Here is a 116,211-nt window from a genome sequence, read left to right on the forward strand (position 1 = left end):
TTTTCTTTGCTTTAACCCCCGGTGTCAATTTCCTGGGCAAAGCCTAATCGGCTTCAGAGGAACTCTAAAGAGAGCATTGTCTGGGGAAACACTAGATGGGGCCTACCTGTCAATGGAGAGACACCGGTATCCGCAGGGGAAAGAGAGGCTTGGGGGAATATGACAACAAGGGCAAACTTTCCAAAGACGGTTTGAAATCAAGCTGTGAAGCTTAAAACTGCCCCAAAAGCACCTTGCTGGAGCTTCAGAACCAGCTCAGCTGCCTTTATTACTGAACCTGCCCCCAAAGGCGAAGATCCTTTGGCAGGGCATTGTTCAGCCAATGGCATTAGCCAGCCTCTCCCAGAGCTGCCATGGCGAATGGTGGTGGGTTTGCATCACAGGGGTTTGTGGGGCTGTTTTAATGGACTTTGATCCTTGCAGCAATTTGGGTTTCAGCCTGGGTTTACTCATAACTGGGTCCTTGGTCACCTGAGATGGGAGGGGCCCTCGCGGTAAATCAGGTCTGAGTTTGAATGTGTAACAAACTTGGCACCAGGAAGGTTTCCCCCTGAATCTGGGTTGTGTTGTGAGCATTTCATGAAGCTCTGCTCTCACCACTTCATTCTGTGTGTCTTGCACTTGCTCCTTTGAATCCTAACTCAGGAACTATAAGAGGCCTCACAGAGCCCAAGACTGACCCTACTCCTACTTTCAAATTTAATGTCTTCTGAATTCTACCCCAGGGTTGGCTTGGCATCGTTTATATGAACAGACAGAAGCATAGGTGTCTATTTTATTCCTTTCTCTGGCAAAGTTCTCCAAGGCTTTTTGAAGTGCCTTGGGGGAGCTTAAGGAAATTGGCCAGTTTCCCTCAATATCCTCAGGCAATGGCGTAACCCACTGTTCAGAGGTATTCTGTGTCCCACACAGTGTCTGAGTCATAGAGGATAAGGTTCCCTTACAGTTGTTAGCTAAGGGACCTGCTCCTTTAGCTCAAGCTGCACAGCCTTTGCTCTTAGCCCCAGAGGCACTGGGGTTCAGTCCTTGGTAAGGATCAAGTTTGGTCATTTTGCTCTTTCCCAGGAGTTGCTGATCTGCACAGATTCAAGGTCCCTGGATGTAGTGTTTCAGGACAGTGAGGAGCCGGGGCGAGCAGCCAGCATTGTATCTTCCTTGTCTGTTTGGAAATATCTAAGTATTCCCAAATGCTCCTACAGTGTCTCGCATCCAAGCTGTATTTACACCCAAAGGCTGTTCCTTTAAGTTGCTGGAGAAGGTTGGCCCCACGGGATGGGAGTTCCACACATTTTTGCTTTGGGTCTTGCTGAGACCTGCAGCCATAAGCCAAGATGCTGGAGCTCCACCAAGCTCTGGATGTCAGCATAGCCGAGAGTTTCCTAGTTCAACATAACTGCAGATACACTGGTTTAATGGAGGAGATGGAGGAACTTTAGAACAAAGACACATTCAAGTCACCTAACACAGCACAGATCCAAGAGGACAAATCGACTTTACAGGCATAGCTTAGATTGTGAGATATGCTTGCAAAGCCAATTTGTTTCATTTTATAAGCTTGAAAGAGTCAAGTCAGGGTTCCCTGTATGGTTTGAATTACGTTTGGATAGTGGTGCTCAGGAAAGCTAGATATGGAGACATTGTCGCTCAGTCAATGTTAGCGGAGCAGGGGCCATCTAGTACTTCTTCAGTGGTTTAAAACCAAATAATCAATTTCTAGCCAAAAAAAAGAACTTGAGGTTTCTAAAGAGTTCGGAAAATGGTGAACACCTGAAAATGGAGGTATCCATCAGGCCTCAATTTTTCTGGAATCTGCTTCCATATAGACACCAGCAGAGAAAGTAGGGATCTCAGCTTGTTACATTTACTGAGAGGAAGCTCTAAATAGCACCAAAAAAGAAACGTTTTAAAGTCAGTTTGTATTAGTCTATTTTATCAGAACTAGTAACGCTAATACTTGTGTTTTGCTTGTCCAGTGATGTGCAAAAAGTCGTTAATATCACCAGTCGCATACATATGAGTGCAAGAGAGCCAACCCTTCACTGGCAGTGTCTCGGCTGGTGTGCATTCAGCGACGTTCACCAGCTGAAGATCTGGCCCCAAGTCACTGTGGAAAGAACAGTTACTTTATTAGCTTCCAAGGAGCAATGTTTTGGCTGCTTCTGTCTGTCAGGTACCGTTCTTCCTCTGAGAATGAGGCTTTGTAGGCTGGCTCAGCTCTACAATAGGAAGCGACAGCACCACCCGCACAAGCTTGCCCCTTACATTGCTCTAGTGTATGGGGAAACTCTTCCCCACGGGATCCCATGCATTGATGCAATAGCTGCTTATGATTTTGATCTGCTGCTGCTCGCATGGAACAGACACAGTTGCTCTTTAGACAGCTGCCCCCTGCCATTTGTTTGCCTATGCCATGTTTTGGTCTTTAGAGAGCGTATTCCTTTTGTTCTTGTGCACTGTAATATCTATTACGTTGGTCATGTCAGTCACACCTGCCTCCAGCAGATACACTGCAGCCATGTGGAAAATGAACTAGTATTACATAACACCACCAATAATGGTAATCATAATAATACCACTCAGCACTTTCAGAGGGTTTCCCATCATCAGAGCTCTTCTCAACCATCAGCTAACCCTCCCCACACCCCTGGGAGGTAGGGTGAGAAGTGTAATTCGCAGTTCACACTGCAGCCTGAAAGACAGCTGACAGAGTTTAACAGCCCTCTCAAGAAGGACACTCTCCTTGGGACCGGGAGCCTTGTTTGCACTGGGAATTTGCTGGGATTCCAGCAAGCAGCAGCTAGCCACTGATGTACCTGCACTCATTCAACGCCCGCAGGCTAGATAAGACAAGCTGCAATTTACACCAGCTTCAAGCAAGACTAAGGTGCACTGGTGCAAATAGCAGCTTCCCTAGCTAGCCTAGGGAGTTGCACGGCTGCAGATACGTCAGTGGCTGGCTGCTCTTGGAGTGCACTGTAGCGAAATGACATTGGTGGCTGGAAATGACATTGGTACATAGACAAGGCCTGAGGTTTAGAGTACTGTGCATGGCAGAGATTCTTCCAGGTGGTGAGTCTCTTGTCAGTTATGTGGCCCTGTTTGCCAGAAGCTGGGACTGGGTGATGGGGGATGGATCATTTGATGATTCCCTGTTCTGATCATACCCTCTGAGGCACCTGGCATTGGCCACTGTCAGAAGCCCGGATACTGGGTTGGATGGACCTTTGGCCTGCCCCAGTTTGGCCATTCTTATGTTCTTATCAGTACAAGCCTTCCAGCTCACAATAAAGCACCGGTCTAAGTTTCTATGGTCTAGGTAGGTGTCTCTGCTCCCCCTCCGCAGGGCAACCCAGCCAGGTAGGCTGTGAAGAGATACACAGACGGGAGACATAACGGAGAGAGAAATTTCAGGGAGTTGGTCCCTTGTTCAGTGCAGCAGCAACTGATGCCAGGTGCACCCTGGACGCAGGGAAGGAGGAAACTGTGTGTCATTCCTGCTGTGACATGAATATTGTCTGGACTGTGGGAGCCAAGCCGTGCACTTGGCTGTGCTGGTGATGCTGGTGAGGCAGCAATCTGTATTTGTCTCTAATAGACAAAGAACGTCTTCTCTGACTAGCTCGTGCCTGGGAAGCTGTTTAGAGATGAAGGGCTAGGTGCTATTACTGTCACCTGTGAGCTCTTGGCTTGCTAGCTGCTGACCACAGTGAACCTTCCTGAAGCCACCACGGCATTACAGCGCACGGAGATCAGTGGGAGAGTCAGTGACGTTCTGTGGGAGAGCGAAGCAGGTCTTCAAGAACTGCCAGGACATGTCAATATCTGCATCCTCAGCCCCGTCAGAGCAGAGTCCATTAACAGCCTGTGCCTCATCTATCATTCCACAATAGCATTTTCCTTCGGCACTGAGAAATTAGGGAGACCTACCATGTACCAGCTGAGTCAGCAACGCCTGTCTCTCACCCCCGCCTGCCCAGGAGCACACAAGCATGGAGGAGGCTGTTCTGCCATTGGGGCGTGACCATCGTTGCCTGGAAGCCAGCCATCTACTTCAACAGGCGTGGGAGCTTTCCTCCCCTTTGTTCTCTTGAAGGAACCACCTTGCAGGGCTGGATCTCTGTCACCAGCCAGCCAGTCCCCCCACACTTTACATCTCGCTGTCTCGGTCACTGGATTGGCAGCACGGTGGGGTTCAGGAGCGAAGCTCTCGTGCGCTCACTCGCTCCCCAGCTGCACTGTTTTGTAATGATCACTGATGGTGAAGGGCAGTGCACTCTGCCTCCTGTGAAGGGCACCAGGGTGGAAGAGCAGATTGTATGTAATAGGGCCAGCTCCCAGCTATGCCCTGGGAAGCATTCCCTGCAGTAATCCTGCCTTCTGGCACCTCTTGTGAACGCGGCGGGTCAGCAGGGCAAGCTGATTTCTGCTCCTGGAGCTGAAACAGAAGCTGGGTTTTATTTTCCTCGCCTGTTGATTCTCTCCAGAGGGGATGTCAGGGCCTTGGTGGAGTGTTATTTTTCTAACCTCCTGTCCCCCCAGAAGGATGAGTCTGAGGGTTTGATGTCATGGTTTGAATCAAGCTGCCAGATCCCCCCCTCGTGAAGCCATTTCCCCGAGCCTTGAGTAACCTGCTTACACCAAAGCAGTCACATCTTCCTTACATTTAGGCTTTCCCAGGGAGGCTTAGCTGGTAACGGACCCTGGTCTCCAACCCTGGGGGTGTGAACTGCAGAAAGGGCCCACAGAGTGGCTTTGCCAGCCAGACACCCCAGAAACCCTTCTGGTGGGAATTGCTGCTGCACCAATAAACCAGTCTGGGGTAGCCAAGGGAGTGAGCTTGTTTGGGTCTTTAAAGCTGCACGTCTTGCCCTCGCATCCTCCAGACTTTCTCGCTGAAATGAAGCAGCAGGAACAACTCGGGCTCCTGATCAAGTTTTTTCAACATTGTATTTTAATTTCAGTGGCCTCCCTGTTTGCCTGCAAACATGGGAATGTGATTATTGCGCTAGACCGTGCACTGCCCCCCCATGCACTACCCGGGCCACACTGGCTATACGTAGTTTGAAAGCCCAGAGAAGCTGACGTCTCTCCGGAATTCCACAGTGCAGGCACTGAACCCTCTTTGGTCTCCTATTCCCTCTTCTGGCAGAAGGAAAGCTGATCCTGGAGCAATTCATGCACACTGCCTGGCCGATACCCCCTAAGCCTCACTGCCCAGGCCCCTTGGCTTTCTGTGTCAGGAGATTCGGAAGCCACAAACACAGCCCCTTCCAATCAGCTGAAGAAGAGGGGCCCCCTGAAAAGGGCAGACTTGTCTTCGCAGCCCAAAAACGTGCAGTAGCTGGCTGGTTTCTTCCTCTAATCGTGCACTAACTGGAGTGTTGGAAAAAGGAAAGTGGCTGCCTGGTCTCGGCCTCGCCCCCTCGCTGTGTGAAATGTTTTAGACATGCTGCACACGAACATCCACTCAGCACAAGTCCTTCTGGCCGGCCAGACTAGCCTGGACCCATTCAGCAGTGTTTCACCCAGTCTCTTCAGTGGTACAGAGGCCAGCAGGGTCACCATTTTCCCCAGGAGGTAACAGTGGAGGTTATATCAGCAAGAAGCAGGCAGTTCTGGGGACTGGTTTCTGGCCTGGGGCTGGGGATTTGGCTGCTTGCTCTGCTCAGCATGACTGATTTTACATAGCACTCTCTAGTCTCTTCACCATCAACTTTGAGGCCTTCTGGCCTTAGGAAGTAACATAGGTTTTGCCATCTCTCTTGCCCCTTGCTAAGGTAGCCTGATTCCTGAGGTGACTCTCTATGGGAGGCCATTAATACCCCCTTGCCCGTCTGGTGGGTGTGTTGAGTTAACAGGTGTTTGCATTAACAAGGAGATTGCCCCTTGAAGTGGGCTGCGTTTAGGGCCAGATCTTCAATTCCCAGCAGCTCCCTGTGTTCTCAGTTTGGGAGGGGAAAGGCATGAGTGAGATATTCTTCATGGGGGAGTGGAAAGGGGCTTCTCAAAGGGAGCTGTTGGGTGCAGGGTACTTTTGAAAACCTGGGGTACAGACCAAGCAGTTGCTGGTGGCTGTGCATGCAGGGAGAAGACATTCTATGATCTGTGACGTCCCTGCAAACCCATGCTCAGACTGCAAGCTCCAGCCAAGGGAAAGCATCAGGGAAGAGTTTCAGAACCACAGCTCAGCAGACCAGAATCCAAAGCAAATGCCATTGGAGGTTAGTGGACTTCAACCAAATAGCAGAGAGCTAGAAACTCTGGGGCTCTGCAGAGAGGAACTCCACTGCTTCTCTGGGATTTTCAGAGGGACTCAGAAGGGCCAGTTCTCCATCCAGTTTGTCAATAAAAGACACGATGGATTGTGTATGTTAGACCCTCGATGGGAGTGGGGTACAATGTGGATGTGCCATGGCGGGGTGGTGAACACATACAAGGAGGGCATGCAGTGCAGTGTGTGGAGCAGAGCTCTGACGGTCGGGATTCCTGGTGTCTCTTGCTCGCTCCGTGTAAATCACTTCACCTCTCTCTTGGGGCCTCCATTTACTGATTCCTAGAGTTTAAGGCCACAAGGGACGATTGTGATCAACTAGTCTGGCCGGCATAGCGCAGGCTGCAGAATTTCAGCACGTGGCGCCTGCATCCAGCCCAGAGCCAGAGCCTGTATTTCAGCCAGAGAACTAGTCCTGATTCAAAGGCGTCAGGTGAATTGTCCCCACGGTCAGTTACTCTCTCTGTTAAAAACCTGCAGTTTAGTTCTAGGGTGACCGTCTGGCTTCAGCTTCCAGCCCCTGGATCTTGCTGCTAGATGAAAAAGCCTCTGCTATCAGAAAGCTTCTCTCCATGTGGATACTTGTAGACTGAGATCCAGTCACCCCTTCACCTGGATACACGAGACAGATCGAGCTCCTTTAGGCTCTCACTATAAGGGAGACTTCCCAGACGGTGGATCAGTCTTGTCAACCTTTTCTGAACCGTTGCCAGATTATCCACATCCCTTTTGAGATGGGAACACCAGAACTACACAGTGTTCTAGTAACACTCTCACCAGTGCTACACACAGTGATAATGCTGCCTCTACCCCGATACTCCCCTGCTTAGAGAGCCCAGAATCACATCAGGTCTCTTAACCACTGCACTGCACTGGGAGCTCATGTTCAGCTGATTATCCACCATGACCCCTAAGTCCCTATGGCGTCACTGCTTTCCAGGCTACAGCACCTCCCGCCCCCTGTAAGCGTGGGCCTGAAAGCTGCTCTTCATGCACATTCGTACAAACTGAAGCCGGCTTGTGTGGCTGCACAAAGGGAGACAGCGTTGGATTCCTGTGCTGTTCTGAACTGGCAGAAATACTTGCTACTTCCCCAGCTCTGCTTATGTGTATAATTTCCTCAGCTGAGCCTGCCAAAGGCTCACACAGTGTCTGTACTGTGTAGTTTAGATTTCAACCAGCTCTCTGAGACCTTGCCTTCCTGTGTGTCTGTAGAGCACCATGTACACCCAGCTAGGAATGACGCAAAAGTGAGATTTCTCATCTATGGTGCATGGCCATACGGAAAACTCAGGCCCACCTCTTCCCAAGGTGGCAAAGATTGGGAGAGTTTCAAAAGACTGGGACTGTTCATCTTAGAAAAGAGACGACTGAGAGGGGATATGATAGAGGGCTATAAAATCATGACTCATGAGGAGAAAGTGAATAGGGAAGTGTTATTTACTCCTTCACTTAACACAAGAAACTGGGATCACCCAATGAAATTAATAGACAGCAGGTTTAATACTAACATAAGGAAGCACTTCTTCACCCAACACACAGTCAGCCAGAGGAACACATTGCCAGGAGATGTTGTGAACGTGAAAACTATAACTAGGGTAAAAAAAGAATTTGATAAATTCCTGGAGGATAAGTCCATTGATGGCTATTGGCCAAGATGATCAGGGATGGAACCCCATGCTGTGCGTGTCTCTTAACCTCTGACTGCCATAAGCTGGGACTGGACATCAGGGGATGGATCACTCGATAATTGCCCGATTCTGTTCACTCCCTCTGAAGGATCTGGCACGGGCCACTGTCAGAAGATAGGATACTGGGCTAGATGGACCATTGGTGTAACTCAATATTGCCAGTCTTATGTTCTTAATGGTATACCACAAGGCAGGACCCCATTCCCATGCACTCTATGGCACCATTCACTGCAGTCCTTGTATCTGGCTGGAGGCAGCATTTGCTATAAAAGAGACATGGCTCTGGGTGCAGACAGCTAGCCCTGAAATAAAGAGGTGGGTAGGTGAGAATCTGTGTTTTGCTGTCTTGGAGTTGGAGTGGAGAGCATCTTCCTTCCCTTTAACCTACTGCAACCAGCACGCCCCACCCTGGCCAAGCGCTGCAACCTGCAGCAGCTGTGACTGGCTCCCAAGCCTATTAGCGTTGTGACCCATTTTATAGCTAGGATTGCACAGACCTTCCTTGCCCTGATGCTGCCAGCCTAGAGGAGCAAAAAGAACATTTCACAAGAGGGATAAAATCTCTGCCTCCCTCTGTCCTGCTCAGCTGCCAGGAAAGTTCCTCAGGAAGCAGCACAATCTTTGTTTAGCCATTAAAGCCGAAAAACGGGGAGAGAATCTTAGGAAATGCTTGAAATGATTAGCTGATCTTAACTCTAAGGAGCTAAATAAATGCAAAGCAATTCCCCCTCCCCTAGTCCCTCGTGCTGCTGTAGAATGTAATCTCATTTCTAAACACACAATTACAGAAAATAAAAAGAAAAGAAAAGAATAATTAATTTCTGCTTCCTCATGCAAATCCTCGGACCAATCATTTAGGGATCAGGAGCAATTCAGCTTCTTGTGCAAATTCCAAACTGAAGGCCTGAAAAAAGAAAGTGAATGGATTTACTTTTCTAAGAACCAGCATTAACAAAGGTTCCATTTTCCATGGTTATGTGTCTGGCTAGACAGCCCTTGCTGACAAGCTCTCAAAAAACATGTGTTGGCCTGTTGAAAAGGCCTCAGTGTTGACTGACAGACAATTGAAGTGACAAATTGTTTCATTGTACTTGGCAGGGAGAGCGCTGTATTAGATAATTATGGTGAGGAGGGAAACGATAGGTCAGAGGTCAGAAGACATGTCTGACCCTATTTTCTGAACACTCTGAATGGAGCCCGGTCCCTGGGGACCAGTGTGTGACACTGTCTCATTTTTTTAAAACTTTCTGTTCAAATGATTAAGAGCTAAAGAATATAGAGAAGGGAAGAACTCTGCTTGCTCCTCCCTCTGTCCCTGGCCTTTTAGAAAGCAGCTGGCAGAGTTTAGCTATGACAACAAGTTTGCAAACTCCCTTTCTGTTAGTTGCATGTTGTAACCTAAGATGAGGGCAAGATTTCTGCCCAATACCTCTGTTACATCACACAAAGACGGGTGGAAAGGCGACAGGGTGTTTCTGAAGCAAGCCCGGACAGCAGTGTTCATGACAGAGATGCTAGAAAAGCACCTTTGGTAGATGTTTACATGCTTTCCTGGGAGCTGGCCTGGTGTGGATTTAAGGGTACTCATTACACAGACATGACTCAAAAAATAAAAGCCAGACTGTGCCCACACTGCAGGCAAAGCTGGATAGGGCTCAGTCAGCCTGGGCAAAGCCTAGATAGTAGCAGACCACAGGTCACCTCTACCTGGACCCTCTGCCCAAAGGATAAATGGCAGGCCCAGGAGTACCGTTAAGCAATGGTAGAGTAAAGGCCTGTTCATCGATTCATAGGGGCCGGAGTCAGAACAGCCCATTGTGAGCATCTAGTCTGACCTCCTGCATAACACAGGCCAGAGAATTCCCCCAAATAACTCCTAGAACAGATCCATCCTCGTAGGGTCTGCAGCTTCCCCTTGGGCCCCCCTCCCCACTCTCCTCCCGCCTCTCTCTGTCCATTTGCTAGTGAGAACAAGAGATCATCAAAACCAGGCCTAGATTATCTGGGCCTCCATGACAACAGTGACAGCAGCAGCAGCGCCTCCCAGCGCAAGGGGCGGAGGAGACCCTGAGCACCTACCCCGCTCAAGTGCCAGAGCAGGAGTTGAAATCCACACACAGGCAGCAGGCTGCTGCATAAGCTGCAGGTTCAAGACAGGGACAGTCACAGGTCACTGTGTGCCATCCCAGCGAGGCAGGGTTGCTGCAGGTGTGGATGGTGCATGAGTCTGACAGCAAAGCAGTGTCCCACAGGACGCAGGCAGGAAGCACCTGGAACCTTGGCATGGACACAGAGCCCACCTGCCAGCCAGGATGGGCTAGGGCTAGGGCTGGAGCAATCCCTGATGCCCAGGGTATCTGGGCACGCCGACTCCTGCTTTGGCTTGGCTGTCAGGCTGTGTTGTCTTAGCTGGGGCTGCTGCACACTCTGGCCCTGAACAGGCACCACCCAACATGTGTAAAGCCGTTTTGCACAGAGTGTGGCTAGCACCCTTTTACTTTGCACCCCCACCCTGCACATTTTCACCACCTCTCTGAACATCCATCGCTGCAGAGTCAGCCCAAGGCAGGTGGAATGGGACCACTGGCCCTGACACCAACTTTGCAGCCTCTGCAGAAGCCCCTGGGATGTAACGGAAGTTCAGCCTCAGTTGGAAATGCCTCTAGCGCCCTGTGTGAACTGGCTGAGTCCAGCAGGCTGAGTCCAGTCTCTCACTTTAAAATACAGAGCATTCTGGGAAACCATCTCCCACGGCAAACCTCTCTTCTCTCTTGTAACGTCTAAAATCACCTGTGGTCACAGGAAATCCCCAGAATGAAATTCTGGGCCTGCGCAAGGGCACAGTTGGTGTGGTACATTTTGGGGACTGGCGAGGGAAAGAGAAACTAGCAAAATAAGGTAACAATGAAGCTCTTGTCCTTCAGCCACCACCATGGGAAGCAAGTCAGGAGAGGAAAATACCCAAGAAGGGGGCGGAAATACAATCAAGTGTCAGTAGAAAAGGTGATGACCTGGGGGAGATATGAAAGAGGCAGACAGACTGACTGACTGACTTTGGACCACAAGGAAAACTGGGACAGCTGTCGGCAATGGAGGCTGAGACGTGCCGCTGGAACAGAAACAAAGATTTTCGGGTGTGTATTTGGGGGGAAATCTGGACGTCAGGAGAGCTGTGCAAAGCTGCAGTGACTTTGGGATAAAATATTTGTGCAACGTTGGTGAGGAGCACTGACCCTGAGGGGATGCTATTCCACAAACATGCATCAACGGCTGTATAGGCCACAAGTAACTTACAACATTGTAACAAAGGTTTTGGAACAAATTGATAAAACTAAACAGCAATAAGTCACCAGGACCAGATGGTATTCACTCAAGAGTTCTGAAGGAACTCAAATGTGAAATTGCAGGACTACAACTGTCGTCTGTAACCTATCATTTAAATCAGCTTCGGTACCAAATGAGTGGAGGATAGCTAATGTGATGCCAATTTTTAAAAAGGGCTCCAGAGATGATCCCAGCAATTACAGGCTGGTAAACCTGACTTCAGTACCGGGTGAACTGGTTGAAACTATAGTAAAGAACAAAATTGTCAGATACACAGATAAACATAATTTGTTGGGGAAAAGTCAACATGGTTTTTGTAAAGGGAAATGATGTCTCACCAATCTACTGGAATTCTTTGAGGGGGTCAACAAGCATGTGGACAAGGGGATCCAGTGGATATAGTGTATTTAGATTTTCAGAAAGCCTTTGACAAGGTCCCTTACCAAAGGCTCTTAAGCAAAGTAAGCAATCATGGGATAAGAGGGAAGGTTCTCTCATGGATTGGTAGCTGGCTAAAAGATAGGAAACAAAGGGTAGGAATAAATGCTCAGTTTTCAGAATGGAGAGGGGTAAATAGTGGTGTCCCCCAGGGGTCTGTACTGGGACCAGTCATTTTCAACATATCCATATATGATCTGGAAAAGGGGGTAAACAGTGAGGTGGCAAAATTTGCAGATGATACAAAACTATTCAAGACAGTTAAGTCCAAAGCAGACTGCAAAGTGCTACAGAAGGATCTCACAAAACTGGGTGGCTGGGCAACAAACTGGCAGATGAAATTCAATGTTGATAAATGCAAAGTAATGCACATTGGAAAACATAATCCCAACTATACATATAAAATGATGGGGTCTAAATTAGCTGTTACCACTCAAGAAAGATCTTGGAGTCATTGTGGATAGCTCTCTGAAACCATCCATTTAATGTCTAGCAGCAGTCAAAAAAGCAAAACGAATGCTGAGAATCATTAAGAAAGGGATAGATAAGACAGAAAATATCATATTGCCTCTATATAAATCCATGGTACGCCCACATTTTGAATCCTGCGTGCAGATGTGGTCGCCCCATCTCAAAAAAGATATATTGGACTTGGAAAAGGTTCAGAAAAGGGCAACAAAAATGATTAGGAGTATGGAATGACTGCCGTATGAGGAGAGATTAATAAGACTGGGACTTTACAGCTTGGAAAAGAGACGACTAAGGGGGGGTCAGGATAGAGGTCTATACAATCACGACTGGTGTGGAGAAAGTAGATAAGGAAGTATTATTTACTCCTCATAACACACGAACTAGGGGTCACTAAATGAAATTAATAGGCAATAGGTTTAAAACAAAGAAAAGGAAGTATTTTTTCATACACTGCACAGTCAACCTGTGGAACTCCTTGTCAGAGGATGTTGTGAAGGCCAAGTCTATAACAGGGTTCCAAAAAGAACTACATACATTCATGAAGGATAGGTCCATCAATGGCTATTAGCCAGGACGGGCAGGGATGGTGTCCCTAGCCTCTGTTTGCCAGAAGCTGGGAATGGGCGGCAGGGGATGGATCAGTTGATGATGACCTGTTCTGTTCACTCCCTCTGGGGCACCTGGCATTGGCCACTGTCAGAAGACAGGATACTGGGCTAGATGGACTTTTGTGGGCTGTTCTTATGTTCTTAAGACATTTTTAAAAGGTTGGGATGTGAACTGGGGGCCAGGAGGTGGGTGGGAGATGAAATGTTGCTGCACTCGGAACGGGGCAGGGTATTATTGTGTAATATTTATATTGTGGTAGGGCCAAGAGGCCTCTACCAGGTCTGGGCCCATTGTGCTCGGTGCTGTACAGTCATATAGAAAATGACAGGCCCCCGCCCAGAGTGCTCACAGGCATAACCATGGATGAGACAAAGAAGCCAGTTGGGATAGCTGGGGTTACAAAATGAGGGATGTGAGTGTATGTCACAGAAGCACAGTGCCATGTAGGCTGCAATCTCCTTGGGGCCGGGGCTGTTCTATTTAGCACGGTCGGTGCACAGCAGTAAATACCAGGAGAGCTGCCCGGAAATCAGACATTGCCGTAAGTCCATCACCTTCTCTCTGTCTAGCCAGGTCCTTCTGCCGTGCAGCCTCCTCTCCAGAGTATCTCAGCAGCAGTGTGGTAACTCCAGGGCTGAACGCTCTTTGTTTCATGGAGCCTGTCCCGACAGTTGTACCCATTTTGTTTTCAGGGCTCTCAGACTCCGCACAATGTACTTTGTGTAGCTACAGTACTTTTCGGCCTTGGAAGCACAAATTGTTGCCTGTTTTTGTTGCCGAAGCCATGTGTGTTTGGGAACGGGCTCACATGTACTAGAAAAAATGTATGCATCTTAGAGAGCCCATCTGTGAATTCATGGACCACCCCCAGCCCAGAATTCCAGGGAGTCTGGACACTTGGCCCAGAGACCATTAGCCAAGGCTGAATGGTGCGTCAGGCGCAGAGCTGTGTGGTGACTTCACCCAATGAACGTGGCTGTGTGTGTATCTCTGGGAGCGCTGTGGCAAAGAGAACTTGAGGAACTAGAGCCTCAGCAGCCTGCCGAGGATTTAGGAGGGTCAGCACTCATGTCTGTGGCCAGAGATGGAGGTGAGGGGAGGCCAGAGCTGACCGCTGTGTAACGTGATTGGTTAATTTCTGAATATTTTCAAAGTGTCTCTGTAGTGGTAGTGGATTGTGGATGCAAACTGCCTGTCACACGGCACCAGTGCTCCCGCTGAAGCCCGGCCTGCTCAAAGCCAGCACCAGCAGTTTATGAAGCTAACCCTGCCTGACCGAATCAGAACTTGAACCAGTCGTCTCACCTCCCAGGCTCAGACCTGGGTGCTCCATAACTCAACACTTGTCTGGACAGTACTGTAACTCCCTCCTTGCTCAAGATGGATGGCTTCTGTGTGACTACAAACAGACCTGCACCCACACTTACTGAGGCTGGTTTTTTTCACTAGCTGCAACAGAGTACAAATAATAATTATTGAAGCCTCTCTCCCACCATAGACATAAAATATGGCCATGGAAAGCCAGCACAGCTAGTCCATTGAGAACACTGTTAAACTCAGTAATACCAATAATTCAAAACAGATGAGTGGAGGGCTCAAATACTATAGACGTAGTATCCCAATCTGACCTGACCTTTGGAACTTGCTGAAAGTTACCTTGAAACTCACCAGAACTCTTTGTAACTTCTGTAAAGGGTTATTTATTGCAAAGTCATAAATATTTGTTATGGATTTTATCCATCAATCTTGAAAATGAATTAGGTTAGAAAAAATTTATGTACATGGATCTTGGGCATGTGTTTCGGGGGAAGGGGAGGGAAAGGAGAATCTCCGTTGTTCACAGGAATGAGCCGCTGCAGAGCTGTAAGCTGTGCTAGCTGCATTAACCAGTTCCCTTCTGCAAATGGTTTAAATGCACCATGCTATTGTGGGGCAAAAGGGGAAGAGGAGGGGAGCTTTCTAAAAACCCTCTTACAATCTTTCTATAAAGCTGTCTGTGTAGAAAGGGAAAGTTCCCCCTCCTGGCGCTCAACCCACTCAAGAGCTCAGTTAGCAGCTCGGGGCCCTTCGTGCCACAGGAAATCAGACTCAAGGCAGCATCTGCCAAGTCTCCATCAAGCTGGCTTGGGCAGTGGCTGTGGGGAATGGGAAGCTATCTGCAGACTAACATGATTGTCTTTCCAGTCAGGGCCAGCTCCAGGCACCAGCTTTCCAAGCAGGTGCTTGGGGCGGCATTCAGAATGGGGCAGCAGTCCGTGTCCCGCGGTGGCAATTCGGCGGCAGCTCTGCTGCACTTCCCGCCACAGCGGCAATTCGGCAGTAACTGCTTGGGGTGGCAAAATTGGTAGAGCCGCCCCTGTTTCCAGCCAAAGAGGCCTGTATCCCTGATCTACACAGGGCGCTGCCCTGTGGCACGACATGGTGGTATGTGACACATCCCCCCTGGGATGCAGCCAGAGCGGCCTCGCCATTCCTTGCCCTGCAGCCAGCACCCCAGTGAATTAATAAGCCCTGATTCAGGGAAGCACGTAAGCATGTGCTTAGCATTAAGCACATTGAGCTCAGTGGGATTTAAGCATGTTAAAGTTACAGGAATAGGGCTGCTTCTCTGAATTGGCAACATATGGCTCTGTGATGGGATGTTCACCCCACACCATTCCTGAAGGGGTTCAGGTAGTTAGAGGGGGCAATTAACCACATAGGCTGCACCTGGAGGGGAGCCAGGGCTCAAGGATGTTGAATTAAGGACAAAGATCACCTGGGCAGGAGCAGGCTTCTCTAGCACTAAGAAGCTGAGCCCAGAAGGGGGCTGTCACAGAGCCTCACAAGAAGCCAAAGTGGAAGGAGCCCCAGGGCGTGGAGGAAGCTTGGATGGGTGATAACCCAGAGGATGGAAGGAGGAAGTGGGGCAGAGCGCAGGTCAGGGAGTAAAGCAGACCCAAGCTGTGGAGTACAGGGTCCCTGGGCTGGAACCCAGAGTAGTGGGCAGGCCTGGGTTCCTCTCCCAGCCACTGGGGAAGTGGTACAGCCTTGGATGCAGAGTAGAGGACTGCCTGGAATGGTGGAGGGACAGCTTGTCCAGAGAGACTTTGCCAGACCCTGGAAGGGGAGGATTAGAGTGAGCTGGCCAGAGGGCCAAGCCATGGAGAAGACTCCCATGAGTCCTGGAGGGTGAGCTTGAGACGATGGGCTGAGCGACTGCAGGGAGGGGCGTGCAACCGGTGGCGAGCTAGTTCCCAGCTGAGCCTGAGGAGGCGCACCAGCGGTGAGTAGTGATCCCCATTACAGGTGCTCTTTGAAAGCAATGAAAAGGTTCCCACTGGTGTTCTCCTGGGGGGCCCCAGAGCCTGGGTTACAGCCTAAGCTGGAATGGCTACACGGCAATTTTATAGCCCCCGAGCCCTGTGAGCCCAAGTCAGCTGACCTGGGCCACAGGTGCTGGTGTTTTATGGCAGTGGAGACATACCCTGAAAGTCTGATTTTCGTGTGTTAATGTGAAGTGAAATGCATTCTTCTCTTCAATACTCAGGGGCTGTGTATCTTTTCTGCATTAGTTTTATAGGCACCCCAGAAAATCCCTCAAGACCCCACAGGATCCCACAAATCATACCAACACTCGTAAGCTGTTGGCACTGTAGCTAATGAGATGCTATTTTAAGAGGTTATTGCCAACAATTAAATCTGGCTGCATTTTTTGGTTTTAGAATTGTTTGTAGCAGCTGTGCTCGCCCTGTATATAATTTCAACAAGTGCACAGGAGAATCTGCCACAGTTTAGAATAGTTGCCTGATAACTTTTCCTGGCCCTTGCATAAAGCTGTTATTGCTGAACAAAAGAACCCAATGCAAACATATTTTTTTATTCATGCTTTCCTGGAAGAGAGGCAGCGACTCACTGGGTTGTAGGTTTCCTTCTTTCCTCAGAAACTCTGACTAAGGAAGGATCAGAGAAGATGGTTCTAACCAAGCCAGCGCTGAAACTTTTAAATTCATATGCCTGGTGCCTAGATGCCATGGTTACTGGTGCTCTACACCGTACATCCGTAGGTATCTAGAAAGAACAAAGGCCCCAGGCCCAAGCCATGTGGAAGTGGCTGCAGGGCCAGGTGTTCAGATTGCTGGATGGGATGCAATGTACTCTTCATGGAAAGGGATTTAGCCTTGCGTGGCTAAATGGGGCCAGGATTTGAGGGGAGGGAATACTCTTTGTAAAAATATTAACCAACTGTTACAGATTTTAAAACTCCTGTGACTGAATCATAGCAAACATGTAGCAGTTGTACATTTATCTTTATAGCTCCTTGTGGAAATACATTTCTGCTTGAGAATATGATGAGATGGAGAGATGCTGTCTGTATGTAGATGCTCATATGGGTGCCCCCCACGGCTGATATACTTGCTGAATATCTCCTTCTTTGTCATACACTGCGGAGGATGGCCGTTCTAAGGTCATAATCTGGGTGCTCATGTGTCATCAGGAGAAAGAATGTTGGTGTTTGGCCACATGTCAGGGAAATAGAATGGGAGATTTAAAGTTGGTATGATACGAATTTATCAGAGGGAGTTTTGGCAAAACACCTGGGCTAACGTACCCCCTTTGGGTACTTTCTGCACATTTTTTTACTCTTACTCTGAACTTGCACAGGATTTATTCTGTGAATTATTTGTATTCTATAGAGGCTAATTTTGTATCCTAAAGGCAGAGATCAGGCAGGCCCTGCAGCGTCTCCTAATGATGAAGGATAGCACAAAACCAGAGCACACCAAGCACTGCTACTTGAAGTCTCCTTTGTCTTGGGGAAGTCAGGGCAGTTGAGTTAAATGTTATCACAGAAACACAAAGGAAGGAAAATTATTTCCATCTTAAACTGAGCCTGTTAGCCTATCTCCTCTCGCTTTGGCAGTGTCTCTGACTCACGTGCCTGAACAAATCGCTGCTGCTGATCCACACTGAGTGACTCTTGCACCTTGACATGGTTAGGATCAAATTCTGCTCTTCTGAGGCCTCAGGACTGGACGTTCCTCCTCCCTCCAGCCGTGAGCATCTTCCCAGCTGACTCTGTGACCTGTCCCCGGGATGCACAGGGATCTCCTGTGGGTAGCAAAGCTCAGTGAGTGGCTGGTAGTTGTTTCAGTTTAGTGTTCTCCATCACTCCCCGGAGCAATAAGGCTCAAAGTGGGAAACTCAGTACTGAAAACCAGAAGCCAAATGCGGACGATATCACCAGGGCTTGGGCTGGATCCAAATGAGCTGACTGTTACATCCAGGAAGAAATCAGCTCACAGAGGCCCTACCACAATATAATTATTACACAATAATAGCCTGCCCCATTCCGAGTGCAGCAACATTTCATCTGCCACCCACCTCCTGCCCCCAGTTCACATCCCAACCTTTTAAAAATGTCTTAAGAATGGCTCACAAAGGTCCATCTAGCCCAGTATCCTGTCTTCTGACAATGGCCAATGCCAGGTGCCCCAGAGGGAGTGAACAGAACAGGTCATCATCAACTGATCCATTCCCTGTCGCTCATTCCCAGCTTCTGGCAAACAGAGGCTAGGGACACCATCCCTGCCCGTCCTGGCTAATAGCCATTGATGGACCTATCCTTCATGAATGTATGTAGTTCTTTTTGGAACCCTGTTATAGACTTGGCCTTCACAACATCCTCTGACAAAGAGTTCCACAGGTTGACTGTGCAGTGTGTGAAAAAATACTTCCTTTTCTTTGTTTTAAACCTACTGCCTATTAATTTCATTTGGTGACCCCTAGTTCGTGTGTTATGAGAAGGCGTAAATAACACTTCCTTATCTACTTTATCCACACTAGTCGTGATTTTATAGACCTCTGTCATGACCCCCCTTGAGTCGTCTCTTTTCCAAGCTGTAAAGTCCCAGTCTTATTAATCTCTCCTCATACGGCAGCCTTTCTATATCCCTAATCATTTTTGTTGCCTTTTTCTGAACCTTTTCCAAGTCCAGTGTATCTTTTTTGAGATGGGGTGATCACATCTGCACGCAGGATTCAAAATGTGGGCGTACCATTGATTTATACAGAGGCAATATGATATTTTCTGTCTTATCTATCCCTTTCTTAATGATTCCCAACATTCGGTTTGCTTTTTTGACTGCTGTTGGACATTAAGTGGATGGTTTCAGAGAACTATCCACAATGACTCCAAGATCTCTTTCTTGAGTGGTAATAGCTAATTTAGACCCCATCATTTTATTTGTATAGTTGGGATTTTGTTTTCCAATGTGCATTACTTTGCATTTATTAACATTAAATTCCATCTGCCGTTTCAGTTTTGAGAGATCCTTTTGTAGCTCTTCACAGTCTGCCTGGGACTTAACTATCTTGAGTAATTTTGTATCATCTGCAAATTTTGCTACCTCACTGTTTACCCCTTTTTCCAAATCATTTATGAATATGTTGACTAGGACTGGTCCCAGTACAGACCCCTGGGGGACACCACTATTTACCCCTCTCCATTCTGAAAACTGAGCATTTATTCCTACCCTTTTTTTCCTATCTTTTAGCCAGCTACCAATCCATGAGAGGACCTTCCCCCTTATCCCATGACTGCTTACTTTGCTTAAGAGCCTTTGGTGAGGGACCTTGTCAAAGGCCTTTGAAAATCTAAATACACTATATCCACTGGATCCCCTTGTCCACATACTTATTGACGCCCTCAAAGAATTCCCGTAGACTGGTGAGGCATGATTTCCTTTTACAAAAACCATGTTGGCTGTTCCCCAACAAATTCTGTTAATCTATGTGTCTGACAGTTTTGTTCTTTACTATAGCTTCAACCAGTTTGCTTGGTACTGAAGTCAGGCTTATTAGCCTGTAATTGCCAGGGTCATCTCTGGAGCCCTTTTTAAAAATTGGCATCACATTAGCTATCCTGCAGTCTTTTGGTACAGAAGCTGATTTAAATGATAGGTTACAGATGACAGTTAGTAGTCCTGCAATTTCACATTTGAGTTCCTTCAAAACTCTTGAGTGAATACCATCTGGTCCTTGTGACTTATTACTATTTAATTTATCAATTGGTTCTAAAACCTCTTCTATTGACACTTCAGCCTGGGACAGTTCCTCAGATTTGTCACCTAAAAAGAATGGCTCAGGTTTGGGAATCTCCCTCACAGCCTCAACCGTGAAGACTGATTCAATGAATTAATTTAGTTTCTCCGCAATGGCCCTATCATCCTTGAGTGCTCCTTTAGCATCTCGATCGCCCAGGGGCCCCACGGTTGTTTAACAGACTTTCTGCTTCTGATGTACTTAAAAAAAATGTTGCTATTACTTTTTGAGTCTTTGGCTAGCTTTTTTTCAAAATCTTTTTTGGCCTTCCTAATTATATTTTTACACTTTATTTGCCAGAGTTTATGCTCCTTTCTATTTTCCTCGTTAGGATTTAACTTCTACTTTTTATAGGATGCCTTTTTGCCTCTCGCTGCTTCTTTTATTTTGTTGTTTAGCCACGGTAGCTCTTTTTTGGTTCTCTTACTATGTTTTTTAATTTGGGGTATAGATTTAAGTTGAGTCTCTATTATGATGTCTTTAAAAAGTTTCCACGCAGCTTCCAAAGATTTCACTTTTTGCGCTGTACCTTTAAATTTCTGTTTAACTAACCACCTCACTTTTGTGTAGTTCCCCTTTCTGAAATTAAATGCTACAGTGTTGGGCCGCTGTGGAGGTTCAGTTTAAAGGTAACTGTTTTCAGCTCCTCCTGACTTTGCAAGCTCAGGGATATTTCTTTCTGTGGTGGCTAGCATCCCCTTTCTCCTTAAACTTGGAATGAAAGTGAGGCAGGAGTGCTGAAGCCTGCATGTCTCTCTCAGCTGCTGTTAAAGAACCTCGGGGTATGTCTGCACTGCAATTAAAAACTTGGGGCTGGCCTGTGCCAGCTGATTCAGGCTCCCAGGGCTTGGGCTAAGGGGCTATTTAATTGCAGTGTGGACGTTCCGACTCAGGCTGGAGCTCAGGTTCTGGACTCTGTGTGGAGGGAGGGTCCCAGAGCTTGGGCTGCAGCCCGAGCCTAAACCTCTGTGCCACAGTTAAACAGCCTCTTAGCCCGAGTCAGCTGACATGAGCCAGCCACAGATGTCTAATTGCAGTGCAGACATTCTCTAAAAGCCTTAATGAATACTGGAGGTTTGACAGCATCCAATTGTAAAGCAGTCTGGGAATTCCAGCGTGTGTGTGTGTGTGTGTGTGTGTGTGTGTGTCTGTCTCTCTGTGTGTGTGTGTGTGTGTGAGAGAGAGAGACACACACACACACACAGTCACAACTGATGGCTCCTGCTCTCCCATATCTCTCTGTCCAGCCATCCAAGAGCTCCTGAAAAGGTTTGACATGAATGGGCTGATCTGGCTTCCTTTTTGTTTCCGTGCCTTGCCCTTTCCCCTTTGGCCTTTGCCCAGTCCCATGGGCAGCAGAGCTGGGGTTTGGCCACAGATCACTGCACAGCTGGCCAGATGCTGTCATGGGAGTACAATGAGCCTTAGCTGATCTGCCCACAGCAGAGATTCAGAGACCCTCTTGGTTCACTATCGTCCCAGTGTGGCTGCGGGGAGAAGTTTGGTGTGAGCCGATACCAGAGACTGCATCTTATGCGGGTGCTTATCTCTGTTAAATGACCGGGCCTCCCTGTTTAGAAGAATGATCTGGTGCTACCCGACCTTAAACCCAGGCCCAGGTTAACCCCTCCAAGTGCTGGATCTGAAGGAGTGGTGTTGCGACCTGCTGGGCCTGGGGAAGCATGGCAGACGGGGAAGCACTGCTGCCACGGGATGGTTCTGACAGGTTCCATTCTTGCTTGTTGCTGCCTGGGGTCAGTTCTGTGGCAACACCAGGAGAGGCATTTCTCCTCCCATTTGGGGACCCCGGGGCTGGCTGTTTTTACAACTCCTGCGGCTCTCAGCTTGTGTGTGTGCTCCAGGTGTGGGATTTCTACACCTATCTCTCACCCTTGGTAACGCCACATCTAAGGGCAGGGCTTTGTCCAGAGAGATTCTCGAGGGATAATGCACTGTCCAGATGTGTCTTGAAACATTTGTGTGTGATGCCAGCTGGGGAGTCAGCCCATGAAATGGAAACTAAGCACAGCACACTTGTGGTCACTGTGGGTCCAGGTTAATCACTAGTGGCTGGGCCCCTCCTCCTCACCTGTCGTTACAAGGGCGTCTCTGAAGTTTTCTCGGAATGGCCATGCACCGGATTGTTCTGGAGTCTCCAGGAATGAAAGATTACTCTTTAATTAAAGATTATGTCATGTAATGAGACCTCCAGGAATATGTCCAACCAAAATTGGCAACCCTAGCTGGCAGAGTCTATGTAGAGCAAACCCCTCTGTCACCCATTGCCCTCTTTGAAGCCAGGCAGGGTTCGCAGTTCCCAGTGCTCTCCCTCTATTAGCAGAGGTCTCCCAGATTTGGTAATGATCTGCATAAGTTATTGTGTATATATCCAGATCTCTACATCCCATGACATCCTAGTTGAGTGTGTATGCACCTCTCTGTGTGCATGCATATGTACATGTGGGTGGGTTGGGTTGGCAGGCTCAGAAGCAATGGGATTCTTGTGAGGATGAGTCTATGCTGGGTAACCTAGTAGTGGGAAAAGCTGACAGAGGGAGCATGACACCAGGAGCTATTTGTTCAATCAATGATTTACCAGATGTGTACACTGCACTGAAGGCTTGTAAACATACTTTAATGGCCAGCTGTAAATCCAGCCAGTAGCAACGCCATCTCCATCAGACACATTTTAGCAACAGCAGTGTGAAGACTTTGAATCCCTTTGCTTTAGGCTCTGTCAGTTTTGCATGTAAATCAAAGAACAAATGTCCTTAGGTCAAAATTATTTGAATGCCAGAAAAGGTTTTAGGATCAGCAGCTTCTCCTTCTCTGGATTCCCTTTAGTTTCTTGTCTTCCCTAAATGGCATCTCCAGAACATTGGGTTTCCATTCGAGTGCCCTGAAGTGGATGGCTGTGTTTTCACTGACTGTGTTGGAAGTCTTTTTTGTTAATCACTGAAGCAAAGCATCATTAGTGAGAAGTGCAGAGTATATACAAAGAGGAACTTGCCAAATTACTAATAAGCAGAAACTCCATCCATCTTAATGAGACAGGGTTAAGAAAATAGCAACCTAGAATATACACAATGGAGCGTTTCCACGCTGTTTGTTTATTCATGTTAGAAAGTAGTTCAGAACTCCATCTCTGATGCGCCTTGGAGATTGTGACACAAGCTCCAACCACAAACTGTTTATACTTTTGCAAATCATTAAATAACAATAAATAGATGGATTCTTCAGAAAAGCTTTAAAGAGGAGACACAAACATCTGGCACCCAAACAATCAATCAGCCCCTCTCTAAGCAGCTGGAAGACCTTCTCAATGCTGAATGAGTCAAGTTTGCATGAGGAAACTAATGGAAATGAACATGTTGCTCACATCATGGCTGAGGTCTTCATTCTTGCAAGTGGGAACAATTTCACACTGGACCGAGCATGCAGTGACCTGGCACAGGGCAACGGGGCGTCTAGAGGGGCCTATAGCATGGCTGGTCTCCCATCTTCCATTCTGGACAATTGCGCCAAGTTAGTTCCGTTACTCAGCATAGATGGAGGGTCGGTGTGTGGGGAAAGCTAAGAGGGGCCGAGTGAAGGGGAAGGCAGGAAACAAAATCAGACCCTTTTATGTCTGGATTTTGTTCTGGAGGGTCCAGAGGAGAGAGCTCCAGAAGTCCAGAAAACCACAGTGGGGAACCCAATATCTTTTCATGAGGCAGAGAAATCTGGCACGTTCTGCAACAGCTCACGCTGTTTCTGTGCGCAATGCAGCCGTCGGAGAGAATCTGTGACTCATTTGTTGTTCAGTTCATCAAGTCCACGTGACCCTGGGTAGCAGCTGTCCCACCAGGGTTCCTTCTGGCATTTCTTACTCTTGACTTTGCAAATTTCCAACACGAGTGAGAAAAGCCCAGAGCATGAAATAAGGTGCATCGCCATACTAAGGAGCAGATCCAGCCAGCCTGGCTTGTGTTGAACAGCGCCTGGGGGCTTGGGGTTCTGGTGAGCTACCCAGGCAGTGCAGGCAGGCCCAGGTTAACCAGTGTGCATTAGGTGCACTTGCACAGGGCCCCCATCTCTGGGGGCCCCCTACCCACCAACCCCCTCAAAACACGCCAGTATCTCTCCAAAAAAAACCCAACCCGAGGCCAGGAAAGGGGGTAGGGTGGGATCTGGCCAGGGAGGGGCATTGCCTGCCCACTGAGGTGAGAGCCAACGGGCTGGAGCAGGAAGCTGGGCCAGCCCCACAGGACAGGAGGTGCTGTGGGGTGAGTGCAGGGAGAGCTCGTGCTCCAGTGCCTCCCCCAAGGGCAGGGAAGGTGGGAGGTCCCAAGAGCCGTAGTGCACAGGGCCCCAAATTTCTTTAGCCCCGCCCTGACTGCAGGTGAGAAGCATGAGGAAGGACCGTTCCTCTTGGAAGTGCAGAGCCCAAGGCCCTTTCTCACACTGTGGGGTTGGAACGCTCGGTGCTTCAGGTTCTCCAGCCACGCCAGCCGAGGGCCCATGTGGGTGACCTTACGATGGCGGCCGTTGCTGTTAAATGTCATGAGTGAGGCTGGGGCCTGCGTCCTGTTAGGCCTGGCTGTGCTTTATGGCTCTGAGGTGGCTCACAGCCCTGCCCCTTGGTTACTGTGGCAACAGAGCAGGAGTTTGCCCCTGCACCGAAGTCCCTGCACACCTGTGCAGCTGAGCCACTTTCCCCTTTTGTTGGGTAAGAACTGACGAGTGGTGCGTTTCCCCTCGCTATTTCATCGAACTCCAGGGCTTGCTGCATGCTCTTCGTGCAGACTTTAGATAGCCGACAGCCCCGCTCAGCAGCCCCCCCCAGGCCTGGGTACAGCGTGGGCTCCTGGAGAAGAATGTGTGGCAATACAGAGCTATTACAGGATAAATGTTTGTAAGCCCCTGTAAATATTTGCCATCAATTCCCTTCTGGGATTAGGGGCAGATAGAGTTTTCAGCAAGGTGCAGCCATGAGCTGTCTTTGCTGTGTACAATACTGTTGCAGCCAGTAAACGCTGTGTTGATGGTGGATAGCTCTATAATGGAATGGTGGTAGTTTCACATTAACAGGAGACATTGATGGGGTATAGCGTCATAGAATAACTCTATGCCTTGATACCCAGCCCAGCCATTGGTATAATTGTCCTACCCTGCAGTAGGCACCGACTGGTCCCTATGGCTGCAAAGCCTCCGCCAGCAGGTTTCCAGGTAGTGCAGGCTCAGGGAACATTCCTGATTGTATCTACCTGATTTAAACCTTTGAGCTATCTGCTGAGTAAAAACAAACAAGGCAGAACTAACATCCTGCCTAGCAAGCCAGCCCAGATACAGGGACTATCAGTTTAGGGATGGGGTATCTAATCTAAAGCAAATATTCCCTCTGGTATTTCAGATGGCCTGGCCCAGTGCACGGCTGTGTTGTGGGAGTTGTGCATCTTCAGGAAGAGTGGCACGGTCTAATTCATATAATGCATGGGGGGAAGGGTTGGGAAGTTGGCCTTGTCCACTCAAGCATTTTACTTCAAACTCCTGGTGGGAAGCGGGGAGAAATGCCTGTGCAGGCAGAGCCGTGACTCCTCCACGCCAGCAGACCAGGAAATGCAGTAACAGGCCCTGGGTGACTTGGGGAAGCAGCAGTGCTCATTAGATGGCCATAGCTGCAGCCCGGGGTGGAATCCATCTGGGGGCTCCTCCATTTTGCTGCTCATGTGCTATAGACAGTCATTTGGCAAAACCCAGTTCAGTCAGCGGCTATTGTTCTGAAAGAGCCTGGGGCTGCCGGGTGTGGTGGCTCCTCTGTTCTATCAGACCACTCAAGCTGGGCTTCCGTTGGGGCATCTGGGGAAAGGTACATTCCACAAACCAGGGCTGCCCTGGGCAGCACGTCCCCTGCAATCCCATGGGCAGAAAATGCGACCGTCGCCTGCAATGCATGAGAAAGGTCAGTTCAGCAAGGACGGGAAGGAAGGCTCCAATTCCAGAAGCAGAATTCCCTGGATGCAGGGCAGTCCCAGATGCTCAGGATGGAGATGGACTTTGTGCTTGGGGACCACGCCTGAGGGGTGGTACATGGGCCTGGGGGACCAGAGATGCAGGGCTCACAGCTGAGTACAGTGATATGGCCCTTGAGCCTGGACCAGGGGAGAGAACCCATGTCTGGGGAGTGTGGCAGGAAAACAGGCCATGAGGGCCCATGCTATAGAAAATGTCAGAGGTAAGAGCTCAAGATTTCATGGGTGTTTCAGGGACCCTTCATTTCTCCAGGCCCATTTGCATTCCAGATTTGCTTTATTAATTAACAACAGATTTCACAAATTCCAGCAGTCTGTGCAGCAAATGTCCAGGTTTTTAACGTGTGTCCATGGAAGCCAGTTCTGAGAGCTAGCCAGCTAGGCTTCATATTTGCACTCTGGACAGTGGCAAGAGACTCTTCCCCCTTTCTCTGGGCCTCAGGTCTCCTCAGGGGGAACAATATGGCCTGCAGTGCTGGAGAGAATTCCCAGTGGGGCTTGCACATCACATGGTACTCACTTCCCAGTTGGTTCACTTGACTAGTTTGCCACTGATTCATCCCAGCAGTAGGCCAGAAGCTGCAGTGGTAGGCACAGGATGGGACATAGTTTCTGGGGATGGCAGGACAGACAAAGGTTTCTCCAAAGCTGCAGTGGTGAGGACAGACCCAGGTGGATGTTATTTACTGCCCCTCTCACGTTGTTTCCTGATTTATGTGGATTTTCAGGTTGAGCTGTAGTTCGAATGTAGATGGGCCCCTATTGACACCCTCGACTGGGCTGTTGTGCTGATTTGACAGCAGCTTTGGCCATGATTCTCCTGAAAGGCCAGCCCTCTGTCCCTGGAGCAGGTGTGACAGGCTTTGAGCTATGGGTGCCTGTGATCATTTAGCAAGAACTCGGGTTCAGCTGCACAAGGTAACAGATGAACCGCAGACCAGCAGAAATAAACATGCTAAATTGGACAAAGCTTTCCAAGGAACAAACAAGCTGAGGACTGCAAATTGTTGAAATTATGGATGTTGCAAAACATTTCATTATGCAGTGAGGATACATCATGCTCCTGTCGGCAAGCCAGCAATAAATGGCAGTAAAACAAAGTTACATGATGATATTAGAGATGATGCGGTAATTTAAGAAACAGCTGGTTACATATTTATGAACTGCAATGGCTGGGTAGGCTTCATGCAGGAGAAGCTAATGCCTAACTTGGAAGGAGTTCCTAGGGAAAGCAGTTCTTCTTGGGCAGAACTGTTACTTATGGGGCCTCATACTGTGTATTAAGCAATTTAGCGGTCTAGAACAGAGTTGGGGGAAAAGAACGAAAAAACGGTTTGATGGACAAACACAACATGTTTGGTTTCTGATTTACTCCAGCATTCTGATGAGGGGTATCACCTGCCTGTAAATGCAGATATTAAATATGGTGGAGTGCAAAGATTGTACAGATTTTGCATTAGATCTCAAGAGAAAGTGTCATTCATGCTGCTGAGTAGAGATCTATTTAATTTAAATAAAATCTGTCTGAGCTAGTGACAGCTTCAGTCAGAGAGGCTATAAAAGCTGAGTTCTGGCAGGCAGCACTGGGAAAGAATTGGGATTTGTTTTTTGACATTGTTTAATTTGTTTAGATAATGTTGAAATATTAATCTATCAAAATGAAACAATTTCAATGTTTCTGAACTTAAATACTTCAGGATTTTGACTTTGTCTGCATTTGGGATGAAAACAAAATTTCAAAATGTTGGGATTTCCTGCTGGACAGAAATTCCATTTTGCAACCAGTGTTCGTTGCTTCACTGCCATTTCCTGAGCCCCGAGCAGCAGGAAAGGTCTCACTCCATCCAACTGCTTCACTTTATGCCTCTTTCCTGCAGCCAATGGCACACTGTGGGGAGGATTTCTCTTGTTTACTGCTGAATTCTCCACTTCATTAGTGGTGCTAACTGGCTCCTCTCTTCTTTTAGGCCTCCGGTGAAAGTGGCTCTTTCACGCTTCCAGGCTGCAGAGCTTCTTGCATTTACTTCTCAATGAGGTGTAGTTCCTGTATTAAATGGCACAAGCTGTTTAAGCAAAAGGCAGCGGCAGTAACAGGAGCTTTGTACGATTGTAGAGGAAAGTCCTTCAGAAACTCCAGCACAGACGTCTGGGTACCCGGGCAGTGCAGAGCGAAGGTGCCTAACATTACAATATACCATGTCCTGGGGCAGCCGGTCTGTGCTTCCTGGGTGCTGGGATGTATGGACAGTGCCCGGCTGGCTTTCAACTTCAGCACCATGCTCCCAGCATGACACACCATTTGCATTCATAGCCTCTTTCTCTGAGGAGCTCTGAGTGCTTTGCTGACACTCAGAGACGAGCAGACACACACAAAGTGGGGGAGGATGTTTACTGATTCTCTGGCTGTTTCTCTTTTAAAGGAGTCTTTGTCCTTAGACCCAGACGTGAGCGTAGCAGCAAGTCCTGGACACCTTACATGTAGTGTTTACACAATACATTGGCTTCACCTTTCTCCTGCCAACTGTTGCTGGCGCTCTGATGGTGCAATAGGGGATGCATACAAGGAATAACCTGCCCCTTGGAAACAGAAGGACCACTTGCCTCCTTCCTACGGTGCAAGGACAGATGTCTTAGGATGCTACCTAGCACGTGCTCACTATCTGGGCTATATTCAATGCAGAGGCAAATCTGCACACATTCCATCCTGTGACACAATGGGTCTGAGTGATGAGTGACCCTCAGGGACTCTTGCAACCTGACAGAGCCAAGCTCTTCTGCACCCTCGTACCCCAGGTGACTAGTGCCCCTGCCACTCCTCCTGTCCACTGCCTTGAGTTCCTTTGGGAACCCGAAGGTTATTTTAGAGAAGGACAAAAGTTAGGCTGAAGGGAAGCAGAGGAGGCCAGGTTATTCCGTGCCAGTAGAAAGCCTGGTGTACATATTGACGTGGCTGTGCCTGCCATTTTCTTGTCATACGTCATCCCAAAGCCCTGTAGGAGGGATCGTTCATTCTGAAGATCAGTCTGTCCCTGATGCTGAATTCCCTCCTCGCTCAGATCATCTGTGTTATAATCAGGGGTTGTGGCTCCTGGTCTATCACTGCTAACAAAGGGGTAGGACAAGAAGAGGGGCTTCCGGCTGCCGGTCTCCTCTCATGCGGTGTACCATGGCCATACGCTGCAAGCTCTAGATCTGCAGCGCTAAGAGGCATCATTGCTACCGTTCAAATATGCATTGAGCCCTGTGGTGCCAATGCACCCTTTCCATACAGTAAATGGGACAACTGCAGGGTCAGACGGCTGTCCGTGGTGCACCCTCTTTCCATGGCAAATGCATGGCTGTACTTGCCTTCTTGGTGTGGGGTGCCTTGTGTTCCAGTGTCCATACTGCACGCCTATCACTCGGTATTATTTTTCATATGCAAAGCCTCTTTGAAACAGAAAGGCCAATATCCCACTGGCTTCTTTGGGGCTCCGGCTGTAAAAAAATAATACATAATAAAAATAGCATGTAATAAAGATAATTAAATCCAGCTCCCCGGGGCGAGTGGGGCACAAAAGCAATGTGCTGGGGGATGAGGGCAGGCATGGGAAGAGGCACGGCAGGAGCAATGGAGATCAGGCTCCGGTGCCTGCCCACTGCTGCTCACGATCAAATGGTCTGTGTGCAGGGCAGGATTCTCCCTCCCTCCTGGCCCTGATGGAGCTGGCAGCCAGAATACAGGACCCTGAACCGAAGGGAAGGGAGGATTCAGGACTGAGTTTAGCTGTACAGCCCAAACTCCTGGCTTGGTCATCAGGTGCTTCTGCAGGACTATCCACACCTGCTGCGCCTCTCATGCTGCAGCGAAGGGGCTAGGGGAGTGTGTCGCTGTAGATCCATGGGCCTTGGCCCCAGCCTGGGCAAGGAGCTTCATGTGGGCATGAAAGAGCTGGAGCCCTCTTTGCCTCTCCCCTGTGGCCAGGGCCCTAGGCAGGAGGCGTTTACTCCCAGTGCCATGGGATGGCCGGGCACCGCTGGAGGAGTTCAGAAACGTTTCCACTCAGTTTTTGCGGGCTGAGGCGTTTCCCCGAAGCCCCGTGAATCACTGTGAGCATGGCAGGGAGGAGGTGCTGCTGGGGCACCCGGGGTGAGCACTCAGACTGCACCCAGAGCTGAGGGTTACTGCTGGCGCCAGCTCACCTAGAAGCCGGGCCAGGCCTGAGGTGCTGCAGGAGACAGGAAGGAATAAATCACAGGCAGACGGCGCTCGGAGTCGGGTCCACCCCCAGCGACAGGAGCTGGGGCAGTGATTTCCGAACGCAGGCCGGCAATGTCAGTCCATGTGCCATTATTGTACCCACTTCACCACAGCAGGTCCCAGGGGTCTCGTCACTGCTGGGGGAGACATAGAGACACCCGGCTAGTTCCCACTTGGAAAAATAGCTTTCTGGGGCTGGAGGAGGGTGAAGACAGGAATGCTGGGCTGCCTGCACCCGGGATACACATGCTTCCCCCTTTGTCCCCTAAACAATACAGCCTCTCTCTTAGTCCTAACGATTATCACAAAACCAACAAGACCTTGGAAAACAAAAAGAGCTGCCAGCCCCACAGAATAGTCCCGGAAAGTGTAATTCCCACAGAGATGTGTTTAACCCCTGTTATCACCGGCTGGCCTGGGGACAGGACCAGCCGGATACAGGAGAGATGATTCCTGGGGACACATGCCTGTTCTTACATCCAGCTCCACTTACTGAAGTGATCTGAAAAACGGCCCCACTCTCCAGGCTCCCTGCTTTAAATGAGAGATACCAGGGGTTTCTCTTTGTCCTCTGACTGACGTTTGTAAGTTTAAAGCTGAATGAAGGGCCTGCAGTGAATTGTGTGACGGAGACGTAAAAAATTGCGTACGTAAAACACTCGGTATGTGCCTTCCCTTCCCTACCCAGGCTGCTCCATGCGCACGGCAGCTTCCCACACCCCATACCAAGTGTCTCCATCTCTCTCTCTCCCTTTCCAACCAGGGATCAGCCATGGCACTCTGCTCCCATCTCAGCACCTTGCCCTTTGTTTATACCACAGCCATCCCAGATCAACAGACAGGGCCCTGCCCAAGGAGCTTTCGTAAAGGGCCACAGCCCTGTCCCCTCACAGACCCTGTCTCCCTGCACTCCCACACTACTGGCCTCTGACAGAGGCAAGGTTCAAGGTCATCTTGATTCCTTGTGGCAGTGAGTTCCATAGGCATGGAGCAGCAGCCAGTCAGACTCTCTCTCTCTCTGCCTCTCTAAAGTGTCACCCTGAGGGCTAATGGGTCCGTGTCTCCTGATTAACGTAACTGTGGTGGGAAGATACAGTCACAGGGGGACAGAAAGAGGTGATCTCCAGAAGAGACCTTTCAAGGCTAGGAATGAAGCCTTGGGTCTGGCCCTGGGAGCAGCATACCAGGGTGCTGTGCTCTCAGCAGCCTGTGCCCCATTCTGGGCGAACGGAAGCTTTGGTTGTCACTGTTTTTGTTGCTAGGTCCGATGAGGTCATGGAAGCGTGGATCCCTGTGCCTCGTATTGTGTCTGACAAGTGGGAACAGCTCTGGGGGCTGGAGGAAGCTGGTTGCAGCCATAGCTATGTGGGTATCCAGGAAGGATCCTGTGGGCACTGGTGCCTTGGACCAAGGGTGCTGTTGGAGTGGCAGCTAGTTCTTAAAACTTCTTTCCTCTCCCTCCTCACCACCACCATCTTACCCAGCTGCAGGAGCTGCATTTCCTGTCGATGTCCCCACAGTGGGGATAGGAATCCAGACAGTACACGGGCAATGCTCCCTCTAATTTTTGAGAGGCCGTGTGTGCAAAAAATTTCTTCTGTGCAAATTTTTGTGCACGTGGTGTTTTGCCGTGTATGCGGGGTTTAGGATCTGTGTGCACTTGCACACGCGCACAGCTTAGAGGGAACAGTGTACAGGGGCTTTCCAAGGCTTTTCCATTTCACTTCGGGGTAACTCCTCTCAGACATCTGACTTTTAAACAACAGTCACAGCTGGATTTGGAGTGGAAGGCTTGGCCAACTCCAGAAAAAGAAACACAACGGGAGCAAACTGAGCTGAGCTGCCTTTTCATGTGACCTGGGGCCTCCAGACTGCCCCAGTGCCCCAGCCCAGGGATCTATCCAGCTTACTCTCCAGGAATGGCCAGTACCAGGTACTGGTAGGGAAGGTGCAAGAAACTCTGAACGGGGCAGGTATTCCGACAGTCCTAAGGGTATGTCTACATTATGAAATTAGGTCGATATTATAGAAGTAGATTTTTAGAAATCGATTTTATGCATTCAATTGCATATGTCCACACTAAGTGCATTAAGTCGGCGGAGTGCGTCCTCACTACCATGGCTAGCATCGACTTACGGAGCAGTGCACTGTGGGTAGCTATCCCACAGTTCCTGCAGTCTCTGCTGCCCATTGGAATTCTGGGTTAAGCTCCCAATTCCTGATGGGGCAAAAACATTGTCGTGGGTGGTTTTGGGTACATGTCTTCAGTCGCCCCCACTCCATGAAAGCAATGGCAGACAATCGTTTCGCGCCTTTTTTCCGCGCAGACACCATACCACAGTGAGTGTGCAGCCCGCTCAGCTCAGCTCACCGACATCGCCGCTGTTGTGTCCTGGATGCTGCTGACAGCAGACGGTGCAGTAGAACTGATAACCGTCGTCATACACCGCTTCTGCTGCAACTCTGCTCTGCCGCTATTGTCTCAATAGTGAATTTCCCCATGTTGTCTGTCATGGGCTCCCGGGTACGTGTGTTCTTCCTTGGGAAATGTGCGTGGTGCTAACCGTCGTCCTCTACCGCTTCCGCTGCAACTCTGCTCTCCTGCTCTCATGAATCCACCTCGTAGGTCCTCTCGTCGTTCTCTATAAATATCTATTCTCGTGGCATCCGTCATCAGCTACCACTTCTGCTGCAACTCTGCTCTCCTGCAGACGCCATGCCACGGCAAGCATGGAGCCCGCTCAGATCACCACGGCAGTTATGAGCATTATAAACACCTCATGCATTATCCTGCAGTATGTGCAGGACCAGAACCTGCAAAAGCAGGCGGGGAGGCAACGGCAGCGCGGTGACGAGAGTGATGAGGACATGGACACAGACTTCTCTCAAAGCATGGGCCCCGGCAATTTGGACATCTTGATAGCAATGGGGCAGGCTCATGCCGTGGAACACTGATTCTGGGCCCAGGAAACAAGCACAGACTGGTGTGACCGCATAGTGTTGCAGGTCCGGGATGATTCCCAGTGATTGTGAAACTTTCGCATGCGTAAGGGCACTTTCATGGAGCTTTGTGACTTGCTTTCCTCTGCCCTGAAGTGCAAGAATACCAAGATGAGAGCAGCCCTCACAGTTCAGAAGTGAGTGGCAATAGCCCTCTGGAAGCTTGCAACGCCAGACAGCTACCAGTCAGTTGGGAATCAATTTGGAATGGGCAAATCTACTGTGGGGGCTGCTGTGATCCAAGTAGCCAATGCAATCACTGAGCTGCTGCTATCAAGGGTAGTGACTCTGGAAAATGTGCAGGTCATAGTGGATGGTTTTGCTGCAATGGGATTCCCTAACTGTGGTGCGGCGATAGACGATATCCCTATCTTGGGACTGGACCACCTTGGCAGCTAGTACATAAACCTCAAGGGGTACTTTTCAGTGGTGCTGCAAGCACTGCTGGATCACAAGGGACATTTCAATGACATCAACGTGGGATGGCTGGGAAAGGTACATGACACTTGCATCTTCAGGAACTCTGGTCTGTTTGAACAGCTGCAGGAAGGGACTTACTTCCCAGACCAGAAAATAACTGTTGGGGATGTTGAAATGCCTATAGTTATCCTTGGGGACCCAGCCTACCCCTTAATGCCATGGCTCATGAAGCCATACACAGGCACCCTGGACAGTGGTAAGGAGCTGTTCAACTATTGGCTGAGCAAGTGCAGAATGGTGGTAGAATGTGCATTTGGATGATTAAAAGTGCGCTGGTGCAGTTTACTGACTCGGTTAGACCTCAGCGAAACCAATATTCCTATTGTTATTGCTGCTTGCTGTGTGCGCCACAATATCTGTGAGAGTAAGGGGGAGATGTTTATGGCGGGGTGGGAGGTTGATGCAAATCGCCTGGCCACTGATTACGCACAGCCAGACACCAGGGGGATTAGAAGAGCATAACAGGGCGCGCTGCGCATCAGAGAAGCTTTGAAAACCAGTTTCATGACTGGCCAGGCTACGGTATGACAGTTCTGTTTATTTCTCCTTGATGAAAATCCGCCCCCTTGGTTCACTCTACTTCCCTGTAAGTCAAGCGCCCTCCTGCCTTCGATCACCACTTGCAGAGGCAATAAAGTCATTGTTGTTTCAAAATCATGCATTCTTTATTAATTCATCACACAAATAGGGGGATAACTGCCAAGGTGGCCTGGGAGGGGTCGGGGAGGAGGGAAGGACCGGGTCGTGTGGTGGGATGAGGGGAGAAGGGAAGGACAAGGCCACACTGCACTTCAAAACTTATTGAATGCCAGCCTTCTGTTGCTTGGGCAGTCCTCTGGGGTGGAGTGATTGGGTGCCCGGAGTGCCCCCCCGCCCGCGTTCTTGGGCATCCGGGCGAGGAGGCTATGGAACTTGGGGAGGAGGGTGGGCGGTTATACAGGGGCTGCAGTCTGTGCTCCTGCTGCCTTTTCTGCAGCTCCACCAGACGCCGGAGCATATCAGTTTGATCCCCCAGTAGCCTCAGCATTGCATCCTGCCTCCTCTCATCTTGCTCCCGCCACCTCTCATCTCGCTCATCCCTCCTGTCCTCGCATTCATTTTCTGCTTTCCTGGACTCTGACATTGTTTGCCTCCACACATTCTGCTGAGCTCTTTCAGTGCGGGAGGACTGCATGAGCTCAGAGAACATTTCATCGTGAGTGCGGTTTTTTCACCTTTTTATCTGCGCTAGCCTCTGGGACAGAGATGATAGGGGGAGCGTTGAAACATTTGCAGCTGCGGGAGGAAAAAAAGGGAGAGTAGTATTTAAAGAGACACATTTTAGAGAACAATGGGTAGACTCTTTCACAGTGAACTGAGCTGTTAGCATTACATAGCACATGTGCTTTCAGAACAAGGTCGCATTTTGCCTCTTATATTGAGGGCCTGCTGGTTTGGTGTGAGAGATCACACATGCAGGGCCAGGAACAGAATTCAACTTGCAGGCAGCCATGGTAAGCCACAGCCTTTCAGCTTCTTCAACCTTCATAACATGCGGGAATGGTTTCAAACAGCAGCGCCCTCCTTTCCCATACCAAGCACCCGTTGGGTTGGTCATTTATAAGGAGGGGCTGTGGTTTTCGGGTTAACGTGCAGCACAAACCCAGCTAACCCCGCCCCCCCCCGCCCAATTCTCTGGGATGATCACTCTCCTGAGTATAACACAGAGAGCTAAAGAATGGATGTTGCTTGAATGCCAGCAAACACCGGAACCATACGCTGCCATGCTTTGTTATGCGATGATTCCAGACTACGTGCTACTGGCCTGGCATGGTAAAGTGTCCTACCATGGAGGACAGAATAAGGCCGCCCTCCCCAGAAACCTTTTGCAAAGGCTTTGGGAGTACTTCCGGGAGAGCTTCATGGAGATGTCCCTGGAGGATTTTCGCTCCATCCCCAGACACATTAACAGACTTTTCCAGTAGCTGTACTGGCCGCAAATGCATCCCAAGTCTTCAGGGCAAATTAATCATTAAACACGCTTGCTTTTCAACCAGGTATTATATTTACAAAGGTACACTCACCAGAGGTGCCTTCTCTGGCTTCATGGTCTGGGAGCCCACCTTGGGAGTGTTGGGAGGGTATTGGCTCCAGGGTGATAAACAGTTCCTGGCTGTCGGGGAGAGCAGTTTCTCCTCTTGCCTGCTGTGCGCTATCCTCCTCCTCCTCGTCTTCCTCGTCTGCAAAATCCTCATCCCTATTGCATGAGACTCCCCCCTTGCAGGTGTCCACGGACAGGGGTGGGGTAGTGGTAGGGCTCCCCTCCCTCCCAGAATTGCATGCAGCTCATCATAGAAGCAGCATGTATGGGGCTCTGACCCGGAGAGGCTGTTTGCCTCTTTGGTTTTTTGATAGGCTTGCCTGAGCTCCTTAATTTTCAAGTGGCACTGCTATGGGTCCCTGTTGTAGCCTCTGTCCATCATGCCCTTGGAGATTTGTGCAAATATTTTGGCATTTCATCTTTTGGAACAGAGTTCTGATAGCACGGATTCGTTTCCCCATCCAGCGATCAGAGCCAGTACCTCCCGTTCGGTCCATGCTTGAGCTTTTGCGATTCTGGGACTGCATGGTCACCTGTGCTGATGAGCTCGCCATGCTGGCCAAACAGGAAATGAAATTCAAAAGTTCCCGGGGCTTTTCCTGTGTACCTGGCTAGTGCATTTGAGTTGAAAATGCTGTCCAGAGGGTCACAATGGAGCACTCTGGGATAGCTCCTGGATGCCAATACCATCAAATTGCGTCCACACTACCCCAAATTCGACCCAGCGATGTCGATTTCAGTGCTAATCCCCTCGTCGGGAGGAGTACAGAAATCTATTTTAAGAGCCCTTTAAATCGACAAAAATGGCTTCGTCGTGTGGACGGGTGCAGGGTTAAATGGATCTAACGCTGCTAAATTTGACCTAAACTCGTAGTGTAGACCGGGGCTAAGAATGAACACTCCAAAGGACAGCCCCTGAGGCTGCTGGGACGGGACTATTTGTGACAGCAGAAGAGTTAAGCTGCTGGCTACCAACATTACTTTTCCCCACTGTGTCCCTTTTTGTGAGGAAAGGGGAAAGAGTGCTGCTGAGGTTCAGAGAAGCCGCAAAGTCACTGCTGTCACATAGTTGCCCGCACTAAGCCCCAGCTGAATTTCATTATGGGTAATACCTCTTTAAGAAATAACCTGGCTTTTTCTGCCAATACCATAGTTTTCCTTGGACTCCATCCATCGGGAAGTAAGGTTTGCAGAGTCCAGACCAGGTTCCCAGAAACATTTTGCAGCTTTGGAAATGCTGTTTGCAGAAAAGCTGAGAGTTTCAAATAGACCCTAGATTCCCTGATGGCATAGGGCACATGGCCTTGTACAGTTAGAGCCAGATTTTTAAAGGTATCTAGGTGCCTCAAGATGCAGACTACGTGCCTCATGTGCATAGATGCCTAACTCTCATTGATTTAAAAAACCTGCCCCCCAGTGATTCTGTCTCACTGCAGCACAGCTTGGCAGAGTCAATAGAAAGAGTCACACAAATGAACACATCTGACTGGCTGTGACGAATGTTCTTAATGTTTTCTCTGACTGCTGTGTGGGTGCCTCAGTTTCCCCTAGGCATTTCTTAAGTATCTAGGTGGTGGGATAAGGGTGTGTGATTGTTGTAGAGCCCTAGAGGGCCAGTGTCATGGTGTCTGCACAGAGAATGGCCGACACCCTGTCTTCTGGCAACCGATAGCCTGGAGAGGTGCCAACGGAAGGTGTTGGAGAACAAAGAGATCAGGTGGCCTCCTGGCCCGGGAAGGAGACAAAGGCGGGAGAGTTTCAGTTTGGAGCTGGCTGGGGAAATGGAGGGAGGCCCAGAGGGGGCTCTGGCCTCCCTGCCCCCCAAGATGGATCTGACTGAGGGGTCCTGTTCTCTGTACCTACAAGCTCTGTTTTAGACCATGTTCCTGTTGTCTAATAAACCTTCTGTGTTACTGGCTGGCTGAGAGTCACGTCTGACTGTGGAATTGGGGTGCAGGGCCCTCTGGCTTCCCCAGGAACCCGGCCTGTGCGGACGCGCTGCGGGAAGCGCACGGAGGGGCAGGGGAGGCTGAATGCTCCGAGGTCAGATCCAGGAAGGTCGACGCTGTGTGAGCTTCTTGCCCTGGAGACAGTCTGCTCCCAGAGAGGAGGCTCCCCGAGAGTCCTGCCTGGATTCGAAGGGAGCAGCTCCAGAGCATCGCCCGGTGACCCCGTGACACTGGCCTTTCCGATTCTGACCCTGTATTTCTCTGGAGGTGGCTGGCAAATATAAAACTACTTCTGAATTAACCCCTCCTGCACAAAACCAAGGAAACAGCGCGTGCAGCCATTGTCGGGGGACAAAGGGAATTGCTGCAAAACAGAAAACTGCTTGGAATTGTTTATTCCACAAAGCCCAAGCCCAGGGGCTTGTGAACCCAGCTGGACCAGGTGTAGAGCCTCTCATGGAGCCACCTCTCCTTTTCCCTCCATGACTGAAGCCTTTTGGAACCTTCTAGCAACCAGTTTCCTCCGAATGATTTCTCTCCTGAGAGGAGACTTATCAGCCCTCAGGAACGGGGGAATAAAGCTGCCCTGCGCTGCAAGGTGTTGGACCATTTACTGATCCTGGCTAGGTGCTCTGAAGCTGAACAGCCCCAGAGAATTGCTGACTTAGGTAACAAATTGGACTCAAATGTATGTTTGAGCGACGGGCTTGTCAGATTTATACAAGCAGCTCCGATGAGCTAATGTGTGTTTTTAATGTTTGCCTCTCTAACACCCTGCGTCCCATCCAGCAGTAATTATTTGGGGGAGGACAGCAGGGAAGCCAGTGCTGGTTTCAAACTGCAAGAACAAGTGGACTGTTCTCTGGGCTGCTGGACAATGCTAACTGCAGAACTGCCATATCTTCACCCTTTCAGGAAGCTCTGACAAGAGAACTCCTCCACTGGGCAGCACAGCAGACTCTGTAAGGAGCAAAAAGTTCCTGGGCTTGTGCTCTGCAGGTTTCACGGCACTCAGAAAGCGTCCCAGGCATGTCGCTCGCTTGCCTGGAGCTGTAGGGAACTAAGACTTGGTTGATTTGTGAGTCAGCGTGTGCGACTCTGAAGGTAAAACATGAGCTCTCTCCATTAGCTGGCATCCGAGAAGTTTGCTGCTTCCTGCAGGGAAGATGCAGTTCACTCTGTTGTGCAGCTTTGGGTTTTGTTTTAAGGGGAGTTGACCTGTATCTAGCTTATACCCAAATGAGCCCGTGCTAGGGAGGTGATTGGCTAATTGAGTCTGTGACTGACACTTGTAAATGACTGCACTAGGAGCAGCTCAGTGCTGATTGGCTGGTGTGTGAGGCTCAGAAACTCTCTCCAACAAGAGCTCTGGCCATTCTCAGTCTGGCTGCCTCCAGAGTAGGTGCTCCAGGCACAGCCACCAGGCGAGAGAGGCTGCTTCCTTTGCTCAGGCACTCAGAGGCAAGGGAAGGAGGGCAGACCTCTGCCTTGCACCGGGCGGGAGGATTTCTCTGCAGACCTCCAACCCAGGAGGGGAAAGGAAGCAGAAAGCTCCTGGAACTTGATTTCATTCAGCTTAAAGAATGGGCAGAGTCCACAGTTCAGGAGGCCCCAGCTGGAGCGGAGCCGGGGCTCTGCTGGCCTTGGCGGCCGGACTCTTTGCTTGCAGTGATGCAAATGAATATGACTATGTGAGTTTCCAGTCCGACATAGGCTCTTACCAAAGTGGGCGATTTTACACCAAACCCCCGCAGTGCGTGGCCATCCCAGCGGACCTGCGCCTCTGTCACAGCGTGGGCTATGACAAAATGGTCCTGCCCAACCTGCTGGACCACGAGACCATGGCCGAGGTGAAGCAGCAGGCCAGCAGCTGGGTGCCCTTGCTCAACAAGAACTGCCACATTGGCACCCAGGTCTTCCTCTGCTCCCTGTTTGCCCCCGTGTGCCTGGACCGGCCCATCTACCCCTGCCGCTGGCTCTGCGAGGCCGTGCGTGACTCCTGCGAGCCCGTCATGCAGTTCTTTGGCTTCTACTGGCCAGAAATGCTCAAGTGCGACCAGTTCCCCCAGGACGACGTCTGCATTGCGATGACCACTCCCAACGCCACAGAGGCTTCCAAGCCCCAAGGTAAGACTCACTGGTGCTGGCCCTGTCCCTACTAACCCCTGGGTTCCCCCCTTTCCTAGCAGAGCAGAGGCTGGCCTGAGGGAGATGCAGCTCCAGTACAAAGAAGAACTCCCTCCAGAAGTGGTAGCACGAATCACCTGAACTCTGCTCCAGGGTAGCCGCCCCTCCTCCAGCCACAGAGGGGGGAAGAGAAGGGAAGCAAGTTCTCCCTTTAGAACTTGTCCCAGCTACCACTTTGCGAGCAACTCTTCTCTCTGAGTGTCCCCTCTCTGCAGCAAGCGTTCTGCCAAAGTTCAGTGTCTTAGACGCTAGCAGGATCAGCCGCTAAGCATGTAAATGTTCTCCTCCGGGCTGGGCTCCTTCCTGGTGGTTCTGATTCTCTTAGACTGGAGCCTAGTATTGATATCTGGGACCTGTCTACCACTATTGACAGTGACGTGAAAGGGACGGCTGCTGCCTCTGTTCTAATGGACCTTTCTTCGCATTCCTAAGTCTCGTGGAACCATTTTAGAGTAATAGCCCAGGCCACACATCTAAACCTGGGCTAACCTGGGGAAGCAGTGAAAATAAACCTGTCAGGAACACCCTGTTTTCCTAGCAGCACTGAAGTTTGAGGCTGGATGGGCTTGCTTCAGTCATGCCACAAAGCAGCCTCAGTGCAGCAGGTTACACGTATTTAGAAAAACAAATCCTGTTGATTTCAGGTAAGGGCTGTAAACCTGGACCTGGGGCTGGAGTTTTGTACGGGGTAACATTTCTGATCAAGAATTTTATTGTAAGTTAAACAGACTTCCAGGTTGTTTGGACAAAGCAGAGGCAAACTGCTTCTTTGATTCTATTGGACAGCAAGTCTATTTGATATTCCATGGACTTGCGTGGATTGAGTTACACTAATCTTTGGAGTACTTGTGGCACCTTAGAGACTAACCAATTTATTTGAGCATAAGCTTTCGTGAGCTACAGCTCACTTCATTTGAGCTTATGCTCAAATAAATTGGTTAGTCTCTAAGGTGCCACAAGTACTCCTTTTCTTTTTGCTAATACAGACTAACACGGCTGTTACTCTGAAACTAATCTTTGGTTTGTTGCTTAAAACTTTTAAAACAAATAGAGGACCAGGTGTTTAGCTCTCCAGTTCTGGATCCTAAAAGTATTTCAAAGGTCAGTAGGAAAGAAAATATTAAAAAATGAAGACAATGTATTTAAAAAATGGGTTGCAGCTCTCTTCTTCTGGTGCCTCTAGCTTCACTTGGAAGGGACAGGATCACTTGGTTTTCCTTAGCTGCTTTTGGAGGGAGTTCGTGGCAGCCAGGGGAATAATTCCAGTGATTTATTCCCTGTGTGTCCAGGGTTCATCTGAAGATAAATTTGCCATTCGCTATAACTGCTCAAGTGCAGTTACCTTTGGCAAACAAAGCACTTTGTGTTCTGCTCAGTGCTGAGGGAGAGCCCTTGCCCAGCCAGCCTGGGTTTCTCCTCTCACTGCGGGTTATATAATATTATGCTACTTTCCACACCAGAAACTGTACTGCCCAGAATCCTCCAATTATCATTTAATTTCCACTCTCTAGGGCAGGAAATGAACGCAGTCTGGAATCAAGGAGTAACATCCTCAGAGTGTCTGTAAAAATGAGAGCACGGAGCACTTGCAGAGAGAGAGGCACAGCTCCGTTAACTCTTAGTGTTGAAAAGAGTGGGGAGCAGGGGGGTGGAAGGTGCTTTCTCCCTGTCCATTCACAGCTAGGATCCCAGCCCCTGCCAACACGGGGGCTGCTCGGCTAGAGAAAAGAGTAAGAGTTCTGGTGCTTTCGTTCAGCAGGGATGGGACTGACCCGTTTCGCCATCCCTGTCCAATGCAGCAGGGGCTTCCACAGAGTTTCCGATCTCCTGAGCCTTCCTTGGCAGGAGGGAGGGTGGCTCCTTGGAGAACAGGGAGCTGGATCGTCCCTGCTGCTGTGAATTAGAGCATCTTAGCCCTCAGTTTAACACTAGGTGGAAAAGGGCAGAGTGACGCCATGTTTGGGTTACAAACCTGACCCGGTGACAATGTGTGACAAGGAGTGTGGGGGGGAGACACCATCTCCCAGGGGGGCCCTGGTGCAGCTGCACCAGCGCAATCTGTCTGGACATCAGCATGTGGGGGCATGACATGCACTGCAAGGTCCAGCCACGGCCAGTAAATGGTTGGGGGGAGGGGGGCAAGAGGCTCTTAGTCTGCTATCACGTCCCCATAGGGAACCCACCACTCCACCCACAGTCGAGGCAAGCTGGGCAGCCCAAGTGAGTTCCCAGTTACACTGAGAGTCCCACCTGACGGGTGAGTGCAAGGGGCAGGACATGGGGGAACAGCAGGGATTTGTGGAGCACAGTCTGCAATTTTCTGGCTTTTGTGGGGTTTTGTCCCAACTTTATCTCTTGGAAAAGTCCTTTACTTTGAAGGAAGGCTGTGAAATCACTGTCTTGAAAGGCTACGGCAACTCAGCAGAGCTGTGCTCTCGTCTTCTGAGAACGTAGGAGGACTTGTTCTGTGCCTCTTGGAATTCCCAGTGTAGTGCTGTCCCCACGTGCTTTCCGCGGTAACCCCCATCATTACAGATTGCCACTGCTTTGGGTCAGCCCAGACTCAGCACTTCCCAACTTCTTCTTTTAAAATCAGTGCTGTTTTCAAGGGCTAGGAAAGAAGGTCTTTCCAAACAAACCGATTCTGCTCAGCTTTCCCATATAGGTTAGGCTATGTCTACACGGGAGACCTTACAGCCTCTCAGCTGTACCGCGGCAGCTGCGCCATTCTAAGGTCTCCCGTGTACCTGCTCTGTGCTGGCAGGAGAGAGCTCTCCGGTAGGCATAATTAAACCATCCCCAATGAGCGGCGTTAACTACATTGGCAGGAGAGCTTCTCTATGCTGCTGCTTCTGTCGGTGTAACTTCTGTTGGTCAGAGGGGTGTGCTTTTTTTCACCGACAAATGCTTTTCCGACAAAAGTGCTAGGTGTAGACATAGCTTTAGAAATGTCCAAAAATAGTTTTGGATAAACACAGGATTTAAAACTCAGCGCCCTCCCCTGGGCAGTGCTGATGAGAACTGTCCCTCTCTAACCATTTCTAACATGCTCGCCGACACAATATAAATATCATTATGCTAATCACGGTAATCAGTAAAGTGACTTCGTTACAATAAATGATGTCAACTCCGGTTCCAAGCATTTGTGAATCCTTTTCTGTGGGTTGCAGAAAGGACCTAGGCTTGGCCTGCACTTAAAAGTTACCTCAACATAGCTACAGAGCTCAGGGGAGTGAAAAACATTCACACCCCTGAGTGCTCTGGTTAGGTCGACCTAGAAGTGTGTAGGTTGATGGAATAATTCTTCTGTTGACCTAGCTACTGCCTCTTGAAGAGGTGGATTACCTACAGCGATGGAAAGACCCCTCCATCAGTATAGGAACCCGTAGCACCATAGCAGTGTCTCTGTAGTGCCCATAGTGTAGACGTGGCCCTGTCCTATCAGCACTTGAGAAACATGCCCATCACAAAAGCTTCTGGATCCATTGACTGTTCACTTAAAAGCACAAATTAGTAACTAGGGTTGGGCAAGTTGTGAAAAGAAAGTACCGAAGTCCTCAGCTACACCCACACCTCTGTTAAATGGCATTCACACTCTTGTTTGCCATGAATGATCACACAATTGCTTTTGTTTGTTTGCAAAAACATTCCCAGAAAGCAAGAGTCTTTGAACGCTCATGTAAAAGTGTGTTCACATGAAGGCATGTGCTGGGAAAGTTCCTGCAGCCATCTTGAAATCCCTTTCACTTTCCTGGCTCCTGCTGGTAAGGTTTTAGTTGTGTCCATTTGGAGAAAAAACTACGATGTGACGTAGCTGACCAGTCATCCACCAGGGATAACAAATAGTGACTGCTTTGTGCCTATTCCATCGGCAGGGTATTTCTGCATCAGGCACATAGTTTCAAATAGAGAACGTTTTGCAACAATCAGAGGGCTTGATCCTCAGCTGGTATCACTTAATATAGCTGCACTGACGTTAGTGGAGTGATTTACAGTAGTGGGGGCTGGCCCACAGTCTCTTTGTGGGTAACTGACAAACAGAGAAGTGGGCTCAGTTTCCCAGATGCATTATTTACTAAGAATTGTTTTCCCCCTTCTATTAGAAACAAACAGCTAACAGGCAGAGTGAACTTGCAAGTTACTCCCAACCGCCAGCAACTCTGGGACCCCTCCCCAGCCAATGTCTCGTACCCAACCTCCTAGCAAAGAGTTGGACCTTGGCCTGAAATCAATAAATGCAGGGGCCTGATCCTGCAGGGTGCTGAGCCTCTGCAAGTTCCCAGCACCTCACACTCCTGCAAAGAACCACTGCAGAGCGAGTTGCAGAGCACCCTCTGAAAGCCCCCAGCCTCCCAGCTATGGGCTGATAATGGACCGCTGGGGGGTGAGTCGGCTGCAGTATAGCAGCTCAGTCTGGGCTTTTCTGCTGCTGAACCGCTGGGGCCGTTGGGCTCCTCTGCTCCTGGGGGTAGATTTTGTTCTTCGTTTTTGTTTTTTTTTTAATAAAAAGAAAAATCCAAACTAAACTGGAGCCCCCTTAGATTTCAGGTGCTGGGACTTGTTTCCTGTTGACTTAAATAAGGTCAGAGCCCAGCACTGCTCCCCCCTCCCATATTAATAAAAACGAACGAACCTTTTCAGTATTTTTCCCCATTAACACCTTAGCACTGGAATTTGGTTCTGCCTCTCAAAGAGCTGACCTGCTGAATTCCTTTCTCCTTAAGTAGGAGGCGGTAAAGCCTGCAGGCCTATAGGATGCATCAGGGGAGTCACAGATTAATATAGCATTACACATTCCTCTTCCTGCCCCTGGAGTAAGGCTGCTTGAAAGCTGAGCGGTAGGAAACGGGCAGCAGGGGAAAATCAGGCTGGGAACAGACTGAGGTTGTGTTCAGAAATGCTGTCAAATGCAGAAAACAGAGTGTTGGCCCAGTCACAACTCATACCAGCTAGGAGATGCCCAAGCCAGGCTTTGTCCAGGCCTCCGGTGATCTGAGCTCACTGTGTAGCCCGGGACCCCAGGCCAGCATCAATTTCCTTGCAGCCCCAGAGTGTTATTTTAGGCCAGGTCTGCACTACAGGGTTAGGTTGACGTAAGCTGCCTTGCATCAACCTAGCTGTGGAAGTGTCTTCACTTAAAGTTGGCTCCAGACGACGTAAGTGTCTCTCTAGCGAATTTGGTAACTCCACCTCCCCAGGCGGCGGAGAGTCACGGTCGATGCAGTTAGGTCGACACAGTGTCAGTGTAGACACCGCGTTGCATCCGGTGACTGTTACTGACTGTCAGGGGCAATCCCACAATGCCCCACGCTGACAGTACCATCGCTACATGGTGAGTACCCGCACTGCCGACACCAGGAGCAAGTGTGCACACACAAGATTTAATAACTGCGGGGGCTGTATGCCGATGTAAGTTAGGCTGACGTAACTTCGGAGTGCAGACAGGGCCTTGGTGCTGCTGGATGTTGGTCCACGCCAGAGCCTGGTGTTGCCTTGCTCCCCAGTTTGTTCTGGGTCCCTCCTGGGCCCTGTGCAGGGGCAGTGGAGCTGGGCTATGGGCTGCAGGGAAAGACTCGGTCCTGTTACTGAATAACATTCTGAGCAGCCTGGGGGCGAGTGACTGTTCAAAGTCCGACAGCTCTCACACGTGCCCAGCGAGGAGTCTCGGAGTCTGAAGAGTCCCCTTTGTCCTTGAAGGGCATGCTCCCTCCCCCGTGGCATCATGGGGTTAAGAGACACAACGCCTGGGAATCCTGCTTGGCCCAGATAACAAGCCACTTGTTTCACCCGAGTCCCTCAGGCATTTTGGGGTTGCCCTGCCCCACAGTGTCCACGCAACCCATTCCTGGGAGCCAGCCAAGTGCCAGCTTCTGAATATGTACTGCCAGTACACAGTGCTTAATTTGTAATGAAAGAGGGGCTGGGTCTCAAGCAATTTTTTTTTACATTCATAACTGATGTGGCAAGCCCAGATGTGCCAGGCTCTGAACTGCCAAGCTGAGAGGTGCTGGGCTGTGAACCTCCAGGCCCAGAGGTGCCAGGGCTCCCCCTGCCAAGCCCTGGCACCAATTAATCACTGCCAGTACAGGAATATCTATCACCTTTCTCTCCCCCTTCCAGCTGGAGATCTCCAAGTGCTGTTCAAACAGTCGCATTAAATCCTCACGCCATCCCTTCAGGCAGGTAAATGTTACTAACCCCGGGGGGAGTTGGTGGCACAGGGCGGGGTGGTGACCTATCCAGGCGCATGCCCGGGGGCCAGTGGGACTAGGACCTCTGGTCTCTGCTATTATATCTGTGATGAGGAGATGAGTACATAGCTGGCTCCCATGTGCATTTCTCTGTGGGTTGCAATATCATTTGATAACCATAGGACAGCACATCCCGTACCTTAGCCTGCACCTCTCGGGCCACTGTCTCTGCCCTCATCAGCGGCCTGACAAGCAAGCAGGGTGAACTCCAGCAGGGTCCTGGGTACGGGATGTGATGGCCTTCTCCCCTCAATTGGAGCTGTCTGTGCACAGGACGGGGAGACGTGGCCGTTAAGGGTGGGCGAGAGAGAGAGGAGAAAACGGAGCTATCATTAGGAAACACCACAGAGGCGCTTGGTCTTAGTGCTGGTGGAGGTGGGGCTAAGCATGTGGCAGCCAAAGCCATGCAGAAAGAGAGAGAGAGAGAGAGAGAGTGTGTGTGTGTGTGTGTGTGTGTGTGTGTGTGTGTGTGTGTGTAAGCAAGCTTGGTTTGGCTGCTCTCTGCCACACCTTCCAGCACGGGGATTGCACAGTCCCTGTTCTGCGTCCTGCCATGCGGGGAAGCTTATGCAGAGCTGGTAATTGCTTTTCAGGAGGGATGTTGAAAGGGATGTGGCTGAAAGACTTTAACTTCCATGAGGCACGCTGGGCGCTGCTCTGCCTTTAGATGGCAGCCTTTTCCCAGGAAGAACCAAAACATGGCTTGTGTGAAACTATGTGACAACCCCCAGGGGCAGATATTATCAGCAATTAGCTCACAGATAGGCTTGGCAGAATTCACTGCTTTTTATACAGTATTGATGGATAACGTCAATGTTTATTTTTAAGGATTTGTTTTTTCAATTTTTATCATTTAAATTTTCACAGTTGTGGGAAATTATGGGGGGTCAGACAATTATTTAATGACAGTAGATGTTGAGACTCAAAAAGTTAACGCTTTATAACTATTAAAACACAAAAAGAAAAGACTTGTGGCACCTTAGAGACTAACCAATTTATTTGAGCATGAGCTTTCGTGAGCTACAGCTCACTTCATCAGATACTGTAGCTCACGAAAGCTTATGCTCAAATAAATTGGTTAGTCTCTAAAGTGCCACTAGTACTCCTTTTCTTTTTGCAAATACAAACATGGCTGCTACTCTGAAACCTATTAAAACACAAATTGTCAACATCCTGTGTAAATAGACCATGTAAACAGCCTTAAATCAAACGCTAACAAGTTCTCGTGCAGCATTTTCTTCACTTTGCCTAGCTGTGAATTTCGATTATTATTGATGGAAATGTTTGTGGTCCGTTTGTTTGTGTATGGTGAAATCAGTGTTTATTGACACTTACTGATAAAAATCTAATCCTTCTGAACCTGATGGCTCCCCACAGCACTCGCCCTTCAAGCCACAGAGAGCAGCAGCTGCTCTTTGGGCTTTCCTATGTTCAGCTTTGGTGTCATGTTCCTCAACAGTTCCCCTCTTTTGTGGGCACGCTGTAGAAGTAACTCCTGGAGCTCCTGACCAAGTGGAAAGCACTCTGCATTCGCTCTCGAACCAGCAGGAAGTTTAGTAATGGTCTGAGGACACTGATGCTATTGTCTATGCCTCATGGTTATCATCAGTAGGCTTCAAAGCACTTTACAAAGGAAGTCAGTATCATTAACCCCATTTTACAGATGGGGAAACTGAGGCACATAGATTGGAAATTACTTGCCCAGGTCACTGGCAGAGGTAGGACTAGAACCCAGGTCTCCTAAGGCCTAGGCTAGTGTTCAAGCCACTACTGCTTTCTTTGGGTAAAGTCAGACTAGAAGCTGTTCTGCAGGTGCTGGAAGTGAGAGGGGGCCTGTACGTTCCACCCCACAGATTGCACCTCCCACAAGATACAAAGCAGAGTGCACCTGCCGGTGTGAGGCTGGTTCTGAGCTCACCCTGCACCTCAAACACCTACCTGCATGCATGTCCCAGGGATGTGGGGCCTGGCCCGACAATGGATTAAAGTGCAGTGGGACCAGACCCAGGAAAGCCGGTGGACAGCACAGGAGAGTAGAAGGTCCACTGGCAGCCCCAGTGTAGGTGAAACCTCTGTTCACAGGTCAGTTATTCTGTGGGAACCGGGAAGGACTCTGGCACCAGATTCCCTCTCAGCCAGCGCTTTGCTGGCTGCAGCCTGTGTCCGGGTCTGATGCTGGCTGGGACTTTCCGTGAAGCCAGCTGGAGATGTTTTCTTATCTACCAAGCTCATTCTCGATTGAAACAAGTAGAAATTGGCTTGATTCGCCCCCACCCAACAATAGGTGTTGGCACCCTCTGGCTTCCAGGTGGGCTCCAGCAAGGGAGGGCAGCTTTAAAGTACAGTAGCTGTCTTGGTAGAGGCTGCACAGGGGACGTGCTGAGTCAGCAGATTGACCAAAGGGTCAGTTACTTTCAGGACTTTTCTGCTGGCTTTGGGCCCTTGGTATAGGGGGCACCTTGCACAATTGCTATGCACTTGGCCCCTGGGGTAATTCGTGCCACCAGGTAATTCTGCTGCCATAAACCCTGCAGCAAGTCTAGCCCTGCTGCAAACATCTTTTACAGCCAGCCTTTTGGTGGTGAGTCTGCTAGCAGGAGGAACGCAGTGAAAAGTCACACAGAATGATTGAGTGACAGACACTGAGCGAGGGGATCGGGGAGTCTAGGGCGCAGGGCACTGGGCTGAGATTCAGGAGCTCTGGGCTCTGGTCTCATCTCTACCCTGCCCTGCTCTGTGACCGTGGTCGAGTCACTTCCCTGCTCTGCCTCCCTCCCTCCCCACTCTTCCTGTGGGTCTGTGCACCACCCAGCACAACGGGGAGTCTCCGGGGCTCCAGTGACACGGACGCCTGCCCTCGCTAGGGAAAAGCTGGGTTAACACATGGGAAAATCCTCGCATGGACAAAGCAATTGTGGTTTTCATATGGGCTAACTGGCTTAACTCTTCAGCTCCCCCCAGTGTTTGCCTCAGCCCATTAACAGGTGTACAAATGACACACTGCCCTCACCACACAGCTGTTTCCAGGTGTGAGCTAATACGTGGGTGGTGTGTGTGAATAGGGGTAATTCAGCTGTGTGACTAACCTCCCAGCTCTGAGCTGTTCTCGGAACATGTGGCTGAAGGCTTCCTGGCTCTCAGTCCAAGCACTTGGAGGAGAATGCCTTGGCGAGGCCCTGTGGCTTCCTCTGTCCATTTCATACAGTTCATTAACGTTTGGAGGCTGGATGGAAATCTTCCTTGACTGCTTATTGAAAAATAACTTCCTGGGGAGTTAACAGGCCCTGGCTAAAGCTGCGAGGGCTGGATCCTGCTCCTATCAAAGTCACTTGTAAATTGAAAAGATAGAAGTGGTGATTGCATGTTATTGTTTCACAAAGGGCCTGCGCCATACATCCCTGCCCACTCCTGCTCCCACCTGTGGTGGAGAAAGAGAGACAGAATCCATGGACACCTGGATCATGAGATGAGCTAAATTCTAGATGTTATATGAACACTGTGGTTAATTATTTGTTCCCCAGTAGCATCTACAAACTTGACTGAGATCAGGGCCCCATTGGGCAGGGACCTGCACATGCAAATAGTAACAGACAGTCCTTGACTTAAAGCATTTAGAACCTACATAGAAAAGGGAAGGTTTATCATCCCCATTTAACAGAAGGGGACAGAAGTACTATGTGACTTGGACAAGGCTGTCCAGGGAGCCAGTGGCAGAGAACTCACCCTCTGCTTTCCTGAGTGGCAGGACAGTGCCTTAAGCACAAGATCATCCTTCTCCTCTGAGTTTACACCTCACTTCATTTGGGATCTGTCTGTTTCTTTGTCCAATAATCCTGAAGGCCGTCAAGGAGGGATGCCCATCCTTCTGCCCTCAAGAGCCCGGGGGAAAGCCATCCCCTCACAGAGTAGTAGATTCCAGATCCAGAAGGGACCACTGTGATCATCTAGTCTGACCTCCTGGGTAGCACAGGCCAGAGACCTGCTGCAAAATAACTCCCGCAGCAGATCGTTTAGAGCAACAGCCAGTCTTCATTTAAAAATGGTCAGTGAGGGAGAATCCACCCTGACCCTCAGTGACTTGTTCTACTGGTGAATTACTCTCGCTGTACGTTGTACCAGGCGGAGGTGTGTTCTTATATTCCCTGGGAATCGCTCTCCCTTGGAAAAGGGCCCTCGAGTTTGCTGGACCAATAGCAGAAGTAGCGTCTCCCTTTTCGATAAATGTACCCGTCAGCGGCGTACACCTATGCTCTGGGTGACCACAGCCCGTCTGCCGAGAGCTGGCTGCAGGACCTGGAAACAGGGCTGTAGGTCAGGGCACAGTGTCACCGCGACACAGGGCGGACCTCAGGAAATGACCCGGGATGGCATGTCCCACCCTCTCCTAAGAGCCCCGCTGCAATCCAGGATGAAGCCAGGGCTCAGAGTGAGATGTGGGTGGGAGGAGCGTAGCTGCCTTGCTGCCACCCAGGGTGGGCTTGTTCTGGGGATAAACTCCAGCCATTAGGGCTGTCAGACCCGCAGGCCCCCTCTGACATGTACCCCCGCTGCGGCTGCGGGAGTCCAGCCTCACCCCTCCTCTGCATTGTTAGTTCTGGATCTTACCCGGCGGAGCCGTGCTGCCCGTCTGGGGCTCCGGTGAGCTCCAGGATGTCACTTATGGGGATGCCCTTTCCCCCCTTTCATTGGAAGCGTTGGAGGCAATATGGAGTGATGCTGCTTAGGGTCTGGCCCAGAACAGCTTCTCCCTGCCAGTTTGGCAGTAGCCTTCCCCGGCCGGCTCCTCACCTGGCCCAGAAGCTCAAAGCCAGGCCGCTGTTCTGTGTCTTGGCTGGGTGCACCGTATCGCTCTTAGGCCACCCCTGGGGAGGGCCTTGTGCCCCTGCTGCAGCAGAGAACCCCAAGTGCAGTCAGACCTTTAGGAGCAGGAGCAGAGACTAGTTTCTCAAGAGCACAGCCGTAGGGCTCGGGGGCGGGGAGGGGCAGAGAAGCACCAGTGCAGCCCAGAGCCTGGCTCATAACAAGGAGGGACGGTGTGAGTGCAGTGCAAAAGGAGAAACAATGGGTCCCGTGCTTCCCTCCACTTCTCAAATAAACAAGCTCGCCTGTCCTTGGTGGGAATTCCTGACACATGCTCAGAGGGGACATGCTCAGCAGGTGACACGGTGCTAAAACCTTCCTGACTCACAGAGATATTGTGTGACACACAGACCCCCAGCACACACTCACGCTAGTGGTGAAAGGGTTTTGTTTGCCCAGGGAGGGAGGGGAGTGAGCTGAGTCACCCTGAGGAATTTCTCCTCAAAGCGTGTGGAAAGTAGCACCCCTGCAATAGGACCAGTAACAGGTAAAAGCCACATCTCAGTCGAATAATTTCCTCCCCTCCATCCTTTAAATCTAAAACCAAACCTCTGACTGGGTAACAAGCTTTCTACAAGTTTGGGTAACCCTTTACGTCCCACGTTGGGCCACCAAAAAGGTGGTATTAATGTAGATGGAATAACTCCATACATTTCCGGTTCCATAGCTTCTGTTCTTACCAGGCAGGATTTCACCAGTCAGCCACAAGAGTGGCAGGTCTGGCCCATTCGCTGAGCAGTGACTTGTGGCACTCAATCCCAGCCGGCAGCCTTTAGCTTTCAGCTCCATTGTACAGGGAGGTGGGAACTGCAGAAGGAAGTTGGTGCAGAGAACTCCTGTCTGTAGGAGGCTGTAGCTGTAAGCCCCACTTCACCACAGAAAGTTCCCGGCCAGGGCTCTGGGAACCTGTTTCAGCAGAGTTCCTTAGGCCTGGTCTAGACTAGAAAATTAGCTACATTGTTCAGGGGTGTGAAAAATCCACACCCTGGAACAATGTAGGTAAGCCAACCTAAGTCCCTGTGTAGCACTTGGGAGGAGCCAGAAGAATTCTTCCGGGGTGGGAGAACCTCTCCTGTCGGCATACGTAGTGTCTGCGCTGTGGTGTTTTAAATGTAGACCAGCCCTTTACCTGCACGCCAAGCCAGGCTCCTCATCCATCTGAAAGTGGCTCCTTTAAGCCTTCCCATGGGCTTCAGGTGGCAAAATGTTTCCCAGGCCTCAGATCCTCCCCAAGGCTGGGCCATTGGTCCAGCACGTCATGGGATGCATAGAGAATGCCTTGTGGGAGGGTAGCCCTGGTGGGAACTGGTCTAAGAACGTAACCAGTTTGGTACCAAATCTCTCCAGTTTGAGTGTGCTCTGTACTGATCCCATCTCTCCTCCCTGGCTAGGAACGGCTGTGTGTCCCCCCTGTGACAACGAGATGAAGTCGGACGCCATCATTGAACACCTGTGTGCCAGTGAATTCGGTAAGGAAACATTCTGGCCTCCTCTTCTCCCTTTTCAGAGTTTCATTTACACGAGGGAGGAGAAACTCGATATCATGCCGAGCCCCCTCTCCTTGGGCTGCTCAGCTAATTACTGACAGTTTCCTGTCTTGGTTAGGAATTGCCATAGTGCAGTAAATTCGGTGAAGGAGGAGCAGCTCCCTCCTAGCATGCTGGGAGCACTGCATGGCTGCTGCAGGGCCATCATGCTTTGCCTTTTCTTTCTGGTGCTTGCATCAAAAACTAATGTGGATCCACCCTACTGAGCCAGCAGGAGCCCAGCTGGAAGTTCCCCTGGGGCGGCCATGGCTGTTCCGCTGAGTCTCGTTATCAGACTGGAAGTGCACTGCCCACAAAGTGTCTTTGGTGCTGGAGCTGCATGGAGCCGAGTCTGGGACTGCTCCCTCTGAGCTGTGCAGAAGAGAGCTAATCGCACCCAGGAGCAGGGCCTGACCCTGTACGTGTCCTTTGCCCATGTCATCATCTACCCCAGTGCCCAGGGCTACTGGCCTGGAGCAGCGGAATGGCACCCCAAGTTGGCAGTGGGGAGCATGGCCACTCAAGTAGCAGGGCAGTGGGGGATTGGCCCCCTGGGGTGCCTCCCCGCCAGGCCCAGGAAGCTGCAATGTCACCCCAGCTGGGCCTCCCTGAGGCACTTGGGTGGCAGGTTTCTCTCTAGTAAATGGACGTGCCCCTAGATGTCACTGTTGTGCTGTGGGAGGCCGGGAGAGGGGAGCGGAGAGACCAGGAGGCTAACGGGAGGGCAGGCAGTGAGGGATAAAAAGCTCGGGTGCTTACAGCTGGGACACAGCTGGGCCCTGGAGTTTGAGTGACTCAGACTTAGCCACACAGGGAAGCTGGGGAGGTGGCGGCAATGGGAAGTGGAAGGGGCGCATTCCCAGATCGTGGATCCTGCCTGGCTTTGCTAACCTGGGCCCACGTGCAGCTGAGTTTTGGGGCTGGGATTGTGGAGGGGGAAACTCTCCCACTCCTGTTTGGGGGGGAGAGAACTCAGTTTCCCCTGTGGTGCTTTGCCCTTCTCCGCCTTACACAGCGGGCCCTGTGGTTATTCATCCAAAACCAAGACTTTTTTTCTGCAGAGTCCTCCACTACGCGCAGTTACATGCATTCCCGGGGCCTGCTCGCCTGGAGCGGAGGCAAGGACAGCAGGGGGTCTCGCAATCTCTCTGACCTGGCTATTGTGATTTCACAGGACTTGATAAGGTCTCTGACAGCCAGAAGTCACTTATTGTTCCCTGTCCCACTCTGCAAACCCCAGCCATCACCCACCTCACCCAGATTACTTCTTCCCTTGTCTCTCCAGAGCTGCAATGGCCTGGCTCCAGTTCTACTCCTTCACCCAACAGCCTCCCCACCGTCCGTGCCTGAAGGCCCTACTCTTCGCCTATCTCTTTCTCTGGGGGCTCTCCCTGGGAGGCCGTGCATCCCTACTAGACCCTGCTTGGGGCTTTTCATGGCCTTGCCTCTAGCGCGGGCGGGTCCCCTGTGCAGAAATGGGGCAGCCCCTCCTGAATAACGCCTCCTCACCCTGTTAACTCTGCACTGTAGGAGACATCTCCTAGTGTCTGTGTCGGTCACGGGGCGCGGAGGGGGCTCGGTCGTTGCTGTAAAGATTGTTCGGCACTCCAAGGTTAACGTGGCTTCCCCGGAGCCTTAGCACATTTGTATTTTGACAGTCTCTGGCTCTAAAGCCATCCGTGTGGGGAATTTGTGTCCTGGCCAGTCAGCCTGTGGTCTGCCTTGGGGAAGGCTGCAGCCGAGCTGAGCTGGCTCTCTGCCTGGAGCGTAAGTAAGATTAGTAACTGCGAGTGACATCCCAGGAGTCTTGCACCTGCAGCCTCGGCTGGAGGAGAAGGGAAGAGAGTATTCCCCACGCAGAGAGATGCAGCCTCCCAGCTGGGCTGAGCTGCTCTGCAAAGAAGGGGCCCAGCGCCCACTCTCTGCTGGAGCTCTGGCACTGCTCACTGTTCAAGCAGGAGCATTTTTGACCCACGTGGGAAGGAAACTCCCTCTAGATGCCTCCCAGTCACCAGTGATTCTTACAGAGTAAACTTCTAGCAGGTTTCCCTGGCCATGTGTGAGACAGGGGAGGAGTCTGCAGGATTTCTAGCAGGTTTCCCTGGCCATTGCAGAGAGGAGGCCAGCTTGGTCCGGCTGAAGTGGAGGGGACAGAGCCAGGCTGTCAGCAAAGTGGTTGGTTCGGGGACATCGTCTGTGCTGGGCTGCACCCCCGCTGGCCAGTCTAGAGCTTCAGGGGCTCAGGTGTGCCCGTCAGGTGGCCGATGAGTCCAGAACTGGTTGAAGTGAATGCTCTGAGCTCCCTGGCTGATGTGGGACAGGCTGGTGCTGCTGACACATCGTAGAGCCAGCCAGTGTCCTCAGTTACTCCATTTTCATGTAAAATGCAGCATTTCCCCTCCAAACTGCCCTGGCCACCGTCCTCTGCCATTTGCAGAAGCCATCCAGACTTCAGCCCCCTCGCCCCCTCCTCCTGCAGCCCCATGGGGCAGCCTGTGTGTTTACAATAGCTGCTCTATTGCTCACAGAGCCCCCTTCTCTGCTTGGAGCCAGAGGTCAGGAAGGTTCAGCCAGTCAGTTATCTGATTGGCCGGCCATTCACCAGCGCCGGGGAGCAGGGGTGTCCAGGCACAATCCCGGTCAGCGCTGAGATGGACAGTTCTATGGAGCCAGCGCAGAGCAGAGGAACCACAGCCTTTCCAAAGATCCTCCCAGGCCACTGTCTTTGTGATAATTCCTCCTCATTCGGTAAAAAGAGGAAGCTGTCAATCAGCATTGCCCCTGCCTGAGAGAGAGAGAGAGATCTCCCTATGGGTCCACTCAGTGGGTCACTCTGCCTTTCTCCTCTGGTCCTCAAATGAATAACACCGCAGGAGACACACAAACGACCCCTTGCCCCACCCTGGCACCTGGTAACCCAGAATGCTGGGTACTTTAAACTATTGCTTTGAGACATCGTCCAAAAGTCCTAGGGCAGGTGTCCCCATTGTTGAATGGGGGTGTGTGTGTGAAGGTTTGGACTCAAATGTGGGTTTCTCGAATGTGGCTGTAACTCCAGCTGGCTGAGCTGTGATGTTGATAGGGCTTCAACTTTCCTGGGTGAGTGTGTGTGCTGCAAGAGGTCAGACTAGATGATCATATTGGTCCTTTCTCACCTTAGAGTCTGTGAAGAGTCTAGAGTCTGTTGCTAGCTGGTCCCACAATATGCAGCCTAAAGCCCACAAGGCAAGTGTGTGCCACATGGCTAGTGCAATGCAGGCAAGTGTGAGCAGGGTCAGGGGAACTACGTTGCCTTGTCCCATGACTCCTTGCATTGCCTAGCACATCTGCCCAGGGGCTCCCATGGGGCGTGGGGCTGCAGGGTGACAGCCTGGCTTAGAACTTCAGAGTCATCCAGATGCACCCAAAAGTTTGGATGCTTCTCTGAGCTCCTTTTGGCCTGCCAGACTGCTCTTCAGGACTTGCAAGGCCTCCTCGTGCTCGGATATCTAGGCAGAGGACACTAGCTGAGAAGGCTGTGCTGTGCTGCTCCCCCCTGCCCCTTTTGGAGCAGGAAGGAGGAATACCACACCAGACTTTCTGAGCCTCCTGAAGGCTTGTGGTAGGCTTGGGGTGGGAGATGAAGAGGGAGGCCTGTCCTGAGTGGCTGCTCGGGCGTGGCTGTGCAATGAATTTGGTTCACTCCATTATCTACTTCAAAGTGTCACATTCCAGCTTTGATTCTTGCTTTTGTGGACAAGACACAACCTTGCAGCAATGAGCGAGTGAAAATCCCCAGTGGTGGCCTGTTCTGCTGGCTTCCTTTTATCAACTCTGCGTTCGTCTGCCAAACCCATGTGCCACTTTTGCAGCTATGGAAAGCAAAACTAAGCCCTTATGTTGCTAGCGTTGAGCAATGAGGAAAAGAATGCAGAGCTGGTGGCTTAGGATGTGAGGCAGACAATCATAGCTAAACAGAACTTATTGAAAAATAGTGTAGGGAAAAATATTAGTTTTCTCAGATCAAACCAGCATTAACTGTTTTTGACATCCTTGCTGGTAAACGTAACTTTCCTGGAAGGTTCTTAAAGGCCTTATGAACAAGGTGTGCATTCCTCAGGGATTAGCATTTGTGCCAAAGGGTGCTATGCAATCCCAAACCTGCTCAGCGTGCAGGCCTCATTATCCTTTCTGCTGGCAATGAATGCGTGACTCTCCGCAGGTTTGATTGGCCAAATGTCCCAAGTTCAAGGCAGATTTTTTCCAACAGGGAAAAACAGACAGGAAAACCTATGTAATCGTTTCCCAGGAATGCATATGCTTCAGACCAGATCAAGTAACAGATGGGGAAGCCAAAGTGGAGTTTGAATTCAATATGGCAGCCAGCCTGCTGTCTTTAGAAATGCTTGTTCAGGGGAGAGAAGGCAGTTTGAGTTCTGCCCCGTTGCACGCGTCTCCTCTCAACCTCCTGAATCATAGAAGATTAGGGTTGGAAGGGACCTCAGGAGGTCATCTAGTCCAATCCCCTGCTCAAAGCAGGACCAATCCCCAACTAAATCATCCCAGCCAGGGCTTTGTCTGACTTTCATGTTGAGACTATTGATTACTATAGAGAGAGATGAATAAGGGGGACATGGTTAAAGTATTCAAAATAAATAATAGGACAGAAAAGGCTGCTGGGGATTGTCTCTTGTCCCTGTCTCAAAGCACTGGAACCAGGAAATGGAAAGGAGGCTAATTCCAAACTGATCAGAGGAAATATTTTTTCACACTCGCAGTTATCTGGTGGAACTCACTGCCACAAGATATTATTGAGGCCAAGAGTTTAACAGCATTCAAAAAGGGATTTACATTCATACAGGTGAAACTAATATCTAGAGCTGTTGCAGTAAATATTGAACAAATTTTGGGAAGGGATACAAACTCTCCTGCTGTAGGGCAGGCACCATTCTCTAGCTATTGGGGGTAGGGAGGAAACTTCCTGGGGGCAGGTTAGCCCATCACTCCCACACTGCAGGGTTCTTGCACCTTGCTTTGGAGCAGCTGGTACCAGCTACTGCCAGGGACAGGATACCAGGCTAGATGGAGCCCTGGTCTGATCTGGTCTGGAGATTTCTGTGTTCCTAGAAATCAGGCTACATGATCATTAGCAGCTGAACACCAACGTCTATAATTTTGCTTATTCCAAGAGAGAAATGGAAAATGTCATTCCTGTTTTCCATAAGATCATGTCTCTGCACTGGACTGTCGACTCCGTCTATCTTCTCCCACTGTTCAGCAATTCCCTTTTGGCCTATCTAGCATTACATGGTGATAGAGCTTTCCCAGAGGTGTGTCACATCCTTCTCCCATCGAGTCTCAGATGCAGCTTCTCCTCATTGCTGGGCTTGATCTCAGACAGCAGCACTTGCTGCCTGCTGTCTGGTTTGCTCTGTCTATAAACAGAGGCTTTTCTTTGCTGTTAGACGTCTCCCTTGTCTTTTAGCAATCCTATTGCCTACACTGATCATGCCCGCTCTTTATATTGCGGCTCAGGTGCACTTCTGGACTTTGCAACTCAGCCGCTGAGTTGACTGCAGCAATTGGAGCCAGCACTACATTGCAAACCCAGTCTTTGCTCTTGCTTAGTCTGTGTTTGGAAAGGGGCAGACTCCACTTGGGACCAAAGCAAATGCCATGGTATTTTGTTAGACCTAGCTATGGCTTTGCCAGAAGAGAGGAGGGGTCCATGCCTGCTGAGCCCCATGGGTAGTGAGTCAGCAAAGAAACTTCCAAGCAACTGCTAGTAAACCCAGAACGCCAACCTGTACTTCATGTTTGAGTGCAGGGAACAGCTACAAGCAATGCCTTGGCACCAGAGTAGGTGCACTTAAAGGGGAAGTGTAGCATCTAGAAACCCACTTCGCTCAGAGCAAAAATAAATAAACCTAGGAGGAAGAGCTGTTCCCCTGAAGTCGGGCTGGCAGGCTCAGAACAACTGTTTCTCATTGTTCCTGGAAGTCCCTGCAATGCACCTTACATCCACAGAGACTGGAATGTGAGGAATGAGCCATTATGGCATCTCCATAGTGGGCAAACAGTGGGAAGGGAAATAAACATTTAACCACACGCTTGTCATCAGTGTCTTGTTCTGAATATTCTTCCCAAATGCTGGGACGGTTACACAACACACCAGGGTGGCCAAACCAGAAGTATTCAGGCCCTTAGTGGAGCAGCCCAGGACATTAACTAACCCATATGGCAGTCTGATTATTGAGAAACTCTGTTGCAACAGAGTCCATGGGGCAGAAATACTCCTTTGGAGACAATTTCCTGGGCCAGGCTGCCCATGTAGCTGACTCCCCTCAGGTCTCGTAGTGTTTGTGGGGAGATGAAGCAGTTGGGTTAAACTTAGAACAGGCTCTAGGACCCTGTGAGGTGGGAGGGTCCAAAAGTTCAGACTGCAACCAGAGCCCAATCGTCTACACCGCAGTTAAACAGTCCTTTGGCCAGAGCCCCATGAGCCTGCCCAGCTGCGGGGGTCTAACTGCAGTGTAGGCAGACTCTTAGATGCTGCCAGAGGGCTCGTGCCCCAACCAGCAGCTCGCAGGAATATTCCTATTGGCTCTACTCAGATATTATTCTGGGGTATAAAATATATAAATCACTTGGGAGTGGAAGGTGGGGGGAGTCCCCCTCAAACAATGTAGATCTAGAACCCTGGGGTTAGTGGTATGTGCCAGACTGCTAAAATCTACCTAGAGTCCATTGCCCATTGGCACTGCCTGCATATGCACATCAATTGAAATATAATTATAAAAATTCATATGACCAGAACCAGAGTTACGGCATCTTCAGATCACTGTAAGATCCTGAAGTTTTACTGTGATTTGACAGATCTTGAATTCCTGGTGTCCTCAGGGTCCCAGACCATTTGGAGTTCAATAACCAGATCTGTAAACCCACCGCAGTGTGTGTGGCTGCAGGATAATGTAGTCTCTGGGACTCATTTTATTTGGCCTGAACTTTTCATAGACTGGACTATTATGGAAATACATGTGCCATGTCTGGCCATTTTTAAAAAATAATGTTTTTTATTAATTTTTCTAGAAAAATGCAAAATCAAACCAATGCAGTGAGCGAGATATTTAAATGAATAAAACAAACATCATGACAACACCAAACTACTGCAGCATACTTTCAACTTCTTTGTTAGTCCCAGATACAGGAAAGAGGCATAGGGTTAGTGTGTACTGGTCGCAAATGTAATCTGAAAGAAAGTTGTTTTAGCAATGACATCACACAGGAGCTCTGTTACATCATAACGGCGTGAATGCATCCATCTGGCACCAGATACTAGTGTATTTCCCCATGTTGTCATTGGTAGATTTTTCTCTCCCATGCCTGGGTTGGACAATTCTTTCAGCCATTCCAAGTCACCTGGAAGTCAGTCTTTGTTTCCCAAACCAGCATGACTCTGAGGTGTATCTGTATTTTTTAAACAAGCGCTGAAACTGTTGCAGGTCTGAAGTGCAACCCACTCCTCTCTTTTCCTAATGCCTCTTTCCCCTGGCTGTCCCAGAAACTGTTTCTCTTTGAAAACAAAATGCTCTCCCAAGTCTAGGAAAGGTTCCAATAAGCTGATCAGCACATGACTGGTGTCTGTTGTGGATGAGTTTCCTGGTCCTGCCCGGCAGCTGGTGAATCTCAGTGACAATGGGAAGGTGGCCGGGTTTTTTATATCCTTTCGTGACCATGTCCGTTTTCACTGCTGTTCTTCTGGGGACAGATTCACGGTTCATGCAGCTGTAGTTCATGTTCCAGCTCCTGCTGCTGTGTTTTCTTCTCTCCATTAGGTGGAAGTCCTGAGGAGGGTTAATAATGCTGCTTCCAAATCTGCCCAGTCAGGAGGGTGAGAATAAGAGACACTTAACGACTTAGTTAATTCAAGGTAGCTGCAAATGTGCTGGTGGGCAGCGTGTTCCATTCATACTGGGAAGTGGGAATTCTGTGAACACCTGCCATGACTTCATGCCATAGCTGGAGGGGGCGTGAACCTTTCGTGTCTTGCTCCCTTGTTCATGTGGCAGGGAGATCTGGGCATCGGACCTCTGGCTCAACTCTGGTTGCATGAAAGAGGGTCAGCAGCAGGTGAAGCTAATTCACCAGTCGTCTTTATCCATCCTGCCATTCACTTCATGGCTTGTCCTTGTTTTGACCAACGAATGTCTTTTGTCTATGTCATTTACTTGTAATGACGAGGGAGCTTGCAGTGGGTGGTCATGGGATAGCAGACTACCCAGCCAGGCTTTGTGCAAGGACCTGGGTTACCGTGTTATACTTTTATAAAAGTCTTTTTGGTGTGTGACAGGGTCGGGCCAGATGGCTACAGGAGAGTAATAGAAGGCAGATATATTAGCCCCAGGTTAAGTAGGTCCCTTTTCCCTGGGTAAGGTAAGAGGGAAGGTTCCAGAACAATCAGGAACCTTCTGGAGACAATTAAGACAGAAAGGCTGAGTAGAACACCTGCAGCCAATTGAGAAGCTGCTAGAATCAATTAAGGCAGGCTAATCACGGCACCTGGGTTTTAAAAAGGAGCTCATTTCAGTTTGTGGTGTACGTGTGAGGAGCTGGGAGCAAGAGGCACTAGGAGCTGAGGGTGAGAACGCGGACTGTTGGAGGACTGAGATGTACAAGCATTATCAGACACCAGGAGGAAGGTCCTGTGGTGAGGATAAAGAAGGTGTTGGGAGGAGGCCATGGGGAAGTAGCCCAGGGAGTTGTAGCTGCCGCACAGCTGTTCCAGGAGGCACTCTAGACAGCTGCATTCCACAGGAGTAGAGGGCAGGCCCAGGTTCCCCCCAAATCCTCCCAACTCCTGGTCAGACACAGGAGGAGTCGACCTGGACTGTGGGTTCAGAAAAATGGCCAAGCTGAGGGCTGCTGTGAAGCTCCAAGGGGAGCAAATCCGCTGATAAGTGCAAGACCCAGCAAGGTAGAGGAGGAACTTTGTCACAGGTGTCACTAAAGACTTGCCAGGCAAGTGAAGATGACACAGAGGCAGAATTCTGATTTGCATGGAGGCAATTGGCTTCAATACTTCCCATGGCACCAGGAGGAAATGTCCTAGCATCTTGCTGCTCCTGCTTTAGCTGCACAGTTTCAAACAGCGCATGAGCCTGTTACCAATTTCCTCTCTAGAGGAAAAGCTGGGAACTTTCAGAAGTGCCTAGAGCCCCAATCGCACCGTCACATCTATCTGCAATGTCTTTCTTCATCTATCCAGCCCTTTCTTTTTAGCCCAACCATAGGTAAGGCATCTGCTTAGCTGTTCAGAGAGGTCTCTCCCGTTCACCTACAAGAAAGACTTTGGAGGACAAGTCATCTTTTTAGTGAATGGCTCTAATGTTCTTGATTCTCGTCCTCTCCATCCCTGGAACTGTGTAAGTTCATTTCCTCTCTCCCCACAGATGTTCCTGGTATTTAGCTAACACCTTCAGCGCCTTTGGCAAGCAGCACCATTTAGAAACAGTAAATCTTACCTGTGGCTTTAACAGAGAGGAAAGTGACAGGAGGAGTGTCAGCACATTTCAGATCCTGCCCTGGGCATCTGCTCCAACCTGTTAAGAGCAACCAATTAAGGATGCATTAGCTTTTGGAAAGTTCCTCAAAGAGCTCTGGATTGTGCTTGAGATCTTTGTTTAGTCTTTGAGGGGTACTGTCACATGGGTGATTTATCAAGCAGAACTGTTTATCTGGCACTAAAATAAACTCTAAGCTGTTCAGATTGAGATTTCTCGTGAATTTCCACCAAGGTAAACACTGGTAACTGGCAGGTTACAGATTCTCTGTCAAAGCCAGACACATACAATAAATGTTTAAACTAAAGCTTGCTATAAAGGGCAGCTGTCACTGGGTCCACCACACCTCTCTGCTCTCTGCAGCCTTTTCCCATTCATTCTTGTAATTCTAGTTTACACTTCTAAAGCTTTGCCTGCATCCCCATGGCATTTACAGACTAGGCTTAAGCATTGTCTCACCCACTGCTGAAATGCAGTCATGTCTGGGGTGGGAGGCAGCAGCAGTTTAACAGCACACAGCAACACTATGCAGCTAATTAGGACATGGAGTGAAGAATGCTGTATCCATTTGAAACCACAGGAGGAATGTTAGGGAGTCAGGACATTGGGGTTCACATGCTGTGGCCTGGAAAAAGTGCTAGGGGGATCTTTTATGAGCACAAGTGGTGAGGAGCCCAGTGTTGCATTTCATGTGGAAGACGGCACCTCCAGCAGCCCCCTAACACCAGCACTGTCTCACTGGGAAGCACCACTTCCTGGAGAGCCGATGGTTCCCTGGAGGCTTCTCCTCTGAGTTCTGGTGCAGCCAGACCTTGCTACACTTCTGATGTCTAATGGGGTCAAGGCCCCCTGTACTTTCCCAGGGACTGCCCAGAGAGCTTTCTGTTGGCACTTTGGGGTCTATTTTCACACAGCCTTGAGCGATGAACCCCTGATGAACCCAATGAACTGAATAGCTTCACTGCAAAATGTGATTTTTTTTCCCTTGTTATGAATAGGAAGCATTTCCCTGTGTAACCAGAAGGCTGATGGCAGGTGAGGTTTCCACAGCAGCTGGGTGGTGTGAAAGTGGTGCTCACACATTTCCAGCTATGATGGCAAACGCTCTGCCAGAACAGCTCTCCCCTCCTCACCTTCTTATAATGGTGAAATAACCGGCAAAATACTTCACAACTCTCCGAAGAGGAGAGTCGTTGGGTCTAGGTGTCGAGCCTGGAAGGAGTTCTGAAAGGTAGGGCCTGGCATGGTTCATAGGAGTGGGAAGATAAAGGAGAACATTCGCAACTCAGCCTGTCTGTGACACCTGGCTGCAAAGCCCGGCACCTGTTGGGAATCCCAAGGTCAAAGGCAGGGCCATGCACAGCTAAGTTGAGGCTAGAGGAGCTGCTTTTCCTAATGCTCTTTCTCGTAACATCAGTGCTGCTGGGAAGAAATGGGGCTTTGAATGGTTCTTCCAGCCCTTGTAATGCACGTGGGACTTTGTTTCCTTAACACCTGTGATTATTATTGTTGTTATTATGGTAGCATCTAAAGACCCATCTCAAGGATCAAGGCCCCATTGTGACAAACCCTGAACTACGGAATACCTGGCCCTGCCCCAGGCAGCTCGCAGTTTCTCTGTGCAAGGGTAACATCTCAGTTATGCAGCTGCACCCAGCTTTAACAACCACCTTCAAGGTTGAGATTGTTGAAAGTGGCCCATGGGATCAGCCTTGCCTCAGCAGCAGGCACTGCACCTTGTCAGGTGCTTTCCCCCTGACCACCTGCTAAGGGCATGTGGTCCTAACCGCAGCAATCGTGTGAAGGACAAAGGGACGGTTGTAACCTCCACAAGGTGGCAGCTTAGTGGGATCATGGCATGGGACTGGGGTGTTCTGTGTGTGGGAACAGCGGCTAACGTTACAGTCTGTGCCTGCAAAGGAACGCCAGCTCTGGAAACAAGTGTCATGTGAACATTGATGCGTTAACAGATGCTTGTGGTTGGGATTGTGCTGTCCTCACTCTTCCATTGCGGGAAGGGGAGCGGGACCCTGTCATGGAGTGACACTTCTCCCCTGTATCCAAGGGGAGAAGCACAACCCGCCAAGGAGTAGAGCCAGAGAGCCACGCCCTGGCTAGCCACTTCTCAGGGACCGAGCTTATGTTCACTCCAGAGCTGTCTGAGGGGAGTGAGGTTGGAAGAGGGGGAATAGTTCACTCCTGGCAGGGGTGAGTCTCTGATCCAGGCTGCTCTTCCCTGACTCCCAGTCGCTTCTGACAAGCTCCTGGGTCCCGGGCTGCAATAGACGCTTCTTTGTGATTCATTCCCCTCTCCCTGAGCAGTGTGGGCAGCAAGCCAGGCAGCCCCAGTGTAACTGGGGTGTGTTGGGATGATACGTCCCAGGTCCAGCAGGCTCCTGCCCTGTGCACTTTCACACACAGGCCTCATGTGGGTGCAGCTGCGGTTAGATGTTCATGGCTCGAGCGCTGCGCTTGGTCCAAGGCCTGTGTTTTTGGAAGGCAGTTGGCAGAACTGGGGCTGGCACTACTGTATCTGCCGTGGGGTGAACCCTCTGTGTGGGATCTCTGAGATCCCCGTGTAACATGAGCACAGGTTCACTAGCCCACGCGGGGGTGACGTTTGGAGGATTGCTTACTGTCTGGTAACAAGGCTGGAGAATGCACTTGCCAGTGTTAAAGACGTTTCTTTGTGCAGCTTTAGAGAAAGCCTCAGTCTGATGTGGGATAACTCACATGACCGGAGTACTGTCATGGATGGATATAAACTGTTCAGGAAGGACAGGCGGGGCAGAAAAGGTGGGGGAGTTGCACTGTATGTAAGGGAGCAGTATGACTGCTCAGAGCTCCGGTATGAAACTGCAGAAAAACCTGAATGTGTCTGGAGTAAGTTTAGAAGTGTGAACAACAAGGGTGATGTCGTGGTGGGAGTCTGCTATAGACCACCGGACCAGGGGGATGAGGTGGACGAGGCTTTCTTCCGGCAACTAATGGAAGTTACTAGATCGCAGGCCCTGTTCTCATGGGAGACTTCAATCACCCTGATATCTGCTGGGAGAGCAATACAGCGGTGCACTGACAATCCAGGAAGTTTTTGGAAAGTGTAGGGGACAATTTCCTGGTGCAAGTGCTGGAGGAACCAACTAGGAGCAGAGCTCTTGACCTGCTGCTCACAAACCGGGAAGAATTAGTAGGGGAAGCCAAAGTGGATGGGAACCTGGGAGGCAGTGACATGAGGCATGAGATGGTCGAGTTCAGGATCCTGACACAGGGAAGAAAGGAGAGCAGCACAATACGGACCCTGGACTTCAGAAAAGCAGACTGACTCCCTCCGGGAACTGATGGGCAGGGTCCCCTGGGAGAATAACATGAGGGGGAAAGGAGTCCAGGAGAGCTGGCTGTATTTTCAAGAATCCTTATTGAGGTTACAGAGACAAACCATCCCGATGTGTAGAAAGAATAGTAAATATGGCAGGCGACCAGCTTGGCTTAACAGTGAAATCCTTGCTGATCTTAAATACAAAAAAGAAACTTACAAGAAGTGGAAGATTGGACAAATGACCAGGGAAAAGTATAAAAATATTGCTCGGGCATGCAGGAGTGAAATCAGGAAGGCCAAATCACACCTGGAGTTGCAGCTAGCAAGAGATGTTAAGAGTAACAAGAAGGGTTTCTTCAGGTATGTTAGCAACAAGAAGAAAGTCAAGGAAAGTGTGGGCCCCTTACTGAATGAGGGAGGCAACCTAGTGACAGAGGATGTGGAAAAAGCTTATGTACTCAATGCTTTTTTTGCCTCTGTCTTCACGAACAAGGTCAACTCCCAGACTGCTGCACTGGGCAGCACAGCATGGGGAGGAGGTAACCAACCCTCTGTGGAGAAGGAAGTGGTTCGGGATTTATAAAAGCTGGACGAGCACAAGTCCATGGGGCCGGATGCGTTGCATCCGAGAGTGCTAAAGGAGTTGGCGGGTGTGATTGCAGAGCCATTGGCCATTGTCTTTGAAAACTCATGGCGATTGGGGGAGGTCCCGGACGACTCTATCGTTCCCCTCTATTCGACACTGGTGAGGCCTCATCTAGAGTACTGTGTCCAGTTTTGGGCCCCACACTACAAGAAGGATGTGGATAAATTGGAGAGAGTCCAGCGAAGGGCAACAAAAATGATTAGGGGTCTAGAGCACATGACTTATGAGGAGAGGCTGAGGGAGCTGGGATTGTTTAGTCTGCAGAAGAGAAGAATGAGGGGGGATTTGATAGCTGCTTTCAACTACCTGAAAGGGGGTTCCAAAGAGGATGGTTCTAGACTGTTCTCAATGGTAGCAGATGACAGAACGAGGAGTAATGGTCTCAAGTTGCAATGGGGGAGGTTTAGATTGGATATTAGGAAAAACTTTTTCACTAAGAGGGTGGTGAAACACTGGAATGCGTTACCTAGGGAGGTGGTAGAATCTCCTTCCTTAGAGGTTTTTAAGGTCAGGCTTGACAAAGCCCTAGCTGGGATGATTTAACTGGGAATTGATCCTGCTTTGAGCAGGGGGTTGGACTAGATGACCTTCTGGGGTCCCTTGCAACCCTGATATTCTATGATTCTATGACTGGAAAAAGGCTAATGTAGTGCCCATCTTTAAAAAAGGGAAGAAGGAGGATCCTGGGAACTACAGGCCAGTCAGCCTCACCTCAGTCCATGGAAAAATCATGGAGCATGTCCTCAAGGAATCAATTTTGAAGCACTTAGAGGAGAGGAAAGTGATCAGGAACAGTCAGCATGGATTCACCAAGGGAAAGTCATGCCTGACTAATCTAATTGCCTTCTATGATGAGATAACTGGCTCTGTGGATGAGGGGAAAGCAGTGGACATGTTGTTCCTTGACTTTAGCAAAGCTTTTGACACGGTCTCCCACAGTATTCTTGCCAGCAAGTTAAAGAAGTATGGGCTGGATGAATGGACTATAAGGGGGATAGAAAGCTGGCTAGATTGTCGGGCTCAACGGGTAGTGATCAATGGTTCCATGTCTAGTTGGCAGCCGGTATCGAGCGGAGTGCCCCAAGAGTCTGTCCTGGGGCCGGTTTTGTTCAGTATCTTCCTTAATGATCTGGAGGATGGTGTGGATGGCACCCTCAGCAAGTTTGCAGATGACATGAAACTGGGAGGAGAGGTAGATACGCTGGAGGGTAGGGATAGGATACAGAGGGCCCTAGACAAATTAGAGGATTGGGCCAAAAGAAATCTGATGAGGTTCAACAAGGACAAGTACAGAGTCCTGCACTTAGGACGGAAGAATTCCATGCACAGCTACAGACTAGGGACCGAATGGCTCGGCCGCAGTTCTGCAGAGAACGAACTATGGGTTACGGTGGACGAGAAACTGGATATGAGTCAACAGTGTGCTCTTGTTGCCAAGAAGGCCAATGGCATTTTGGGATGTATAAGTAGGTGCATTGCCAGCAGATCGAGGGGCGTGATCGTTCCCCTCTATTCGACATTGGTGAGGCCTCATCTGGAGTACTGTGTCCAGTTTTGGGACCTACACTACAAGAAGGATGTGGAAAAATTGGAAAACATCCAGCAGAGGGCAACAAAAATGATTCGGGGACTGGAACACATGACTTATGAGGAGAGGCTGAGGGAACTGGGATTGTTTAGTCTGCAGAAGAGAAGAATGAGGGGGGATTTGATAGCTGCTTTCAACTACCTGAAAGGGGGTTCCAAAGAGGATGGATCTAGACTGTTCTCAGTGGTACCAGATGACAGAACGAGGAGTAATGGTCTCAAGTTGCAGTGGGGGAGATTTAGGTTGGATATTAGGAAACACTATTTCACTGGGAGGGTGGTGAAGCACTGGAATGGGTTACCTAGGGAGGTGGCGGAATCTCCTTCCTTAGAGGTTTTTAAGGTCAGGCTTGACAAAGCCCTGGCTGGGATGATTTAGTTGGGAATTGGTCCTGCTTTGAGCAGGGGGTTGGACTAGATGACCTCCTGAGGTCCCTTCCAACCCTGATACTCTAGGATTCTATGATTCTGTGATATGGGCCTCTCAGACCCGCTGCTTTGGCTTTCACTGTGTGCCAGTAGCAAGGGGCATTTTGGCTCTGTGTTTTTAAATCAGGTCTCAGAGATCTGCAGGGAGCAGAGGGGTATGCAGAGGGGCCTGGAGGGGCTGGGGCAGTGAGCAGAGACCTTCCGAGAAAGGGAGGTGGGACTTTTAAAGTCAGAGCAGTAGTTTTACCCCAGACTGTCAATTGCCAAAGCCAGGCAAGGCGCAGTTCCCATCAAAGCAGAGGCTTTCTGAGTCCCAAGGCCACATGGTGCTTTCAGATTGCCCCTGTGCCAACCCCCCTGACTTCCATGCAGCAGAGCAGCATTTATCTCAATCTCCATTATGAATCAATGGTGACCGCTTTGTGTGAGATGGTGACATGGAGCGTTTCCACGCCTTCAGTGCTCTTTGCAATCATCCTCACAGCTCCATTCTGCAGGGGGGAAACTGAGTCAGAGCAGGTCACCAGCAGAGCATCTGTGCCACAGCTGGGACTAGGACCCACCAGGAACTCTTGGGTCCTGTCTTGAGCAAGCAGCCCTCTCTGAAGCAGAGGAAATGCTGTAGTGCACACGGACGTTCTCCCTGGAGGAGACACAGCTCTGCAGGAGGGGGCAGAGCGTGTGTTGCAGTACCTGAACTCCCAAGTACTTGGCATGGCATGGCTCAAGCCCTGATACTCTGTGAGCGTCTGGAAAATTCACTACGGGGCGGTTCAGACTGTCGGAGGATCAGTGGGGAAATGTCCCCTGCCACGAGCCCAGGAGTAACAGCAGTCCTGGTGTGTGGCTCCAGAGCACCAGCGGTTCTTGAGGTACCCATGTGGCCTTGGCCAGCCTTGGCCAGCGGATGGGTTGTGCAGACCTGTCCTCGCTGGGACCAGGACTGCCGCTCTCTACCGCCATGGTCGGCGTCCCCCTCATCCACGGAAGGAGCGGGGCTCTGACCCTTGGTAATGGAGGCCTCAATTCATTGGAGCGAATTAATGAGACCTTGAGGTTTGCATTGCCACAGGAGGCACGAGGGATCATCCCTTCAAGGCAGCTGGATGCCTGGAGATTAGCACTGGTTTTTATTTGTGTTATATCAGCAACGTCCAGAAACTGCCTTTCGTCTCCTTCACAAGGCCCTTTCTGGAGAGGGAATCTGCGGAGAACCCCGAAATGTGCTTCCAGGGTGATCCTTCAGGGTTTTTGGAAGGAGACAAGATGGGAGCATTGGGAAGCTTCTTCAACCAGACTTGGTAATCGAAGGGTCTCCCTTAAAATCCATTCTCCCTCCCCTGTTGCAACTGTCATTTCTCAGCTCCTGCCGACAGCTGGGACTTCTTTCCTGGAGCTCTAGGCTCTGATAGTTCTGAGCTCTGCTTTTATTAGGCTGTCAGCTCTCCAGGAGAGGGACTGTGTTTGCAGCGTGCTCAGCACAAGGTCAGCAGAGTGGGGCCGTTCCCGGACGGGGTGGGCAGGCAGCAGTGGGTTCTGAGGAGGGGGACGTTGCGTGGTAGGCAGGATCTGAGAGCACTGTGGGTACAGGCGGCAGCAGTAGGGGAGTCAGAGACGGAGCAGCGATTTGCACTGCATTGGGAGCTGAGTGGCTGTCCCAGCAGAATGGGTCCCAGGTTCAAAGTGGGGGAAAAGGACGACTCATAAAATGAGATGTGTGTCTCCTGTCAACACCACTGACCAAACAGCGCACTCTGGTGTTGAAGGCACAAACCGAGAGCATCTCAGCCCTTATTGCCACCGCCTGGCCAGGGTCTTGGCACCGTTACTCCTGCCCATGCACCCAGCCATCCCTGCTCTTCCTACCCCACCAGGACCCTGCATCTCTCCTCATTCCAGGGGATGGCGAGACCAGCCGGGAGCTCAATCATTTTATACACTGGGAATGTCACAAACTCCTGAGAGCTACCAGTTGACGGGATGTCAACCTGAAGAGGTGCCTGGTTAACGGGGCTGGTCACAGCCTGAAAGGGCTCAGCACTGCAGGTCATTGCCCCAGCTGGGAGATAAAATCTAACAATAAAGTCATCTTCCCCCTTCAGTGCTTCTCACCCCCAGTGGGTAAAATGCTGAGCTTTGGGTGCGAGAGCCCATCCAGGGCCCTTCACAGGAGCAGGTGTGTTAGCCTCTGGAGTCATGGCTACAGATCCTGCCGTGCCAGGATCTGCTCCTGCTGTGGGTCTGGGAGAGAGGGCTCTTTCACTTCCCTTGCTAACCTCATGGGTTGTGTTAGCCTGCTGCCATGTCCCACCCTGGGCTTGGCTGCCTGTCAGTGGTGGGCCAAACGACTGCTGTGGGTTGGACCTGGTCAGCGCAGGGTTATTGTGCCTGTAAAGGGCTTGGGGATGCCGTGAGCTGGAAGGCAGCAGAGACTCGCATGAGATTATTTACTGTTTGCTGGTGCTACAGACCAGCTCCAGGACTGGTCGTGTCAGAGACTTTCGGGGGAAGTGCTACTTAGGTTTCAGTGTGCCTCCATCATGCGGAGGGCACTGACAAATGAAGGCTGGAATGCAGGGATGCCCTTCTGGGCCTCCCACAACTCCTCCCAGGGATCTCGCTCCCCTGCATGTGACCAGACTTCGCTTCTCACTCCTCACTCGGGCCGGGCCAATCCTGGAGCCTCCTGGGATTCATTCCTGGGTCTGTTTCTCTGGGTGATTTTATTTATTGTTCTTGCCCTTTCTCTGGGGTGGGAGGGGATCCTGCTGAACCCGTGGCTCTGATTGCAGTGGCAACTGGAGTAAAATCAATACACTCTATTTATTTTCCTCCTTGACTGACAGCTCCTTGCCTGCAGCCTTCTTCTCTTACAGTCCTAATGTGTCTCCTGGCAGGTTTCCTTGCTTTGAGTGGTTTTTAAAGGAAGGAGCAGTTAGGCTGAAGGAAAAGCCGAGTTTTTCCGTTCTCTCTTTCCCCCACCCCCAGTGGTGCTGGAGTGGGGCCCTGCCAGCACGCGCTGGGAAACTGCAGCAGATGGAGGAGGATTTTCCCTAGTGCCTGACTCCACATTCTGGACAACGGCAGGGACTGCAGATGCATGTAATGCCACAGGGCTAATAGTTTAGCTGCAGGGTCACAGTAAGCCATGGTACACTTGACTCTTCTGTAGATTGGTGGCTTGTGGCTGGGAGCTGACACTAAGTCTTTTGTGACATAGCTAGTGTAGACTTGGCTTTAGCAGAACGTACTGGTGGTTAGCAAATCTCTCTTTTCACCTGGGCGCTTGCCATGCTGTCAGCTTTAGACCTAGGGTAGTTACCTGCCTTCCCCAGCTGCTAAGCCCCGTGTTTTCTAGTACCCAGAGCTTCCCAGGAATACAGGTCCCTTATACCCCAGTTGCTTGTTATTACAGCGACCCAATGGCTTTCAGTGCAGTACAAGTATGGAGGTGCACCGGGGAAGATTACTTTGTCTTTGAGTTTCCTTTCAGCCTTCTCTGTGTTATATTCAGAGGCGTGTGTTGGGGAGGGATGGCAAGGTCACTCGCCTGTGCCCACCCTGCTGGTTTTGTCACAGGTCACATGAGTTAGCCTTGCTGGAGCTGACAGAGTCTGAATGTTCGTGACCAGTGGAGCCAGCCCTGGGATGGTAAGGGCCCTCTGTCACATTGCATCAGCAGGCTCAGCCAGAGCATCCAGAGAATTAAAGCTGGGATCAAAAATAAAAAAGGAAAACGTGATTCTCCTGGTTTGGTTTTGTACTTGGAATTTTCATCAGCTCTAGAAGGGTGGAAAAACTGGGAAAATGTCATCAATGATTTTCCAGTTTTTGTTTTAAAATTTTTAAATTTTAATTGAAAAATTTTGACCAGTTCCACCAAGAATTATTTGTGGAACCCAAGTGTCAGGGCCAGGACAGGTTCTGGAGCGTAAGAACCGTATAGGAGAGCCTGGGAACTACAAGAACGTGGGGCTATTTTGCCAGACTTCAGTGAATCAGCAGGAGCAGCATAGCTAGACACAGCAGCCTGGGCTTTCTGTGCTGGAGGTTACTTTACACAGCCATCATGTTCACCTTGACTCCTACTTCTTGGCCCACCAGGAGTTCAATGGGCTGCAGCCTCTCTGAGGTGAGTAAATAGAGAATCTGATTCTAACTAGAGAGGGAAGAGCCAGTCACAGCTGAGCTCCCCGTATGGCACAACACCTACCTCAGAGGGACCTGACTGAGATTTTTAGGGATGGAGTGTTTTTGTGCTAATCCTTACAAAGAAATCTGGCATGCATCCCGCAAAGGGGGGGGAGGGGATCTCTCCCTGTATTGGGGTGGGGTGGGGTGATTCCCAGCATGTGTAGACTTACCCATGGTAGCTCCGTGCAGGCTAGCGCAGGAGCAAAAGCAGTGTCACTGGGTAGCACTGGCAGCAGCTGGGCTGTGGACCCAGGGGTCCCCGTGGGGCTGTCCTGAGGCCTGGAGCCCCACAGCCACAATGCTGTTTCCTAGCACTAGGCTCAGTGGAGCTAGCGCAAGGACACCGACGTGAGCTGGGACTCACCCCTCCCAGCTTGCAGGGAGGTGTCGCTACCTCCCCCGATCCTTCCGTCGGAGCTGAGCCGGCCCAGGCCCCTCGCTCCTGCTCCTGGCATAGAGATTCTCTGTCAGAGGGGCGTCCCATTTAGGAGGCAACACTAGGTTACAGGTGAGCTCTACTGACCCCGGCAGACCAGGGTTAGCTTCCTCTGCAGGCAGGGGGTGGGGACTGGGCAGGGCAGGCGGCCAGCGCAGGTGTTCAGCGTTAAGCCAGGAGCGCTATAAAACCTGCTCCCCGCCAGTGGAATGGAGGGTTGTGGTTCCAAAGGTGCCTGGGTCTTGCACCAGACCTGGCTCATCGCAGCTAGAGCCTTGGAGGTTGGGGGACTCTTGTTTCACTGCTGTCTCCTGCGCTCTTGGAACAGGCTGCCCATTCTGTCAGTTCACCCTCACTGTGGTGAGTATCTGATGGAGGCATCTGGTTTGTGGCCTTCCCTACCATGCCCAGTGTGGGGCGTTTGCCTGGCCACTCACCAGCCCACCTCCTGACTCGAGAGAGGAGCGCAGTGTAGCTTGTAACCTGTCATAGCTATTGTAGTGGATTGGCTTAGGGAGATGAATAAATAGACTCCAGTGCTCTGACACCCCACCCTCCTCCCGAGGTAGAAGGAGCATGAGATCCATAGTGTCAGCGTTGGGGTGCAGCCTGGGTAGCCAGGTGGAGGAAGAGCTTTGAAAGGTGTCCCTTGCTAAGAGACAAGGCAGCTGGATCCCACCGAAGCTTCTGGTGCTGCACAGAACTGCAAACAGGGTAAGGTCACCAGACTATCAGGGGTTGCTAGTGGGGCTTGGCCAGACCAGTTCCTTTGGCAAGAGGTAAAGAACTGGGGACAAAGCAGAAGACAAAGTGTAGCTCGGGGAGGAGAAAAATGTTCCTTAAATCCTGCCCGTCCCAGTCGACCTCCCCTCCCCTCTGCCGTTAGCACTCATCCGGAGAAGGGAATGGAGCAGCAGCAGAGCCCGGTTCACCTAGGAACCTTTTCCTCACAAATCACAGGCCTCTCTACCAAGGACTGGCAGCTCCTCTGAGCAGGAACGGTGCCTTCTGGGTGTGTCCTGTGGCGCACTGAGGGCACTGCTGAGTGCTGTGAAACAAAGAGCAAACTAGAGGATCCCAGCTCAAGGGGCGTTGTGGGACAGCACGGCCTTCCCTGCTCACAGGGGTGTGATGAGGTGCTCTGGCAGTCACACGGCCATGGGGGCCACGTAAGTGCCACCGACAGATAGCCGGAGGGGTGTGCCTGGGGAGGGGTCGCCAACCCGCCCGCCAGCACAGGCTGAGTCTGACATAAGCAGACCAGACATCCCACCACACAGAGGGCATCTGGGCACAGCCACGCTCCTTACAACATGGTGCTTGCAAGTGCTGAAGATGTCACTACAGCTTTCCAGAGAATTTCCTGGGGAAGGGAATTTGGCAGGTCTGGGGCTGTGGGAATGTGAGGCCAGGTTTATCTCGGCTCTCAGGAAGCACCAAGGCAAAGCATCTCGTTTGCTGGAGAGACTGAGTTTCCTCCTTCCCCATTTGGGAGATGGGGTTTGACAGCCTGAGCCTTGAAGACTATTGATAAAGAATTGCAGGAGCGATGAAAAATGTCTTGCACTCTCCCAGACTGGAGCCCTACCAACTTCTGGGGGCCTTTGCTCTTTCTGGAGCTGTTGCTGCCAAGACTAATTTCATTCTGAGTGAACAAACATTTTCATAGATCCTGTTTCATGTGAGCGGAAATCAGAAGGGACACTTTTATATCTTCAGTGCTTACTGCTCTATCTGCATTAGTGATAGCAGAACTATGCTACAATCTGATACAGGCCCTTTGTAGTCAAGGCCAAATTCCTGGCTTCAGTCTAACCGGGCTGCATGTTGTCTTAGCAGAGGAATACTGCTCCTGGAGACCCAGATTCGTGGTGGTGTCAGGGCTGAGCTCCTAGAGCCACTGGCTTGTCCCTCTCAGACGTGCTCTTTGTGCTCCAGGAAGTGAGACAAAAAACAAAAGGACAAAGTACAAAGCAAAGCTGGATGCACAGCAGGGCGAGGGGCCCAGATGGGGATGCCGGGGCACGGCAAGGGGCCCATGGGGGATGCTGGGGCAGGACAAAGGGCCTGCCTGGCTGAGAAATGTGACCCAGTGCAAACCACTAATGTGGACATGCTACACTGGGAAAAGCAGGGTCTGCCTGGAGGCAGCTCAGTCCCCTAACAGTCTGGCGCTGGCATGCTGCAGCCCGTCTGCACTGGGGCTGTGCCAGTCTAACCAAGCGGAGGTCATTGCTGGTGTGAAGATCCTTATTCAGGCAGAAAACTGGACTGAACTTTGGTTTCACCCACCCATAGGGTGTTGGGGGGCTCCCGATTACCAGCTGCCCTCTGGAAGGGGGGCTCTGAGCATCGTGACTGGAGCCATCTCAGACAGCAGCCCCCCGGGAGGGGTCTGTGGGAGTCTGCTCTCCTGCCCTGGTGCAGTGTCTTGAGGTAGGGATGCTGGGGGAGAATCAGCTCCATGCACACACTCGGGCTGTGAACCCACCCCACTCCCTCGGCGTCAGAGTCCGAGCTCCCGCCTGAGCCCTAACTTCAAAGTGCTGTCTCGGCAGCTATTTTTAGAGCGCTAGTGTGAGTCCTGCTAGCCTGAGTCTGTCAGCTGGGGCAGCGGCTTGCTCCCAGTCACTCCAAAATGCAGAGTAGACGTACCCTGTGTGGGCCTGGATGTCACACTGCCACCCCTTCTGGTTATGCTGTTGTGGCTCGGGTCCTTTTAGTAGCTGCTGTCCAGACCCTAGGTCTGGGGAAGGGCAGGTGAGTCTCTCAGCTGTTCAGGATTGTATCGGGGTTGATACCCTGGGTTAGAATTTGTTGTTGTAAAAACAATATGGTTGAAATATGTTGAGGTCTGAGATTAAAAATATTTCCTATAATCTGGCCTTGTTCCCCCCCCAGATGATTCTCAGCCTGAATAAAGCTTGAACTTTTGGGCATTCTGGGAAGAGGCTTTGAAGTGGGTGGTTGGAAACTTGTGCTCACAGTAGTAAACTTTCGTAACTCACCAGTAAGTGGCCTCAACCGCAGTACTCACAGGGACGGCGTGTTTCATAACGGCGTCTGGTATGAAATGAAATCCTAACCCAAACAGGAACACCACCACTCCTTGTGCCCAGTACTCCACTTCAGCACGGGGCTGGGCGACAGGGCATGGATCACTCGATGACTGTCTGTCCTGTTCATTCCCTCTGGCGCACCTGGTGTGGGCCACTGTCAACAGGCAGGATACTGGGCTAGAGGGACCATTGGTCCGGCCATGTATGGCCGTTCTGATAGCCCCAATTTTGCTGTGGGAGGAGTTCCAGGGCCTTCAATGGCACTACTCAGATGCTTAAAGTTAAGCACATGCGTAAGTATCTTGCTGTGTTGTGGCCAAAGCACGGAGTAGGTTTTATAGCTGGAATGCCGCACGGAACAGGTGGCTTGTAGGAAATTACCCAGCAAACTAGAGAGGACGACTGGTCTTGGGGTCGGGGCTCTGGATTGGGCCTTCAGTGACCTGGCTTCAATTCTGGGCCTGTCACTGAGTTCCTGTGGGACGTCTCAGTCCTGGGAGAATGCTTACTAGCTGCTGCCTTGTTCACATAGTCTGTCAATTCTTTGGGGCAGTGACTGCTTCTTGCCTAGTACTGTGGGGTGACAGCCTGGGTTGCGGGGCCACTTTTAATATGACCAATGAATAATAATAATGACATCCAGCTGGGTCCCTGTGTGACTCTCACTGGCCCCATCAAGTCTTGCGTTACTATTCTGGGAAAGTGATCATGGCTCTGGCATTCCAAACAGGACGTGCTATAGGGGAGATTCCATTCTGGGACTGCATCTCCTCATCAAGCCCCATGCGCCTCTCCCTGGGCCAGTCGCACATTGATTGACAAGTCCTCTCAACAGACACTACTTTTAAAAATTGTATTTGGATTTTCAGATCCACATAAGTAACATCTGGAAACAATGACGCACAGGGTGTGTGCGTTCTGGGAGAGAGGCTGAGGTGAGGAGCCATGTGCTCGCTAATGCTGGTGCAGGGGGACATATTGATCTCGGCAGGATTGGTCATGGAGACCTAGAGCAGGCCTGGACCAGTTCTGTCGTGAGAAAGCGTCCTATGCAGCGTCCTTGCTTGGGAACGGTTGTGGTCAGGTTGAGGTTGAGTTTCTAGTGTCGACAAGCCTGGAGAGAAAGGAACACACTAAATTCGACTCAGTTCTGTACAGGTTCTTATGTCGGACTCATCACCATAGTATCTGAGTGCCTTCCAGGTGTTCATTAAGCGATGTGACTAACATCAGTCACGTGTTTGTGTGCAGGGGAGTGTCTTGCTTTGGAATTTATTTTAGAGAGATGATAGATACACTCTCTGTCTCTCACTCACACACACACACACACACACACATTTGTGTTGCTCTGTGTTTCTGTTGGAGAAGACAGGTCAGAGAAATGCACCTTGCACTGGGATTGGAAGCTGGTGAGGTTTGGGGTGGCCCTTAGTTACGGGGGCGTTCATTCCACAGTCTTGGGCCAGCCCCCAAGAAAGCTCCGTCTGTGTCTCCTAAACAGGACTGGGGATGCTGCACACACAGCAGTGACCCCCATGTCATATCTCTGAGTTGTCTGTCTATGTGAGACAAGGTGGGTGAGGTAATGTCTTTTATTGGACCGGCTTCTGTTGGTGGCAGAGACAAGCTTTTGAGCTTACACAGAGCTCTTCTTCAGGTCAGTGTAGGTGTGTGTGAGCTCGAAAGCTTGTCTCTCGCCAATAGAGGTTGGTCCAGTAAAAGGTATTGGCTCCCACACCTTGTGTCTCTAACATCCTGGGACCAACATGGCTACAACAACACCGCACAGATCTATATATACGTATCCTTGTTGGCGGACCGGGTACCAGACTAGATGGATCATTGCTCTGACCCAGTGCGGCTGGTCTTATGTTCTCATATTGCAGCTCACGCAGCGTCTCAGCAGCGGTGTGATGTTGCGTACACGAGGTGGTGTAATGGCCTGATCTTAAGTAGCCTTCACTGGTTTGTGTGTAGCCCTGAAAGTGGCTGGCTTCTACTACTGCAGCAGCACAAGCGAAGGGCCTTTTCTTGTAACCGTCTCTCCTGGGGTGGGGCAGAAGCTTTGCTGTGTGCTGGGCACTAATCCCCACGGCTCCCCGTAGCTCTGAGTTTGTTGCTGGGGATGGTGGCGGATGTCGTTTGCTCAGCTGTCAGACAGCGCTGAAGGATGGCTCCGTTCGGGGTAGCCAGTGGGGAGGGAGCAGTAATTACTGCACGTTCTGTCACTCCTGGAAGTTAACAGCTCCTCATTGACTAAATCTCAACTGATGTGAGAGTTCATGTGTGGAACAGTGTGTGTGGGTGTGTGTGTGTGTGTGCGCTGCTTATCTGGTTTAAAAACTGGTTTCATGCTCAGCTGAAAAGGAAATGAAACATTAAACCAGAATCCCATTTGCTAACATCCTTTCCACCTTTCTCGGCGAGAAGGGTTAATGGCCAGCCTCGCAGGCTCATTCACGCGTGTCTGGGGGCAAGTGAAGTGAGTGCGGCTGGCTGCATGGAGCAGTGCTTGGAAGATGGTGGGGAGGGTCTGTAAAACCCCCCCTTATGGTGACTTACATTAATAATACTGGTGTGACCACACCTACCCATACCCCTCTTAATCTCGCTTACCCAGCAGATCGAGGGACGTGATCGTTCCCCTCTATTTGGCATTGGTGAGGCCTCCTCTGGAGTCCTGTGTCCAGTTTTGGACCCCACACTACAAGAAGGATGTGGAAAAATTGGAAACAGTCCAGCGGAGGGCAACAAAAATGATTAGGGGGCAGGGGCACATGATTTATGAGGAGAGGCTGAGGGAACTGGGATTATTTAGTCTGCAGAAGAGAAGAATGAGGGGGGATTTGATAGCAGCCTTCAACTACCTGAAAGGGTGTTCCAAAGCGGATGGATCTAGATTGTTCTCAGTGGTACCAGATGATAGAACAAGGAGTAATGGTCTCAAGTTGCAGTGGGGGAGGTTTAGGTTGGATATTAGGGAAAAAAAATTTCACTAGGAGGGTGGTGAAGCACTGGAATGGGTTACCTAGGGAGGTGGTGGAATCTCCTTCCTTAGAAGTTTTTAAGGTCAGGCTTGACAAAGCCCTGGCTGGGATGATTTAGTTGGGGATTGGTCCTGCTTTGAGCAGGGGGTTGGACTAGATGACCTCCTGAGGTCCCTTCCAACCCTGATATTCCATGATTCTGTGATTCTATACCCAATGGCACTATGGCTATCTGAACTGTACCAGATCTGCTGGTGTGCTGTCATGTTGGTTTGGTCAGCTCTGGTGTGTCCCACTTCAAAGAGCCCCCATGAAGGAAGGGACTGCGAAATACAATCCTCCACCTCTTCCACTACAGGCACTGTAGAAATACCTTAGATAGGGGAGCTGGAAAACAGCCGGTTCAGGTCCCAGCTCTGCTATTGATCTGGGCATGTCACTTGGCCTCTCTGCGCCTCAGTTCCCCATCTGTAAAATGGGGATACTCCCTTTGTCTGGCTTGTCTAGTGAGACGGCAGGGACAGTCTCTTAGCAAGGTCATGTCCACATTGCCCCGCAGGTCAGACTACAGGGACATGAATAGCAGAGAGCACCAAAGTGCTGCTCTGTAACTGCCTCATGGGGATGCTACGGGCCTGAACTAACAGGTTCCTAGTTCGCACTAGTGCAGACTACACTAGGAGCCTTTTGGTCAGGCCCACAGTGTCCACACGGGGGACCTTCCAGTGCAGCACTTTGGTGCGCACTGCTGTTCAGGCCTCCACAGTCCGAGCTGTGGGGCAGAGTAGACAAGCCCTGCATGTCGATGCAGCACCCAGCACCGCAGAGCCTGGATCGTAGCTGGGGCTATCGGCACTGCTACAATGCAAATAACACCTGAGAACAGAAACAATAAGGTGTCCGTTCTGTAGAGCCACGCCACTGTTAAAGTGCTGAGTACTCCCACGAGTCAGCTGGATGTGGGGGTGCTCTGTGCACCTCTGGAAACCAGGCCCATCATGACTGGCAACGGGGGGTTCAGAAATGTAGCTGTTAATGGGTCAGCGCTGGCCTGAACATGATGGGGGTTCTGCTGCAGCAACTGGGGGGTTGTAACGTGCAGCTAGCCCTGCAGGGCCCGCTATACAGGGAGGGGCTTGTGCGCATTTCCATGTGAATTCAAGCCGCTCCACTGCATGGCACTGCCTGCCCATTTTGGGTTTGATTCCTAAATGAGAGCTGGCACCAGGCTGCCCTGGAAATCCTCGGTGGGCAACTCGCCCCCTTCTCCCGAAGAAATGCTGGGCAGGGCCATTGTCCCTCACGGGAGAAAGCTGCCTCCATTTGGCTTGCTGTGATGTTACAGGGAGATGGGAGCATTTCTCACTGGGTCCTGAGCCTTCTGCTGGTCTCTGCTCTCTTCCTGCCAAGTGACCTGCCATGACCCCGCCATGGAAGTTTTCTGTCCCACTGCACTAATTAATACAGGGGCACAGCCCTTCCCAGACTTGACTGGTAAAACTCAAGTACTTGTGCTGAGTCACTGGTGGGAGGGGAGGGGAGCAGGAGCTCTCCCCAGACACTTTGCAAATGTAGATCGTGCTTGGTCAGTGGTGGGGCAGTACTGCCAACCCCAAGTGTTCAAAAATCGTGAATCGGGCTCACCAAAAATAATGAGGTTATGTAAAAATAATAGATTTGGAGTTCTGTGTCATTGCCTTCTGCTTTTAGAGCCTTTAGGGTGCACTGGGGACACATTCTGAAGCTTTCTCCACAGCCACGAGGGCTCAAAACTAAGTTTTTCTTTAAGAATGAAGGCTGAAATCATCACAGATCCACTTGACTCCAGGAGCTGGGGCTTTAAGGAAAACAATAATTGTCACGAGACTCGTGACAGAATCAGGCGAGTTGGCAGCAGTTTGCCCAGATGCAGGGCTCGGGCTGGAGCAGCCCCCTCCAGCCAGTCCCCATGCATGCTCTCTTTGCAGGCGAGAGGCAGGCAGCCCAGCTCCTGGGTTGGGAACGGCTGCAGATGCTGTAGTGCTATAAATAGCTCTCTGTGCTGAGTTCTCTCCGGGGTCGGTACCTGCCTGCATGAGATGGCTGAAAACCGAGGCAGTGTGAGCAAGAGCTTCCTGGGGACTGGAGTCAATTTCAGTTCCTCCAGCCCCAATCTCCCTGACTCCCATCTGGCATTAGGTTGTCAAGACCATCTCAAGCTGAGTTTGGTTTAATGCTGGGGGAGCTGGAGGGCTGGGGCTCCGAGGGAAGGAAGCTGTTTGTGTTGGCAGCGCAGTTCGACCCTGGAGCCAAGATTCAATCCGTCCTGATGACTGACTTTATTTAAACCCGTCTCCTCCGCTTCTTGCCTGTTGCTGGGAGTGAAGGTGTTTATTGGGATGGGATCAGTGTGTGCCAGGACAGGGCTCCCCAATGACGATTCGCACAATGGTCTCCATTGCCACAGCATTTCTTCTTAATAAAACCACAATACAAGGGGCCCTGGCTTAAATAGCCAGTGTTAACCCTGCAGCATCAGTCAGCAGCATCAGACAGCTTGGGATGAATCAAGCCATTAGGCTAAGGATCCCTAATTGCCTTCACAATGCTCATGCAAAAAGCAGTGGAGTTGGCCAGGCCCTGCTGTTTGCAGAAAGTGTCCTTAGTGCCCAGGTGGCTGACAACCAGCAAATACATCCGACATTAAATAATCTACCTTGAGACGTCCCAGGGAATTGCGAGAATACAGGTCACCAGCAGAGGGGAGAGAGGGAATGGTGCTTTTACGCCATTTTTTTCACATATATCCATTGAGTCTATAACCTAGGAGCATCTGATTTGTTAGACTGGATGGTGTTTTAACGTGACATAACTGCAAGTTCTGTGTGTTGCTATCAGAATGAATGACCAGAATGTCTTTGCCGTGAACAGCAGAGTCTGCTAAACTGAAATTTTTGTCCCTGGTCAGCCACCTTTTTGTTCCTCTCATCTCCCTGTTCTCTGATCCCAGTTCTGTACATTGGAGACACCGCTGTACACGGGTGAGGGATTTTACAGTGACTTAGCCAAGTCCTGGATTTATGGTTTGTCTGAGCAGGTTACATGTCACCCCCTAGCATGGATCATTGTCCCATAAACACTGGTTAAATTGAACAAGGAAGAGGTCAGAGCTGTTGGGAACAGGACGGTTCCCAGGCATGGGGGTTCCATTACATGTGATGCCTGGAGCAGAACAAACCCCCACTAACTGTGGGGCAGCGTTCTTTCCGAGGGCTTTAGTAACAAGGATGTAAACTAGCAATGATATAACTAAGTCAGTTTGCAAACAGGACATTTCCAAAGAGTCCCTGCATATTCATTATCTCTAGGATTATACAGGTTTCCTGGACCCTTCATCCTGCATAGACCTCTGCAGTGCTTAGTATGGAGTTAAAATTCTGAACAGCTAAAGAAACTGGGATTCATAATGAAGGAGATCGCAGCCCAATTCGTGTCTTAGAGCATAGAGTGTACGAAAAACGGTTCCTGTATTTTCCAGACCCGTTGAAAATTGATCTGGGTCAATTTCTTTAGCTCCTTAAACATCCTGAATCCAGAAAACAAATGGAATGAAAATGTAACTGAGGTTTCCAGCTCCATTACACTCTTGTATGGTAATAGTATCACACAGCAGGGCTCTTGGCAAGTGGGCTGGATATTTCTGGCACACAAGTGGATAAATACCATTATTCCCGCTGCCAATGCAGTGGCTAGGAGCATGGGGGTAATAGACAGATTCCGCTGCCTTTTCAGTATTGTCATCACCATCTCCTTCCTCCCTTTGTGTCTGGAATGGCCCACAGAGCTGCTTTCCAGAACTCAGCATGTACCCGTGCAGTGCCCTGCTAGAGCCAAAGGCTGCCACCATGTCTGCTTCTGCAGATACATTTAAGATGCAAAAGGAAAGGGGCACAAGACAATTGATCAACTATTCAAGCCCTGCCTCTCTGCAGCCCTAAAGTAAACCCCAAACGATGGAAGCATGTTAGTAATTTTTGGCCATATGTGCTTTTCCCCCAAAAACAGAAGAGGCAGAGCCAAATGGCACTGAAGGGATACTTTAATGTACAACACATTTTCATCATTTTCTCCCATGTAAACTAAATTCCTCTGCATGGTCGCGGAGAAGGAACATTAATTTTTTATTCAGGTTGCCATTAGCTCAGGAAAGCACGGAGCCCAATGAGAGAAATCTTTTCCATTGAAGTCATATTGGATTAGCTCGCCTTCTCTTACAGGAAGGTGTCAGCACCTTTGTTAGAGCAATGTGGTTCGCCCTCTGACACCGCAGGTCCCCATTAGACATACCTATTTCCAAGGAGGCTTCATTGCTCAACTTCACTGCAGAAATTCACTGTGTTTGGAAACTTGTTTCACAGACACCCCAGGGCCAGGAGCAACTAAAAAAATGTATTTGAAAAGCTGAGTCGACCTTTTAATTGGCCCTTTCAGGAATCTCTCTTTGTGCTTGTAAAGTAAGGAAATAGCTTTGTTTATTCAACTAACATTTTGCCAGCAAATTGTGCGCAGTGCCAGCTAAACACATCTGTCTTTCAAATAAAAAGCATGCAGCATGGTTTTAAGAAATAGCCTGCCTTGCTCTCTGGCTTGAAACAAGGACATGAAAATCCCAGCTTCACCCAGACCTTCCCCCCTTGGTGGTTGGGTAGGATGCAAGGATAGCAGTGGCAACTGATGGAACAGACATAGGGTCTAAAGGAGCAGAATGGATATCTGCAGTGCTGGTTCATTTGGCTTTCTGTTGTCTGTACATAGCTATTGACACGGCAGGGAGGTAACTGCTGCTGTGCCTCTATGGGTACAGGTTAAGCAAGGGGCTAGTTGTTCTTTCTTATTTGTATTGCATGGCACTGAGGAGCTGCAATTATGGACCAGGACCTCCGTTCCTGCCCCGGAGAGCTTACAGTCTAAGGAGACAGGAGACAATAGGCAGATATGGACAGTTAGGTGGGGGAGCACAAGGAAACAATGAGACGTTATTGCTCAGCAGCGCACTCAGCACACCTGGCCCAGATGTGCAGTGTGCTGGCACTGTCTCGGTTCACTTTGGAAGGCCCAGGAGCATTGCAGTGCTTCTGTTTCATGTACGCAAATGGTGCTCAGGAGTTGTTTTCTCTCTCTTGTTTTTCAGCTTTCAAGATGAAAATAAAGGAAGTGAAAAAGGAGAACGGGGACAAAAAGATTGTTCCAAAGAAGAAGAAGCCCCTGAAATTGGGCACAATCAAGAGAAAAGACCTCAAGAAGCTAGTACTGTATCTAAAGAACGGAGCAGACTGCCCTTGCCACCAGCTGGACAACCTCAGCAACCACTTCCTGATCATGGGCCGCAAAGTGAAGACCCAGTACCTGCTGATGGCCATTCACAAGTGGGATAAGAAAAACAAAGAGTTCAAAAAGTTCATGAAGAAAATGAAAACTCTGGAGTGTCCAACGTTTCAGTCTCTCTTCAAATGATCAGGTGGCTAGAGGGACTCCTGCTGGCCCAGAACTTGCACAGCCCTAGGACTCGGGGGTTCAAATGTTGCTCCTTCTGTAGTAGTGGATGTTGTACCTGAGTCAATTTTGTTTCTTTGTAATTTTTTTGGCTTCCTTTAAAGCTCCACCCCCAGTCTCAGTATTTCCCTGTAAGTGAATGTTTGAAAATGCAACACATTCATACAGAACAGTCACTGAGGTCACAAACTATTTACACCTGCAATGTCTGAAGTAACCTGTTGCTATAATGATATGCAAATCTATTTAAATAAGGAACTTGTCAGATAAAGAGAGCAAAGGGGGGGGTGATACTAGATAATCCTATTGAATTGGTCTAAAGTGAAATAATTCTGGGTAAATTGATTTTTCTTTAGCTCAGGGGTGTTTATTCCCTATATGGGATGTTTTCTGCAATTCTCACTGAAGGCCAGTTCCACAAAGTGTGGGGAAAGGCCTTTTAAAGCTAATGGGGTGGTGGAATTAGGACATGAATGCTGCAGAAAGTCCCACTTTGTAATCTTAGACCAGTATTTGCAGTGTCGTCTTTGATGCAAAACTAATTCTAGATAAAGAACTTTATCATTAGTTGCTTTTTAAATTCTGCAGACTTGAATGCCATAGATTGGTTAGGACATGGGGGAAGCGACAAACCTGGAGCCATTAGGAGGTGGAACAGTAAGGAAAACACAGGCTCAGTCGGGACTATAAGCCATAAAGCAGGTGATGAGGTTATTTTAAAACAACATACACTTTTAAGATGTCTGCAAAGCACTATGGGACATGGGGAAAAGCCTGCCAAGTCCACACAAGGATTGTTTCCATTGGCAGAGCAACAGGGACAGAAAAGAGATTAGTTTTGCATCAGAGAAGGGAGATGCTAAAGGGTTTTAATGATATGGGAATTTTCATGCTGGTCCCTCTGGTTTTATTGGCCTTCTCTCATCACTGCCTCAGCCATAGGAATGTACCTTATGCCTCTTGATGGGCAAAAGCTGATTGTTTTAAACAAAATTCAGATATTTCAGCAGGAACCATCAGCTCAAATAGAAATTCAATTCATGTAGATTTAAACTCACACTCACCCCCTGGCACTTCTCAGAATTGGGCTGATTTCTATAAAGTGGACATTGAGCCAAAAAGTCCAAGTTCAGAGACAATTGGGGCCACAGAACTGAGCAGTACGTCGCTTTTTTCAGTGTTCTAGTGTATTGCATGAAACAAAATATCTGATCCTTTTACATTTTTAGCAGCGTCAATTAGTTTCCTACACAAATCCTGTAAGGAAGCAAGTTTAGAAGGATAATGTGTTCTTTGCATTTCTTTCTCCCTCTGTAACTATTCTGTACAGGATGTTAATTACCTGGTAAAAGTCAGGTTGGTTACACAGTAAGGACCAGCTCTAGCAGACATTTGTGTCATTTTGCAGGACCAGGGCCTAAAGAAGTATCTGATTCCAGAACATAGTTGGTTGGTTGGCACGAGGTAGGGGTTCTGCAGTCAGTCAGACTGTGTGCCTTGGTTACTGGGACGGTATTGCTCTGCTTGGGACAGGAGGACCGAGAAAAGCTATCACCTATCAAAGTTACATTGTGGAAAAGCAATTTGTTACTGTAGTTACCTATTTAAAGCATAGCATAATTGTATGCCTCTAGGTACTGTATCAGTTAGTTTACCAGCTCTCTGATCTTGTATTCTAGTCCTTTGAAAAGAGGATAAGCTAGATCCTTTTATCAGATTCGTGTGTAATATTTCAGTCAAGGTGTTTTGGACATTTTTATGGAGCTGAATAGTAATTTTACTTTCCCTTTTGCCAGATTGCTTGGTGAACTGTCAGCGATTCTGAGCCTGCATGGATCTAGCTTTTAGGTTCGATTGGTCGTCAGTCGGACTTTTTAGTTCTGTTTTATGCATGTGCAGTTTTTGATAAAATTAACAGCACCCAAAAAAATGAGTCCGATGTAACATCACGTTATTTGTGGGCAGTGAAAGTATCTTTACATTTTGTCTTAATGTAATTGTTTAGAGCGTTAATTTAGGGAAGAGTGGCAGATTGGGAGGGGGGGAAACTTGTTTTTTGTTTGTAAATAGAGATTTTGGGAGAGGAAGTGAAATGTAAAAGGTTAGAAAGGATTGGAACTGAAAAGAGCTCCCTTCTAAGGGCTGTGAAAATGAACACAAGGCTTTCGTGTTGTTCCTGAAAGTGGCCTGATTTTTCTACTTTTACGAGCATTATTACACCTTTCAAAAAACAAAAAGGATACTGCAGCCACTCATGTGCAGGCTAACGCAGCCCCACATTTGGAAATAGGACCTGAAAAAGCACATCCAAACCATTTCAGTAGTGTTGGAACAATAACAGGCTTTTACCTAGTCCTGTCAGACTAAGCCACAGATGGTGAGAGAGTTTTTGTGTTATAGGAATTTAGCTGCAATCGTTGCTATAACGCCAGTTTGCTAGATAACATTATGGTGTTTCCATGTAATCATAAAAATAAACCTGCCAGGGAAATGAAGGGTTCACTGAGAGACATGATCTGAAAATGTTAGAATTGGCACCAAAGGAAAATCCTCAGTAATGCATTGATGATTTCATGAGAAAATAGTGTTTGGTTTTTGTAATGTACTTCATTGCATAGTTCTAATAGGTACTTCTTGAATTCCTTCTCAGAGCAGCAGACATATGGTATGTCCTTGATTTTTAAATGATTCCTACACTGACAGGGCAAATGCATTTGAATTTTCGGATGAAGATGCCTTCCTAGAAAAGGTCCAGTAAGTTTCATGCTCTCGAAAGTCAGAACCCAGTTCTTGTCTCTTTTTCAGGAATCACCATCTAATAGCTGTTGATATATTTAGTTCCACATGCATTTTAGCTATATACATTAAGCAATTGATGTATCCTAATGGACTGGCAGTACCTATCTTTCATGCAGTAAGGGTGAAACAGCCCAGTGCAGGGAATATGCACAAGGCGGTATGCACCACTTAAACATCATGTTAGCCCACGTCACAGATGCTCCAGGCCTGACTCAAAGTCCATTGAAGTCTCCCAGCGTCTCCTCCGATGTCACTGGGTTTTGGCTCAGGCCCTCTCTGAGGAGCTTGATCTGCCCTAGAACTAGAATCGGCTTCTACTTTCTCCTAAGATGTGTATAAAAGCTTAGGATACTGTGAAAATGTTTGACATTCCTCTTTTTTTTTTCACTTCAGCGTTTTATTCATGTTACATTATTTTACCAGCTGTTTTGATGTTATGACTTATGTTTAATAGCAAGTCCAGTATCTGTTCCTTATTCTTGCATATGCTTTCCCTGTTTTTCCATCCATGTATCAATATTCACTTAACTAAAATTGCTGAATTAATCAATTACAATGTGATTTCCCCTCCCCCCCTCCCATTTTTTATAAAGAGATGTTGTTTTCTAACCCTGGTCTGGTGCCTTTCAAATGGTCTCTGTAGAAGGATGGATTAAATCAGGCACTTGGGAATAATCTGCAGCAGAACCCATTGTGTATTTACACAAACTGCAAAACTTCCAGAAATGCTTAGAATGTTCTTGTGGGGAGTGTGTGTGTGTGTGTGTGTGTGTGTGTGAGTGACACATAAGTCCTGATGCTGCATTCCTCACACACCCAAAACACCCACTGAAACTGGTATTTGGAAGTCTTATGGTGAAAAAGTAATGTACAGTCAAGCCGAGGGGAAGATCCTTGTTAATTCCTGATGGTGCCCTGATGATGCTCACCCCCTTTGAAGCACCTGGCATTGGCCACTGTTCGAAGACAGGATCCTGGGCGAGATGGACCGTTGGTCTGACCCAGTTGGGACGTTCTGACATTCTTAAAGGAAACGGTCACAAAGGCTTCTCCCATGTGCACACTCCTGGATGAGCTTCTTTCACGTTCATTCCCCAGTTGGCGCCGCAGCATGCTGGGCAGCTCTATAAGCTTCCCCCCCGTGCTGCCCAGCCTCTGGCTTCCTTCTCCTTTCAGGTGCGTTTTCTCACCACAGTGTGTGAATTTAAACCCAGCCGCCATCGCATGGCCAAGTGTGCCCTGGGCACTCCCTGCTGAAAGATGAAAGAGCCAGAGTGCCGTGGGGACAAGGGATGGGAAGAAATCAGGCTTGTCAAGGGAGTCCTGCTGGGTCCCTGATTGCTTAGTGGGTGAATCCAGCTCCAGCTGGTTAATAGGGCGGCCTCTGAGGAGCGTTCCAACTAATTGAATGGAATAACTGAGCCTGGGGTTTCACATGGGAAACACCTCATGAAGCTCTGTCCAGAATGGAGCTGGCCCAAACTTTGTGGATGAAAAGATATTTCACTGGAAAAATGGCCTTTCCGAAAATGTGTGTTTGAGAGGCAGAGAGAGAAATTATTGACATTGGCAACATTTTTTTTTTTTGCCAAAAATTTCATGGCTTTTAAAAATAAAATCCCCTAATCATGCAATTGATACAATTATGTTTTTGTGAAAGTTTTGAAAAAGAAAATGGAAAAAACCTCACAACAAACATAGCAGCACTGAAAATGGGTATGTTTGAACCTTTCAACATGAAAACAACTTTGCAATTTTGAAATTTTTTGCAAACATAGATTCCCTTTTTCCAACCGTCTCTAGTTCAGACTGATACCACCCCCTCTCTAAACACCTGTGGATAAAGCACTGGACTGGGATTCCGGAGACCTGGGCTCTAGTTTCAGATTGGCCACTGGCCTGCGGGGTGACCTTGGGAACATCACTTCCCTTCTCTGTGCCTCAGTTTCTCCATATGTGACCTGGGGATAATGATACTGTCCTCCTTTGGAAGCACTTTGAGATCTGCTGATGAAACGCGCAACGTAAGAGCTGGGTATTATTGCTATTAAAGCTCTGGCACATCAGACACATCACATAGAATCACAGAATCATAGAATATCAGAGTTGGAAGGGACCTCTGGAGGTCATCTAGTCCAACCCCCTGCCCAGAGCAGGACCAATCCCAACTAAATCATCCCAGCCAGGGCTTTGTCAAGCCTGACCTTAAAAACTTCTAAGGAAGGGGATTCCACCACCTCCCTAGGTAACGCATTCCAGTGTTTCATCATCCTCCTAGTGAAAAAGTTTTTCCTAATATCCAACCTAAACCTCCCCCACTGCAACTTGAGACCATTACTCCTTGTCCTGTCCTCTTCTACCACTGAGAATAGTCTAGAACCATCCTCTTTGGATCCACCTTTCAGGTAGTTAAAAGCAGCTATCAAATCCCCCCTCATTCTTCACTTCTGCAGATTAAACAATCCCAGTTCCCTCAGCTTCTCCTCATAAGTCATGTGTTCCAGATCCCTAATCATTTTTGTTGCCCTTTGCTGGACTCTCTCCAATTTCTCCACATCCTTCTTGTAGTGTGGGGCCCAAAACTGGACACAGTACTCCAGATGAGGCCTCACCAATGTCGAATAGAGAGGAACAATCACATCCCTCGATCTGCTGGCAATGCCCCTACTTATACACCCGAAAATGCCATTGGACTTCTTGGCAACAAGGACACACTGTTGACTCATATCCAGCTTCTCGTCCACTGTCACCCCTAGGTCCTTCTCTGCAGAACTGCTGCCTAGCCATTCAGTCCCTAGTCTGTAGCGCTGCATTGGATTCTTCTGTCCTAAGTGCAGGACTCTGTACTTGTCCTTGTTGAACCTCATCAGATTTCTTTTGGCCCAATCCTCCAATTTTTCTAGGTCCCTCTGTATCCTATCCCTGCCCTCCAGCGTATCTACCACTCCTCCCAGTTTAGTGTCATCCGCAAACTTGCTGAGGGTGCAATCCACACCATCCTCCAGATCATTAATGAAGATATTGAACAAAACCGGCCCCAGGACCGACCCCTGGGGCACTCCACTTGACACCGGCTGCCAAATAGACATAGAGCCATTGATCACTACCCGTTGAGCCCGACAATCTAGCCAACTTTCTACCCACCTTATAGTGCATTCATCCAGCCCATACTTCTTTAACTTGCTGACAAGAATACTGTGGGAGACCGTGTCAAAAGCTTTGCTAAAGTCGAGGAACAACACGTCCACTGCTTTCCCTTCATCCACAGAACCAGTTATCTCATCACAGAAGGCAATTAGGTTAGTCAGGTATGACTTTCCCTTGGTGAATCCATGCTGACTGTTCCTGATCACTTTCCTCTCATCTAAGTGCTTCAGAATTGATTCCTTGAGGACCTGCTCCATGATTTTTCCATGGACTGAGGTGAGGCTGACTGGCCTGTAGTTCCCAGGATCCTCCTCCTTCCCTTTTTTAAAAATGGGCACTACATTAGCCTTTTTCCAGTCGTCCGGTACCTCCCCCGATCGCCATCAGTTTTCAAAGATAATGGCCAATAGCTCTGCAATCACATCCGCCAACTCCTTTAGCACTCTCGGATGCAACGCATCCGGCCCCATGGACTTGTGCTCGTCCAGCTTTTCTAAATAGTCCCGAACCACTTCTTTCTCCACAGAGGGCTGGTCACCTCCTCCCCATGTTGTGCTGCCCAGTGCAGCAGTCTGGGAGCTGACCTTGTTCGTGAAGACAGAGGCAAAAAAAGTATTGAGTACATTAGCTTTTTCCACATCCTCTGTCACTAGGTTGCCTCCCTCATTCAGTAAGAGGCCCACACTTTCCTTGGCTTTCTTCTTGTTGCTAACATACCTGAAGAAACCCTTCTTGTTACTCTTAACATCCCTCGCTAGCTGCAACTCCAGGTGTGATTTAGCCTTCCTGATTTCATTCCTACATGCCTGAGCAATATTTATATACTCATCCCTGGTCATTTGTCCAATCTTCCACTTCTTGTAAGCCTCTTTTTTTTGTGTTTAAGATCAGCAAGGATTTCACTGTTAAGCCAAGCTGGTCACCTGCCATATTTACTATTCTTTCTACACATCGGGATGGTTTGTCCCTGTAACCACAATAAGGATTCTTGAAAATACAGCCAGCTCTCCTGGACTCCTTTCCCCCACATGTTATTCTCCCAGGGGATCTTGCCCATCAGTTCCCTGAGGGAGTCAAAGTCTGCTTTTCTGAAGTCCAGGGTCTGTATTCTGCTGCTCTCCTTTCTTCCCTGTGTCAGGATCCTGAACTCAACCATCTCATGGCCACTGCCCCCCAGGTTCCCATCCACTTTTGCTTCCCCTACTAATTCTTCCCGGTTTGTGAACAGCAGGTCAAGAAGAGCTCTGCTCCTAGTTGGTTCCTCCAGCACTTGCACCAGGAAATTGTCCCCTACACTTTCCAAAAACTTCCTGGATTGTCTGTGCACCGCTGTATTGCTCTCCCACATATTGCACATATTTCCACTCGCGTGGCAGGGCGTCTCAGAGGTGCCCCAATAAAGCAGATTATAAAGCCTATTAAATGAATGCCAGGAAGCAGATGTCCAAGCATGCAGCCCAGCAAGCAGAGTTCTTCTTCCCCCTGCTTTGCTGCTGCTGAGAGAGCCGGGGTCCCTGTTCCCTGGGAACCTGCAAAGTCAGAGGTAGCACTGACAGCAACCCAGCTCTGCAGCTATTCCCATGCTCGCTCTGCCAGTGCTCCCGGCTGCCCTAGCCAGGTGTGTAGACTGCTCAGTGGAATACATCTAGATGTATTGTCCCAGGCAATGAGCTGGACTGGAGCACCATGGAGTGAAATACCCGTTCCTCGGAGCTGCAGCGTGGTGCCTGGGAGCCATTGCAGGGTTGCTCCTCACCAGGGTTGCATGGCACTCAGGTTTTCCTAGTCGTATCCTGTTTTTCAGTTGAAATCCCGTTTCTGGCTGCGCTGTCTCCTTTATGTTTAACAAGCTCTTGGTGAATATTCGGGAGGCATAGAGCCTGCTGGTTTGCAGGAACGATGTGCTCTGGCTCAGCCCCACAACGTGGCATCAGGCCTGAAAAGAACAGAGTGGAAGGAGTGTAGAGTGCACATCCCTCACTGCTGTGCCATTTGGCTGCCTTCACTGAGTCCTGCTGGACCATTTCTCCCTGTAGGCTCAGCGCTGTCCTTGCACTCACTTCACTTGTGTGCTCAGTGCGATGGAACTGTTGCCAAGAAGGCCAATGGCATTTTGGGATGTATAAGTAGGGGCATTGCCAGCAGATCGAGGGACATGATCGTTTCCCTCTATTCGACATTGGTGAGGCCTCATCTGGAGTACTGTGTCCAGTTTTGGGCTCCACACTACAAGAAGGATGTGGAAAAATTGGAAAACGTCCAGCGGAGGGCAACAAAAATGATTCGGGGACTGGAACACATGAGTTATGAGGAGAGGCTGAGAGAACTGGGGATGTTCAGTCTGCGGAAGAGAAGAATGAGGGGGGATTTGATAGCTGCTTTCAACTACCTGAAAGGGGGTTCCAAAGAGGATGGATCTAGACTGTTCTCAGTGGTAGCAGATAACAGAACAAGGAGTAATGGTCTCAAGTTGCAGTGGGGGAGATTTAGGTTGGATATTAGGAAAAACTTTTTCACTAGGAGGGTGGTGAAACACTGGAATGCGTTACCTAGGGAGGTGGTGGAATCTCCTTCCTTAGAGGTTTTTAAGATCAGGCTTGACAAAGCCCTGGCTGGGATGATTTAATTGGGGATCGGTCCTGCTTTGAGCAGGGGGTTGGACTAGATGACCTCCTGAGGTCCCTTCCAACCCTGATATTCTATGATTCTATGATTCTATGAATTTACTCCTGTTGTGTGGTAGCCTCTCTCTGGGGCACCTCGCAGGGTAGGGACATCACTGACTCTTGATGCTAAAATTATGGGTTGTGAGGGGGAAATTGTCAAAACTTTTCAGCCATCAACCTGCTGAGGACAGAGTCCAGTGGCCCCCAACTAATGGGACAGGTTCCATCGGCACTGGTTTTACAGGGCCTACAAAAATGCATTATGCTCCCTCAGCTAGTTCTACAGAAGCAGTTAAGTGAAACAAAAAAGCCAAACGAGCAAACATTGCAGCCCAAACTGGGCCAGCGTAGGAGGTGACGTGGTTTAAAACAAAACAGCAAAGCATCCCTCCGCTTGAATGTCACCTCTGCATTCCACCCCCCAGAGATGCAATCAAAACAGAGTTTATCCACACAGGAAAATGACAGAGCAGAAAGGGGGTTTATGGGAAATTTCTGGCTTGCATTCTGTACCAAGGTAAGTTCCATGCTGACTGGCAGGCTGGCTGCACCAATTCTACAACGAATATTCACACCCAGCTTGCCCAGTGGCACGGCTCAGCTTGTGTGGCTGCTGAGGGCATGGAACCTGGGCTGAACTGGGAAAGCTTGAGGTGGTTTTCTTCAGAGTTTCACCTGGAGCAGGAATGTGGACTAGGAAGTCTGGTGACAGGACTGTGATTCCATGGTTCCTTTGCTAGCAACTGGGTTGGTTCCCTGCAGAAGGAAAAGAATTAAGACAGAAAAATACTTTGATCCACTGGCAGGAGAACAACTGGGGACAGGTGGCTGCTGGCCCTCTAGAGGAGTCTGTAATGATTAATTATGCCCAGTACGGACAGGCATGGGCTGCAGCGTGAAGGCCAAGGGGAGATGGGTGCCAGCTCCAGGATAAGTCCAAACCCCACTCAGTCATCAGAGAGTGGGGGCCCTTCTAAGCAGTGGCTGTTAACTCCTTTCCAAATCAGATAACTACCTCCCGCATCACACCCTAAAGCCCTGGACAGTCGCAGCTGGCTCTGGGGTTCTGTTGGGCCCTTTGCTCTCAAGTGGTGGAGTGCTCTGTGAAACAGCTGCTGTCTTCCCTCTCAGAGTCAGTTGTGCTTTAGCGGTGGGTACAGAGTTGCTGCCTTTGTAAAATGCTTTGCGGTTCTTCACTCTATCCTTGTAAGGTTATTTAGGCCTTGATTTTTGAAGGGATTTAGGCATTGCTGCAGTTAGCATTGCAATGCCTAACTGAGTTAGAAGCTGATTTAGGACAGTCAATGAGTCGAAAGAATAGTAAATATGGCAGGCGACCAGCTTGGCTTAACGGTGAAATCCTAGCGGATCTTAAACACAAAAAAGAAGCTTACAAGAAGTGGAAGGTTGGACATATGACCAGGGAAGAGTATAAAAATATTCCTCGGGCATGTAGGAATGAAATCAGGAGGGCCAAATCGCACCTGGAGCTGCAGCTAGCAAGAGATGTCAAGAGTAACAAGAAGGGTTTCTTCAGGTATGTTGGCAACAAGAAGAAAGCCAAGGAAAGTGTGGGCCCCTTACTGAATGAGGGAGGCAACCTAGTGACAGAGGATGTGGAAAAAGCTAATGTGCTCAATGCTTTTTTTGCCTCTGTCTTCACTAACAAGGACAGTTCCCAGACTACTGCGCTGGGCATCACAACATGGGGAATGGATGGCCAGCCCTCTGTGGAGAAAGAGGTGGTTAGGGACTATTTAGAAAAGCTGGACGTGCACAAGTCCATGGGGCCGGACGAGTTGCATCCGAGAGTGCTAAAGGAATTGGCGGCTGTGATTGCAGAGCCATTGGCCATTATCTTTGAAAACTCGTGGCGATCGGGGGAAGTCCCGGATGACTGGAAAAAGGCTAATGTAGTGCCAATCTTTAAAGAAGGGAAGAAGGAGGATCCTGGGAACTACAGGCCAGTCAGCCTCACCTCAGTCCCTGGAAAAATCATGGAGCAGGTCCTCAAAGAATCAATCCTGAAGCACTTACATGAGAGGAAAGTGATCAGGAACAGTCAGCATGGATTCACCAAGGGTAGGTCATGCCTGACTAATCTAATCGCCTTCTATGATGAGATTACTGGTTCTGTGGATGAAGGGAAAGCAGTGGATGTATTGTTTCTTGACTTTAGCAAAGCTTTTGACACGGTCTCCCACAGTATTCTTGTCAGCAAGTTAAAGAAGTATGGGCTGGATGAATGAACTATAAGGTGGGTAGAAAGTTGGCTAGATTGTCGGGCTCAACGGGTAGTGGCTCCATGTCTAGTTGGCAGCCGGTGTCAAGTGGAGTGCCCCAGGGGTCGGTCCTGGGGCCGGTTTTGTTCAATATCTTCATTAATGATCTGGAGGATGGTGTGGATTGCACTCTCAGCAAATTTGCAGATGATACTAAACTGGGAGGAGTGGTAGATACGCTGGAGGGCAGGGATAGGATACAGAGGGACCTAGACAAATTGGAGGATTGGGCCAAAAGAAATCTGATGAGGTTCAGTAAGGATAAGTGCAGGGTCCTGCACTTAGGACAGAAGAACCCAATGCATAGCTACAGACTAGGGACCGAATGGCTAGGCAGCAGCTCTGCGGAAAAGGACCTGGCGTGACAGTGGACGAGAAGCTGGATATGAGTCAGCAGTGTGCCCTTGTTGCCAAGAAGGCCAATGGCATTTTGGGATGTATAAGTAGGGGCATAGCAAGCAGATCGAGGGACGTGATCGTTCCCCTCTATTCGACATTGGTGAGGCCTCATCTGGAGTACTGTGTCCAGTTTTGGGCCCCACACTACAAGAAGGATGTGGAGAAATTGGAGAGAGTCCAGCGAAGGGCAACAAAAATGATTAGGGGTCTGGAACACATGACTTATGAGGAGAGGCTGAGGGAACTGGGATTGTTTAGTCTGCGGAAGCGAAGAATGAGGAGGGATTTGATAGCTGCTTTCAACTACCTGAGAGGTGGTTCCAGAGAGGATGGTTCTAGACTATTCTCAGTGGTAGAAGAGGACAGGACAAGGAGTAATGGTCTCAATTTGCAGTGGGGGAGGTTTAGGTTGGATATTAGGAAAAACTTTTTCACTAGGAGGGTGGTGAAACACTGGAATGTGTTACCTAGGGAGGTGGTAGAATCTCCTTCCTTAGAAGTTTTTAAGGTCAGGCTTGACAAAGCCCTGGCTGGGATGACTTAATTGGGGATTGGTCCTGCTTTGAGCAGGGGGTTGGACTAGATGACCTCCTGAGGTCCCTTCCAACCCTGATATTCTATGATTCTATGAATGAGATTTTAGCTCCTAAGTGCCTAATTCACTTTTGAAATTAAACCAGGTGTTGCAAAGTGGCCTGCAGCAGCACCTAAGTACCTTTACATATCTGGGCCTCCTGGAAGATAAACAGAGTTGTTGACAGGACAAATTATTTTCTCATTACATGTTAAAAGAGAGGGCAACAAGCACGAGTGGGGAGGGAACACAGTCAGTACGGCACTGTGCAAACGGCCACGTTTGCAAGCTTCTGTGGATCCTCTTTGCTTTAGCAACGAGAACAGCTCAGCGTGTCTAGTGTATAACGTTGGTCTGGAGGAAAAATAATGGACGCCAGCTCACAATCTCTGCTCCTTGCAAATGCACAGACGAAACTGAGGCAAAGCCAGGGAGACCAGACCCAGCACTCCCCCAGCCTGAGTGACGAGTTACCACCTCACCCTGCTGCACAGGGGGTGATCCACGGAGAAATGTAATTTTCTGACTCTGTAAGCTGACTCATTCTCACTTTCATCTGCATGAAGAATACACTATAATAAGCCAAGTATATTTGGAGTCTTTTCACTGGGACAGGGCAGGCACAGCAAGGTGGCACTGGGTGTTGATCTGTGAGGAATAAAGGAAAGAATATTGACTGAAGTCCTTTATAATTCCCCCTCTCCTCTCCCCCGGCTAGCTATACTGCAAACCTCTCCCAAAAGCAGAATGGAGCAAAGTATGTCTGGAGAGGCAGCTTTTCCCAGGAACTGAGAGGGGGGCATTCTTCTCCCATCACCTGAATAAACTACCACCTTTGTTATCTTCTGTGTGCTCCTGCCTGGGGGAGTGAAGAATGGCATGTGCTGCCTTGAACCTAAACTTGTCTGGATACCACAGAGCAGAATAATTTGTGGCCAGTTGTAAACTTGGGCTAGGAGAGAATCGCACAGGGTTAGAATGTCCAGAAGGATCTCAGGCTTTGTGCAATTGTTCGATGCCATGGGCCCAGGCAATTCTGTACTGACACTGAGCTTAGAACAGGTCCTAGAGGAGAGAGATGCTCTTGTCAGCTTGGTACCTGGCAGAGATTTCCTTTGGTTAAGGGCTGCCTGTCCCTCCATTGATCTCTGAGTTTTAAGATGAGTAAATCTTAGATTAGCCCAAACTACATGGAGTCCATTGTCTGAGCAATGCACCCCAAAGACATACTTCATGGGAAAGAGACACAAAAACATATAGGCCCTCGTTCTCCTTAGCACTACGGCTCTGTTCTGCCTGGCTGTGTAAAGAGCCCTTATGTGGAAGTAAACCTCCAGACCAATGTCAAGGGCCTGGGGTATAAATAAGATACATAGTGTGACAAAGCTCTGTCCTTGCCTCCGTGGGTCCTGCGTTTCCTGGTGGATTTCGCTAGCCTCAGAGGCTCATTGTGACCCTCCACGTAACCCTTCTTTCTCTAAGGACAAGGGTCACAGTCTAGTGAGCCATTTTCATCATAAGCCAGCAAGGGAGGTGAGGAGAAGTTATCCTTCCTTGCACAGTCTCTGTTGTCTCCCAGTCTCCGTGATTAATCAGGGGGCAAAGGTGGGGGGGGAGCCCCGGCCCACCCTCTACTCCGGGCTCCAGCCCAGGGACCCTAATAGTATCAGCTATGGTAGCTGACCTTTTAGAAACATGACGTACAATTTCCTGGCCTACTTCCCCAACAGCAGCCCTCACTTCCTCAAGCTCTACTTCATCCTTACCTCAGGGCCTCCTTCCTTGTGTCTGAAATGGTGTGTACTACTCAGCCTCTCCAACAGCACAACTTCCTCCCACAGCGCCTGACATGCACCCCCACCTGACTGACTGGGAGGCTTTTAACTAGTTTCAGCCAGCCCCTGATTGGCTTCAGGTGTCCCAATCAACCTATCGTTCTCCCTGCCTTCTGGAAAGTTCTTAATTGGCCCCAGGTGTCTTAATTGACATGGAGCAGCTGCCATTTCACTTATCCTGGTACCAGGGATTTGTTTAATCTAGAGCTAATATATCTATCTCTCACTACTTTTCTATAGCCATCTGGCCTTGCCCTGTCACAATAGATACAATGCCTGTGGCAGAGTACTGCTCAGTTCTCTAATGGTACATTTTGATGAGACAATCTGGACCTCTTTGTCTTTTGTTGTTGTTATTTTTAGCCAGTATATAGACTTCTGAGCTTTGCTTTTCTCTCTTCTGCAATGGTACAAAACACCCTCCATAAAACAAATGTAAAAGAAACCAAATCAATCTTTATTATAACTTTTTCCACATAGACGTATTTCCCATGCCTTCAGATGTTAGCTTCATGTGGAATAATCATATTGTCCGTTTTCTTTTGAGATGTAGCATGTCTACCCTGCTGTCCAGTGATGGATGAAATTAAAGTTCAGAATGTAGTTCAGATAAACGTTTAGATCATAAAATCACAGACATTGGGGATGGAAAAGATTATTGAGAGGATTGATATTAAATAATTATTTATTCTCAGTGTCCGAGGCGGGCAAGCTGCCTTTAGATGATCCGTTTGTGTGGATGCTCATTTGAAACGTAGCTCACCTATCCAAATCTCAGTCTGCAAACTTAGTTGGGAGACTAGAGAACGTGCTTCCGTGGGACATTGCTGCTGCTTGTGCATGGGAACCCCTTTCCGAGGGGAAGGATTTCAGAGTTTCTGGTTCTACCCTCCATCCAGAAAATAAATAAATATGGAGAAAAAATCCCCAAACAGAACAAACTGTCCAATCAATTCGGAGCCTCAGGCATAGGCAGGGCTTTGGGCATTGTGTGTATACCAGGGGATGGATGACTGCACTTGTTTTTTCCACGGTGTTTCACCCATTTGTGAATGAAGCGAGAAAGCTAAAGCCAATTAGCTGCCAGCTGGCAGAGGCGTCTCCTGGTGAGTTGTTAATTGCAAACAGTGCCTGCTTAACCTCACCAAACTCCCAAGTGTTACCCCTGAGAAGCTGATAGATTTGGTGCTCGGGGTGTTTGTAATGTACACGCAGCGTGGATAACATGGGAGGAATCAGACTCATCAGAGGGCAAAGCCCCACACGTCCTGCTGCTGAGGCCAGAACCTATTATCCCTGAGCTCTGGTGGGGCAGATAAAACAGGGCCCCCCACGGGAATCAAATCTTCCCCAGGTTTGGGTTTGCAAAGCCCAAGCCTGTTGGACTAGCTCCAATTCTGCACTCCCCATTCATCTCATTCCCTGGCAGCCTGGGGCTGCCCCAATCCTTTCTATAGTGTCGTTGGCCAAGGGCAGGCCAGAGATCATGTTCTCAGGCACAGCCTGCCAGAGGGAGGGCATCAGGACAGGGGACTCGCACGGTTTGTGCAGCCCCTAGCAAGGTGCCTGGTCCTATGAGGGAATGAGTCACCTCGGGAGCTGAGGGTGTTCAGTATCGTACAGGACCGCATTGCTTTCATGTGTGGGGACTGCAGTAATACCAGAGCACCCACAACCGGGTGCGGCACCATGACCCAGTGGAGAGGGCACTAGCTGGAAGTCAGGAGATGTGGGTTCTCTTCCCAGTCCTGCTGTTGGCCTCTCTGTGCATTACCCACTCTGACAGTATACTCCACCCCTAAGCTTCAGCCCGGCATTTTCTCCCTCGGAACTGGTCTTCTCCACCAGTCGGAAATGTGGCTGCCGTTAAGAAAAGGAGCCAGCCTGCATTTGAATTTTGTGATTTGCTTCATGCAGAGAAACGGCAGAATATGAATTTACACAAATTAAATCAACATGTTTAATGGCCCCCAGGCACAGTCGCTCAGTTGATCCAGATAAGGCCCAAGCCGCGTCAGTAGGCTGCACATTCTTTACAAGAGGTAAAATGATCAATGTCTTAATTTGCTGCTATTGCTTCCTAATCACTGATGTGTTCATATAATTATGACTCACTAGTGGCACATTTGTCTCGGTGCAATTGCTTACACACTTTTCCATATCGGTGTCTCTTACTGTGCTGGTTCTTGTGCAATCCTTTCTGTTACCTGGAGATTCCTGCACTTCCATCAGGAGACAGTATTAGAAGATTATCTTCGGTGATATTTATGTGGTTAGTATTTGTTTTTCCATAGGAATTCAGCATTCAGTTTAGGAAATGTTATCTAGTAAGTATAAGTATTAGAGAATCAGAAGCATCATCTGGGCTTGGCCAACAGCCACTAGTTAAACAAGAAGGCATTACACAACTAGAGACAAGGTTGTGTGGGGATAAGAGCACAGAACAGAACAATGAAGTGATGGTCTGCAGTAGCCTGCAATAAAGAAACTCTGCTTAATGCTACTGGATATCTTGTACCCTCTCACGTTCTGGGGAGAGGTGCCCCCAAAATAGCAGCGGGTCATTGCTTCCAGAGCATGTTTAGTGCACAGGTGCTTGGCACACTTGGACAAGGTGGGTTAAACACATAATTTTATGCGTACTGCAAACACAAAAGGTGCCTTTTATAGCTTTACTTTTTAAACATGGACAATGAAGAAAAAAAGGCATGTTCAGAGCATTTGAATATGAATGTTTTTGTTTATACCATTAAACAGCTTGTATTTCTTGCTTTAAGAAGTTAAAACTTCTTTAATTTTTTTTTTTTTTGACTGAAAAGTACTGTATGTGAGCATTGGGAGGGGATGTACAAACCCTGCAGTGGGTGAGCTGCTGGGGGCTCAGGAAGCTCTGCCCTGCCACACCTGCAAGGCATGACTATCTTGGAGGAGGAGTCTTGAAAGGGAGAAGCCCAGTTCCAAAGGGCCCAGCCCTGGGAGGTGGACAGACCTCTTCCCACTAACTGCTAGGCAGGAGACACCAGTAAGAAGAGATGGACTTGCTGACCCCTCTCAACCTGGGACGCTCTGCCTGGTGAGTTACTTTGCCACAACTATGTTAAATCTCATTTGTGTTGTGGGTGCCAGGGGATTAACACACTGCAGAGCTGGATACTTGGAGCTGTTAACACGAGCCACAAGCTTCCTATAAAAATTTCTTCAGTTTTTTTTCAGAGAGGACCCCTCTGTGGTTTTATTTAGAGTACCTTGAAATACATCCTCATTTCAGCTTTGGTCACTCATGACATCACAGTCTTCCTAGTCTCACTGAATTCTCTGGGTTTTTGAATATTTTGATGTGAAGGCCAGAAAGCAACTAGCCCTTTTGGTAGCAAACAGTGTCATTTGGAAAACTTCTTCTATGCCAGTGAATTTCCTAGAGACAGTGAGTGTCCTTGTTTTGTTAGCAGTAATGAAAGCAGGCAACTTTCAAAAAAAAAAATGCCCCCATATCCTCCCCCCAACTCAATCTAGGCTTCTACTCTCAGGCCATTTTGATTAAACTAATTATGTCCCCATCACTAAAGAGAAACGGTCAATTGATCTGAACGTGCTGCAGATGGTGATGGTTCACAGGTGGTGCGCATCAGATGTACAATCCTTTTGATATCCCAGTGAAATCAGAGAGAGCTGCTTATAGAGTATTTCTGGCAAGAAAGACTGGAACTGACACTATATCAAAATTATGGCAAGTTAAAGCTAAGGGTCAGAATTCCTGGCCTATTGCTTTGAAGGGCTTTGAAGTTTTATCTTATCTCTGCTCATAGGACAATTAAGAGTTGGCATCTGGGATTGCTTAAATTTGGGGATTTTAATAGTTTATCACATGCTCTGCAACTAAGTTTTTCAGGGTTAGATTTTCTTAAGCTGCTACTTAAAGAGAGAATTACCAAATCGGGGTGGCATGTCAGTGAACGTCACAGGTATGTTTGCAGAGCTGTTTAAGACAAGGGAACGTTTTCTCAGATAATGTGCCCCTTTTTCACTGAAAGTTCTGAAACTCAAAATGTGTTGACCAGCTCTTTTCATCTGAGGGCTTTGGTGGCATCTGGTCAGAAGTGTGGGGTACCAAATTAGAGTGCGCTTCTGGGTTATTGGATTAAAATAGCCAAACAGAGAGCCCATGCTGTGCTATATTGGTAGAGATGGGAGATATTTCTCTTAGATTCTCTTGAAAGAAAAAGTTACTGAAACGTGAAACCCCCAATGAATGTAAACGATGGGGGAAATATGCTGTGAGAAAAAGTTACATGGAGATATCAGGTCATGTAGGGATCAAACAAATAGACATGCTGACATTTGAAAGCATGAGAAACTGTTAAATCAGAAAATCTGTAGGGCTCTGCTAAACTGGAACAGGCTGGGGGCTGAAATGCCAGATCATATGCAACTGTCTTGCATATTTTTACATTTTAATTGTAATCTCAGGTTTAAATCCTAAATTGAAATAAAATAGATTTAAAAGGCTGTGTCTGCACGTATGCTCAGTTTAAACTAATGCCTTATTGTGCTGGGAGACAGCTTCCCTCTTATTGTTCACATGTGGACAATGGAGTAATTTGAGGGACAGGAATATACTGTTTTTGTGATGTAGTCTCCTTGTTCTTTCATCATTTATATACTCCGATGAGTCTTGAGAGATCTGGTGTAAAATCATCATGGAGAGTTTTTTGACCTTCTCTCAATTCAATCACATAGTGCAAGTGAAAAGTGACCATGCCCATGGCATTGGTGCAATTTGCTTAGTCTGGGCAATCTCTGCCCATGTCCACGTTTCCAGGGAGTTCCGCCAGTTGTCTTTGAAGTTCTGGTTCTCTGCAAAGCACATAAGCACATGCTTGCATCCCACTGAGATCAATGAGACTCAAATACAGGCTTAATGTTAAGCATGCGCTTAAGTTCTTTGCTAAACGGGAGTCTAAATTAGTCCCTCCCCTGCTTAGCCGGCTACATGCACAGCAGGAGCCCAAAACACTCCATGTTTAGAAAGAAATTATATTAACTGGAAATTGATTAATCTTCCCGAAGGACTTTGTCTAGAAAACATTAACTGTGTGAAGGCTGAAAATAAGCCTCCAGTGGGACTTGTGCCGGCCCCTCTGCGCTGGGGTGGATTGCACCCACTGGGAGCACAAACACATCTGCATCGGGAGCCGCTTGATACACTGCAGGTGATTTGGGTTCAAAACAAGTCATTTCTCTGGGCTGCAAATCCCACTGTACTGGACTCCCTCTCTCTGGATGCAGCTTCTTGGCTGGCCATGTGGGTCTGGCAGGATCTTCTAGCCGCAAAGGTTTCAACACAGACTAGTACAGAGAGAGGGAAACTGGATGACTTTCAGATGCTGCAGCAGGTTGGGAGCTGGTTTCTGGAGATCAGCTTGCGTGGTGGTGGTGAGAGTGTATCACTTATTTGCAAAGCCTTGCTGTGGGATGACTGACTGGCTAGCTGTAGCCCAGAGGAGTCGAGACTGGGCATTTTAAAGAGAAACGCCATCAAGTACTTAATTTCTATTGAGCATGAAGCAATCAAGAGACTTGGTGGCGTATAGCCAGGCAGGGCAAGCTAGGTCCTGTATGCCTTCTGACAGTGCAATCTCAGGCGTTGGGCAAGTCCCTGGGGGGAACTGTGAAAACGACTTTATTTTGTCTTTCAGCCCTTGGCAAACCGAGTCCCAGCAGAATGCTGCAAGTGAGACCTGAAGGGAGAAGGACTGGTGGAGCAATAGATCCTGTGCCACACAGCACTCATCACCACAGGCCAGAGCTGGTTCCCATTTTAAAGGTCAAGACCACCACATTTTTAATAGGAAACTCCACTTCAGGCTTTCTATCCCCCTCACATTCCTCAGCAGCTGTACGGAGCTGGAGCAGAGACATTGCACTGTCCTGACTGGGAAGCCAGTGCTGATTTATGTGTGGGTCGCAGCGGCTAAACGATGGGAAGAGAGGCCTTTCAAGCTTGGGAGCTGCCCGCCATGTGGATCTTCTAGGTATGAATTATTGCACATAATAAAGAGCCATCACTTTGTGACTCAGTTGATCCTCCCCAATAATGTTTAATTTTTTGTTTCCTCCAGCATTCCTTCTGCTGCGTCTCATCTCTTAATTGAGTTTCTGGCCTTCAGTCTGTAGCAGAGTTATAAACAAACAGCATTTCCTTTCACGCTAGACAAAAGTCCTCTTCCAGCCTCAGTTAATTTTCCACATCGCTGGCAATTTGCATTCTGCCTTGACCCTTGCTGGGAAAAGTGGGGACTGGGAAGAGCGGACGAATCAAGGGGAAGGTTTCTCCTCCTGGGGAGTGCAGAACACCAGTCTGCCAGCCAGCCACTGGGTCTTTTTGGGACCCTGCCAGGACAGACAGCTGCTGAGGAAGTCAGCAAATAGTTTGCAGGACAAGGAGCTGTAGCAGAGCTGTCGTCCTTGCTCCTACTCTCAGGGGGCCTGTAACCAGCGGAACTCACAGCACGGCCAGAAAGAGAAAGTCAGGCCTGCAGAGGGGTGTGGGAGAGTGCAGGGGGGACGGTGGCTCTGCCTTGGGCGCGATGGGAAGGAGGGGGCAGGGACCTGCCTCTTTCTTTTCTAGATATCACCAGCCTAAGATCTGAGTACTGGGAACATGAACATTGTTCCTTAGCATCCAGAGAAACCTTAGCCCTTGCCTGCTCTGGAATGATGTGTCTGAGCCCTGCCCCAGAACTGGTGCTCCAGTCCCAGCTCCCTCTGAGCAGTGTTATTACAGGGGGCGGAAGGATAGATTACTCAGTCTTCAGACCTGCTCTGTATGGGGGGGCTGTGAGCAGAAGGACCCTTGCCCTGGGGGATGACTGAGTTGGCTTCTCTGCAGTGGTTCATATTATTTCACACTGAAACCATTTGCCATTTTGTAGCACCTGGCACATCCCTGGGAATCCACAGTGCAGGCTGCGATGCCTTTACGCCGCTAGCCTGGTGCTGTAAAATGCTTTAATTGCATGTCCTATCTGCAACTGCTCAAGGGGCAGCAGAGCTGCTGGCCCTTCTCCTGAGCCCCAAAAGCCCAGCTTGCTTCACCTCATCCCCCTGGGATTAAACGTGAGGGCTCATCCGCACTGACAGCTTCCACCCTGGCCTCTAAGGCTCTGTCCAAGTGCTGAGATAAGGGCTGAGAAGTGCCCATCTGCACCTGGTTAGAGAAGTGGCATCTACATTAGAGTCCTCATCACTCATGGGCTCAGTGATCCAAACGCTGCCCCTGTGATCGCTCATGAATCTTCCTGCGCTCTGTCAGGTGTGAACAGCAGGGGCCCTCATCATTCTCAGCAGGGGAATGGAGAGTGTTTGATTCAAATGCCGAGGGAGCAGGGCAGAGAGAGTATCTCAAATCATCAGGCATGATAAAAGACTGTCTAGTTAAAAAACAGTGAAGAAAAACTGTCCATGTAACCCTGGAGGGAAGGAAAGAGCCAGCGGAGACAGAATCACACCAGTCAGGAGATTCTGAATAACACATAAGCACATGCTGGGCTGGTACCCCAGACATCTGAATTGAGCACTGCAGTCAGATGGTGAATTTCCACAGGGCAGCACTGCACAACGTCCATGGATTCTGATGCATTTAGTGCCATTGGAAGTCTGTAGATGTGCTGCGATTACATTCACTGGTGATTTGATGACCTTGGAAAAACTGCCATAATGGAGCTGACCTAGGGACCTGAAAGAGAAGTCACGGTGCTTGGAGCACTGTTCAGAGTGTTCTAAACTCACTCCATTGCTTAATCCTTCGTGTAGCAGCAAACCAGTAACTTCACATTGCTGTCATTTTCTGAATGACTGAAATTCGTCCTTTGCATTGTGCTGATGCCAAGGGAAGTGATAATGGTGCAGTATTAAGTCACCCAAGCTGCTAGGGGCAGCCCGCTAGCAATGATCAGTGGCTTCTTCTCCAGTGCAAGTGCACCGCATGCCCCAGTGGAGAGGGACACACTCACTGTTGGGGTACATTACAAGGGGAGCTGGCAAGGGAAGGAGATGCCAAGGTATTTATGAGTTGATCTCCCCAAAGCAGGAGCATTGTTGTTCTCTGGAATTCCTTGTGATTTCACCCACTTGTCAATGCTGGAGTCATTTTGTGAACATTTTGCCAAATGTTTCTATTCCCTTTTCAACGCTCCCAAAATGACAACGTAGTGCAGCACTTTGGCCTGGCTGAGAAACCTGCAGCCTCTTCATAAACCTCCTTAAAGAAAAGGTGACCCCCAACCTACCAAAAGGAGGAAACAGCTCTCCGTGGGATTTCACGCCACTCTGCATATCCAGCTTCCACCCCTCCCTCGATAAGGAAAAAGAACAAAGCAGCAAGAGCGTATTTGGTTAGCTCCTCTTCGGAGTTCCTTTCCTAAAATGGGGGGTACTCTGAGCCCTGGGGTGACTCAGCAAGCAACCATGGTCTGCCCCTGATCTCCTGGTGCTTGCACTAGTGATGCAGACAGCAGAGTTCAGTGACAACCTGCGTAAATGCTACAGCTTGCCACGTTCCATCCCACATACACGTGTGCACCAGCAGCAGAGGAAGCATGCACGGAAAGTCAGCCAAACCTCAGCTACTCAGAAACACACGGAGCTGCAGGGACAAAAGTCACTTGGCTGCTTGTACAATCAAAGGCTTCGTGTCAAGGCTCGAGGTCCCAGAGCACTGAGCAGTGCTGAACAAGGTACCCAGGAAGTGCTGAAAAGAGGAGCCTCTATCCTGGTGAGTAACAGAGAAATGGTACCCAGGAAGGCAGCTTTCTGATCTGGGCTCTGTAGTTTGCTGATCGAGCAGCGGCCCTATTAGGAAATGTTAATGGAGTTTTAAACTATGAAAACCAAATGAACACTTTTTTCCCGAAACAAAGATCTGGTGCTGTGTAGGTATTGGGACACAGTGCTTGTGTCATGCGATGCTTTGCTTTGGAAGTCAACCGTTTGCTAATCTATTTAGCATCATAATAAGGAGCACCTAGATAGCACTTCTCATGTTTCAATTGCTTTGGAGACATGATCTCGTCTCACCACACACCCAGGAGGACAGGATTATTACCTTCGTTTTTCAGATGGGGGTGGGTGGGTGGGGAACTGAGGTTCTAATTCAAGAAAGTGCTTTAACTTTAAGCATGTGACTTCAAAGGCCCCTAAGCATGGGCTCGAAGAATCAGCAGGTATTTAAGTGCTACAATCTCCCTTTCCATGGACAGATCCTCCACAGGGTCAGGTTTGGGGCGGGGGCGGGGGGGGGGGAGGTCATTGGAGGCTGAAATACGTGGGGGCAAGTTTCTTCTCTTTTTTTAAATGTGAGCTTTCCAAAGCAGCCCATCCCACTTGTCTGTGTCATGTGACAGCAGACAGGCAAGAGACACGCCTGGTGCACGTCCCAGCAGGCAGAGCAGCTGCGAGGGCGAGGCAGCGGGTGCCCTGAAGAAATAACGTTTTATAAATGCTGCTGATCAGGGTCCGTTTTGTGCGTTTGTTTTAGTGCTGGTGGAAGGGCTGTCTGTGCGTGAGGGAGGGGAGACAATCCTGCAAAGAGGCAGCGCACCCCCCCCCCCGGCATGCTCACACACAGTTTGAACGGTGGGACACTTGCCCTGGGGAATAGGAAGAGAGAGCCCCCCAGGGCACTGAGGCGATGGAGAACAGTAAGCAGGGGAGACCTGGCTCCTTCGGGTTAGCAAGAGTTTTAGCCCTTTATAACAGCTAAGCAGCGATACACTGTGTGAGGGCTTGTGGGCACAGATGGAATGGGCACGTGGAGCCAGTAGCCATGTGACAATGAAGTGGCTCTTTTGGCGATGAAGGATTTGCGGGATGAGTGAATTTCAGAGGGCAGCATCAGCAAGAACAATGGCTGCAAACCCTCTGACCTGGAGGGAAGGTGGTAAATTAAAGGGGAAAGCCAGCTCTGCGAATGAACAGAAATGCTTGTTGTGAGAAGCCCCCATGATGTCTGTTAGTCCTATGCACAGTGTACTCGGGTTTTGGCCCTTGGCGTGGATTTTTGATCAGTTTGCAAGTAGCTTGGCCTGGAGTCGTCATTTTGGTGTCAGGCATTATGTGCAGTGTTCTCATTAGTCAGCTTTTCTCTTTCCACAAACAGGCATCCTAGCTCCTGGGGCAATAAAAATGCCCCAATAAACCCAACAAGTGGAACACTACATCCACAGCAGGGAGCAAATAATGAGCATTAACGAGGCTCCTTCCTGTTGCCTACAGACGGAAATGCAGGTCAGGTGCTTGTTACTCTGTCAGTGTGGGAAGCGGACAGTGCTGTCTGAGAGAGTAAGAGAGGAATCCCATTGCTGCATCACGAAGGAGACCGTCTATGTTGGAGATGAGCTTGGAAGGAAGAGAGGCGACCTTTCCTTAAGGGAGTGCTGGATCTCTTCTCTGCTCCAAAGGACCACCACTCCTTGTCTTGTATTGGCTGCTTCTAACCCACTTGCTGTGCCGCGTCGAATCCTCCCGAGAAGGACGCACACGCTAAAGCCAAACTCCAGTCCCAGCCGGTGGTGGAGTTTAGAAACCATTGCCACTTGAGTTAGGGTTTCTGGTACTTCAGCTATATTTGGGAACTGGGAAGCCAAGTCTCTCATAGGCAACTGCACTGGGTATGTACCCTCCTAGGGCCAGCTGTATGGAGAGACATTCATTAGATCAAGTGAAAAAAAATATCCTTGTATCACCAGCAAGTGGATTTAATCTCTCTCTCTCTCTCTCTCTCTGTGTTTTGTAAGGCGCCAGTCACCATAGATTGTGACCCCGTAATATTTCCTCGTTATTTTTTTCACTGAGCTCCATTTGAGAAAGCAAGAGGCTTGCTAACCTGTTCCTTCTTGATTAGCCCTGGATGTCCAACTCAGGCTGGAATGTACATCTTGAACAGGGCAGGGGTAAGTCTGCTGTCTCTGTGGCTGGGTAACCATTGCTGTCAGAGCTCTTGCATGTGTTACAAAGCAGACGCACATGTTGGTTTCAGAGAATCCGCAGCAAAGGGATTCCAGAGGCAAAGCCGCAACCCATAGATCCGTGAGCCGTGCCATGTAAATCAACCTGCCAGGGGAGCTTGCTTCACAACAAGACCCACCCAATGCTTGGAAAATAAGAGTCTTGTTCCAAGACCCTTCTCAAGGGAAAGTGGAATCTCTTCTGGATGAGCCTAGTGCCACAAGAATGTTGTCTTCATTAGGAAAGCACAGTCTGTTACATCCCTGCAGTTTATGTGCAGGACGTGCCAGAGACCACGGGCACCATTAGGAGGCTTGGGCTGTCTCCTAACCATGCATTCCGAGCGATGAATCTGGCTTCTCCAAGCAGCACGGTGCTGCACTGAGGGGCCTGCTCAGAGCTTGCCAGGTCCTGAGGGCCACGTGCAATCTGCAGATAGCGGCACTTCTTGGCATGAATGTGCACAGCCCGGGTAGCCCCCCGTGTCTGTAACAAGGCGAAGATACTTGTCACATCATTTCATTAGCATGGAGGTTAGGGAAAGCCAAGGCACAGATGGGAAGGGCCATTTGCAGGAGCAGCCAGTGTGTGCATGGTGTTAGTCGTTGGGGCCATAGGTTGCTCCTTCATAGTGGAGATGCAGAAAACTGCTGCACTTTAGACCCTTTGGGGCCAGCTTTGTACACCTTCATGCTGGTCCTTTGCCCAACCCTAACAATGCCCTGGCGCCTCGCCACATGGTGTGGGAGCCTGCCTGGCGTAATAGGCTGGGTTCGCCCCTGGGGGTGTGGGGGTGAGTACAAACGGTACATTTACGGGGGTTCTCCACGTGTCCTGCTGCAGTCCTTTGTGTTGTGGAAGAAGGAGGTAACTTGAAAAGATATCTCGGGTGCCCGCAGCCGCCTATTCCAATTGCCTACTGAGAGAGCCCGTAGCATGGTCCGAAAAGATGATCTCCAGCAATGAGTGTGTGCAAGAAAGGCACTAACTGTGGACATGCACCATCAAGTGCCTATTTCCTAAGTGATAACCAGGAAGCTGAAAATGTCTGCTGCTCAGTGCAGGAAATACCTCTCCCAATGCAGATCGGTCACTGGAAAACTGTTATCCTCAGGATAGAGAACAGTAATGAATGCTGAAACGGCAATAATCCTACCATAACCCTATTCCTACCCACCCCTGCTCCATGCCAGACCCACATCATGCTTTGCAGAGTTGATCTTCTAACTCACAGCTTTGGGGGCCTATCCATACAAATTTAGATTACTTGACTTTTTTGTAATGCCAGAGTGGACAAGGAAGGCCAGAATTAAGATGATTTATTTTGACCTTCTGCATACTGCACTGGCCAGAGAAATTCAGAACATAGGCCATAGACTAGATACTGCAGTATCATCTTTATCCGTCTCATTATAACACTCTCTTTTTCCTGGAATAGTCTGGATTCTTGGCGATAGGAACTATTTGGGGGAAGTTCCAAGGCCTGTGTTATACAGGTCTGGCTAGATGATCACAATGGTGCCTTCTTGCCTTGGAATCTATGAATCTATATCTAGATCTGGGCTCATCTGGGCTTGTTTGCAAACTTTCCTGTCTCCTGTTCTCTTTCCTGTTCCTACTTCCCCTTCAGGAATCTGGAGTTTGAATGGTACTCTTTGACAGTTACTAAGATTAAAGCCTTTTCCTCTTCCATCTTCTTAGTTCAACTAGGGTGTCATGATGTTGTGATCAAGCCATTGCTTTCACAGTTCATTATCTCAGCCTGACTCTCCCCAAGCTCTTGGGTTATTAATGTGGCAGTGAGGTTAATTTACTAGGAGTTCCAGTGTTGGTTATCAATAAGTAATTGCCCCAGAAGGATAAAGGGAAGTGAATATCTCATCTGACTGCCACTTTGCTGCTATCTAGGAAGTGATGACAACTCTGGGCAAATCTTTCTTCTAAAATCCTTTGGAAAGCATACCACAGCATCTTGTGTCTGATATTCATAATTGCACGAAACCAAAACAAGTTATGAACTATAGTGTTATAACCAAACACATATGTGATGCCTTCACACAGCCATCTTTAAGGGTGGGTAAACATACAAAGACCAAATGTTCTCTTTAGTCATTGTCATTTAACAAGTATGAAAATAGCTTTGATTTGGAGAGGATTGAATCTTGTTTTTTGGAAGCTGCTAACTATTTCAACGTGTAATGAGGTATGCGTTTAAATGGGAGTTCAGCTCAGCTAGAACAGACATTAGACAAAGGCTTAGTTCAGGGCAGAAGTCATTGTGAAACTGGGATGAAATCTAGGGCCATTGGGAGGCATAGGGGGGTCATCCGAAATTATTCTCCTTAGTTTAGACAGGGTGTCTGATGTGATGCACATTGCACCTCTAGGAACAGGTTTACAGCCAAGGGCTGGATTTGTTTTATAAGTAAAAAGTTGTTGTATATTAGATTTCTGGGCAATTAATTCTGCATCAAAGGGAACTCTGGGCAAGCATGTAGAGTCAATGATGGTACTGGATGATTCCATGAACTGCTGAATTCAAGCTCTGTCATGAGAACACTGAAGGCCTCTCCTGGAGTGGCAGCAGAAGGATCTCAGGATAAACCCAAAGCTGCTTCGGAACAGGGTACTCTGAAGCTCCTCTGCCTGGTGATTGAGTGGGGGTTAATGAATCAGATCAATCCACAATGGACTGGCTGTAACATTTTTTTCAATCTGCCAATAGCCGAGGAAAGATGCTCTAGACAGGTGCTGATGAGGGGGATGAGCTGGGATCAGCTGTGAGCTTTCTATGTGTTCTTGGTATATGGGTGACTGGAAGGGAGATAATGGAAGCCCCTGAAGACCTCTTAGAAGAGGCAAAAGATCTAATCATTGGGCAGCATAATGTGACAGCCTGTCCAGGGTGGCAAGCAGCCTCAGGGGCCCAGATTTTCCCTTTGAAGCTCTAGATATGCTAGATTTTTCTCAAGTATTCAGCATTCAGTAAAAAGAACGAGGAGTACTTGTGGCACCTTAGAGACTAACAAATTTATTAGGGCATAAGCCTTTGTGGGCTAAAACCCACTTCATTGGTTGCATGCAGTGAAAAATACAGTAGGAAGATATATATATACACACAGAGAACATGAAACAATGGATGTTGCTGTACCAATTCTAATGAGACTCATCAATTAAGGTGAGCTATTATCAGCAGGAGAAAAAAATCTTTTGTAGTGATAATCAGCTTGGCCCATTTCAAACAGTTGACAAGAAGGTGTGAGTAACAGTAGGGGAAAAATTTGCATGGGGAAATAGTTTTTAGTTTGTGTAATGACTCATCCACTCCCAGTCTTAATTCAAGCTTAATTTAATGGTGTCCAGTTTGCAAATTAATTCCAGTTCTGCAGTTTCTTGTTGGAGTCTGTTTTTGAAGTTTTTTTGTTGAAGGATTGCGACTTTTAGGTCTGTAACTGAGTATCCAGGGAGGTGGAAGTGTTTTCTGACTGGTTTTTGAATGTTATAATTCTTGACGTCTTATTTGTGCCCATTTATTCTTTTGTGTAGAGACTGTCCAGTTTGGCCAATGTACATAGCAGAGGGGCATTGCTGGCACGTGAGGGCACATATCACATTGGTAGATGTGCAGGTGAACGAGCCCCTGATGATGTGGCTGATGTGATGAGGTCCTATGATGGTGTCCCTTGAATAGATATGTGGACAGAGTTGGCAACAGGATTTGTTGCAAGGATAGGTTCCTGGGTTAATGTTTTTGTTGTGTGGTTGCTGGTGAGTATTTGCTTCAGGTTGGAGGGCTGTCTGTAAGTGAGGACTGGCCTGTCTCCCAAGATCTGTGAGAGTGAGGGATCGTCCTTCAGGATAGGTTGTAGATCCTTGATGTTGCACTGGAGAGGTTTTAGTTGGGGGCTGAAGGTGATGGTTAGGGTCATTCTGTTACTTTCTTTGTTGGGCTTGTCCGGTAGTAGGTGACTTCTGGGTACTCTTCTGGCTCTGTCAATCTGTTTCTTCACTTCAGTAGGTGGGTATTGTAATTTTTAAGAATGCTTGATAGAGATCCTGTAGGTGTTTGTCTCTGTCTGAGGGACTGGAGCAAATGTGGTTGTATCTTCGAGCTTGGCTGTAGACAATGAATCATAGAATATCAGGGTTGGAAGGGACCTCAGGAGGTCATCTAGTCCAACCCCCTGCTGAAAGCAGGGCCCATCCCCAATATTTGTCCCAGATCCCTAAATGGCCCCCTCAAGGACTGAACTCACAACCCTGGGTTTAGCAGGCCAATGCTCAAACCACTGAGCTATCCCTCCCCCCATCATGTGATGTGGTTTGGATGAAAGCTGGAAGCATGTAGGTAAATCTAGTGGTCAGTAGGTTTCCAGTATAGGGTGGTGTTTATGTGACCATCACTTATTAGCACCGTAGTGTCCAGGAAGTGGATCTCTTGTGTGGACTGGTCCAGGCTGAGGTTGATGGTGGGATGGAAATTGTTGAAATCATGGCGGAATTCCTCAAGGCCTTCTTTTCCATGGGTCCAGATGATGAAGATGTCATCAATGTAGCGGAAGTAGAGTAGGGGCCTTAGGGGACGAGAGCTGAGGAAGCGTTGTTCTAAGTCAGCCATAAAAATGTTGGCATACTGTGGGGCCATGCGGGTACCCATAGCAGTGCCGCTGACTTGAAGGTATACATTGTCCCCAAATGTGAAACAGTTGTGGGTGAGGACAAAGTCACAAAGTTCAGCCACCAGGTTTGCCGTGACATTATCGGGGATACTGTTCCTGACGGCTTGTAGTCCATCTTTGTGTGGAATGTTGGTGTAGAGGGCTTCCACATCCATAGTGGCTAGGATGGGGTTTTCAGGAAGATCACCGATGGATTGTAGTTTCCTCAGGAAGTCAGTGGTGTCTCGAAGATAGCTGGGAGTGCTGGGCCTGAGGAGGGAGTCCACGTAGCCAGACAATCCTGCTGTCAGGGTGCCAATGCCTGAGATGATGGGGCGTCCAGGATTTCCAGGTTTATGGATCTTGGGTAGCAGATAGAATACCCCAGCTCGGGGTTCCAGGGGTGTGTCTGTGCGGATTTGTTCTTGTGCTTTTTCAGGGAGTTTCTTGAGCAGATGGTCTAGTTTCTTTTGGTAACCCTCAGTGGGATCCGGGGGTAATGGCTTGTAGAAAGTGGTGTTGGAGAGCTGCTGAGCAGCCTCGTTCATATTCCGACCTATTCATGATGACGACAGCACCTCCTTTGTCAGCCTTTTTGATTCTGATGTCAGAGTTGTTCCTGTGGCATTGTGTTCTGCACGGCTGAGGTTATGGGGGAAGTGATGCTGCTTTTCCACAGTTTCAGCCTGTGCATTCAGTGTGCGCCCACTCGGCCACGCTCCTTGAAAGTTACCCTGCCCCGTGTTGTGATGCCTGTGACAGCAGCGTTAGCGCTGCCAGCCCTGAATGCATCAGCCAGCGGGTGATGCCCTCCCAATATCTGTAGCAAATAATTCAGACTCATCCCCAGCCACCCAGAAAGCGTGGCCTTCCGTCAGCTTCTCCAGCACTGCAGGGCTGCAGTGTGCAGCTCTCATGCTGATCTGGCTTATTTTGCTCACGTGGTCTTTGAACAAACTGCAGCTGAGAGAATTCTGTGGGCCTGATCCCTCCTTTCAAAGACAACATGCTTCCTGGTGCAACTGAAATGGGCTCCTACCCTTCCAAGCACCACTGTGCTTCTAGCTGTGATGTGAATCCTGCATCCTGCCAGGGGGTTAGAAATCCTGCATCTTGGCAGGGGGTTAGACTAGATGATTCTTGTGGTCCCTTCTCTTATGGTGCTAACTGCATAACTGTTAGATCCAACTGCAGGTTTAACAGCTGTGCTCCCTGCTTCAGAGGTCTGGAGGAGACAGGCCCCGCTGAGGCCTCTCCATGATTCTTAGTTTAAAAAGCCAGCATGCTGCAGTTCCAGCGAGGCTGAGATGACATGTTTAAAGTTTCTTGTTAAATGAACTTAATAAAATGTTAATATCAAGCTAAATGTTTATAAGAGTCTTTCCCCCTCTATTAATACTTGCCAGAGATTGCAAATGTAATTACTGATGATCCTTATTTAATTATTAAATGCCCTGCTGCCCCTTTGCATTAGTACAACCCCTAACCACCCAGCCCAGAGTGTTTATAAGTTCTTTGCTATTTCATATCTTTTCCTCTCACTCATCCTAAATGTTTATTTAATAATCCTGAAAGACCTTTTAAGCTTCCTAGGTTTAATGTTTGCTAAACACCCTGTCACTTCCACTTCTAGTGATAATTCCCGGGCTGCTGCAGAATAGCCGCGGCTTTATGTTCTGTCTGAAAGCCCTTGAGAGAGAGATGGGAACGTTGCCTGCTGCAGAGCAGTTAGCTCCGTCCACCCGGCCTCAGGAGCCCCCAGGTCAGTCATGAGGGACAAAATTAATGGGGAGGCTTAAAGATGCCAAATCAGCCCTGGATTAACAGCTCCAAGACGCTTGGTTTAAACTCTGCATGCCAGTTTTAGCTGGGAGCTTGTGTGTGTGTGTGTGTGTGATTGGCTGATCCCGTGACCCTAGTGCATGATGCTACAGGGTCCTTGTTCTGGCCATGGGGCCGGGCCCCATGCTTAGGCATGGCATTCAGAAAGGAGTGCGCTGGTCCTGGTGTACAGATGTCCTTCATGGCCTGGCATTTGGCTCCCACTCCCTATCTGACTGCCTCCCCTTACCCCACCACCCCCAGCCCACCTGCCCCACGATTTCACCCTCATTTCTGCCCTGGGCACAGTCCGTCCCCAGACAGCTGAGAGGCCCCTGTTAGGTGGCTACAGCAGTAGCACTGGGGCAGCTGTCACTAAGGATTCAGAGGTAAGTGTGGGAGCAAAGGGTCCTTGGTGCTTGTGGCTGGGCTGTGATCGTCACTCCCTTTGGAGGGGCGAGCTGGCCAGCAGGGTGGCATGGAGCGGCTGCGGGCTGGCCTGTGGGTGAGCCGCAATGCTGTTCCACCGTCCGGCTGCAAAGAGCCCACTGCCCATCAGTACAGCTGATGGGGCATTTCGGGCCAGGCCTAAAAAGCTTGCAGTGGTGCAGCCGGGAGCCCTGACTCAGGATGAGGAGTCAGTTTAGTGCTCAGTGTGCGATCGTCTAATGCCCCTGGGGCCGATGGCTAGAGCCCGCACCACGCTTCCTATCAGCTGGGCCGCTGCCCCAGCTGAGCGCAGGGCTGGCTATGGAGGGGCGGCAGCTTGGCAGCAGTGAGAGGCATTGGCCAGACTCTGTGGAGGCCCCAGAACCGTGGCAGCCCAGACC

General features: G+C 49.4%; 1 protein-coding gene across 2 annotated transcripts; it reads left to right on the forward strand.

Annotated features, from left to right (window-relative positions):
- Nucleotides 1-37,458: 37,458 nt before the first annotated feature.
- On the forward strand, nucleotides 37,459-103,916 carry SFRP1 (secreted frizzled related protein 1). Of its 2 annotated transcripts, none has more exons than XM_007064193.4 (3): nucleotides 37,459-39,774; nucleotides 52,337-52,414; nucleotides 83,835-87,604. In XM_007064193.4, the coding sequence occupies exons 1-3, from the start codon at nucleotides 39,231-39,233 to the stop codon at nucleotides 84,155-84,157; spliced, it is 945 nt and encodes a 314-aa protein (XP_007064255.1). In that variant the 5' UTR covers nucleotides 37,459-39,230; the 3' UTR covers nucleotides 84,158-87,604. The 2 variants fall into 2 exon arrangements, with proteins under 2 accessions (XP_007064255.1, XP_043392332.1); XM_043536397.1 differs by lacking the exon at nucleotides 83,835-87,604 and adding an exon at nucleotides 103,595-103,916 and having other exon boundaries at nucleotides 39,002-39,774.
- The last annotated feature ends 12,295 nt before the right edge of the window (nucleotides 103,917-116,211 follow it).

This window comes from Chelonia mydas, chromosome 26 (assembly GCF_015237465.2).
Source record: "Chelonia mydas isolate rCheMyd1 chromosome 26, rCheMyd1.pri.v2, whole genome shotgun sequence".
Lineage (NCBI taxonomy): Eukaryota > Metazoa > Chordata > Testudines > Cheloniidae > Chelonia > Chelonia mydas.

Excerpts from the sequence above, each read along its gene's own strand:
- SFRP1 (XM_007064193.4), top strand. The coding sequence starts at position 39,231 with ATGGGCAGAGTCCACAGTTCAGGAGGCCCCAGCTGGAGCGGAGCCGGG. Across the intron at positions 39,775-52,336 it reads AGAGGCTTCCAAGCCCCAAG|GAACGGCTGTGTGTCCCCCC; the intron begins GTAAGACTCACT and ends CTCCCTGGCTAG. Across the intron at positions 52,415-83,834 it reads CCTGTGTGCCAGTGAATTCG|CTTTCAAGATGAAAATAAAG; the intron begins GTAAGGAAACAT and ends CTTGTTTTTCAG.